Source organism: Crassostrea angulata, chromosome 5, assembly GCF_025612915.1.
Source record: "Crassostrea angulata isolate pt1a10 chromosome 5, ASM2561291v2, whole genome shotgun sequence".
Classification (NCBI taxonomy): Eukaryota; Metazoa; Mollusca; class Bivalvia; order Ostreida; family Ostreidae; genus Magallana; species Magallana angulata.
In genome coordinates, this window is record NC_069115.1 from 51,498,944 (window position 1) to 51,620,839 (window position 121,896).

At 34.9% G+C, this 121,896-nt stretch overlaps 7 protein-coding genes and 1 long non-coding RNA gene across 13 annotated transcripts in view; 7 read left to right on the forward strand and 1 right to left on the reverse strand.

Annotated features, from left to right (window-relative positions):
• LOC128184092 (G1/S-specific cyclin-D2-like) overlaps positions 1 to 3,576 on the forward strand; it is a 7,962-nt gene extending 4,386 nt beyond the window's left edge. The window contains exons 4-5 of the mRNA XM_052853418.1: positions 209 to 339; positions 787 to 3,576. Coding sequence (XP_052709378.1) covers positions 209 to 339; positions 787 to 960 — 305 coding nt within the window. The 3' untranslated portion in view covers positions 961 to 3,576. The remainder of the gene's footprint in view (positions 1 to 208; positions 340 to 786) is intronic.
• Positions 3,577 to 28,478: 24,902 nt separating this feature from the next.
• Positions 28,479 to 29,792, forward strand: LOC128186320 (uncharacterized). The gene is made up of 3 exons (XR_008243932.1): positions 28,479 to 28,706; positions 28,792 to 28,916; positions 29,116 to 29,792. It is a non-coding gene; the product is annotated as an uncharacterized LOC128186320 (long non-coding RNA).
• A 5,482-nt stretch (positions 29,793 to 35,274) lies between these two features.
• LOC128183468 (uncharacterized) lies at positions 35,275 to 93,278 on the reverse strand. 3 transcript variants are annotated; one of them, XM_052852449.1, is made up of 19 exons: positions 93,227 to 93,278; positions 91,295 to 91,509; positions 90,671 to 90,915; positions 90,083 to 90,197; positions 89,638 to 89,901; positions 89,386 to 89,541; positions 88,884 to 88,940; positions 87,849 to 88,025; positions 87,551 to 87,678; positions 86,995 to 87,424; positions 86,550 to 86,621; positions 84,151 to 84,273; positions 76,602 to 76,783; positions 75,605 to 75,733; positions 73,204 to 73,370; positions 70,838 to 70,957; positions 70,320 to 70,476; positions 69,726 to 69,915; positions 35,275 to 36,791 (listed from the first exon to the last, which is right to left on the reverse strand). In XM_052852449.1, exons 2-19 carry the CDS (start codon positions 91,506 to 91,508, stop codon positions 36,481 to 36,483), a joined length of 3,237 nt encoding a protein of 1,078 aa, XP_052708409.1. In that variant the 5' UTR covers position 91,509; positions 93,227 to 93,278; the 3' UTR covers positions 35,275 to 36,480. The 3 variants fall into 3 exon arrangements, with proteins under 3 accessions (XP_052708409.1, XP_052708410.1, XP_052708408.1); XM_052852450.1 differs by having other exon boundaries at positions 84,151 to 84,270; positions 90,668 to 90,915; XM_052852448.1 differs by having other exon boundaries at positions 90,668 to 90,915.
• A 7,121-nt stretch (positions 93,279 to 100,399) lies between these two features.
• On the forward strand, positions 100,400 to 103,734 carry LOC128183470 (acetylcholine receptor subunit beta-like). 2 transcript variants are annotated; one of them, XM_052852454.1, is made up of 2 exons: positions 100,400 to 100,487; positions 101,100 to 103,734. In XM_052852454.1, the coding sequence occupies exon 2, from the start codon at positions 101,225 to 101,227 to the stop codon at positions 102,413 to 102,415; it is 1,191 nt and encodes a 396-aa protein (XP_052708414.1). In that variant the 5' UTR covers positions 100,400 to 100,487; positions 101,100 to 101,224; the 3' UTR covers positions 102,416 to 103,734. The 2 variants fall into 2 exon arrangements, with proteins under 2 accessions (XP_052708414.1, XP_052708415.1); XM_052852455.1 differs by having other exon boundaries at positions 100,403 to 100,487; positions 101,152 to 103,734.
• Positions 103,735 to 103,877: 143 nt separating this feature from the next.
• On the forward strand, positions 103,878 to 108,806 carry LOC128183469 (acetylcholine receptor subunit alpha-like). Of its 3 annotated transcripts, none has more exons than XM_052852451.1 (3): positions 103,878 to 105,034; positions 105,149 to 105,242; positions 107,162 to 108,806. In XM_052852451.1, exon 3 carries the CDS (start codon positions 107,263 to 107,265, stop codon positions 108,463 to 108,465), a length of 1,203 nt encoding a protein of 400 aa, XP_052708411.1. In that variant the 5' UTR covers positions 103,878 to 105,034; positions 105,149 to 105,242; positions 107,162 to 107,262; the 3' UTR covers positions 108,466 to 108,806. The 3 variants fall into 3 exon arrangements, with proteins under 3 accessions (XP_052708411.1, XP_052708412.1, XP_052708413.1); XM_052852452.1 differs by having other exon boundaries at positions 105,149 to 105,235; XM_052852453.1 differs by lacking the exon at positions 105,149 to 105,242.
• A 1,807-nt stretch (positions 108,807 to 110,613) lies between these two features.
• On the forward strand, positions 110,614 to 112,509 carry LOC128184624 (acetylcholine receptor subunit alpha-type acr-16-like). Its single transcript, XM_052854182.1, has one exon. It carries the CDS (start codon positions 110,889 to 110,891, stop codon positions 112,071 to 112,073), a length of 1,185 nt encoding a protein of 394 aa, XP_052710142.1. The 5' UTR covers positions 110,614 to 110,888; the 3' UTR covers positions 112,074 to 112,509.
• Positions 112,510 to 113,537: 1,028 nt separating this feature from the next.
• LOC128185801 (uncharacterized) lies at positions 113,538 to 117,898 on the forward strand. The gene is made up of 4 exons (XM_052855467.1): positions 113,538 to 113,643; positions 114,020 to 114,175; positions 117,280 to 117,384; positions 117,724 to 117,898. Exons 1-4 carry the CDS (start codon positions 113,599 to 113,601, stop codon positions 117,844 to 117,846), a joined length of 429 nt encoding a protein of 142 aa, XP_052711427.1. The 5' UTR covers positions 113,538 to 113,598; the 3' UTR covers positions 117,847 to 117,898.
• A 938-nt stretch (positions 117,899 to 118,836) lies between these two features.
• On the forward strand, positions 118,837 to 121,122 carry LOC128184518 (neuropeptide receptor npr-1-like). The gene has a single exon (XM_052854038.1). It carries the CDS (start codon positions 119,366 to 119,368, stop codon positions 120,782 to 120,784), a length of 1,419 nt encoding a protein of 472 aa, XP_052709998.1. The 5' UTR covers positions 118,837 to 119,365; the 3' UTR covers positions 120,785 to 121,122.
• Positions 121,123 to 121,896: the final 774 nt, after the last annotated feature.

The following is a 121,896-nucleotide window of genomic DNA, read 5'->3' on the forward strand; positions in this document are numbered from 1 at the left end:
TCAGTCGTTATTTACCTTGCCTGCCAATGCTGTTTGTTTATGGTGGGAATTGTACAACTCATATGAAATGGAATTTGAAATCTTTTAATTTTCTTTATGCCGTGGTTCTATTAATACATGCGCCCCACATAGCTAGCACTTTGTCATGTGTCTCGCAATGTAACGCATCAGGTGACTAAATGGAAATGGCGTTTTTTTTTCTTTTCAGACTGCAAGTTTATAAACTACCCTCCCTCCATGATAGCAGCAGGCAGTGTAGGAGCTGCGGCCCATGGACTCCTAAAGACAGACAACACAAAACTATTACAGAGCCTCCATCAGATCCTGAATATTGATGTGGTAGGTATCAGCTACAGCGTCTTTGTGTTAAATCCCCAAGAGTCAACCGAGAAAGTTGTTTCTCTGGGTCTCTTTGTTGTCCAATTAGCACCTCAGTGGCCGGTGTGAGTGATAAACACACTGGCCCCGTCATTAGGCAAACTTTACACAGCCAAAAGGTTAATGACAATTTGATAAGGTTCTAAAGCTTGGGAAGGCTGGTGTCACAATAAACTTATTAAGCTGTAGAAATGACCTGGCTGGGCAATGCTGGTAGAGTGTGGGAATCAGACGGGATCGTGTAAATCTTTTTCCACTTTCTCTGGCCCTGTTTATACTGTGAGAAATGAAGTGTTTTTCCTGTTTCTTGTTGCCTTCAAGATGTAGATAAAACACTAAGTAATAATGAAAAAGCCTTTTCTTGAAAACAAGAATGCCTGACTGATTTTTCTTTTCTTTCTTTTACAGGACTGTTTAAAGTCATGTCAGGATCAGATCGAACAGACTCTCTCCTCAAATTTGTCACATATGGCACAGTTGTCGGAATCAGCACCACCCAAGGTGGAGATCCACGCCAACCACCGTGTTCAACATGAGGGACAGCCCACCACCCCCACAGATGTTCAAGATATAGTCTTCTAAACAACCCCCACCCCCCTCCCACTCAGAGGTCTCTCCCCCTGTCCTGACGCTGGGTAGATGGGTACCGAGTATTTCTGTTGTATGGTATACTTTTCTACTTCCAGAGTCAGGATTGGTCGCTCATAGATTGTTGGTTGCTTAGGTCAGTTATTATTTTGAAAATTATCCACACAAAAAGAATTGTATTTAAAAAATTTACTAGAAGAGTTAAAAGCATAGATTTGAATGATTAATTTATGCATTTGTAATCTATTGACTTCTCTTATACCTCTAAAAATATGGAAAAAATATGTAAAAATATATTGAAAAACAAAAACCTAATAAAATAGTTTAGTCAGTGTTGTATACAAAAAATAAGTAACTGCATGCTTTATGTATATTCAATATATTGATAAGTTTCTTAATGTGACTGCCTTATGCAACCAAACCAAATCAAATCGAAAATTATTCCTACAGCTGCCAACAAAATTTAGTTTGCATTTACAGAGGGTTTTTTTTGTTATATTTCATTATTCTGCACCCTTTGTCATACCAGATCTTCATACTTCTGAGTATTATAACCCCTGACCCCTTGAACCTGAGGTCAGCATCACGTGGTTAGGTGGACCCTGAATAGAAATCACTGCCTTAAATATTTCTGATAAACTGTGCCAGATCTAGACACCAGAGCCCATGTGTTCATAATTTAAGAAAACAAATATGTGATATAGACTCTATACGATTTTTTTTTAATTTTTGTCTGGTGTTGATGAATTGTGTGCTCTGTTATGTTTCAAAAGGGCCTTGCTTTGTTACTGTGTATAATTTGTTGTCTGTTTGAAATGTTTGAAACCTTTTCTTACATGTGGTACTGCCTGTTTTTACCTTGTATATATTTTTTCAACTTTCATAGTTTCATTGCTGGTTTACTTTCATTTTCAACTTTCATTTTCCAAGTTCGTTTTTTTAAACAAAACAAAAAAATTCATGATATATTTTTAACTCTCTAAGAAGTTATCCATATGCATCATTATAAAATGTATTCATAAAAATGGTGCTTATGATATATATACATATAAAAGAACAAATCATTTTCTCAATATGGCATTCTATAAGAAAATCTCTGTAGCTTGGCGTCATGAATTCATTTCATCCCATTATGTCACAAAACTTTGTCCAGTCTTGTGTATGTTATGAACTATTTGTTAGAACAAAAAGAATAGTGCTATATTTTATACAGCGGTATCTCTCTGCATGCGTAAATTTTATATAAAATATATATTTATATATATTTGATACAAAAATCATGAATTATTTTTGACAAGCATGTTTTTTTTTAAAATCATTCAATTGTGTTCATTGGGATCAAATTTTTCTCATCCAAATTTCTTGGTTGTCTTAAAGGGACCAAAAAAAGAAAAGATCTGAAACATTTCCATCTTTTTTTCCAACCAAGCAAATTCTCATTACCATGGAAACCATGAATAATGTGTTCAAAATTATTTATAATTTTCAACTAAGTTGAAAACAAGTTGCATTTTTGATATTTTCAATTAATTTATTTATTGTAAAAAGTTTGTCTCATTTTATTTTGCCTTCCTAGTTGGGAAGCGGCGAGATGCCGTTTCTACAGTTGACAGTATAGATGATACGTTTTCGATCAATGAAGCGATGAATTTCATTTGCTTTTTATTTTGCAAGACCATAACCTCACTTTGAAGTCATGTGACCTCAACTTCACTGTGAGAAGTCACATGACGCAGAAGTAAATATCATAAGTGTGAGCCCACTTGTAAACTTGATTATGGTTACATGTTTATGAAATGGTAAGCATACACAAAACTTTTTTTCGAGCTTACCGAGATCTGTGTTGACGTAGAAAAAAAAATCCATTAATTTTTTTTTTTCGAATAAGACTAGCATGTATTGTGTATCCTAATATATCCTGTATCCAAGCCCCTCGCCCTGCCGCTCTGTGATTTTCCAGTCCACAATATTGTACAAACCTTGCAACCGTGGTTATTGTGTCTCAAACAAGTACAGGGCTCCAGAGGCACTATTTTGTCTTTTTTTTTTTACCTTAGCAAAATAATGAAAGTAATTATTTTTTATCTGTGTCTTTCAAGTTTAAAGAATTTCAATTTATCTGTGATATTTTTTTCTCAATACCAATGATAGATGTATGAAAGATTGAAAATATGAGGATTATGAATGAAGAATGCAGACGTCACTAGAATTGCGGGTATAACTAGTTTCAATGCAATTTTTGCATATGATGAATTAAAATGGCGACCAGTCGACTAGCTCGTACAGTTTGTTTTATCCTCGCAAACAAAGAATGTGATAGAGTTCAATTTTTAACCCCGTAGCGCTGCAATTTTTAGAGGATAGGACTATTGTACGAAAGGTTATGGTCTCTTGATTTGTAGAGGTCGTGATACAACAGGGTTTTGAAGTACAAGAATGTAGAAACACAAAAAGTATTGGTTGCATTGTATTTTGACTCTGATGACTGTACATGTACGTGTTTTTGTCAAAAATTGTACTTCGTTCTCTGGACGACTTAACGTTTTACATCAGAACATTGTTCTGTGTAAATAAATTGAAGGCAATAATAAAATATTTGAAAAATGAAAACATGTTTTAATAGTTTTCTTTTTGTTTTGCTTATGAATGAATTATATGCAACACCAAGACGTGGGGTTTTATTGCATCGGTGGCAAATCCGTATTGACCACACGAACGTTGGATTTGCTTGATCATTGGAATATTTAAAGTAATAGAAAGTGTAATAATAATTAGCAAACTTCAAAGGTTTCCTTATCCGGATAAACTAGACCAGAGATTATCCCACTAATCCAACATATGTTTGACATATATATTGAGAGTGAATATGCAATATAAGAGCTGATGTCATCAAGAACAAACGGATAGCTGGAGTAAAGCAAATTCGGATTATAAATATTAAAAGGGAAAATCCGTAATTTTAAAAACTTTCCCCTGACGTAAAGAACAATACATATACATGTATACACCGTGTACAATTGGAATAAGGAAATAAATCAGGTTTAAAGGAATCCTGTTCAAGCCTCAATGTGACCAAGCATCGGATGTCGGAAAACACTCGCTTGTTTGAAGATTAAAGTTTGTGGTTTTCCTTTCGAATATGATTGGGGATGAATGATAAGACAAAGACAATACAAATCGTGAGAATGATTGTTACGAAATCAGACTTTACATGTATAGTGTGTAGCTCAGATATATATTGCTTAGAAAGCACTATTGCGTAATGACAGATTTGGAGATACTAAATATGTACACGTTTCCCATGTTAGTTGCCTTTCCGGGTGAAGCTAATCGGCGGATGTGAGAAAATTATCTCCAGATTTTCCCAAGGACATGCGTCAAGGAAATAAAAACCACAAACAAAGCAAAAACATAAAATAATACAAATGATTATTTTCTATAAATTCAAATTTTGGCTTATAAAAAATGGAAAATTGGAAGTAAATATATTCTTTAGCTTTGATGGGTCTCGATTTTTTATAGGAAAGCTTCATTTTCGATTGTCTGTAGGAAAGCTTCATTTCCAATATTAAAGATGATACGCAGTGTAATTAATTCTTCAAACTATCACCGCTCTATATAGACTAATGTTTAGGATATATAATAATTAATCTCGCTACATATAATCCTGTGTAATATAATTTTAAAACAAATACAAATTATTTGGAAAAATATGTAAAGCTTTACTAAAATATTCCATGAATTTTTCAAATATTATTTCTAAATGTCTGTCATTTTCCCCAGTTTTGATTGATCCTGTCCGACAAGCCAATTCTCGGACCCCAATCCTTTTAAGAAAAAAAATATACACCCATTTTAGAGTGGATTTGTTGGTTTTAATTTTTTCAATTTTTTACACTTATTTTACGAAGTTGGAGTAAGTTGTAGAGAAGAAGCATCGTGCGTGTGACCGGTCATCGACAGATTAAGTTCAAGGTCACAGGACAGCTTCTGTGCGGGAGGGGTGCCAATAGCGAGCTCGTGCCAAAACCGCCCTATTTCGTCAAAGGCTTATCAAATGGTCATTAATATCCTAATTAATACGACAATTGACGTATTAAATGTCTTGAATATACTAGATAGGTAAAGGAGATATGGTCTCGGTGACGAGAGACCTGCGAGAGCCGGTCAAATAATGGGAAACAAAAAAGTGCAGATTTGCAAGGTGCGCGGGGTATCTCAACCCAGGGTGTCGATACAAGGAGGGCATTTAATGTGCAGCGGTAATCTGCAGATCTGAACCACTGCATTATACGTCATGATAGATTTCGATGAATAGTTAACACATTCGACCCCCTTACCGACATCTACTAAAATAGTAACAATTTTTGACAACCTTTTTTAAACATTCAATCTCTCTCTCTCTCTCTCTCTCTCTCTCTCTCTCTCTCTCTCTCCTTCCTCTCCTTCCTCTCTCTCTCTCTCTCTCTCTCTCTCTCTCTCTCTCTCTCTCTCTCTCTCTCTCTCTCTCTCTCCTACACTTTTCTGGAGATATAAAATCATATTCCTCGTAATTACAAAAATTGGCACCATTCGTTAAATAAAATCTGCCAAATCCTGGAGACTTTTCTCCCCAGTATCTGAGTTAGTAAACGATTTCAGATGGCCACAGATTGGTCATTATCCATGGTCATTCATTTAGGAATCGTGTTGGCATTTTCAACAGCTAAGCGTGTGACCAATTCCAGGACGGGTCTTGGCATTTTCATAACGTGCGATGTGAAACGTTACATATAGACATGATTGTTCTAGGCGTTGGGTCTGTCATTTCGTCCCCCATAAAATCAATATCCCCCTCCCCAAGGTGCTAAGTATTACGATGACCAGTTCTTATCACAAGTTGTTTCACAGTCCCTCCCTGCTGTGTTAAATTAGTACAAATTAGTCGGAATTAATACTGGACGCGATGCCTGAGCTCTGCTCCTCAGGGGGTGGGGGTTAGGCGACGGAGGGTAGTGGCGAGAGACATGGAAATGGTTCCTGATTTTATCGAGATAACGAGTGCTATTTCGACTATTTCATCATTTGATTTTCTCTGATTGTTTCATGAAAATTTTTGTGAGCCAAAAGAAAAACGATCTTGCTATGTTGATACGCAACGCCACTACATTCCAATACTGCAAATCTAGACTTGCGTCAATCCTAGAATTTCTCTGCATCTTTGGGAACAAAGCGCAGTGTCTTTGCTCCATCACCTGTTTGTCTGATTAACGGGACTTTCTTTTCCTATTGTCCGAGTCCACAGATGTCCTTAAACAGACCGCGGCCTCTGGGAGCAACGATCGCGCGTCTGTTTGGGGAAACTGCGGCGATAATGGAACAGACTCTTCAGAATCTAATTGTTTCGTTTGAATAACTTTAATAATTCCATTACAATTGAAAATTTCGATATCGCACGTCCGTGATTAGTTTTATTTCGCACGAGCGTGTCTCGTTTGGGGGCAGGTGCGCGTGTGGGGGACAAAGAGCGAGGAGCGTCATGTTCAGACATTTTGTTTGATCGCTCGTTTCATCAATACCGATACATCGCATTCGACATTGCGATACTTATTAGCAAAAATAAACGCTCCATGGCGTTCGGCAAGGATAAAAAAATCTTATAAAATCACAACTGGCACGCGACAGCATCAAAGAGTATCGAGATTTCTAAACACCCGAGGCGTGGCTAACGGGACCGGTGCGTTGGATTTCTGAGGTAACCACTTTCATTGAATGGACCGTCAGGTGAAACTTGCGCGTGCTGGCGGGGGCATTGTTCCTTGGAGGGGCATTGCCAAAGACGGTAAACCTATAGGTTTTGAATCATCATGTTTAATTTGAACATAATGGAACCAAACCCGCAGGTGCGATCTGGCACGCGCTCTTGTAATGTTGGTTCATATTTATTCATACCGATACATCAGGCGGAATACGCCTTCCCCTCAATTTTAATACAGCTGCAGTTGATATAGATCAACTTTATCCATCTATTATATGGGCAGGTGGAGATTTCTACTTTCATTATAACACTCTCAGTAATAGGTAAATGTCGTCACAGACCAACGCGTTCTTTGTCCCGATACGGATTTGAATCTGTTATGAAATCACTCCACAGAAGTAGACTTTCAAACACATGCCGTCAGTGAACACGTACTTTGATTGGACAATGCCTCCCGTTCAATAGATTCCGGCACACTTTTAAGGTTTTAACGCTTAATTTATTGTCTTTTTATTTACAGAAAATGAAACGCGATCTTTTGATCCAAAAACACACAATAGGTTTTTACCGGAAAGTATCCGCTAACACGGTAGAAGTAAAAATTATGATTGATGAATTTAAAAGTGCATTAATTTCAATTGCTTAGTTCAATATCTTGTAATGAATAAAGTGATTTCTTGTTTAACAATCAGCGTTTTGAATTTATTATTAAATGTAAAATTGTTCAGGCGATTGCTATTTCAAACAAAAGAATAAATAACGTTTTATTTTTATTTTTTACACCATATGCGCGATATGCCGTCAATTATTGGTTCCGGCAAGTTTTGCCAAGCTTTTACATTCCCTCGCACTGTAATGGAATGGTCGTCACAGACGCATATGCCAGCATCCCCAGATTCACCTGCCGCCATTTAATAGGGCCAAATCCCAGCTGCCGGTTCCGAAAATCGATAGACTGCCTAAATAAAGAACCGTTATTTTGGGGAAATTTGAAGAAGGACCGGTCAAATGGAAAATACAGCGAGGTCCAAGAGATGACATCCGTCCGATCCCTTTGTTTCTTTACAGACCTAGGTTCCACCTAAATTAGGGACATCTTGAAATAGCATGGATTTGTATTTGTCAAATTTTATGACATTTATTAATTTTGTCTCCATGAAGAGAATTTCTTAAATCAGCCTTGGATTTTTTTATATACAAGTTTATATATAGTGCACAATGCCAAAAATGTGCCATGCACCTTTTTAGACAAAGAACCGGCCATTTGTCTTGAGACCTGTTTAACTACATTCCAGCAGACTAACGATATTGACAGATTTATCAATAAAACTAATCAATTCTTCAAGAATCTATCGAGATTAAGAACATTGAACGTCCACATACGGGGATCGTGAGGAAGGTGTGATCCGGTGGGATTATTTTGCTTGATGGGAATTTTTGTTCTTTCGGATAATCTCGCGCAAGAATCTGGACCTTTCTCTCGTGCAGATAGGTCTATAATATATTAAGGCCCAATGAACGACGTTCGTCTTTGCTTACAATTCTTTGAACATCGACCTTAATACAACCTTTAATCGGAATTAAAATTTTCTCAATGTTAGTAGTTCAAAAATTAAACTTCTACAAACGAGGCATTTGCATATGTAAGTGTTTTGAATGGCGGAATAAGTAATATATTTTCATTGATACCCTTCAACTCTGCATATAATCAGCATAAAATTTGCATGTTGTCTCGTTTAATTCTCGTCGACTGTTATCTGTCTTGAAATTTCGCCAGGAATTTTAGAAGCCACAGTAGCGACATTTAGGGGACCGTATTTGTAATTCAAGAATAGAACTTCGATTAAGTATATTATCGAATAAATCCCTAGATTTCTTGAGAGTCATTATTCTTAAATTCTGTTAAATTGAAATTACAAACAGGTGAAGGAACAAGGCGAAATGAAGCCATGTTCTGCATTTAGCTTCAAGACAATTGGCAGATGTCAACGAGGTGACTAATAATTCATAATGCCTCATTACAGGACCAGCATCTAAACAGAATTTTGTGGAATAATATTGAATAAAAATGACCCCTCCCGCCCCTCCCCTTCTCGACACAGTTCCGGTCCCAAGGCATACTAACGGGGCATTAGTGTGTACCTTTAAGGTATATGTTTGCAAAGAAACGGAAAATCTTTGATCATCCTACGGTTCAGAGCCCGAGGCGCACAAGTCCCGCTGTGTCTATTTGAGTTCAATTTTTCTGAATGTTTTAGACTTTTTGTCAATAAAACAAGCCGAGTATCGGTAGCACTGGAAACAATATGTTAAGCAATTGGGGAAATCCCTTTGGATACGCTAAGATGGTTATACACAGTAAGGTGATTATGTCTTAGCAAATCAAGAGAAAACCCCCAGTTTTCGGCTTTTTGAGAACCAGTTGAACGTCAAGAAGGCATAAAAGATATATTCTTCTATTCATTTATCTCCAGAAATGTTTGATCTTCATAACCAAAGCCGGTTTCTTTTTCCTTTTTTGCCACAAAGAAATCGCTGATTTTGCTAATATTACGTATATGATCACATTTTGTTCTTCCAGTAAGCAGTCTTTTATTGTATAATGTCGAAAAATGAAATGAGAACTACCGGATGCCCGGGGGTAAACTGAATTTATTTTCCGTCGGATTTACAGCTTTGTTGAATATTTCCATTTACCATATGACCCCATGTTACTCATACAGCGAGTATGAAAATTGAACAAAATTAAATAGTCTAGTATACCAATGTAAACTTTTAATTTAGAGAGCAAGAATAGATTGGACAATTGAAGTTTTTTTCTTTTAAAATAAGCTATACAGAGTTCTGAATTTGTTGAATTTACAAAATTTATTAACGAAGAGAAGTTGAGGGAATATATTGCACCGTTTTTACCATGTCGTTCAATCAGTTATATAATTTAATTTTCAATGTTTAATGTTTTAAACTCTTGCAGTGATGTACTTAATTTTGTAAAATCTTGGTAACGATGAGCAAATTTCTCTGTAAGACAAATATCAAACGAATTATTAGAAGGCAGTAAATAATTGTTTGATCTTTTATTAAATCAGATTGAATGATTTTTACTGTCATAAAAAGTCCTAATGATATGTACATGTATACACGATGTTGCTCAATTAGCAAGTTTATGATATCTCATCACGTGAAGCAATAAAAACCCATGTTTTGATCATGAAACCAATTAATAAATGATATATTAAGTCTTTTCACCTGGATACCTTTATTAATTTTATACTTACATCAAACGTTACCCGAGCACACCCGGGGGTGCGTTCGATTTGTTCTCTCTGATAATACTACCGCCGAGAGATATAGTGCATGGGTATAAACTAATTGTTATCTCTCTTATCTGTGATACAATCAGCGATTTCTTTATTGATACAAATCAACATGTTTTAATTTAGCGTCCAACCGTGTACTTTATTAACTTCCAGCAACACTTTTACAGGTACTTGCGAGCAACCCCCCTCTGATTCATCGGGAAACTCCGGATGAATTTTCGCGATTTTTCACAAGTTTAATCGATATGACGTAACCATTGCGTCATTTGATCAAGATGATAGCTAGGCCTGACAGCAGAAACAACTGCCTTACTATGTATACACCAAGGCTATCATTGTTTTGGCATTAATCAAAGTTTTAATGGGATTATAATTGACAGTTGATGATGGAGTGACTGCTTCGTGGACGATTTTCAAAATATCCAAAACTCGCCCGAATCATTAGAAAACTTTTCTCACAAAAGCCTTTTGTTGTGGGTGAATCTTGGTGTATCATTTTCCCCATTTTTCTTCAAATAATACACATTGATCAAAATTTATATATAAAATTTAATACATGTTACTACACTTATAATAACCACAATTTTTTTTAGAATACTAGTACGAATTTTTTAGTAGTCAGCAAAGTAATTGCAGTTCATGAGACTATGTAAACAAAAAAGTATTTATCATTGACGTATAAGAACTTGTGTACATGTACATCTAAATTCAAAGATGAAATAAACTTTTCACAAGGCTTTGTTAATTTGGACACAAGGTAATAATAATCAAGATACGCTGTGATTCAAAAGAAGAAAACCTGTCGTAAGTTCGCATAGGTCATTGTTATATCATACACGTCCCTCATAATGTGCTCCCTACCAACATTTCTCCGTGTGATGCGGCTATTACCCCGCAAGTACCCGTCTGCAACGGAGTCGGGAGAGACTTTGATGTAGGGACGAATTCGGCTGCCACCTGCTGGTTAGAGGGGGACTGTTGGGTGCGTTGGAATCCCGCAGCCTTGTTTTAGTGTATTTTATGGCATCAGAAGGTGGCCGGCTATCATTAGGAAGAGCGATATCTCATCGATAATCTTTTGCAGAGATCAATGAATTGAAATCAAATGGTATTCTGTTTTTTCTCCGACAACATGCTCAAGCGGTCTTTCGACTATCGCTATTCATAAATTATTGATCTTTGAATCAAATTATTTTATAATTAAATTCTCTACTGGACTTGAAAATTTGAAGAAAAACTAATTAAAGTTGGAGATTCGTACTCTCAATAAAATATATTCCAGATGTTCCCTCCCGGCTTTACCGAACCGTAAACAAAATCAAAATGACGAAACGAAGCGGGCCCCTTTATCTTTAAGCCTCCTTTTCTGAGATTTGGCGGACTTTTTGAGAGACAAACTTCGATCGGAATTAAATACATTAGCAAACATGCATTCCTTTGCCTTCTTTAGGCTGAGAGAATCTGGGCTTGTCTTGGACTAATCCCACCATATCATCCTGTATATGGATCGGCATTTATCAGATAAAATTTTCTAATTGGCACGCAAGTGCGTCTAATTCTAATCAATAGCCCTGATTAATCCTGTTCCCACTAATTCACTGCTACTTACATATTGACTTATTTTGGCCTAAGACAATCTTGTCTTACAAACTTATCACCCATAATCATGTATCATTTGGATACAAGGACACTACTGGACACATACTGTGATTCCACCCAAATCCTGGTACCAGAAAAATGCGCGGGAAGGGTTTTGTCTTTTAGATATCGATCCGACATTAAAACAATGACAGGTGCAAGTCTTCTAGAATCCATGTCTTTGTGTATCCTACGTGAATGTATACTGCCCATTTCTTTAAGAAAATGTCAGAAATTAATTATTGAAATTGAATTTTATATTTCCGCATTTGCTACAGGTTGCATCCGAAAAGAAGCGTTTTATGGGAAGTGGACATAAATTTTGACTGGCATGCACAATGTTCAACAGCATGAAAAATGCATGTACATACGGGTACCTTGATGTTGGTTGTTTATGGCCTTTATCACATCTGTTGTGTCTATCGTATAGTCTGGGGATGGGACCAAATCCTTCTGTTAATTCAACTTACAGCTTAACATTGCGTCATCGATTATCAGGGCGCACGGACGGAATTACACCGTCTCCACGAAATCTTACAAGAGTACGAAAATTAATAGAACTTTTATTCATCGAGCGTTTTTAAATCATTTTTTATCTTCTCGTTATAAAAGATTGTACTTTAATAAAAACATGCTTTCCAAATGACTATGCAGAATTTTTACAAGTTGGTCTTTATATTGCACAATGAATAAACTCGCGCTGATTTTTACTTCACAATGGGCAATTTATACCCTTTTTGTAGTTATCTATAAGCAGTCATAAGCTTTCAATTCAAGTTTTGCATTTTCTTTTCATGTTGAATTAGCTCTGGAAACTCTCGTTCTTCTGTAATTAGAGGTCTCGCAGCCGGAAATTAATGAAATGGCTTATCTCCTTATACGTCAGCCGATGACCAGACCCGACTGATGTTATACCAACCTCGTAATAATTACTACCAGAAATACTTATATAAATCATCTTACACGGCAATATGTGGCGATTCCTTGATTTACGAAGCTGGTCCGGGGAATTACAAGATTAATTAATAAATCTGGGCTACTAGGCGAGGCCTTGCTCATGTGTATACCACTGAATTCCATTCTGATTTGGCCGTTCCCAGCATCATTAGCATCATGCATCTGTGACAAATAATATTATCTCTTGGATCTAGTTTTGATCAGGAAGATAGTCACACTGAGTTTCACACAATGCATTAACAAACTGGTCGACATTATTCGGTCAAAGTGAAATGAATAAAACTAATATACATGTATATAGAACTACGACATTTCTTGTATTTGCCAATACATTATTTCATCAGATTTTCCGGACCTTTTAGCTGAAAAGTCAAATATGGAATATGAATGTACATGTTTACATTATGTAAAAAATTATTTATTCTAACATTAATTTAGAGCTGTAATTAAAAAAAAGATTACACAGGTCTTTGATAACTTTAAAGCAATATGAGCTGTATTTTTTAGAACTTTATTTTGCTGCAAAAACGTGCTAGTATGATAAGTCTGCATATAACTTTAACTTTTATGATGAATAAGGTTTGAAAAAAATCATTAATTTTTGTCAGAGGAAAGATTTCTCTACTAAGGAACATATAGCAAATCAATTTTTGTACAGGACGACAATAATTCAATTTTGCTCCTAATAAGGCTTCTTAACGGCCTTTTCCACAAAAATATGGCTAACAGAAATTTAAAAACCATGATATTTTGTCATTTATTAGAAAAAAATTTTAGTAAAAAAAAAAATTCAACATGAAAAATGCAGCTCATATTGCTTTAACGATAGAGGCTTGGCAAGAGCTCTAAGGTGATATGGGACACCTCCATATTGGGACGCACCTCTAGCGAAATAAAAAAAATCAAGCATAGAATTTATTATATTTTTACTTTTCCAAGATTATTACTTAACATCGTAGCGGTTTGACTGCGAAAAAAAAAGATGATTGATTACATAGTCATAAGTTCGAATCCGATGGGGCTTTTACAATTTTTACCTTTCAAAAAATTTTACAAACACATTTTTAGGTCAGTTGTTGTAAAATTTGAAAATTCTAAAATGGTAAAAGTATATTGATAATAATGTACTTTTATTCACATTCATATCGACATGTGTCGCATACCACCTTAATTAAAAACTCTCAGTCTTTGATTATAGTGTCCCTCACAAAGAAGAAAAAAAATTCAATGAAATGGAAAAACCTATAATAATTGTTATATCTGCAAAGAGAATATATTGATTAAAGTACTTTAGTACTCTTTGGCTTTGTAAAAGTGGATCTATATGCATATTTACTATTTTTTCTCTTATAAATTCGACCGTTTTTCCAAAATAATATTTTTAATTCAAACATTCGTAAATTCATGAACATAATTTTCATAACTTGCACAACTAGTATTCTCTGTATGTTCTCAAGTACAAGATACACCCCCCTCCCCTTCCTCGACTGACCCCCCCCCCCCCCCCCCCCCCCGACTGATGTCACTTCGCCCTGACACTTACACGGGCTGCCATCACAGTAATTAACGAAAACATCCCAATCAGACCGCTAATCGAAGTAACCAATACTGATTATTCTCCATGACAACGCTAATATTATCTCTCCGATTATCCACTCCGCTATCTTGGATTAATTATGCCCGTTATCCCTAAATTTTCTTTTAAAAATGGTTCACGACCCCGCCGACATTTGGGTAACTGTGTTTCGGTGCAGTCCGTTATATATTTTTGTAAGGGACCGATTTCTTATCGATACCGGTCCATGGGAGTGCGTGATTAATAGAACGGGTGGTGTTTGAATAGTCTACATTTACGACCCGCTAATATAAGTAAGGGCAGATAACCAGAGAAAACCTGATTTTGAACGACCTGCATATTTCAGATAACCCTCAGTGTGATAGAAAACTATTCCTATCGTTCAGCCATGAAAGAGATAAAAACTTGAATAGTCCTTGATGACTTTTTTTTTACTCTTTTCAAATTACGGTATAAATAACCAGGTTTTTATCCCGTTTGCACTGGTTGAGAACTGATACAGCTATTTGATATAGGTATATTTGAATGATTTCTTTAAATTAGCTGACCATGCAGTCATCGTGTGTGTCTTGACCGCGGTCCCCTGTGTGTGACACTGTCCGCCGTCATCAAGCCTTGGTCTGCATTCCACAGTGACAGACAGATCCACCAAAGCGTCACACTCAAACGTAAACAAATACTGTGAGTCAGGACCAAGACATCTCCCGACCCACGGGATTTCACCACTCGACCCTACCCACCACCAGCTATAAGTGCTGCACGAACCACGTCGAATTGGCGGCAAGGATCTGAGCAGCTTAGCAAATGCATGCCATTTTCTAAAACTTCAAGGTCCCTTTCCAGTCCGGCTGCATGCAAGGTGTACGGTCTTAAAGATCAATGCATATATATTATAATTTAGAAAAAAGTTTATATTTCGATATGTTTAACTGCGTCTATGTTTAATAAATTCTTGGTATTTTGGCCTATACTTAAGCGCTAACATTAACCGTTTCGCCTTGTCTGTCATTTAGATTTTTGAACATACATGCATATGTACATGTATGTATAATATGTATATATAAAACTATGTAAGTAGTCAAAGTGTACAGAGAGTATAGCAGTTAAACCCGTATCATGACCACGTGACCTTGGTGACTGATTGACCACCAGATACCTTTTTAAAAAAAACCGTGTCCCTTCATACCTGGTGGTCGATAAATACCAACAATATTTCATTCTATTAAAATGGATATAAAATCTATAAAACAGATAGAGAGAGGTGCATCCATACATCTTGTTTCTTCCAGGTTAAAATCCACATTAAGGGTACGGAGGCCTGGAGCTATGCGGTTTACTGCTGGAATCGATCTATGTTATGATATATTCCTTTTTATTCCCATAACTTGGCATTCCTGGGAAGTCGTTGATGCTATGACCTCTTTCACGGGCTGGCCCGGGGTCCAGATAATGTTAATATCATGCTTTATAAACCTCGTGCTCTCAAAAAGGGGGATTTAGTAACAAAAACTCTATCAGTCGTGTACATCGGGATAAAGTGCCAGATGACCGCTTAAGTTTTCCATTCTGAATTTTTTTTTTAAATCGGCCCATATATATTGTATGAATATTAATGCGGATCGGCCTTGAGTCAAAATTCGTGCGCTTTGGATACATGTCCTTCTTAATAATAAATGTATAATTTTGGTGTTTTTAATTTTTATTGAAATTGGCTTTTTTAGGAACAACAGAACGTCTGTTGCTTAATTTGTATTATTTTTTATATTTGAAAAATATTATACATTAAAGGATTGCATTGCCGCACTGCCTGCAGTTGCATTTGTTCTCCGTGATCATGCAGCACACCCTTTGATTTGAAATCGATGTTAAGCTGGCGTTTTTTGTTATTGTTTAATTTAGTCGGGTTTCATTCCCTAAAAAATCAAATGTTTGCTAATCTAAAAACGAGTATTATAATCGTTTACCAAACAGGGTTGATTTGCGCGTACGACCAATTTCATAATATTAGAATGAATTATTAAGTTGGCAGGTGAGATGTAGTGCCATCTGGAAGCCAGAAGCAGAATTGTGCCTCGATTTGGCGCGCACCTGTCTCCACACCAAATAAATAGAAATATGAACAGACGATATGGATAAATACAGGGACATGTATTATAGCTTTTGATTGCTTCAAACAATTAAAAAATAATACTTTTTTATTTGCATGTAATCCAAATTCATACCGGCTGATATTTTTACGTTCACGAAAAACCAGACTTATATAGCGCACATGTGAAGAGAACTCTCGGTGCAAACAAGTACACATATTAATGTTAAAATATAGCTCTACAAATGACAAAATTAAGGGCACATTCTGCCATAAAAAGACTGTACACTTAGATCAAGTAAATTAAGGAGTCTCAATACCTTTGCGTTTTTAACCAGACAATAACGAATACCGGCCGATTTTTTGTCGACTTTCGTGATCAAGAATGATCATGCATTGTCCCGGGTCATTCTGGACAGCGCATGTTTTGTCCATTAAACGGTAGATATTTCTATCTTTGATTGGAAGCTCTGAATTATAGAGACCTATTCTCAGCAAGCGCCTTATACATTGTATACAAAGCGTAAATATATTATATTTTATATCAACACACAGGCAACATTAATATTCCTTCAAGCAATAGGTAAAATAAAATAAAATCAATAAGCAATAAAAACACTTTCAAGAAAAATATGTCATATTTTACATGTCAAAAAAGAAAGAGTGTGTGTGTGTGTGTGTTGGGGGGGGGGGGGGGGGGGGGGTATTGGTCATATATGCTGACTGATAAGATTTAAATACCAAATATAGTAGTCAAAGGGAAATAACTCATTTTGTGGAGCGCGTATTTAATCGGTCCATTGTATTCGCTCATTACGTATTGCGCAACAAATATACACTTACACTTATGTTGAGTTACATCCGCTGATTAAGAGGATGAACATAACCAGTCTTTAAGCGCTCAGTTCAATTACATGTAAACAATACAAACAAATACACATGAATTCTTGCTTCGCGTTATATAATTTTTGATAGAAAAAAAAAACATAATAAATTTAAATTCTCGTATTATATAATTATAACATTTCAAGGAATGTTTCACAATAACAAATATAAAGCGTGTTTTTAAATTAACCAACATTTAATATTCATCAATGGTAAATACTGATTAAGAAAAAAAATGGTTATACATATAAATGATTTTTTTAAATCGGGAAAATAAAATGTTGAAAAAAGAGATTTAAAAAAGTATCTAGCATTATATTTGATTTAAAAAACGAAGAAAATATCTAGAGTAACGAGTAATCAAATTAATAAATACGCCAGAAATTTAATACCTTCCAAAAATGTATCATTTAAAAATCGGCAAAGATTTAAATTCAAAGTTGCATAAAAGATCAATTTTTGTATAAAAATACTTTAAAACAAAACTATAATCTTTTATGATTGAAATCATCTATAAACTTTGAGCTCATAATGAGTGTCACGTTTTAAAGCATAGATCACACGTGCATCAGATCACGTGATGATACCTATGTGTGTTTGATGAAGTTGCTTATATTTTTACAAATATTATGCCTCCTAGTTATTCTATTCCATGGAAATATGTTAATTAACTTAATGAATATCGAACAGGCCACTTAGACGTCATTTTTTTCTGTAAAAATTCATCTGATACTTCGGCAAAAAATGGATTCCGTGGTATCAGTACTCTCAGAAAAATGTTACTGCCCTCCTCTTCTCTCTCTCTCTCTCTCTCCCTCTCTCTCTCTCTCTCTCTCCCTCTCTCTCTCTCTCTCTCTCTCTGTACGACCCTGGTCGGAGAATTTGTACCTGGCCGAGATTAGAGCGCCCAGACCTGACACGGGGCAATGTCGACAAAAACAAACATGGAGGCTCTACAAAACACTTGTATGGACACAAACCTTTGTTGCTGTAATATCAACTGAAAACATCCAGGGGCCAATCAAAGCACAAAGCAGGCAGAACAGATAAGTAGCAATCTTTAACGAGACAGAAGTGGCCAACAAACAGATTATTGCTGATTCTGCAAAGACACGCCAAAGCCAGTAAAAATAAATTTAAATAAAGAAAAGAAATTAAAAGTGGCCAAACTTATCAAACTTATGATGAAATTTGCTAAAAATAACTCAGTTTTTTTATCCTTTTTTTTTTTTTGCTGAAGCACTTCTATTTCTTTTTCTTTATCAATTGAATAACCAATTCCGCAAATTTAAGGTATTGAAAGGGGAAAATGACATTTTTAGTGGGAATTATTATACCTTTGTTATCAGATTGGGGTTGAGTTAAAAACCCATTACTTAGTGAAACCAAGATGCGACCATTCAATAAGAAGATAAGGGTTTGTTTTTTCGTGAACAATCGGTATGTTATTCTCCTGTCAATGAAACGGACACGAATTCTCTAGAATCACTGACTTTTGCTATATTATTACTGTCTACGAACTATTTCAAATTTCTATGGTAGTTGTGCTGAGTCAACAGATAACTAAACTCTGTTGCTCCTGGGGCCTCCACGGGTAACTTTAAAATTCGCCCCCGCAACATTTGGACCCGCATCTTCTGCATCAGATACATTATGATAAAATATTTCACTGGAAACGGGATTATATTTTGTATATTATTTAGCTGGGTTTTTCCCTGGGTATGGGTTCCACCCCCCTCTGCTGGTACCCCATGGGTGCCACCCACGTGTAAATAAAAGACATGGAAGATTTCTTCGCGACCTTTAATGACACGAGGTCGATACTTTATTCAGAGAAATCCAGCAAGCAAACTAACAGAGAATAGGATCTAGTGTTTTCTATGGAATACCCCTTCCCTGACCGAATAGCTTCTCTCCAAGAAAAGAAAAAAAGATTGAATCGCAAATAAAGTGACAAAATCAGATAACCGTGATTGTTTAAACGATCCAAATTGACTAAAATATCTGTATTTTTCATGATGGTTTTTTCCTCTTGGATTAAGAGATAATTCCTTAGGTTTACATAATAACAACCATTGAAAATGCCAAACGAGGACAGAGTTGTAATTGCCGAAAATAGAATCAAGATTTTTGGGTGGTTATGTCATAAATTTAAATGCAACAAATTTGGAATTGGGGCACAATAATTTTCGCAATCAAACAATTTCTAAATGTTTATTTAAGTGTCAAAAAAGGACTGAGTTTAACTGTAATAGCCGAAAATAGAATTCAGATTTTTGGGTGTTTATGCCATGAATTTCAATGCAACAAAATTTGGATATTTTGAAAAGTTTTTACGCAATCAAACATATTTAAAGATGTCTTGTTGAAATCGTTTACCACTTTGAGAACACGTGACACGGCTAATAGACTGATCTTTAACCACACTTAATTGTGTTCTCTCCAACAATTTTTCTATTTCTTCAAATATTACGGACAACAAATAATTAGATTCCCTGGACAAATATTTGAGGTGGGGCCAAAAAGTAAACACCAAACGTTTCTACGAGACATTTTTTTTTCTTCGAACAATAGTTGGGCAAGCAACATATGTTAAGTTTCCCCTCTCGAAAAAAGAGGTTAAACCAGTGATAACACACGAGTCGAAGCAGCCGACAGGAATACAACCAGGTAGCCAGACACCGGAAGTCGTTCTCATTAGGATTTTTAAAATCCATAAATTCTCCTCTGTTTCTGATAAGAAGAAAAACACATTGTCGCCTTCTTAGATCGCGGGCAATACACATAAAAAGTGTAATACCGAGAAACGGGGAATGAAACTAGTAAAGGTATCTAGTTTGTCTTGCTGGCTCGGTAGTTTGTCCCTGTATTAACTACAGGATCACACGTGAATTAATTATAGATGGTGGTGATGGTGAGCGTCCCATCGAGAATATTCACCAAAATGAATTCATCGACAGAACATGATCGCATTATTTTCGTTATTAAAATAATAATATTCCCAAACATTTATTAAATACCTTGCCACTTTTGTTGCGACTGCGCTATGTACAGAATACAGTAAATTATTAAAAACTCGAGATCTCTTACATTTGTATGACGTCATTACAAAAATATTGACCCCTTGATCCCGACGAACTATCGAACAAGCAAGTGCCATAAGACGATGTCTTTGTAGATGTAACTGCTCATGATTATAATATTCCGGATTATTTGTGCTAAATGCATAAATTTGACATTTCTATATCGTTGACCTCTTTTTGTGTATTACTTCCGTCCTGAGATGATCACGTGGTGTGTATTGACGTCTGCACTCTTCAATGTACTTCAGACACTTAAGGCATAAAGACGGCGATCTTCATCCATGGTCGCTGAATGTTACATTTTCTAATCCCACACAATTCCCCTTTGTCAGCATCTCCACGACCCTGCTCTTATAAATGTCACTGATTTAAGGAGATTAGACATACTCCAAAGCTGTTATCGCACCCCAGATCAAGGAGTTTTCTATATATACAGATTAAACTATTTTAACCAATCGTATCGCGCGAAGCGCAGCAGCTGCTGACCAGAAATGTGAAATTCTTTTCCGTTGTAAAAAGCAACGGTATGCATTATCTATTCCTTCGGTGACAGCACATCTGCTCTATGATCAATGGTCTCGGTTTTATATAAGTAAATAAATATACAGGTAAGTAATTTCACCTGTCGAAGGAATGTATTTAAGACGTTGCGATGCTCTGGAGTCGTCTCCAGATTGGACAGTGTAACAGCTGTTTAGTGCGTCGCGCGACAGCTGACGTTTTAGGTATACATACTTACTAAGTAAGTAATAATAAAATGTAGACATGTGGAAGATATACTATGTCTGGAAAAAATTAAAATCCGAATTATCATTATATACATCAAAAGGACCTTGTGACCGCGCTTGAGTGAAAAGGTAAAAAGTGTGTCAAAGGTTGTTTTTTTTTTTGTTACAACATAAGGAAATGAAGAAACATCAAACTAGTTTTACGCAGCATCAACAAGATTGGACGGAGCATGTAAATGCAAAATCATCAAAGCTGATAGTGCCCAATCCTATTCAAATTAAAAAAAAAAACACTTTGCACTGTCAAGAACACATTAAGATCTAGCTCAATATGAATCAAATACTATACAAAAACTCAAGGCATGTATGAACCCCTTGCAATTTCGGGGGGGGGGGGGATAAAAGAGCTAAAGTTTAATTTAAAAATTGAGCATTCACTATAACTATATATATATATATATAACTTACAAGAATAAAACATATAACAGCGTAAATTTTCAATTCATATAATTTTGATCTTCAAAAGATCGTCACAAACTGCATTATACGATAGACGTTGATTCCATGGTGACGGGTCTGCCGGAAGTATCGTCCTGGTTGATATCGTCGACTTACAGATATTGGTTAAACTCACGTTCACGTTGCAATTTTGAGAGTAAAATGTTGAAAACATTGTAGTATCGCGATAAAATTATCGATACCATTGCTATGTCGCGATATATAGCATCAATGAAATAGTGATAGCACAGTAAACAATTATATCGAATAACATTGCGGTTAACATCATTAATTATTACTCTTGTATTGCATTTTAAAGGAGACAATAAGATTTCCTCCCAAAGGATAATCCGTATTTCAGGAGGAGCTCGCCTGACATCCAAAATGAGTGCTGAAATTTAGTCAATTTAATTCAATTAAACAGAAACATAATGCAGATATGCCATTTTTCTGTTACTTTTTTGCATTTTTCATCTATATGCAATAAACTGATGCATGTGTAGAAAAGATTCAACATCTAAATGCTTAAGATTCATTCATCATTTGGTCAAAAGATTAGTCTGCAAATCATCGGACTAGAAAAGTACAAAAACTTCCGAAAGAGATATTGTATGGTATAATGATGTTTTATTCCTTCATTTCTTATATAAGGTACATGTTTAATAATTTGATAAAATTATATTATATTGTACATGTATTTATCAAAATATTATTAAGATATTGCAGTACCGCAGTTATGAACGAATGTCACTGCCATTTGTCTTTGTGATATTATACACTTACGATGCCGTCAATTTTGTTATGTACATTAAATAATGTCATTGACATTGTGATATTGCAGTGTACAATAATATAATACTATAGTATCATAATAAACAATATTATTGAAATACCTTGGTAAGCAGTTAGAACCGTATTAACAAGGCCTTGGACTCTCAGTTGGACGTAACAATCTATTTCTTGCATCAAAACAAGTTAAATACACCGATTGCGTAGTCTTAGCTCAAAAGCCAGACAAATCTTGTTGAGCCATAGCTGAGAGGCTAGCAATGAAATGACATGCCTACGTCACATTGCTGTTTGAGACAACTACCCAAAGTCCAAGCTCTTGTTAAAATGGTTCTATAATATCAACGTTATAGTAACACAGTAAACGACTTCATTAACTTTGTAATATTGCTGTAACCAATAATACTAACATTATAAAATCACAGTAAAACAATACCACTGACAATATGATATGATATTGTTGTTGACAATACCAACGATAACATATCACAGTAAAAAATATCTTGACATTGTAATATTACTGTAAACTATTATATCAAGATTATTATATCATAGTAAACGGTATCATTGGCATTGAAATTTTGCTGTAAATAATAACAACGTTATATAATATCACAATAGACTATATCATTGACATTGTAATATTGTTGTTAACACGGTGTCTATATCGCAGCACAATGACTAAAATGGTTTACCTAACATCGAAATATCGTGTTAGAAAACGGCCTGATATATAGATATAAGCAATAACGTTGCTAGTGCAACACTAGCATGAACAATATCAACAGCATCTTAGCTATATAGGCAATAGAAAATATTTTCAATATATATTCAATTCATTTATTGACAATTACCATGTCGGCATACAGTCATGAATATGAGTTACATAAAACAAAACATTAAACATAGCAAGCAAAAGTTAAACATTAACTAATAAATCTACACTACACATCTACAATGGACAAAACATTGGGTGAGCAAAACTACCGGTATGTTTGTGCGAAGACTATTATTGGTATTCATAAAATTGAATAAGTGTTCATTGTTGACTTTCCTTTCTGGCGTTGAAACAGTTTTTGGTTTTTTTTTTAGAAAACGACATATCCTTCTAGCAGCTGTAATGTTTTTAGGATTGACAAGTTCCTTAATGGGATTGACATTTTTATATGTGTTCACATTAAATATATCATTATAATTCAATCTACATTGGTCATATTTTGAACAATAAAATACAAAATGTTTCTCATCTTCAATAAACAATTTGCAAAAATTACACAGACTTTTTTCTCTTGGAATAGGAGGTTTAGAATATCTACCAGTTTCAATAAATAATGGATGAGCACTGATTCTTAGTTTTGTTAGGACAGATATGTCACATTTTTTTAAAGGTAGTTTTAAGTATTGTTGTAGTTCATATTTATTTTGGTTTACAATTTTGTTATAAAAAGACAATTTTCCAGAGTCAGCTTTACATATATTGTTTAGTTCATGTATTTTGTTTTGATAATGTTCTTTTAACTTGTTTTTAAAAATTTTGTGACAGATATTCAAAGAATTGATATTTAATTTTTGTAGCAATGAAGACAGTTTTCCTTGCCAAGATACTCTAGAAGACAATTTTTTGTCTTCTTTGAATGCATATGTTACTAAGTAAATATTATAGTCATTTTTGTATTCCATATCTTCCAGTCTCTTATAAAATTTGAACATATTCTCAATACATAGATAATACACAGGAAATTGTCCTAATTCACATAAAACAGCAAGATTTTCAATAAATTCTACCGTCCTTTTGGCACTTGTTCGGCTTTGCAGTATCAGATAGGTTTCGTTAAATTTGTTAGTCGGTTATATTATCAAAACAACACTACACACAAGGGCAAAAATACCGAAACATTCCAGAATCGAAATTCTTAGAAAACTCTATTTTATATCTAATCCTTTAATGTTTCAGAATGTTGTCTGAAATTTAATATCAATCCGGTAAAAGGTGGATTATATTTTTTCTTGTCTTAAATCTATGTCAATTTTCTATAAATATATCGTTTATTGTGCGTGAAGTATTTGATTCCGGGTAAGGCTGTAGGGTACTCTGTGAGATATAAGTGTTTTAAGTATCACAACAATCGCTCCGGCAATTACTCAAACTTTTAATCCCCACCCATAATTATAAGGAATTTATCAGAATTTTCTGTAATGGCAAAAAGTAAGACCAATTGTAAAAAAAAAATCAATTGACGAAAACGAAACTGCTATATATATATATATATAGGAATTTAAATAAGACCCTGCTTTTCTATCTTTAAACCTATAGAAAAATAAGTAGCTTGCGACGCATAAAGCTTGAAATACTGGAGGGCTAATGCCCGAGTGTTGCAGACGACAGTTCCTACACAGATTGATTGTTACGTCATTGTTACAACAGGTTAATCAATTTTACTTTTGACACACCCTTGAGAATGTCCAACGGCTCAAAGCATCATAGACCCTTTCAAAATGCAACCGAGCTGGCGTAAGACCGGGGACTGAACAAGTAAATCTTTTCTGGCCGTGGCACCTCCTTCTGATGAAATGTTTAGATTTCATATTCCACCTATATCAACATATTACAACCTTTTATTTTCCGTGATCCCCTCCTTCCCATACCGACACCAAAATAACTTCACAAATAACTCATCAAGACATTCAATGGTTTGTGTTATTGTTTTGGAGTTGGACAGATCTTTGATGGTTTTAATTCTTAATTTCATTAAATTTTCTACTAGAAACGCGCGTATCTCCCATAGAACCCGGCTCCTTAAATCACTGCTTTAATTAGGTTAGAAATGATTGCCTGTCGGGTTTTCCCATACATTTCTCGGGAATGGAGATATATGTTTATTTGTATACTTATATGTATATTTATCCGCGGCTAACGATCAACATAGAGCATCAAAGCAATCGCATTCTTGTGGTTAGCGTACATCCGGTGTACAGAAAGAAGTCCTGTATCAGTATGGGCCGCTGTTCGACAATGAGGAGATTATGCTTCCTGTGTATTTTTATCAAGCACAAAACACATTAAAAAGGTTTCAAATACCAAGAAACGTAAGATCATTTCTAAATATAAGAAGCCCCTCCCTATCGTTAATATACAGCCGTCAGTCACTAGAAAGCAACGCTGCAAAGCAGCAAGCTACATGTAAAGGTTGCAATGTGGCGCGGAGTGATCGACCGAACAACACAGAGTCTGGGATCGGATTTGAACCACAAACCATGCAAGTGGTCATGTTAACCGTGAACATTAATTGGATTGAATTGTACCCGATGTCTTTTACTGACCACTGTCAACTTCTTTTTCAGTAAAATGTATAGAATGAGATTGCTATGGCAACAGTTTTGCTCCAAAGAAATTGTACTTAAAATTTATACCCGATATATATATTTTTAAGTTTTGGTGGATTTTGGCGTCTGGCTAAGCCTGTATATCCCAAACCACTATCGACTCCTATTATTATCGTAAATCTATGGCAATAGATTTAGTCCAAAAAAGAATAAATATCTTTAACCTATAGTATATACCCAGTATATTTTTATTTTATTTCTGTTTTGTTTTGGCTTTTGGGTCAAGCTATATATCAGTGCCACTTAACTATGCATTTTCTGTTATTCTTTTGTTATTGCATCCATATTTACAAGTACTGCGAGTTTCCCACGGTATTTATTTAGCAGTTAATCAGTTTAAGTACTAATTAGGTGACAGAGGTCTTCTGTTGACAAGGAAACAAAGATAGTTGTGGTCAAGTGTGTCATCGGAAGCAAGTACTGGAATTTATACTAAGTGGGGGAGGGTGGAAAGGACCTTGTTAATAGGTCACGTGGTATACGTACATGTATTATGGGTAATATATTACGGAACCAAAACAACAGCCCCATAGAAAACATCATGTAACGTGTAAAATTGGGCGTTTAGAGGCTTTTGTTCTGAGATCGAAGAAATTAGGAAAGATGTTTTAAAATAAAAAGATAAGGGAGTTTTGCTTCAAAGTTAAAAGTTTTCATTCGCGGATGCATCATTTTGTAAGGCAATGCCTGACATGACTATTTTGGTACATATTCTCTATCTGATTGTAATTTTTATGCGTGCGGGAGACTCATCAAATTACATATAATAATGAATCGATTTTATCTCTTAAGATGTTTAATTTATATGAATGGATTGGGGAAATAAATAATAAATAATTAATCTAAAACTACGCATTAAATTTGTGCATCATTCACTTTTTGCAATGATGTCGATTGTTTTTTAATACGCAATTGCCAATCGCCGTCTTTTAGGGGAAAATTTAAAAAAAAAAAAAGTGAAATAAAATAAATAAATGAATAAAACGTTAAAAATATCAATCGAGAAACAAATAAGGTACTATTTTTTTTCTATGGTGCTGGAAAACCCTTGAGTATAATTTTCCTTATGCGTCAGTAACATAACGTTTTTATTTCTCTTTCTTTGGAGCTGGAAAAAACTTAAAAGAGTACATCATAAGTTCCCCATGCGTCAGCAAAGTCACAAGATCTACACCCACGCGCCAAGAGTATGTCAATCCCCCCCCCCCCCCAAATATTTCATTAAGAACAAAACTTATTTTTAAAAAGTTTTTCTGGTGTTATTCAAGTAATGTCAGATTTTGATGAAATTTATATTGATTAAAGCTGATTCAATTCAGTTTTTGACATACATTGAAATAGTGTTTTCACAACTCAATTTTGTAAAATTCGGTATTTTAAACACAATTCTCAAATAGTTTAAGAGCTAGCTCTACATTATATGATGCCAAAAAATTCTGAATTAATCAATCCAAGTCTTGAAAATTGGTCAAGCGGTTACTGTTTAACAGTTCTTTGAAAAATGTTGGTTTTTAATGATATATATAGTGAAAAGAACAAAATTGACATATTTTGTCACCCGAGTGTATTTTTAGATATTACAGCATTCTGTCAAATGTAATAAGCTCATATAGTTAACTATATTGGCTGACTTTTTATTATATATTCATTTAAATAAATTCACAAGCATTTGCATAAATTTACAAATTTAGGAAAATTTAGGAAAATACATGAAGTGAGCTTACGCTTCAGCAAAAAGAAAAAAAGAAAAAAAAAAGGCGCGCAGTCCCAACAACATTTTACTTTGTATTCCATGTCAGATTAGATGACCCTTTTTGCTTCCCTAAGCATCGTACGTCAAATTCTTGTGGCATTGAGAATTTCTACAGGAAAAAATAGATGTGTTAATTGTGAGATTGAGAATACATGTACAAACTAACTTTTCTGTAGCTTGAAGAATTATTAATTATTTGTTTGTGTGTCTTCTTAAGGTTATTTCAATGTATATTGAGCATTTGTATTTCAACAGAACTAACGCGCGTCATTCAATTGGTGTGCGTGACCTGCTGTATTATAGGGCCGACGATATCCAAATAATAAGCATTCAATGCTTAAATACACTGAACAAGCTCTTTTTAAAAAGCGGTTTTTCCAACTTAGTTTGTGTAAAAATTCGGTCAGTATATAGAACTAGCTCTGTGTAATTTAATTTAATTTTCTATCAATATATACAGTTATCAAAACGAATTGTGTTCCTAGAAAATAATTTTTAAAATGTACCAAATTCACAAGCGGATCCAGGGAAAAGAAGGGATGTTCTATACCTTTATTCGGAGAATCAAAGAAGTTTTGATTTACGGGGGGGGGGGGGGGCATAAACTTTACTTATATATTTGTTTTAAGCGCAAGTCATTTTGACAAAGTCCAAACATTTTTTACAAGTTACACGTATAATGTAATTCTATTAGCCATTTAAATAGCGCGCCAAAAAACCCCAGAAACTTTAATATTTTACTACTCCGTATACCAATATTTAGATTTATCAATTTTTAGCGGAGGCAAAACTTAATCGTTGTAGATAATTTTCTTTTTTAAATACGAATAATTATTATTGATATCTATTATTATAAATTATTATCAATATGTATCTTTCGAATAAACTTGGATATAGTGCAGTACTGGAAACACAGCGTCTGGCGTACATGCGATTTTGTAAATCATACAAGTCCACGCGTTAACGTCATGTTGACGGCAGAATGTACGTGTGCAGTTGGTTATGTTTTGTAAATAACGCATGTTTAGCAATTTTCAGTTAGATAACGTTTTAGCGAGACGTCAGACGAGTTTAACCCATGGATCGCTGCAATACACATCCCCCGTCGGTGCTTCGCTCTCATCTGACAAGCGTGACCGATTCATCCCGTTACTGGGTGATAGGAATTCCGGCGGGGAAGTCATGCGTGAAATTTATTATGATTGAAAATTCATAAAGCCGGTAAGGTATAGATGAGTGCAGCCAGGTATCACAACAAACTATAAGGTGCAAATTTGAGAAGTTTCTCGCCAAATAATGCATCCAGGTAATTAGTTCAAGATGTACACAGAATGTTCTTGTATGTTTCTTATTGACGAAAATTTTTGACAGATAAGCATTTTTTTTTCAAGCAGGTAGATGGATACGTGATGCAAAAGGGGTGTGATGCATTCTACTTCGATACGTGAGATTGCATAGGTCGAAATCACGATATTGTACCTGACAAACTGACATTGTAATTTACACGATATCAAAGGTAACGTGTCTTCTTCAATGATTAAATTCCATTAATTCAATTCTTATAAAAACGATTTCAACACCATCGTTCATCTTAATATTTCATATATGTCAATCAAAATGAGTGAAAAAAAAATCGAGAACAAACAAAGAAGTGATCATTTTCTGGAAGATAAAATGAAGTGATCGATGATTTTACCCCGATTTTTTTGGACTAGGTGTAATTGGCATGGAAATTCAAAAGAAGCAAACAAAAGAAAAGGAGGGGAACCTGACAAAGAAATAAACGACACAACCCTTTTAGTCTCAGGACACGTTTGTATTACGACTTAAATCGCTGAACAAATACAGAAATGACAAGAGAAAGTGAAAACAGCAATGTTGGCGGAAAAAGCGGGTCACGGGTGTTTGCTCTACTTCGTTTTGTGGAGATTTGTCATCACTGCAACGCCAGAGGGGCAAGGAATCTTGGAACAACTATTGAAGTTCTGAAATGAATTTTCGTATATATATTTTTTCATATAAGACATTCCAATAGCGATCATTCAAAACCGCGAAGACGAATTTCTTTAGTTCATTGGTCAGTATACATGCATATACAGTAAGAATTTGGTCAATACAACATTATAAAATAAATAAAATCATATAGAGAATTATGATGGTAATTAAGTTAAAAAAAACACCTTTTGAAATTCTTTCAAATAATTTGCGGTTTCTTATCTATACCTAAAAGCATTCTTCTCGTTATCTCCTTATAAGAGCAAAGCAAAAAGAATTTTATTTTAAAAAAGTCGAGAGGTTTCTAGTCGTTACTCTTAAGCTGTCACAAATGTCCTGAATTAATGCGTTTCTTGCTCTTAGTTTTGAAAAAAAGAAGAAAGATTTCATAAATGTATATACCTACATGGATAAATAAACACCGATGAATCATTGCTTGGCGTTTGACGACTTGTATAGGTATACATTGTAAACAATATAGAGTACCGTCGTCTGATTCCATCTTTGATGTGGGGATAGCGATTTTTATCACACCGACAATAAACTCAGATACATAAAATTTATCCAAATTACCCCTGACAATACTTGGTGCTCGATTCAATGCTTTACATACCACACTAAGGTAAAATGGGATCAAAAGTCCAATATCCTAACAAAAAGAAGATTAAGAATTCTTCAATTTCTACCATATTTTTTTTTTATATTACCGTCTAGACTTCTAAAGAATATATTAAATAAATAGGTCATCGAGAAGACAGCTAAAAACTGACCATGGCTCATTTTTGGGGGTGGGGGTGGGAGAGAAAACGTCTATTTATTTTTTCCTTCTGTGGCCCTCTCCCGTGGGTTTCGGGTGAAAGTGACCTAAATTTTTTACCGTCTACCTTAATCTGTTAAGACCCGAAAAATCGATCGAATTGAGGAAATAGATAAAAAGAAAATAGATTTAAGATTTTTATCGCATCCGGCCATCTTATTCATATAGATAATGAAAACACTTAACAAAATTCTACGAAGTACAGACCACAAATAGAGACTCCTGCTTCTTGCATAGCATTGAAGGGAACGTGTACTGGAACGAGACAGGTCTTGTGTAACGGACAGACAGCCTTACTGTATTAACCTATTTCATTGGAGTGTGTACTTTTCTGATAGTATATATTATGTAAATGCGACATTTGTCTGCGACAGAAATAAAGACAACAAGAGACGACCTACGATCATCTCAGATTGGTCGACGGCCAACGGTTCCAACCGCCAAGATGCTGCTGCTACATGTTCCTTTTGGTTATTGGGGGTTTTGGTTTTTCTTTTTAAAGTGTCAACATTGTTCGTGTATAAACAAACAAACAAACAAATAATAAAGTGGCAACTGTAATAAAGTGTAACAAGTAATTATAGTCACAGGTTGCGATCATTACGTTATCAGTTTTTCACATGTACAAGAAAATTGAGCAACAATCTGTAAAGACGGTGTAAAATCAGGGAAATAAAAACCCCGTCCGTGCCGGCGGTCGGGGCGGGTCCAACGCCAGCTGTCGCTTATCGCCCCGATCGCTGATTGAATGATAATTACTCTATCATTAAGGGTCGATAGTGACGTAACGTGACGTGACGCTGGTGTCAGAAGCCGCCTAATTGATTTGTAATGACGTGCCTCATTGGCTAATTTAATGTTTATATCGCGTTACGTGATGAACCAACGCTGTTTTCTATATACTGTGATAATGTCTAGTTTGACGACGGGAGACGCTAATTCTAGGCGAAAATTGTATTAATGATAATTTCGACATAATTGCGTTAATTAAATCAACTATACTAGTAAAACTTGCGCTGTGCAAGAAATTCATTTGATTAATTCTACAAAACTATACGTACTTATTTGTGTTAGGCTTCAAAAATGGAATTTGTCGATGCAAATACATACAACTGTGCAATAACTAGATTATTTTTAAAAAAATCTCTTTTTTTCCCCATTTTGATTACAAGTTGACAATTAGGTACAAAAATTGGATAAAATTTCGTTTAATATTTTGGAAAAAAGAAAGAAATATGAACCAAATTAATTGGTATTTTTATTTTGAAATATAGAATTTATAAATAAGATCTTGTCTGATAAGTTAGAGACAGAATTTTTATAATTCATTGTTTTACTAGACGCCCTCCCAACCGTACAATCAGTTGACAAACTGCAATCACTTATCTGACCAACAAAGTCAGGGGGCAGCGGAAGTAATACTTTGTAGAGTACAAGTGGCCAGCCCGAGGACACGGCGAGGAGAAGTTTATGACGACACATCGCGATAAATCCCCATTATCGTCTCAGATTAAATAAATCTCGACAATCCTTCTTTAAGATGTACAAGTAACAAAGAATCGGGGTATGGAGAATGGGTTACATAATTCACCTAAATACATGGGAAAATAAATAGATAAAGAAATAATACAGAAAAACTAATGCAAGAATAGTGAAAGAGACTCCTCTTAAGATGAAAATATATAATTAAGTAGAATGATATTAAAATAAGATATTGTAACCTATTCAACCAGCCGACCAAAAAAATTCCAGCCATAAAAAAACAAAAAAATAAACCTTACATATATATATATATATATATATATATATATATATATATATATATATATATATATATATATAACCACAAAAACTTTCTTTTTTGATAAGAACAGCAACAAAGAATTCAATTATGGTTTTATTACATATTTTTTGCAATCTAGTAATCCTTTTACAGATAATAGCACGCCACCAACAGATTAAGAACTACGGGATCCACGCCCGTTACGTTGCTATCGAACGGTTTACTCGTTTGCACAAAATATGTGCATATTCCTTCTTCGAGTTCGAATTGTCTCTGATCCGTGACCTGATCAGAAGATAACATTAAACGCTTCTCTACAGAATATGCATGTAATACATCAAACAAGTTTGATTTTGTCCTAAAAACTTGCACTAACAAATAAAATCTTAACAGCATGCAAACACAGTCTGCTTTTGTTCATAACACAGGGCCAATGCGCACAAAGAATGAAAGAGGCTGACTGGAAAGTATTCTTAGGAAGTAAAAATGTCTGCCAAGAAAGTGTCGGCTGCAGCAAAGAACTCCTCCCTCCTCCCCAAAATTATCAAAGGCGCCATTAATTGTATCACAAGATCTGCAGGAAATACCTCAACCAGGAAGATCTACATGTACTTGTAATTTCATTGTGTGAGCTTGTGATAAAAACTTAAAGAGTGTAAACTTTAGGACATATATAGCATATACGACCTTCACACGTGGGTTGGATCGTTGCGTAACGGTTACCAAACGTGTTCGCAGTATCAGTACCAAAGCTAAAATAATCTCTACTACCAGAGAAAATTTGATGGACTCCTTTTTTTAATTGCTCATCACTTGCTTAACTGGTTTGGTTAATGAAATGAGCCGACAGAAATTCTCACATTTGAATTGACCTTGACCTTATTTCATCTCCATGGTCATCGAGTGCAGAAGCCTGATTACATTGACTGTAGCTATCGTTGTATCTGTTGAGAAAAAACAGGTATCTTCCCGATAAATCCACCAAAAAACACACCAATATCAAAGAAAAGGGTTCTTATTGAACACCTGAAGGAGAAACTCGAGCCGAGGCAGTAACCCAAGACACGGTGGCCGCCGATCGGGACCGAGTTCTGATTGTTGTTGTCTGTGTAGATCAGTAACCGTGGAAACAAAGACCAGACCACACAGAGACATGGCAAATTTTTCTGCTTGTTTACAGAATTGTTTTCTAAACAAACATTTTGTTATTATATTTTCTACGAATAAAATGTGCGCGTTTGCTTATTTTGCAATTTATACATTAAACGGAAATACAATAGAAGTACGATTTATGATATGCGGCCACAATATAAATTTACACCCGTTTTGTTGTTATATTTTTCTGAATGAATTATGATATTGTAACTGCATTAAGACCATCTCCAATTGGTCATTGCCACAAATGGTCGACATAAAATGACTAATTTAATTCTCCCCTTCCTCTCTCCGAGGAGTGGCCTTCGAAAGTAGGTTTATTAAGACAATAAAGTAATGAACATGAAAGAAATGAAGCGTACATAATTGCATTTTATGAATATTTGTGGCTTCGAAACGTAATGAACTTTTCTCACAATGAAGACCCCCCCCCCCCCCACTTTCCGTGTACTTTTTTCTTGTCCAAGGCTATTTGACCTTGTTTCAGTTTTCTGCTTCCTGACAAAAAAGGTCGTTTTGTTTTGTTTTAATCATGTGTTAATCCCATGATATACACGTACATATAAAAGATGTCATTAATAGCTTTCAAATATCGGGTCCACAAATTTAATCATCAATAATTTCAGATTGCCAGTATCTTCTTCCCGAGATCAGAGGATGGTAGATAGAATGCCCACAAGTTGTACTATGCGCGAAACCGTGTTGGCCTTTGCCGTCTTTTTTATGTATTTTTCATCGAAATTCATCGACTCTTAATTCAAAATACCAATGCTTAGAATCAACATCAAGCGCAGTCCCATAATTAATAGCATTATTTTGATAAAGTTTTGATAAAGCTTTACATAATGAAGTAGGAGTTAATGAGGCACACTTTACTGCAAAATAGTGAAATACTGTATGTAGAAATTCATTTCAAAATTTCCAAATTCAAGCATTTTCAAATGATCTACAATCACAACACGGCAATCCGTTGGTGTTCTTTTGGAAGCAACAGTTATTGTGCCGAATTCAGTTCCCATGGAAACTGATTCACATTCCGTTAGTAAATTAAAATTGAAAACTGAGATTTTTGTTAATCATTGGTTGTTTTAATTATAGATACATTTTGTTTCTTTTGTCTCAGTATCGTAATGAGTGCGCGCTACGGCCGTAAACAGGACAGTATAGAAAACAGAATTTCATTGCATCTATAATTATTAAACGTTGCCCTATACTACAAAATATACGTGAAAGATTTAAGGAAAAAAATACACGTAAACTGAGAGGTAAATATGATTTACTTCATTTTATATTGCGTGGAACGCCACGTTTTAAAGCGATATTGCGCACCCATGACGTATGCATTTGAAGAGTGCGTTTGAGAACGTTTTCTTAAAATTAATCACCGTTGAACATAAAATATCTGTTAATAGTCAACCTGTTATAATAATCCCGTAGGGTTCAAAAAGACTTCCTAACTTTACAAATAGGCACATCTATCTATTGATCATACAGCGGCCCAAAATCTCCCCTAATCCTCCAAAATATCGCCAACTTAAACCATAAAACCAAGACAAAAATATAAAACTTAACAGTACACCCATTAATCATTAACCACGTCACACCACACAATCCTAGATTAATTTTTTCGTTTGGGCCTATAAAAAATTGAAAGGATAATAAATAATATTTAATAATACCATGTTAAATATGGGAATTGCTCATGCATAAATAATGGAGAAAATGAAATTCACACATCAAACGCGTTTGAAAAGCGGCGAGCCCCAACTGGTACATCATGTAAAATTGAGAGCAATATACAGTGTCACGTGACGGGGGGACAGCACTTGGTCATTGTCCTGAAATGGTCTCACTCCTGACCGGATGATAGAATTTCATACAACTTTAAGCTTTGAAGACATTAGATTTATATTAATCTGGGCCATCAATTACTCTGGACAGAGTTGATACCCCACACCAAACACATCAAAGTCTGGAGATTCCCCATTCATTATCATATTATCATTTTATCTACAGATTCCTCCGTGATCCATGGTTATCTCCCATTGTATTTACTGTCACCTCAAGTTACTTCCCTTTCATTGATATAAATAAAATACCTTGTCCACATTTTGTATTTTATTAATCAATATGGATGTAAAAAATACCAAAAATACACATACAACAGTCTTATAAATGTCTATAAATTCATGCCTTACAAGATTATGAGCAATTTTAGATAATTTGTCTTTGACAAAATAAAGGTCTAAATTACATATCACAGACATACAAAAGCAATACCATAGGAACAGGTTCCTACAAACCAGGACAGGTGATATAGCCACAACGCAGTAATAAAAGCTAATTAAAGCATTCTCTCCACATCAAATCATGCCTTAATTGTAAGTTTTAATTTGTTAACCAATAAATAATGTCCATGAGCCTGTCTTATCATTTCAATTTCCTTTGAAGCACACTTACAGATATTCTTTATATCAACAGTGTCATCCAGAATTTTAAAATATTTTCTTAAAAGGGTGTACTCTTTGACAATATTTGTGTTATGTATATACTGATTTCAAAACATGAATGAAACACATTTTATGGAACTTGTCTTCATGTACTAGTTTGATACAGAGCAAGAAAACATCCAAAGGGCAACATTTTTAAAGACTTTGGATCTTACTTTAAAAGACTTGTTAACCAGGAAATATATGGTTAAACTGCACTTTATTTAACAATAATTAAAAGGACACAAAGTATATGGGAGCACCTATCACATTATCTCCTTACAACCATACTTCTGACTTAAGAACAGACATATAAAATGCCAGTCTTGCTCTTCTATACAGTCCTACCTTCTTAGTCAAAACTATTTCTCATTATCATTCTTCACCAAGACCCCAATGACTGGCCGTCCATTCCTCAGTTTATCTAAGGCAACTTCCTCTACAGCCATGGTGCCAAAAATCTTATCATTTGCATCATAAACCTTTTCCATCTTTTTTTTAATATCATAAGCTGGACTGGTTTTCAAGACAATCATCAAGTCTTTGCTAACAAAGACCTGCTCTTACAGGAAGTGAAGTTTGATTTTTCAATGCCCTGAGATGATCCATCAAGCAACTGCATGCAGTGTCTCCCCCTTTTGAGAGTTTGTCTTCTACAAGCCATCCATGACATGTACTCTCACATCTAACTGTTCTTTTCCCAGTTCTATCACATTCAAAGACTTCTTCCACCAAAGGATCTGACAAGCCTTCCATGGCCTTGATTGCACAGTCACTATCACATTACAGCCTTCCCCTGAAAGATTCCACATTTTCTTCCACCTCAACACTAACTGGATGATCAAGTGATCTGCATGTTAAGGTCTTCCCCCACTGACAGGTTCTCTTCCACCACTGAGTCAGACAGGTGCTCCATGGCAATCATCTCCTCCTGTTCTACATCCTCTTCATTCTCCTCCTCCTCTTCCTCCTCTGACATCACTCCATCACCTGACTCAATCACCTGACCCTCCTCGATGATGTGACCATGGGAGATGACCTCGACCTGACCTTCATCTAGTGACCCGCTTTCTATGACCTGTGAGTCGGGGATGCTGAGGGTGCCATCCCTGAGTCCAGCCTGGATGTGTTCCTCTGACAGCGTGATTGTCTCTATTAAAGAAAAAGAAAAAGATGAGGACATTACAGTACAGTGAGGCTTAAACATATCTTCATGTACATTAAATTCTTAACCTACTGTATAACTGAGTTTTTCTGTGAGGTGTTAATTTTTGCCAAATTTTGTGATTAATCATCTCAAAAAATATTATTCTTATAGTCACTGATAAAGAAACTGCAAAATAATCACATTTCAAAAAAATGAAATTTTAATACTTATTTGGAATCAATATGCAAACTGTTGTACCGCACAGAAGTTATACAACAATGAATGCAAAAGTTCCCATCCCAACCACAGAAATTATCTCTTCATTCATGAATAAATATATAAAGAATGCAATAGAGAAGACATTATGAGATTCATCTAGACTATGTTCTGTTTGATGTATCTTCAAACATCAATATACCTGTTAAAATTTAAACATACAAAACTTGTATCATATAGCCAAACAGGATCCATTTAATATCTCCATAACAACTTAATTGATTAGTGCTACAATTTAATGTGCTTAAAATGTTTTATGACAAATTTCCCTAAAAACCCTCAGCTTCAAAACATTTAGAAAGCAAAAAAAGAACTATCAAGATGATTGACAGGTAAATTTTGTGAAAAAATGTCTGTAAATTGAGAGAATATTTAGTGTATTGTTGCCACGGTAATTATGAGGAGTTAATGCACCATGATACTTTTGGTTTAATTGCCATGGAGATGATTTCACCTCTGATTTGACTGAATTCCCATTCATTTTTGTCATTGCTCTCATGGGAAATCTTAGATCAGTGTGAAGGGAGGCTCCATGACACATTGCCCTCAGATCATCTCCGCTAAAATCGGTCACAATCGGCGTTAAGAGAGACTTTGTGTACAATTCACTTCAAACATTCCTTGAAGCCAACTACCCAACAGAAAAATTAGTTAGTCATGTCTCTATAGTTATTGTACAAAATGACTTTTTTGACAATAAATGGTGAAAAAAATGAAGATAACAACCTTTTAATGCTTAGTTAGCAGAAATAAGTGAAAACAAAAGCTGAAAATGTAGAAAATGTCAACAACAATAGAGTTAATAGCAGAAAATTCCATGTTTTCACCCATCATCACTTTCTTTCTTGTTTCTCATTTCATGTATCAATGAACTAGCAAAGACAATTGTTGAAAACACCCCAAAACAAAGGAAAAAGAGAAATGAAGATCTCTCTTCAATCAGTTTGGACTTTCATCCTTGGCTATAGATCGGTGCTTGTTGAAGCATTGGGATGAAAGCCCTGAAAGACTGTAGATGGGATCACTGACATTCGATCCTGCAGAGGGTAAGAGGGGGCCTTGACTGTCACCCATAGACTGGCTCGGGTTACCCGGGTATACAGGCTGCTCAGAGGGGTGAGAGAAATGGTTCCTGGCATGCACTGCCCAGTCAATTACCCAATTGGAGGGGTCCTCTGTGTTACTCATTGCCAGCATTCCTCATGGTATATTGAACCCACCTAATTTGGTCACCCAAGTGCATATGTCTTATTGTGTAGGTAAAAAAAAAGTAAAAAAAAAGAAAAAAAGGGGTGAAAAAGGTTGCCAATGTTTGCTATGAGTCCTTATGAACTCAAAAGGCTTCCAAATCAATACAAATAAAACAATGAAAACCAATGACGGCCATTACAAATAGCAAGGAAATATTTGCACTTTCTTTTAAGGCAGACTTTGTAAAAAGGGACGCAACTTCACTCAAGATTTTTTGTTCCCATCAGACTAGAAAAAAATTTCTGATTTGTTTGTTCAAACAGGGGGCCTGATGGAAGCTTTGATTTAGCTGTAACAGAGTTCCCACCCTCTTCCCAGCATTGTGTTGGATGATTGGGGGAATTTGTCACCGGCCTGTTTACATACCCAGCTTATTATCTGACAGTCTCTGCCCCTTCATAGCTGTCTTCCTACACAAACTTCTCACTCAAAATATCAGGAGTTTTTCTGAATGCCCATGAAGGCTGGGCCATTCACTTCTTTACCCGATGCATCAGACTGCATGCTATTACATTTTCACAAGTACATTCAGGTACTTGTGGGGGTTACTCAGAAATGCTAAGTAAAAGTATCATTAAATATTGCAATAGGGGAATATCATAATTGTGACCATTTTATCATTCAACAGCAACAATGACTATGGAAGGTGTTAAACATTAATCTTAACCCAAAATTTGATGAAATTTTCCCCATTGTGAAAATTTGCTGGTCAGGAAATCATATTTGTGAAGAGATAGTATCATTAATATTCTATGGTAAAAGGCACATAAACTTAATAATGACACTAGAAACATTAGCAAAAGGTCAATGTCTAAGGTATTAGGCATGTTTTTAAATTAGTGGTTAATTTTATTTTAGTATTCAAAGCAATATAATGCACCTATTTTTGCTTCAAACATGTGCAAGCTAGGTAATGACTTCTTAGTAATTGAAATCGTCATACACTTAGAAATGCTTGTCAAGGATTTGATATAGATATTGCAGGTGTTATCAACTAAAACAGATGAATGAATGAATTTAAAAAAATGATCTCACTGCAAAATATGTTACGGATTCAGATGCTAATTGTCTTGATCTGTGTCTATTGCGACTTGGTACGACACGGGAAGAGGAGAGTTCAAAAGATAACAACATTCCTACATCTACAAAACATTTCAAAGTACTTCTGTATTTACCTTACTTGGGGGCAGTGGAACAATGCTGAATCAAAATATATATCCAATTCATACACCAATTAAAAGTTCAATCCTATCTTACACCTGTCTATTTTTTCTGTAAGTGGGAATGATATTTTAGATTAATTTTGATGAATGACCTCACACTGTTACACCTAGCAAGAACACTACCTGCATGGAATATACAGGAATGCAGCACACCTTTATGTCTATACAATTATGCAATGCTAACAAAGACAATCAACTTGAAGTGCACAAAAATGCAGCACGTTGCATTAATTAAAAGAGCAACCTTGTCTGATGCCTCCAAAATGCCTTAATTTCAGCTTGGAATGTAAGGTATCTAAAGGGCTCTAAGATAATGAATTCTAAACATTAAAATTAAATTACAATTCAAGTTTGTCTAGATTAGCATTAGTTAACATGTAACCAAGCTGAGGAAGCGTGAACTCCTTTGATGTAAGAAAAGGTCAGCAAAAGCTGATGAATTAAAAGGCTCCGACCTTGCTCTCTGGATACAGGGGTGATGTATACCAGAGATAGGTATAAAACCTGAGTAAATCATCACCTGCACACCTGAGGTGAGGACTTACATGTAGATGTAACACATACCTAGGTGGTGAATCACAGGTAATATCATAATACATACATATAGAAATAACCCTAGGAAACCCTCTGAACTATAACATTTGCAATTTTCTTAGGAACAAGGAAAAAAGCAGAAATTCCAGATTTGTTCTATTGAATTTGCATGAGCTTTGTGTTTTGCAATCGCTTTTCCACCCACATGGGCCAGTTAATACAGTATTAAAATACATGCATATAACCCTGGGAAACCCTCTACAGTGTCCTCAGGAACAAGGAGAAAAGAAGAAATTCCAAGTTTGTTCTATTGAATTTGCATGGGCTATGCAATCGATTTTCCACCCACATAGGCCAGTTGCATATCTTCTGCACCCTGTACATTTGCATTATGTTGCTCAGTGGTAGTTCTAAAAGGTAGTTCTAAATATTCAACAACTCTTTCCATAGACCATCTGTCTGAAAATGATTTCTCAGACTGTTATTAGACTTGCATGGGTCTGCCAATATAAGGTCTTATCATGTCTGCAGGGTTTGGTGATTTTAATGTGCTTTTTCCTTCATGTTCTCATGGAAATCTTTATCATATAAAACCCTCTCACTCAGAAATAGGTAAACAACTTTATGTTCCTCAGTGCCTAAATCTAGACTGAACACACCTCAATCATTACCTGAAATTATGATTTTTAACAGATAAGGTTGGTAAAAATAAATGTACATAAAAATCTTAAAATTCATACAGGGTCAAATAATTGTTTTGATTTTAAAAAAATTAAGATGGCACTGGTTTGATGTTGCTTGTTGAATTTATAGTCTTGTAAATCAAGAAAAAGAGTCACATGACTGAGGTATGGGAACTTCACAAAATTTGTCACTTTATCTATTGATTAATAGCTTTCGCACTCAAAAATATAGCTACCGCAAAAGCATAAACTGTATTTTTGTATCCCATTCATTCTGAATATCCTTACATGAATGAATCTTAGGAAAATTCAAAATATTTGTTGCTTTAAAGTGCAGCAAAAAACATAACATGGACTCTAAAGCCTATCAGATCTTACACAGAAAACAAATCCTATGTGTTATCTTTACATTTCTTTTCCTCATTAATGAAATTTAAACTTGTCAAATAAATTCAATTTATGCTGATTCTTTGCAATGCTACTTAAGGAGTCTGGATGATCCACAAATTAACCATCAGGTCTACCTTACACTTTAGAAAGTGATTTATTTTGCTATAAACTATCATTAAGTACAAAAAAATGGCCACAACCACTGAGCCCCATAAAGCATTTTGTTGTTTTTGACTATTCCTTGCTGTCACTAATTATCAAACAATAATTTAATTCTGGTTGTAAAACTCTTTCTGATTGGCTAAACCAATTATTTTATATCGTATAAAGAAGGTTGCCTATGTCATTGTAAGACTGAAATGTCAAAATATGTACCGGTATTAATCCACATGACGTTACTTTTGAATTTTGTACAATTTGATGTCACTTTAAAAGTCAAATAACTGTTTTTATTAAAAATTAAAGCAAAAAATTAAATTATAAGCAATGAAATCAATATTTATTAGTTTTATGTAATATTAAATGGTTCGGAACAGTTTACACTTTTTTATAAACCGTTCCAAACTGTTTTATATCGCATTAAACTAATAGATATTGAATTGACATTCCTTAAATTATAACCAGGACTTGATGAATCCTAAAAGGTAAAATAAATAATGAAGTAAATAGAATTTAAGACAACTGGTTTTTTTTAAAGACTTAAATGAACATTATTAGTTAATGCCTTGATTTGGCTTTATTAGTGTGAAGTTCTTCTAATAAGAAAGATAACTCTTACAATCATTTCTTTACAAAATTAACAAGTTGTATAGCATTTTAAAGAAATGTTCTCAGAGGTACACTAATATTCCATGCAATTTCTTTTAACAGTATGATTTCTTTTAGAAAATTAAAGCCCTAAAATGAAATGCAACCATTAGCAAAGTACATAAAAATACTGCATACACCAGGTGAACTTACAGGTGAGCTAAAATAGTGCACAGTGCATTTCAACAGGTACTTAATAGAGGGGAAAATATAATTCAGCAGGGCTCAGAGTTCATATCTACTCCCAACAGTGATGGATGTTTTTGACTCATTTTCATAACACCCACCCACCTCATACTGGTTATTGTGTTCTTAATTTCTTACCAGCTCTGACCCCTGCCCTTCCAAATAAACTTCATTCCCACATGGTAATAAAATAGAAATAAGTTCATGCAAGCAAATAAAAAAAGTTGTGAAAAATTGCAAAGATGTTTCTTCTTATCTTCTACACTATTCTGAGAAAGATAAAAATGAACAAACAGCCCATGGACAGCTTTGCTCACCAATATAAGAGTTTTTCAGCTTATTTTTGTCTCTTTAAAATTTTATGCTTATGCATGGTAACATCCTTTTTTTGAGTAGCTATGTTGTTTTGATTCTTTGAATAAATTATAAAACAACTGTATTTAAATATTAACATTTGCCCTGCATTAATTCTTTTAAAGAAGATTCTTATACACTCCTCATTTTCAGTTTTTAAAAAATTACTTTCAATACTTTAAAATCCTTTCATCAAAGTGCTCTTTGTTCAAAATTTGGTAAAATTTGGTAAATAAGTTAAAAGAGTACAAAAATATGAAATGTAAACGATATGTATTACAATGAGACTTGTGTCTTGCATATTTTTCATCAGAAAGGTACTTTCACCTTTACCTCAGGTGAACAGAATTAGGGGGGAAAGAGTAGAAAAGAGAACCTACAAAACTATAGAAAACAACGGGTGATCAGAAAAGCTCACTAGAACCTTCAAATCAGGTGAGCTAAAAACACACACAAAAATCATTTACAAGTACATATACTATAAAGGTCAAACAATTCCAGGCAGACAACTTGTTTTTATATCTATATTCATGGAGAAAATTTACATATGACACAACTCTTTAATAAATGCTAGACTGTTAGACATACTTAATATTTGGAGTTAAACAATGCAATATATTTCTTTCACACAAATTCCAAGTTCCTTGAAATAAACTTAAATACATTAAGTGCAACGTATATTGTTGTCTTAAAATTTTGTTGTGATGAAATATGAAGATTACTTGAATGTGCTCACGATTTATATATATAATTATATAAATAATTTTCTCATTTAATCACAGGTACAAAGTTTTGATGTACAAAAATTTCTTAGAAATTTACTTATATAATAGGTAATTTCAAGGAAAGAAGTCAAGCCTATTCAAAGTTAATTTTTAATTAATTCGTCAAATAATTAAATTTATGTATGTAATGCTTGGCAATTTTTGTCTGCTTGGTGCTATTAAAAAAAATATTTATTTATACGCATTTGATTTATTTGGGAAGGAAATGTCTAAATGGCCAATGTCATAAAAGTGGAAAAAACATAATGTCACATACTATAAGTCTAAACCTAATACAATTACATACATTTAAAAAAAAAATTACTTAAATGAAATTCAAATGAATAGGTCAGATATTGCAACATGAACGATTGTACGTTTGCATATTATGCAGACTTTTACTTAAAAAAAAAAAAAAAAAAAAAAAAAAATGAAAAGTATGTCATGCCTTAACTGAACCCTGAGAAGGGATTTCTTGTTTATTAGTCCCCTACCGGTTTCACCGGAGGGGACTATAGCTTTCCTCTGCGTCCGTCAGTCCGTCTGTCCGTCCGTCCGTCCGTCTGTCTGTCCGTCCGTCAGTCCGTCTGTCTGTCCCACTTTAGTTTTCCACACTTTTTTTCTTTATGCATTTGAGGAATAATATGAAACTTGCTGAACAGCTTCAAAATGTCAAACTACAGATCAAGTTTACACTTTTGTAGCGTCTGATTGACATATTTTCGAGAAAATTAATTTTTTATATTCAAATTTTTTAATGTTCGGGTTCGTTATCGGGTTCGGTGTGTAACTGAATAAACGAGGTCAGTATGTAGTCAGTAATAATATCGTGCGTTACTTGTACCATTCCTTTTCCCGTACCATTCCTTTTATCATTTCTAACAAACAAATAAGTTCTATAAAATAGTGTCAAGCATTGTGTTGTAAATTTAATCGGCAGGGTTTTTTTGTATTATTATTACAATCGGGTTCGTTGTCGGTTTGGGCTGTTTAACTGTTTGGTTTGATTCGGGGTACAGAAGACGGTAAGAAATGATATTGTGCATAACAGTGCATTGTTTTCACAAATTTTTACCAGCGAATACAGAATAGACTTGGTGAAATTACAGGAGATGAAATAAAGAGTATTATTTTACCTATTTCATATTTAATTTCTATATGAACTACATAGTTTTAATTTCCTCTGTTCTTTTATCTCTGATTAAAGCATGACATCTCGTTTGCAATAGCTCTGAAATAGTTGTGTGCTTGGAAGCTTTCATAGAATAATACAAACCGGTAGGGGACGTGTATTGCTTATGCAATACTCTCAGAATGCTTGTTATACTAGAAAACTCTCAGAACAATAAATTTACTGGTGCATTTTATTCCTGCATGTTTATTATCTCCCCTTGAAGAGTTTAAAAATAAATAATAATTGATCTTGTCCAATAGAATACTTTAGCAAAGAAAAATGATATGCAACACCTTTACTATTCTGTTGCTTTTCTACATGAAACCTGCATAAAATTAATGTAATAAAAATAATAAAGCGAGTTAAACATGGTAGTATTAGATATTCATGACATTCAGTCATTAAATATCAGTAATACACACGTTTTTTCATTAAGTATTGCACAAGACGAAGGAATTGTGTGGAATCAGCACGTCTGTCCAGACGTAACCACAAAATGAGGCAAAGAGACGTATTCATTTACACAGATCTGAGAGATCTCCCTCAGGGAAATCACTACGCACTAACCTTATATATACACCAAGTGGAAAAATTTTACTTCATAAATTAAAAATATAATTTATAACAAAGGTGTGACTTTAAAAAAAATAATGCTGCCACATTCATTTATTATCTACCAGTTTATGATTACTCCTTAGATATCTTAAATTATTAAAAGTTTGTCATAATTGCCTACAAAAGAGGGGGTGGATAGAAAAAGATAAAGATATTAAAGCGTTGAAAACTGATATTTGACCGGTGAGGGGGCCCCAAGTCTCTGGATTTACTTTTTTTTCCTGTTGATCAGCAAAAGAACAAAGAACATTCCGATGTCAGATTCAATCAAATCAGTCCCCTTATCATGGCCTCCCAAGATTTACCTGTACGATTTGATTCGCTAGCTAAGAAAGGTATTTCATTCATAAGTTACCCTGTCAAGTGAATGGGAAAAGCCGACCAACCAATGCAGGCCAACAAAAAAAGCCTGAGACTGCTTTTCATTCATTCATCTTTTAAAAGCTATAAAACTTGGAGAGTATAACAGGTCATTATTAAACAATATAGAGAATAGCAGAAAAAATTTACAAATAACAAAATGAAGAAAAAAAATGAGAAAATTAAAAACCAAATACTTGCCCACAAAAATAAGGTGCATAAAATATTTTCTGAGCATTATACCTTTGATGACTTTTATTTCCCTAAATGTCATGTATATCTATATGAACTAAAACAATATGCAAGTTTTATGCCTTTACAAAAGTGATCAAAGGTGGGTAAGGGATATGTTTAACTTGAGAAAAAAACCCAAGCATGCACGCATTGCAAACTTTTGCATAGTTCCCCAATCATAAGAGGGATATATTTATCCTACCCTTATATCACACAGGATGTGGTTACAGATAAAATATTTAATTTGGCTGAGTTTTCTGTAAACTGAATTTGAGCACTACCACAGTTACACAAGGTGACGAGGCTTTGACCGTATTTTTTTTGCCCTTTATTTACACCATGCACATAGTTAAAACGTTTTTGGAAAATCTGAAACTTGACGAGGGAGATAAAGGAGATTTCTGAGAATTTGTCAAAATATAGGTTTGTGTATGCGTATGTTTCTGCACATATTGAAACATAAAGAGCATTATTAAAATTGCTTCATATCAAACATTCCTCCAGAGAGTACTATATTTTTAGATATGATTTCAAGGGGTATTCATCTTACTGTAATGCAATCCCCATACATTTCAAGGTCACTTCTTTAATTAATACCTTTTTTTTGGCCTGCAGATCTGGATTTTCCACCTCCCACTTTCCATAGCTATATAGTGGCTTGTCATATGACAGGTTTTTAAAGTAAATATTTTGTAGGCCCTCTCACACCTTTCTCTTACTATTGTCTTTGATCTTCTCATTAGCAATGCACCACACGTCTCTTTCTGATGGGGCCCTTCCCAAATATGTCTGCATTATTCAATCAGGTAGCCCCTTCTTTAACTTCATTGAATACTTAACCATATAAACACTGTCATACCATGATAAAAGACCTCTAGTTACAAACCACATTTCTATAAGCTTCATGGTTTACTTTCTTTTTAATTTGCAACATCAGCAGAAATGTCAGAAAAATCAAGAAAAATAGATATGGAATTGCAACTATTTCCCCTGATTATCTGTTGCACATGTCTGCAGAGCCATAACCTCTAGGTCTATTGTAACCATGTAACAACTGCACCAAGCGTCCTCATGAATCAGACATAGATTTAATCAACATCAGTGGAGCGTTTTGATCACAAGCAATGTGAAATGATCAGTTACTGGGGATCAATTGGTGATTGTCATCTGACTACCTATTTCTTTAAGGAAAGACCTGTTGACAGCAACACCTTATCTTAAGCGGGCACAGTGAACCAAAAAACAGGTGTGCAAGGTACCAGTCAAACATTAGATCCCAACTCATACATTTTGCCTCTATTAATCATATCAAATGCATCACACATACTTGTACTGTTTTTTTGAAGTTCCTTTCTATTAAGGCAGTGTATTTGATTCTTTTGTTTCTATTCCTTTTTTTTTGCCATTCCTAAAGTCATTTAATGAAATCCTTTGTACATTGTCCTGATGAATATCTTAATGCAGTTGAAAAACAATATGAAATTTCAAGCATTTTTGAGAGAACTAATCATTTATTGCAGACACAAAACAATTCCAACATTCTGCAATCTTGTCTATAATCAATGCAAAAACCACTCCCTGGCAACCTTTTTAAATCTCTTTAATGCCTAAATTATTTCAACTTAACTACCAGTAAGTTAATTCAAGGTTATGGGACAAAAGTAGCAATAACCCTACAGTGTTGGACAACATTTCCTTCTTTTCACAATCCCCCTCTACTTTTCATACATAACACATTTCCAAATGGGTAAAGGTGGGAGCTAGTCTCTACCAGACTGGAAAATGGTGGTACATATAGCAACTACGTCTTTTACTTACCATATTATTTAATATCATCTAGCATGCTTGATATACCTTGAATATGACTGATTGATAAATGTTGTTTCAAGTCCTATTGAGAATATTTAGTTGTTGAAGGTTTTTTGTAATTTCTAGATCACCTGGAAAGCTATAAAGTTTTTACCAGTAAAATATACCATAATGAGTAGATTTCTGCTGCAGAAGCAACCTTCTATAAGAGGCTTTAGGAACATTCCAGGGACTGTTAATTGTTATTTTATTGCTACCTTGCATGTCCTTGCAGCAGGTTGAGCGGTAATAATGTTTATAGGCATCACTTTTCTGAAGTTAATCCTATAATAGAGAGGTGCTGAGTTGCTATCAGAAAGCTTCACAATTAGGGCCCCCCTCATGCTTGTCATTTTGTCCCCTCCCCTAACTCACCCTCCACATCAACCCCAGTAGAATTTATCGTCCAGACTACCTCTGATCAGGGACTTAACTTCCTGCCTTTTGAAAGAAATGAAACAGATTAAAATTCCTGTCTCCTGGATTTCTTCAATCATACAAAAAAGCCTCCTGAAGTCAGAGAGGGACAACAAAAGAGGACTGCAACCATACAAAAAGAGTTTTCAAAATGAGGGCACCATGACATAATTAACATGTCCCACCCACTAAGTGCACTGACTTTTGAACTGGTTTTCTCTGCTTTGCAACATTTAATTAGGTCTGAAAAAATGCAGAATCGACAATATCAAAATCATTAGCAAGGCTGTTGGTATTTGACCTGCAGTTCACTTTAAATGTTAAGTATGATTTGGAAATTCAAACTAAAATTCCAAGTTGAAATCAAAATATTAAAATAATCATTAGCAAAATGAGATAGCTACATTTTTTTAGGTACATGCACCTTTTTTTATTTTCATCAATTCATTATAGAGTTAAGTCATTATTAGCCCAAAATAATACCCCCCCCCCCCCCAAAAAAAGGCTGTACATCTAGTAACAATCTAGTCTTAGTCTAGTCTAAGGCAATCCAAAATCTGAGTCCTGCACTGCATCTTTGGAGAAGACTTCGTGATGACTAATTGAAGCCTCCAGTAATGTACATGTAGGTGCTGCTGGAGTGTTGAATTCTGGGATATCCCCTCGATTCTCTTTGTGGGGTGATGTGTATTCATTAGGGGTACACGACCTATGCCTCACAAGCAAGCAGGTTTCATCATTATGATGTGGAAATATTTAGTGTGTGCTACCTTGTAACTTAAGCCTCTTGGTAACCTGAATCACCTTGTGAGTTCATTCAACAGAATAGCTCTCAATACTTCAAAGGGATTGGATCACCTCTCCTAACAATGCCTGGTGTCATTGTTGGTTTATCCCGGTAACTACTCCGGTCATTATGATTAGGTTCAGACAATTGATAGGAAAATGCCTTAAACTGAAGTCCTTAAATGAATTAAAGAAAGGAATGTTTTCGAAACTTATAGATAACTGTTACCTTCAGTTAACTTGCTGACTTAAAAAAAAATCAACAGAATTCATTTACACGACATGTATTATGTTGATGTTTCAGAGACTTCTAATTTCTTTTTGGCCCCAAAACAAAATTTTTAATGATGGACTTCTCAGTTATTTTTCTTTATATTACTCAATTCATTATTACATATTCAATTAATCAGATTTTTTTTTTAATAATGTGTGAGATTATTTAATAATATTGCTAACTAAACGTCTATCAAAGTAATTAAAATATTTTATAAATGCCACGTTTCCAAAAAAGCATTTCATAAATCTAAAATAAGAAAAATCATATAGGCCTATTGATGTGATTCCAAGCCTAAATGCAGTGAGGCTCAGTGGATCTTGACTTTTCACCTTCTGGACAATTTTCAATGTAAAGCCATTAGTTGCAATAATGTGAAATATTCCAATGACTAGAAATTATTTTGATGAGGAGGTCCCATGATTAGGAGAGCCTTAGTCTTGTGAGTTTTGAGTGAATGTATCTCATTAACATTCACTTTTTGAGGTCAAGGTCAGTTCAATGAGGAATTGAATTTTTCAAACACATCTGTATATGCATAGGAAGCAATAACTTTAAAGCATGCTAGGTATATTTAAATACATGTGAATTAAAATGGGGCATGCTTAGGTCTCTTTTTTTGTAGGAAAAATTTAAAACATTTTGCTTCAAGGTCACATAAAACAGTAGATGACCATGACTTGGCCAGAAAAGGCACTGCATTTTTTGATAAGTTTTTTTTTCTTTTTTTTTTTTTTACTGATATCTGCTACAACATATAAAGCAATAAATCATATACGAAGATAATAAAAAATCATTGCTAGATGATAATTAGCTTATTTACCAGTAAAGATTGCTAGAAATGTTGATTAAATTACTAAATAAAGACTTATTATATTTGCTGATTTCAACTTCTCTTCAACCACAGATGGTTACAGAAGAGACAATTAAATGTTAAATATTTAACTGGTCAACCTTTATAAACAGGATTCCAGCTCAGAATGGTACATGCAAATAGTTCTGTTTTAATTATTCAGAACCTAATAAAATAAGAGGACAACAAAAACATGGAAATTGTCTTCTAAATATTCCCAATGTGAACTTGTGTGGAAAGGACAAATTGTGGTCAAGCATAGATAACTTGCTGATATGTTGCAATAAAACACAAGTTCAGGCTTCAGGTATTGACTGTCCAGGGAAGTTAGCCCAAGTAGAAAAAATATTTCTACCAAAAAAATTCACTTGATAGACATTCAAATGAAGTTTAAGACCATCAAATTGAATACAAGTGCTGGGGCCTGGGTGTTAAGTTAGCAGCCATAAAACTTCCATGTAACATGATAGGCTTGAACTGTGGCTGGTTGGTCAAGCGTTCCTTGGTATTTATGGACAAAAATATACTTATCAGAGCAAATCTCCAGCAATAATGAACAGCTTTGTCACCCCAGAAAAATCAAGACCTTTTTTGTCACATTTTATATAAGTCCTGAAAGCCATAAATACCTGAGAAAATTAATTTCTTTTCTCCCGTTACACTGGCTAAACCTCGATGGTCATCAGCGTAACGGGTTTAAAGTGATAACACATAGAGGGATTGGCTTTTTCTGGTAATTCACATAACCTTGGGCAGCTTGTTTTCTAAAAGCTTTCTAACAAAAATCTAAATGCACTGTAAAATGCAATTTTAATTTTTAAAAAGCATGCAATGCAATTTTAGTTTTTAAATAGCATGCAAATTTATACTTATTTAATATGATTAATTTTTCAATTTTGCATCACTCTCCTGACATTTTGGAGAAAATTCTAATTGACCTATTTAAAATGTTTTAAAACTGACTTTTGCATTTTATCAAAAAATCACCTAATTGATAAGTAGACTTGAAACATTTTCAAACTAACCAATTTGTTTCTTCACAAAAATGTGAGTTTTTTAAAGTGTCTTAGAAACTTTTATAATTCTAATGATTGGGAAGATTTTTTCAAGTATGTGCTAGCTTTTAAAAAGATTTTATTTCAAATTTTTGCAAAGGCATTTGAAGACTTAATAGTAATAGTTTTTTTAATGCAATACGCAAAAAAGAAAACATTTCCAGTTCTTTTTGCAAAGAGAAAAATGCACTTGGTGTCATCGGAGCCTAGTGGAATTCCTGCTGATTTCAAATTGGAGCATTGACAAATTCTGTATCAAGTTATTTAATTTACACATCTTAAACGGATGTTAACAGTTAATTCAGTGCTCTTCTCAACTTCTTTCATTCTTTGGAGAGACATTTCTTTGTTCAAATCTTAATAACATGTCTAAAAAATTCATGACTTTTGTCAAAAAAAGTTCAAAGCTCTGCCTCATACATCAGGGAGAAAATGTAAGCACTGTCAGAAAGAAATTTGTCCTGTCTCTTCAAGTGGTCTCCCTATTGGGAAAGGTAAACACGGCCTAATCACTATTGCCTGTTCTAAGCCATAGCCAAATATAAACAGCATAAAAATTTCATATAATTACAATATTTTTGGTCCTTGTATAGCCCCTGGGCTCTTGGCCACACACAAGAATCATTCCCCTCCCTCCTGCAGTGAATGACCAGGGTCACACAGTGGAATCAGACTCAGAACAATCAAAACTCTCACCCAAGTTTGAAAAGCTACATCGTTCATCTTTCAGCAAGAGTAACCATTTTGGGTTTGACTAGGCTGAGCATTGGTACCTAGTGAATCTTTGGTACAGTGGCCCTAATGGTGCCTCTTGTTTTAGTGTGTTTTCATTGAGCTGAAGCCAACCATCTTCTGGGCTGTCAGCTTGTCACTTCTGCTTTCTTTATGAATGAAACTGTTTGGACCGCAAACACAATAGGACCACTGGTGTTCACACTTGTTATAGGATGGGGTCAGAGGTCAGCTCGAAGCTTCAGCGCAAAAGCAATAATCAGCATACCTGCACATTAATAGATATTCATAGAATGTTTTAAAAACTCTGCTTTTACTCATACCCGCAGCAACTCAACAGCATTAAGTACTCAATTTTTAAAGGTGAATTATTCAACCTTCAAATTTTTTTCCAAGAAATGAAATGCAAGCATGGAGCATGTGCAGCATTGGTGTGCATATTACAAGTATGTAAATGCACCATCTGCATCATTATTCAATAATGCATTCTGTGAAAGACAATGTTGATAGGGCAACATCTTGCTAGCATGATTTTTTTTTCTTCCCACAAAGTAACATAATCATACAGAAGATTTACAGCTTGGTGACTCACTGCTGGTTTATTTTTTCCCTCCAAAATGAAAGTATCAAAAAAGGTCATAAATAAAAAGCAAGACTAAGAAGAACCTTGAAATGTTATCATAATATTTACACAAAGGTGACCAAACGGCTTTGCAGATGAGGTCAAAAGTGGGTGAAGAAAACCCATTACAGGAATTCTCATAACGACCCACTATAGAAGCTCTACCTACACATAGCTTACTCAACATTCCTCCATTGGAAGCTTTTTGCAGATCAGGTAGAATACCACTTTTCAGCCTAGAGATGGTGTAGGTGTATTATATCTTTAAAAGGCAAGAAAAGAGGAACAATTTGGTTGGTCATTCAAGGAAGAAATGTTAACCTCTATCTGTAGGTGGCCTGCTTTGGAAAGGGTGATGGAGATGTGCTCCCCCAGCTAAGACCAGGTCAAAAAGTGCAGAAAAAATAGAAATTCAAATGTATCTCCAACAAAGGGAAAGCAGATCACCCTGGAACCAGACTCCATGAGAGCTGACCGAATTTGATTTTCACATTAATGCATTCGACTGAATTCTAGCAATGTATGTGTTTGGTCATTATCAGGTAACAGAACGAGATTAAAAAAAGCATGAGAGCAGGCTATGAAACTTGATCTTGACATTGTAGGGTATAGACTTGACCTTGATTTTACACCTAGTTGGGATATAATTATCAAACAAGACACTGTCAAAACGGAATCCTCATCAAAAAGTCGCATACCATGACCTATAGGTTAGCCAAGTGTTAAAAAAAAACAAGAAAAAGAACATATTAATATGCACATTGTATTTAAACTAATGACAGCAACCATCATTGAAGACATGCATGAAAATTATAGGTTGACCCTTAAATTTTACTGCTTACACTGCATTTTATTCGACAATGGATAATGTTTTTGCAGGTATGTGACATTCAATGCTCATATTCTTGCCTCTGCTATCAAATGAAGAAATGGAGTGTTGTTGCATTTTTTTAAAATGAAAAACCTCAAACCACCAAAAAATGCACACAATAGACAAAAACTCCTTGAGGTTGACTGGAGACTCAGTCAGGCTATTAGTGAATGGATCTGTAGGAGCAGTGGGAGAGAACCCAGCAGTGTCCCACAGGTTCTGTGTGAATTTCTCCCTCTTGAAGGACACATAAAAGTCCATAAGCTAACACTGAACTAATTCACCCATTGTCCCCCAAACAAAACCACCTATTGACATTGCAACCTTTCTACTCCATTTGGTAATAAAAAAAGTTAAGAGGACTAGAAATGTTTGAGAGCCTGGCATTGGCAGATTTCTACAGAAAACCATTATCGTTATTCTTCACTTGATGGTTTCTGCAATTGTTTTACAACAGGAAGTAAGCATTCCCCTCCCCCATTTGTTCTCCATTCACAAATTCAGATGAAAGAGAAATCTGGCTGTTTTCTCAAGACAGAAAACAGAGATAATTTGACAACTTAAAGACAGGAGGAAAATCAGAGGCAATAAATCGTTAACTCCAGTAGTCAGCAATGTTGCTTCATGTAGGTCAGCCCGATGTTGAGTGGGGGTGACAAGATCTGATTGGGGGTCAGCAGTGGGCATCAAAAGATAATGTTTGGGGGGAAGAATGGGTCAGGATGACAACAGATAACTTAACACAGAATCTGGCAGACAAACAATACAGTCATTTGTCAAGACCTCCTGGCAACATATTTTAATAAGGAAAATTCAGCATCTGAAAAGATTCTAATGATAAAGTAGATAAGTAGCTATCTTATTTAGATTGAGATACTGTGAAAGACAAGGTGAAATAACACCATATGGGGTCTATAATCAAGCAAATGTGAACTGGTACAGTGTGTAAGGTCCAATACACAGAATCAAAAGCCTGCCTGCAGGGCCAAGCTGGACAGTCATTCCCCACCCCGTAGAGATTAAGACTTTTCTCTGTTAGTTTTGGTCAAACTTGACAGTTTTGTTAACAAATATTTGTCACTATTTGCTGATTTTTCTTAACTTCTCAACCCTAGCCAATCAGGTCTCAGTTCCCCAGGACACGGTTTTTTTGTAGATCGTAAGGTCTCATCTGATAATGCTCATTAACAGTATTGCTTTAAAGGGGATAGGTGATTTGGACAAAAAAAGTCCTAATTGAAAATCTAACCAACAGTCCTCATTACAGTACTTAAAGGTAACTGAATGATACAGTTAGATCTATATCTTAATCCCTGTAAACCTATATCATTAAACTTTTCACATTTTTGTTACATTGCCATCTTGAATTTACTGGTAATCCATTTTGAAGGTCAAAATGACATGCTGTAATTTCTACTTTAAAAAAAAATTTGCTCCGTCAATTTAACAAATTTTGAAGCAAAAATCATTTTCAAAAATCAATTCTGAACACTTAATAAAAAAATAAAATGACGCTTTTCTTTACAAAATTGAGATAAGCATATTTGATATGCTCCATCAGCAATTTTAATGCTTCAGGAATTCATTGCTTAAGGTGTTCCTATTGTACTCTCAAATATGATATGAAAAAACGTTCATGTAGGTAAACTATGTGGCTCCTTGGTCCAGAACTGATCTGCTGGTATGTGAGAAGAAGAAGAAGTAAATGCCTTTCCTTTAATTAGGGACAAAAGCTATATATCAGGGATTGTATCTGGCCCTCTCCCCACCACCAAGCTGTTACCTCTTGAGGATGACTAGGTCTGTGCTATAGTCTTTCTCTGTAGGACACCTCTTACACTGATTACTTAAACCAACCTACCCAAAAGGAGTCCTCATTAAAACCCAGCAGAAGTTGGGGGTATAAATCAGGCATAGCTCTTTCAGTATGGAGTAACCTAACTCTGTATCATCATTATATTGACTGTAGCACCACCCTATGAACTGTGTTTGGATGCAATCTGTTAGTGTTACATCATCGTTTGTAATGGTCAACCTGTTACATTATTGTCCAGCTAAATACTGTATAAACAGAGTTATAATACCTAATGATTACTGGGCAAAGTGTCTTCATTCATACCTTGAGAACATGTTGTAAAAAGTGGGTTGCAAACTCATTGTACAATTGGCTTGCATTGTAAAATTTCATTGCATCTCCAATAACAGTATTTGCCCAAGAGCTATCAAAGTTTTGTCAAATAATTTAAGGTACCACTCATTTACTCAACAAATATATCAGATTACTTGCCAATCATAAAGATTATTTTACATTTTTATTCATTTCATTTATAATTTCATTTCAAACTTCACATCAAGATTCATGACACAGTATAAATCCATTTACTACCCACTCAGTTTTTTTCGTATCTTGAATTTGATTTAGTGGGGTGGCGATCATTACTTAAGTAAACTCAATGTACCCATAACTATGCATTTGAAATTCAAGGCTAAGTTTCAGTTTCTATAAGCAATGCTGTAAATCAATTCATTCAGGCCTCTAAAGTGTGGGATAATTGGTAACCACAAATGCTTAAAAAATTAAAATTTATGAGTTCCTTATTTTTTCTGTAATAAAATAAAAGGTTGCCACACCAGTAATTCTTAATTCATTCAGGTGTTCAGTTTTTACATTATCTTGGAGCTTGCTAGGTATAGGTCTTCCTACAATATTGCACCAATCAGCAAGTCTCTCTCCTTGATAATATGACACCTAAGGAGGTTTCTCTATCATTCACACAAATATTAGTCCAAGATAACCTCTCTTTCACTGGACACACATACTGAGCTGTGTTTTTATTTGCAAAAGTATTATTTGTGAGGTATGGCATTCCATTATCCTATAATCATGTTCATCAGGCTAAAAATACTGTAGGTGATTCATCGCAATGAAGAATGACCCTAGGTATGTATGTCACCATCGAATGTCCCTCGTCAACAAACAGACATCTTCACCACTCAAAATATTTAAACAAGAGAGTGTCCAATTCCTTTCAAATGCTGATGATAATTGTCAAGTTTGGCTGGTTTCTGATGGCACTGGTTTCCAGGATCTGGCCTGTCCAAGGGGTATTAGTGCCATCTACTTTACGACCTTTCATTATAACATAAATGTCCTTGAGGACAGGTTTTATGTCTTACATTCCTGTCCCCAGGGAAAAAAACCTCCTAATAAGAAGTCAACCACCTTCGTTGCATCTACTGACCCCAGCCATCGCTTATATAGCAATTTTCACTTTCTTTTTAAAAATCTGCGAGTCAAAACATTAGCATTCCAAACATAGTTTCATTCATTTTTACATGCCTATTGCTTTCAAAAGATGAGGAATTTTAGTCAAACCTTAGAAAATTTCATACATTTTAAATCTAGATTCCTAAAAATGCAGGTCTTTATTTAATAATGACCTTGAGAAATGTGACAGACACTGTCATTTCACCTGATGATAAGAGGTTTCAACCTTGACCTTTAATTAAAAGAACACATGTAACAACATAATTTATCAGGTATAAAAACGATATGACAAGAGCAGAATTCATGTTACTAAATATTCAATAAAAAAAAATTATGTGATGAGCAAAATCTCAACTTCAGTATATATTGCATAAAAAATACAAATTAAGTCTTAAATTCATTGAATTTAAAGCATATTTATGATATTTTAACAATTTACTGTTTAAATAAGTTTAGAAAATGTCAGATTTCACCAAATGTAACAAAATAATTAATGTCCCAAGAAATGGCTTCATATTTCATAGAAACATACCGGTAGTACATATTGGTTATCAAATCTGATGACACAATGATGGATTCCCCTGACAATGGGGAATTACTGGTCCAGGATTAAAGTCGGCAGTAAATGAAGGGCATCACTCAGACGGGGCTTGATGGACAGGAATTCACTCCTGGGCAGTCATCAAAGGATGGGTCCCCCCAAGATGAGGGGACATGTCTACAGGGAGCTGGTAATCTGGGGATAAATGCTCTGTAACTGATAAAAGGACAACACAGGTCTTCACAGGAGAAGATGGAGGTGTCCCCAAAGGGAGAGCATTCACACAAGAACAAATACCTATTTCTTTTGTAAGAAAGACTTTTAATTCATTGGGTAAAGTCATTAGGGATCCTTTCTTGATATCATCTCAACACTTCATTAATCTTTCTTTGGATAAATTGGTGAAACATAAATAAATCAAAATTTAGATTTGTTACAATGCACTGACTTTAACTACTTTCTTATTAATGTTTGCATAGATTTTGCTATTCTGTTTTAAAGTGACCAAATAAAATTGTGCTGGTTTTAATGTTATATAGCTTCTTTTTGTTTTGTTTTTTTTTAAAATAAAAACCTTTATAAACTCTACAAACTTAATACTAAGATACATATAAAAAAATTTAAATTGTATATCATATATGAACCAACCTGCCCAGCATATTATAATAAAATAATTGTCTTAGTTTTATTTAAAATTCTAAAAAAGCCTTTATTAAACAATTTATTTAAATTTTATGAAATAATATTTTGTTATGCCGGTAATATCCTTGCCTCATCATTGATTGAAAATGTTGCCATATTACGTAATGGTAATAGTTCTCACCTAACAATTCAGGTATGACTTTAAACACAAAGATATTTAGCTTCTCACATTTTATCCAGCCAAGGATTTTATAAAAATAAAAGTAATTTTCTTTAAAAAAAAATTCTTTCATATGACCAAAAAAAATAATGTTTTGAAATTCAGAATAAATGTTATTAAATGATAAAAAAAAATCAATTTTTAAAATTCAGGTCTTATATCTATTGACTTGCACACATAACAAAGTGTGTGACATCATCAAAACTGCAGCGAAAGGAGGGGGAGGGGGTAATTGTTGAATTGTTTGCACATAATTTATTTGAAATGTAAATTAAGCAAGCTTAGTTCAAGTCTTATCAATCACAATAATAATATCCCACATGGGTTTAATAATTCTTTTTCTAGATCTGAAGGTAAAGTCATATTGCAGATATCAATTAAATGTCCTCTGCATGCTCCGGCCAAGAGAACAAGAGAGGGAACAGATTTCTGCAAATAGCCCCCAGGAGTAACATCATAAGGTCATGCCATCCTGATCTAGACAAGATTAGGCAGACCATCATGGACAGCCACAAAATGTGACCCTAATCAGCAGGAAAAAACCCTCCCCAAATCAGCTGGGACGTCCCTCATCAGCTGACTTTGTGGTCCCATCAAATTAAAAACAATGTACTTTGGTTGTTACACATGGAATCAATTCCTGCCATGGCTGCTATTGTGGGAGATAAGACTGCGAGGACCATTCCCTAAATCATCACTTCATTAAAGGCACCTGCTTTGCAATCAATTTACAAATTTTACAGTGTCAATCCTACTTAATTTTACACACTAATTGCTGAAAATGAATATTTTGGAATTACTTTGATAAGATAAAATTAGGCAGATATCAAATCCATCAGCAATCATGCTTCCCCTTCTTCATCATACTGCCAGCTTAAGTGTCCACAATGCAGACCCCTTGTACCAATCAAGCCAATAATTCCCTTAAACTAATTACTAAAATGTGACTAACCCAACCATTACTCTATACACCAATTTCTGTTCAAGTACTAAAGAACACAAGGGACAATATACCATTTTATGTCTACATTCTCTCTGTGTCAGTGAAATGAATCTGAGGTCTAAAGAACATGACAGAGCAATGTTGCATTATTAAGAGAGTCATGGCCAAGGATTGAAAAAACCCCAGACAGATGCTATTCTTCTACATTCCAGAGTCCTCAGACAATACACAAACATCTCTCTGCAGCACCATTCCTCTGACCAAGCTTCGTCAGGACCAGAGAGATTATTGTCCTGGTTGTGTTACAAGTTGTTTTTGGAGATGGCACCCCATCAGTTATCAGGACCATTAAATACTTCCCCCTTGTTGTAAATCAAGCTCTAATTAATTGAGCTGTAGCAGAACAAGCAGACTTTCATAATCGGTTATCTCGGCTCTCTGACACTGATAACCTCAGACTATGTCCCGTTAACCCAGGTCACCCCCAAGAAGCAGAGACAAAGCAGGCTCAGCCTCAAAGACCTGGTCAATTTGTTGTCTATATCACAGGCCTAGTAAGTAATAAGAGGAACTAAGGTCCTCCATTAGATAGGGCTGTTTCTGCTTTCATTGTAATTACGCTCAGTTTCCAGTTTCATTGCTGCTCTATCTCTTCTGTCAACTACCAGGGCAGTGAGAGGCAAGTTACATCAGTAGGAAAACAAACACTGGTCTCCCTCATACACACAGAGATGACTGAGTCAATAGTTTGATCATTTGTGTCAAATTAAGCAGGAATAATTAAAGGAGTTGCACTGTCCCCCTGTTTGTTTTGACTGTCAACAGCTTCATCAATTCCTGGCTAATTCTCTGATATACTGTCTTAATTGGAAATGCCAGGAGATTCTCCTCTTGCTTTCCAACAAAGACTTACAGATCCTTTAATTTAGAAATTCCACATACTTTTATCACAAAATGTTATCAAAAAATAATTTTTCAATTAAAAGTCTCATTAACAGAGTATGATGGTCTTTAAAGACCTAATTGCATGGACTACTTGACACTCCCTCAACGTCCTCTAGTTCTTGATCTTCCTTTGTAAATACTGCAATCTGTCACATAGCTAGGTTGATATACTTCTATTTCATTCATACACCAAAGACAAAGCTACCCCACTCCTCAAAGGTCAATGGTTTACCTGTCTCACTTGATAAAGATAAGTTATCTATATCCTCGATTCTTGCTTCCTGTTTAAACTGCGGTATGAGCCACCCATTAAGTTCTAGGTGTAATGTCACACACCTGATGCTGCAAATAATCTCACTCACACGGACCCCACAACACTGCACACAACAGCTTCTCTATCTTGTACAGGGTATATTTCTTCATTGAAACCAAGTCAGTCAACATGAATGTGTATCTGTTTTTGACATGCAATGTTGATAAAATATATCTCTGTTCTAAACAAAGGTTTGGTACGCAGACACTACCACAAGAGAAAAAGCAAAACACAACAGAAAGAAAGATAAAAAAAAAATACATTAGAGAATGTAGATGTCATTTCATTCATCTATTCAGTATCACTTCATACCTTAAAACAAATACAAAGCTGATAATTGACCCTTTTGATGCAAATTACTGCCCTTTATTCAGACTTTTAACAAACTTCAATCTCTGACACTTGCATAGATTACTATCTCCTAAACAGTCGTAAACAACAGTTCTCAAAACATATAATATCATTTCCTTAAAAAACTTTGATTATCTTTTACCGCTAGAAAGGATTTCACAAAAGAATGCCTCGGATAATCAGTTCAAGAAAATTAGTGCACATGTTTTCCAAAAGAGTTTTGTGACCCTGAAAATGCTAACTGTTAATGACAGGATGTAGAGGGCTCCAGTCAGTGCCAGACCAATTGTAACCAGTGTTTTTCATCCCATTCATTGTCGTACCCTGAAATCTCCACACAAAGCCCCAACCCTCCCCAATACAAACATAATGCTGCACTGAAATACACCAATCATTTATAACATTCCTGAAGTCAGTGAAGAAGAACAAATCATAGCATATCAACTTTATGACAGCTCTTATTGCTAGACAATCTTCCCTTGTGGGGGATTTGGTATTATGTGTATTGCAGAGAGGATCATAGCAATACCAATACACAAGGATAATAATGGGAGATGCTTATCACCCACTGTTTGGTATCAGGCAAGCAGGCCCTCTTTCTCTGCTTTTGTCTATAATGCTGTTAATATGGCCTAGATTGCGTGAAGATGTACAAAGCCTGGTCTGTTTCTCCTCCTATCTTTATTATTACTTTGCATGTTGTATAATGCACTAGAACAACTTGTTACTCTCATGTACCCCCTCATCTGGACACTCTTGATGTCTGCTTCATAAAAGCAAGCCTGGATTCTCTTTAATACACATTACAGAATATCGGCAGCAGTCTCGGCTCCCTCTTGTGGTGACCAGGGATCCTCATCAGACCATTTCAAACACGGGTTTATGTGAAATTCTATAAAATCAATTTGTTTATCTGTTTGAACTATGAGTGATCTCATTTAAGTCTGTCGGTGTCCTGTCTTGAGAAGTTTACAGTTACCTAAATAAAGATTAGAGCTACAAACCATATGATGTTGGAATTAAACTCTGATGCAGGGACATGACCAGTAATCAACTCTCTTTGTTTACACTGGTTGTAGAGATGAAGCGCAAATTTTGTGGGGAAATTTAAGATTTATATTACCAGAAATCTTAAATTTAAATTTTTATCTCACCGAATGATTTTCTTAGAAAAAATAAGTAAATTTACATATAATCTGGTGATTCCCAGCCTCATAGCTTTTGCTGATCTCTGGATTTTGCTGCATTAAGCAAGTGTGCACTCTACTGATCTAATTCATAATCCCCCTACATCCTTTTTTGTCCAACACCAACCAGGCATCACGGTAACATATTAATTGAACCCACTGATAGCGAAAAAATCAGTGTGGTATAATAATTTAGAGATTACTCATCCCCTATGACTGTATGTAATGTGTATTACACTCTATTTACTGGATGTCACCCAGTATCAGATCAAAGACATTACGTAGGTAATATATGTCCTCATTTGCACATCCATTGACACCTTTCAAGGTAATCTGATCGTCTCCCTTTATAAGCCCCTGCAGAGGAAGGTGTTTTCTGTGACGGGCTGATCAGCTGTTCTGTGTTGAACCACCCTGACACAGGGCTGGCCATTACTGGGCCTCCCGGGATCAGTGAGTTCTGGAGGAAAGCTATTGATACAGTTCCACATCACAGAGAATCGGTGAGAAAGCTCAATTTGTCATGTGCATGGATTATAAAGTAATCAAGGGAGCTGTGATTGAGATTCACATCAGCCTAGTCTACTCGCAATTCATGTCTTATCTTGGCCCGATCTATAAGTCTCATGAGCATGCACTCGGTTCTCATAGAATATATTTTTCATGGCTTTAACATCATACAATGGTTGCAAATCTCTATTTCCTTGGTCTATGAACTAAATAGATATCAAATCATCAATTTTAGAGATCACCTGTCTATATCACCTTTAGGCTCTATCATCAATGGTGTAATCAATCCCATGATATGTCTGGTCAGTATAGATGAATCAGTGCTTCACTCACATACCAAAGTTCCTTTATTAGTCTGTACCTACATAACAAAGTACCTTTTTCAGTCTGTACTCACATACAAAAGTACCTTTATTAGTCTGTAGTTACATACCAAAGTACCTGTATTGGTCTGTACTTACATACCAAAGTTCCTTTATTAGTCTGTATCCACATACCAAAGTACCTTTATTAGTCTGTACTTACATACCAAAGTACCTGTATTGGTATACATGTACTGACTTACCAAAGTACCTTTATTAGTCAGTACTCACATAACAAAGTACCTGTATTAGTCAGTACTCACATACCAAAGTACCTTTATTTAGTCTGTGCTCACATACCAAAAGTACCTTAATTGCTCTGTTCTTTGCTTTGATTCTTACAATTATTTTTCTTTATTAATTCTTTCATCATCACCATACATTACAGTATACATAATGCCCCCATCCCCTGAGTTCAACAGAAGTGCAAGAGCTGTTACATCCATCCCACTGTCCCTGATGGCTCATGCTGACCAAGACATGAAAACATCTCCCAAAATTCAATACACAGTCAATCATACCCCCCAAAATTGACAACCAGTTAATCAATTTCATTCCTCCTTGTTACAGCAATGCCTTTGATATCAAACCCCCTTCGTTTATTTGGGTTGAGTGCAGCAACTGGCTTTAGTGGTCAGGCAATCAAAAGTGATAGCCCAGTCTATTTCTTTGTTTCAACATTCCTCACATAAATATTTACCATCAAGACTTTATTGCTCATTTTATGCCAGCTTCACCCCAGCAATTTTACAGGGAATCAAAGTCCTCGCCAATCTGAGACCAAACACTGCTGATGACTTCCACCCTGTTCTGTCTGAACCTCATGTGATATAGTTTCATCTCCTCTGGCTTCATGTGGGATATTTACAGTTATATTACTGAATCTTATCATTTTCCCTGTATGAGTGACTTTTAATGTGTTTATTTTACATCAAATATGATACAGAGAGACTGTCTCCATTAATACATCCATGCTGCTTTCTCCCGGGGCTTGTTGCTCCTCCCTTTTCCCTTAGTCTTTGTTCGTATCTTTGATCTTAACTCAATCCATATTACCTATTACATACACAATGACTATGTAAACTGCTCAGAGTGTTCATACAGTCTGTACACAATCAAGGGAATCCATTACTCAGTCCTTTGAACAGCAAAATCATCTCTCAACAATCAACATCTAATGTACTCTTGCTTTGTGATTTGTTAGAGAAATGTTGAAGGTTGCTGGTATTATATCACAACAGTCACCCTATTATGAGTCTTCATGGCCTCTGAGCACCAGAGACAGACTATGATTTTATATCACTGTTCTAGTTCACCAATTTAATACGAACTGCCTGCCTCAGTGACAGTGCAACTCTGTTTATTATAACAATAAAGTCATTTTACTCTGAATCTCTTTTTGTGTATCTTTTTTAGCAAGAAGCTACTATAGTGTAGTGCATTAAGAGTAAGATGTGTATCATAACCTTTTTCTTACCTCTTTAATAAAAACAACTCCTCTTTTTGGACAATAAAACAAACCTAACTAAGCAAAGAATTTTTGATTATGTGAGCCTCCATTTTGTCTCCTTATATGTACATCTCATTAGACCATTCAAAATACCTAGCTAAGCTAGAAGTCCTAATTGGTCTTCACAATGCTTTCTTATATGTACAATACTTACTATCACAAAACACATCTAGCTAGGTTCTTATCAGTCTCCCTAATGTCTCTCTCTATAAATATGGACCAAACAACACATCTTTAGCTGAGTAAGACATCCTCATCGGTCTCCTTCATTCCTCCAAATATATACGATACATTGGTCTGTATTGGAATGTGAGTAGCTAAGTTGTAATCAGCCTTTTTTTATACTTGGAATATAGAAAACACCTAGCTAAGTAAGTAGTTGTCATCAGCCTCTATTATATCTGGCTGTATGTACAACACAATGGACCACGGAACACACCTATAGCTAAGCAAGGAGTACTAATCAGTCTCCTATATGCCTCCCTATATATACGATATACTGGAAACAGCCTCTTTTATACTTGGCCTATCTGTACAAAACAATGGACCACAAAAAACACCTATATCTAAGTAAGAAGTGGTAATCAGCCTCCCCACCTGTACTCTGTGAGGGAGACAACATCCTCCTACCTATCACCTGAGATCAGTGACGACAACCTGCAATCACAAACACATGTTTATCTGCACCAGGGACCACCTGTACAGGAGACAAGTGCAGTTTATCAGCTGCCTCTCCATCCACTTGAACTAATTGTGTATTGAACTCCCTCTTTGATGTGGTGTACTCCTTGAACAAATCACTTATTAAAATCATGATATTTTGCAATAAACTGCAAGGTTTACAGTTTTTATCTCTGGATGTATGCATTGAGTTGTGACCACCTACTAGCTACAGTTTACTTATACACTCATTATTGTAAGAGACCCACCGATCCACATCCCAGTCCGATCTTCTGTCTATCTGTCTACATCATAGACCTAATGGGTGCAATAGTACACCTGATTAAGAGATCAGATCTTCGTTCTTCCCCCAGTCATATTTAAGAGAGATCTTTGATACATCTCTGCCTTCTGCAGGTTTATCATTCTACTTATGAGCAATCCCTGTCACTGATTTTTGTCTACCGTACATATGTTAGTCTTCATTAATTCTTTGTTCTATCTGTGACTTCCCCTATGGTACTTCTGTATAATACTCTATTATTTATAGTACACTATGCTAACCTTTATATATCTAAATTGATAAATTCAGGTAAAAAAAATAAGAAATCTTTTTCTTGTTTAAAATCAATGTCTGCAATATATTTAAATTTTACTAGACGTTAACTTAAGGACAGACAAGATGTTTCTCAGTTTCATATAATTTTTCTTGATATTTTGTTCCCTATTTATTAACATTTAAACCTGTTAATTTCAAAAAATTCAGAGTACATTACCAGGCTCGTTTTGGAGCTATAATATTTTGAATTTTCCTTAAAACAGCACACAAAATGCATTTAAATGCTTAAGTAAAGTCATACTATACATTTTCAATTAAACACTTTATATCAAAATAAAAAAAATCATATTTCAAAAAAATATAATAATGAAATTACGAAGTGGAAATCTTCACATTGTGGAGATAGGAAAAAAATAGAAAAAATGGATGATAGGTCTCGTCTGACCTTAAGCAGACATTAATAGACTTTCAATGGAGTTGCATGAATAAATTTGCAAAATGTCCACTATAATCTTAAAGCATCCTCTGATATAGAATAACTACACGTATATAAACAGGACTCTACAATTGACAAGCTGAATAAACTGTTTTTAGGTGAATTCTTTTTAATAAATCTGTTTTTAATTACTTATTTTTGACATAACCAGTTATTTCTTAATTCTTTTCCATCTTTATACAATTCCTTTAAACTACATTCATAATTGTGATTACAGTAAAACTGGTTTTGCAAGAAAACAGATATGGTGAAATCTTGGATATTGCAAAGTTTTTTTGAGTCCCAAGGAAAATTCTCAACAAAGCTTTGCAAAATGGTTATAATGATTTTGAATAGAACAAATTTATGGATATAGAAATTGATTTTGAGTCCCATATAGGTGAATAATGACAAAACTTAACACTTAATTTTATATAAAATTTCTTTAAAGTTTTAAACGTTTGCACTACCATTTAACATAATAGTTTGAATGAATTCATTTTCACATAAATTCTTCAAATTACAATCCGATTATTTAAGTCAAAAGAATGTATTTTCATTTTTGAAGCCTCAAATAGCAAAACTTGTAGTCTCATGGTGAGAGAAAATAGTAAGTTCGCTATAGCTATTAATACAAATTAGTTATATGGATATTACAAAGTAAATCCAATGGTCTTTATGACTTTGCTATAACTGAGTTGAACTGTATATAAAAGAAGTTGAAAATTTAGAAAAGTTCACCAATAATTTTTTCCCTCTAAAAATTCAAGACTTTGGGCGGGGAGTTTAAAATGTAACATATGTTCACAGAGGACCAAGGAATTTGTGACCTTCCAAAAACCCATGTTTTACAAGGCCATAACAATACAGCAATGATGTGCCTGGGTGATAGCTCTGCTATCCTCTATAGAAAGCCCCCACAATACACAGGAAGTCTGTCCCAGGGCTACTGTGGAAAGTGACATCAATCGGGGTCTCCTTCCTGCAGGCCCAGTGCCCCCTGACCAGCTTCAATGAAAACTCAAGCTGCTGAGAGAAATTCTCCACATTCCTCTTCTTTCAATTTCTCCCTTCTTGAATGACTTGTCTTGACCAACCATTAAGACCCCAGGTTTTTCTCTTTTTGACCCCCTCCACCTAATACCTCTCTTGAACTGTACAGAAAATACCCGTAGAAGTAAATGATGCGAGCTGCAGCATTTAAAATTTTCTCAACCCAGCAGATTAAATGATCTGTCAATTTATCCAAATTAGATATAAAAATATTTCTATTAGACATGATGACACACTTCATGCTTTATGGGTTTCGATTCCTCCCTTCTGATTGAAGCTTACAATATCTGATTACTTTTGACTGGGATATCATAAAAAGTTGTTCACTTTAAACCTCTTCAGCATCAGATACTATGGAATTTCCAACCTCTCACAATTACATATATATTTTTTTCATACAATTTTATGCAAATGCTTCAAATTTCACTATATACCTCAAAGATTAAAGAATACACACCAATAACCCAATTCATTCAAAATATTTTCTCACACTTAAACCTGTCATGCTTTATAGTCAATTTGTCCTCATTTCAAGTTAATTCTTTGGCAAACACAATTTTTGTCCAGTTGTGGCAAAAAAGTAGCCAAATCACTAAGTCAGCTTTCATTTTTGCCACAGTGATTAATAAAAAGGTCAGAAAGGTGGAAACTGCAAGGAAAGTGAATTACAAAGAGTGGTGGGACAATGGAGACCCCCCAGCAGTTAGACTGGTCAGAAAAAAGGGAGACTGACATATCCTTCCTGAGTAGGGCTAACTGAAACAACAAGATCTGACACAACAATAAACTTGCATATTTGTGTACTGGACTGTTAACACACGGCACTCCTCTGGATGTTGGCTTAGTACAAGGTGGTCTTTCTTGGTCTGACCACTACATACTTTTGACACCTTGACCTATATTTTTTTTAGAGCCCCCCCCCCCCCTTAAACATATGGCCCCTTAAATGCTGGTCCAGGACTCAGTGACAGTAAACTCAAAGCCTTTGTCAATAGCCCCTTTAATTTTGCTGACTCTGAACTTTACAGTGCTTCAGTTTTAATCTTTAAATATTTACATTGCAATTTCCATACCTGTCCCGAAACCTGTTTGTTTTTTAAATTTCTCAAGCTTGTTTTGTGAATAAAAAAGGAGAAAATGTGAAGTATGAGAAATGTAGGCAGATAAGATGTTTGTGGCTCAATGGTCAGGTAGTTTGAGAGGGATATCCAAATCTTTATTGTCCATCTGAGTATTGCAGTTTTAGTCCCCCTCAGTACCTTGCAAGACCGATCAGTGATCAAGTTCTCACACATACAAATCACCTTTAAAAGGAATCAAAACGGGAGGAAATTGATATTTTAAATGGGACATCATAAAAGCAATTTGTGCTGTGAGGTATGCCATTCATAAGCCTTGCTGCCCGGTGTATGGGTCTCTCACACATTCTTCCCAAATCATGCAGCATTCCCCTCATTCATGACCCTGGGTCCTGTTGATATGGTAAAGGAGTTTCCCTCTCCCTCATAAAACATTCGGTTGATATCAAGGTAACATGTAAAGCAATGAGAAGTGAACTTTACTTTAACAACACCTATTTTGGAAAATTCAACCCCCCCCCCCCCAAAAAAAAAAAGAAAAAAAGATTAAACCAAACACCAAACTTTCAGATTATGCAACAGATAGCTTTGGATTTTTATAAGTGATAATACAGCTTTCATATTAATTCAAAGAATGCTTGGAATCATATTACAAGTAAAACTTATTTAATGTTTGCAACCTGCTTTGTACTTGGCCAATGAACAAGAGGCCTGCGAATTCTTTGTTGCAGCATAAAATCTTTACTTCCTTAATAGGTTTTGCCGACAGGAAACAGCATTTAAGATGCAACGAGGAAGAAAGAGGAGTGAAAGGATCATCTGCAATACACATGTTGGTCCAAACACTCTATGCTAAATTCTATCTATCTATCTATCTATCTATCTATCTATCTATCTATCTATCTATCTATCTATCTATCTATCTATCTATCTATCTATCTATCTATCTATCTATCTATTCATTTTATATCTATCTATCTATCTAAAGAAAGAGAGAAAAGGAAAGAAAGATTTCCAGTTGAATTTGAGTACACAAAAGATAACCAATTTCCAACAGATACACAACAGGATTTCCTTTGAAGTGCAGCGGTTCTTTTATCTCCTTACATAATACAGTCCACTCGGCAGTTTTTAAGCTTACTACGTTATAACCATCACTTAACTGAAGCCATGACATCACACTGTCTAAGCTGATTTCAAAATGAAAGGAAAAACAGAATGCCTAATTTTACTTTCATCTCTAGTAAAATGATGCATTAACTGCATACATTTGAATTAACATAAAATCAACTAAAAAAGATATGAACTGTGTGTCATTAATGTTTGCACTACGGGCATAAATTTACATAAATTACAGAGAAACAGTCTCTGCAGGCATATATGTATTTCATACTTTCTATATGAAGAAAGATAACTCAATTCAGGTGGAAAAGTTTTCTGAAGTATTATTTTAATAACATGTAGCAACTCTATAATTTAGAACAGAGAGAACATTGGAATATAATTTTTGACAGGGATGGAAGCAAAAGACAGTATGTTGTCCGCTACTGATTGACAATAAAATACAAGATGATTTGTACATGTAAGCTTAAATTCTTTACACTTCCATAACCAATTTCTTAAAAATCTTAACTTAATTGTAAATTTATTTAACATTTCTTAGATTGAATTTAGGTGTAAATCAATTTAACATTTGAATCCCAGTAGGAATATTCATATGCTCTTAATTTTTATCACCCCCCCCTAAAAAAATCCAGCAAATAAAATCAGTTTATAAATCTGTTAGTTATCCCTTTTAAGTAAACACACTGGTGTTTACAGGTAGCTTAAACTCCTGATCTTTTCATATATTTATAGAAAAAAAATATTAAAACACAAGATTTATTCACTATTTTCAAAATATTTTCAATTTTAATAAACTTGTATTTTTAACTACCACCCCCTCCCAAAGTTCAATTATCGTTACAATCCTCTATGGCCTAAGTGAGATAACTCTTGCTCTATCCACTCACCTCCGAGGGACACCTGTTCTACACTGATGTTGACTGCCCCAGAGCTGGCCTGCTTGGAGATGAACTCATTGTCTACAGACAGCGAGTTGGATGGAATCTGTATGGTCGCCTGACTGGTTCCCCCTGTCGATGTGGCAATCGCTAAAGCCTGCTCAATCATGAATATCTCGCAACCACTTTTAGTATGTTCCTAAAAAATACAACACCAATATTTCAGATTTTGTTCACAGCACATACAGTATTCAATATTATAATAGACAAAAACCATTCGACAGTGGTAGTTCCCTAGGAGTCTAATTTCAATCAAATTTTTAAAATGTTCAGTATATCACAGAGGTTTCCTCTTGTAAAGCATATACATTGTCAGGGCACATGCTGGGCAAGTTTGGTTCCAAAGAAGGCTACAATCACCCTCAAGAACAATCTGTTGGTAGATCTGACCATTGAGCCACAAAATTAACAAGCTCACTCTTGATCTCAACCTCACTTCTCTCACCTCACCATAAATTTCTTTTATAAAGCTGAGGCTGAGATCGGCAGCAAGCTCCTATAAGTTTCCAGGCCATGGAGCCTGATTATTCTGGTCTATCTCACCTTGAGTGCAGTCTCGGACTTGAAGATGGTTCCGCACTTCTCGCAGACATGGGTCTTGACGTCGGAATGCTTCCTCTCGATGTGCTTCCTGATGTCGGTGAAGGTATAGCCGTAGAACTCACAGACCCCACACTTGTAGTCCTTCTGCCCATTGTGTCTGCAACAACGAGAGGGGGAGACCCCCAGAGAGAGCTCAGACTCGAGTGTTGTCTACTGTTCATACAGCTCAACACTTAACAGAAGGGGCAAATTAGTGGTGAGGATGTTCCAAAGGGTTAGCAAGAGATGTTCTCACACCTAGTTCAGACTTTACCAAGGAGGGCCTTAACTTTTTTAACTATAGCTAAAGTTTACTTCTTTTCTAAGGATTGGTCAATTCTATGTCATGATAACATGCACCAAAGAAAGAGACAATGTTTCCTTACAACCTCAGCAACCATTGGGCAAGTTAGGCTATAAAGGTTTTATTTTCCGGAGTTTTCCCGGAATTTCCGTGCGGTGGGGTGAGGACAGCCTACCTTTTGAGGTGGAGCTCCTTGTTCTTGATGTGACGGAAGGCCTTACCACACACATCACAGACATGCTTCGGCTCTTCATGGATCAGAATGTGCTTTGATATATCAGATTTTTCACAACCCCTGTAAAACAAACACATAAAATTGACCCAGTTGTTTTTCTTTTTTTTGGATCGCACAAACCTAAATTAAAAACACTTATTCAGCTTTAATCACAGCTTGCAGTTTTTAATTAATTGAGCCGAGTTCTGGACACATGTAGCATGTCATTGAAAGTGACAGTTGCAACATAATTGACGTAACTGGATCACTTCATGATATAGACTGTGCCATCCACACTCAGGACAATATAACCTCATCAAAGTTCTCAGACACATGTTTCACTTCAAAGACCTTGACTAACAAATTATTGCAAAAAACCTCTCCAGGATTTGACCTGAGCATGCAGGTATGAATGATGTGTACTTTAGTTTTGTCTAGGTTTTTAAGACAATTTACCTGTTGTACATGACAAGCCCTAATACACCACAGACGGAATTCTTGTTCTGTATGTACCGACTTAACAGGGGTCTCCGTCTGCGGAATTCAGGCCATTGACACCGAAAACTCAAACATCTCCCCATCTTGTATTGGTCCTTTATTACCCCAGTTGCTTATTTTTCTAATATCGCCTGTCTAATCAAACAATTAGCACCTTCCAACAAGCTTCACACGGGATCAAGATGTAAGAAAAACATTACCAAAATATTTCTCTCATGGAAAAGAATATTCCCAGTATGTCAATGGACATAATTTGACAATTAGAACAAAACAGTGGGATTTGTGGGGGGAACTGGTCCATTGATCTTCTTACCAGTGAAGCTCCCCATTAATCCTGTAATTGATAATAAATCTACTGTTTTACCTGGCAATACAGGTAAACGCTGACACAAAGGTCATACCTGTGTAGGTGCATGGACTTAACCTTGTCTGTGACTAGACTCACTTTTACCTACACCCTATCATTAAGTTATTTGGGGGGCGGAGGCATCATCATGAAACCCTCTGTTCTAGATTGTAACTACAGGTAGATAGAAAACCTTGGACAGGTACTAAATATGACGGCTCCCTGTGATCAACCTGCCCAGAGCCTGACTACGTTCAGAGGGCTGAGGATGCTTCAATACACAAATGTCATTGGTCAAACGGCTAAGTTCAGCAAGGTTGCTTTTGAATGATCAAGAGGGGATATTTTAAAGATTTTGTTTCTTTTTTTTGTTTAAAACTTTTTAAAGTTTGGGGTTCAAATGACAAAGAAAGTTTTCATTCTATCTGCTTAGAAGCCTACGTTGAGGTCAGATAGATTCCTGAAGTTGAAAATTCTGGATCTGCAGTTCGTCATATAAGCCATCATATTGTACATACAGCTTTCTGTACATTACAGCTTCGCAATATCACATAAATTTTGTTAGAAATTATCTTTCAAAGAAAACCATTGTTGAATGAAATGAATATCTGTAATAATATAGTAATTGTTATCAACAGCAAACTTTCCAGGTGTAGGATAGTAAGGCTTTACGAATCCGGGTGAATTAAATTTACATTGTAAAACTCCTTGTTTCAAACTCTTGAATGATGCCAGCTACTAACTATGGTGAACCATACATGCTTGAAGTTGGTGCAGGCAATAGGTTTGGAAAATATCACCCTCGTCATACAATATCACCCATTGCTACATTCTACCACCATAAAAGGTAAGGTTTCATCATATGGAAAGAACATTATTTATTGCAAATGTTTCTCAATCATTCATATCTATCTTATTCACATGAAAGTGTAATATAGGGCAATACTGAGAACAGGTTTCAAATTTAACTGCACCTTTACCAGTTTCCTGGTATTAACTACGCTAATTTCAAATGACACTTCTTTTCTACAGATAAAAAAAACTTTATGTAATCCCAAAAGAATTTTTGTGTGGAAAGTCCACATGACAAGTAGGAAGGAAGTGCATCTTCCAGCCCAGAGCAAGGAGTTACTCGCTGCCGCAGGAGACCTTGTTTGTATACCTCCGGCTGTGACATAGATAGCCCATCTACACAAAGCAAGGATTGATAAAGCTTTACTCTAACCAATAATATTTTTTCTAATTTAATAAGCGCTTGTTGTTGTTAATATTATCTTCTCAAAGTATTTTCATCATCTTTGAAGTTTCATCTAAAAGTTGATAAAAATATAAACTCAATAATACCTGTTTAACTTTTGACTTTTAATACAAGATTACAACTTAAATTAGAAAGACAAATGAACCATCATTTAAACCAAAAAATAACTGTTAAACTTGGGCCTTTATTCTTATTATTAATGAAAAAGATTGAATCATAACATACCGATAGTCGCAATGTGGACATTTGTATGGTTTTTCTGGCTCATGGATCCGTAGATGGCGCTTCAGATGAGCTTTCCGTGTGAACTTCTTGGAACAGACAGTACATTCAAACAATACCTCTGCAGGCATATGGACCATTTTGACATGCATCTTCAAGATATACTGGTCCTGCAAGTAGTATGCAAATTCAAATATACAGATATACATGGAAATTGCTAAACTTTAGTATTTTCAAGATCCATCAGTCTTACAAAGTTTATGCACATAATTATAAAAAGATAGACATTGTAAGACTTTAGTTTCTTGAAGATTGACTGGTATGTTGTAATTCAAATTTAAGACAGTGCATAAAACAACAATGGTAATTAATTTTCATTGATATATATGCCATCGATGACAAATTTGGTGCTATATGTTATTCTATGGACTTATCTAATCAACTTCAAATTATTCAAGGACATAACTAGAGCAGAGACTGTATGCATTTAAATAACTGAATCGCTGAAAGAGCTCTATATCTCTCTCTCCCTCAAACATGAGTCTTCCATGTAAACTATGTGAACGCGGAGCCTGGATACTGTACATGTAGTAGTGTACATGTAAATTTGCCTGATTCATCTCCAGTGTGTGATTACATGGTGAGTCAGGCCTACAGATGGCTTCCTAAAGGACAACGAGCAGATTACCAGGCCTGTTGTCTGATCTCCATCCCAGATTATCATCATTTGTACTATTTGCTGACTCAGCAGTAAATTGGACAACTACAGGGTCTTAGTCAAGACCAGCATTTAACTGAAATACTCTATCTGCAATAATTTTTTTTTTCACTCCAAAATTGCGATATTGTTTGCTCTACGTTAATACCGAAAATAGTTTTTGAGCCTGTATGCCACGTGTCATTAACCTCTCATTATTTAATGATGATATAATAATTAGAACCATTGCAATGAATAAAAATAAACACAATTAATTAAGTGAGTAAAGTCCTGTTTGTGACTGGGTTTTGCTGAATGAGAGTTTGTAGAGTTCCCACAGGCTGGTGGTGCTCTCTCAACTCTCTGTACTGTGTCAGACACCATTCTGTATCATATTTAGCAGTCACAGGAAAACAATAGTACTTGACAATATTTCATGGCTAACAAATGGGTCGTTCTTTTTTATTTAGAGGAAGTGAAATGGGAAGGGGGTGGGGTTAGGACCGTGATAAATAAAGAAAAACCAGGGAGGGGGATATATTACTCATTATTTTTAAACTGGCATCTCTCTCTCTCTCTTTCTCTCTCTGATTTCTGGAAATAATTTCATTAATATAAAACATTTTAAACCACCACCCAATCATTCTCCATTCCCTAATGATTTATTCACTTAAATGAGTGTTTAGGTACATGTTTTTATGAAACAGTCCATTTGGGTGAGGTTTCCCCTGGGAGGGAACTGGATCAGCCAGCGTCGTTGAAGCACTCACCTGCCCCCTACACAGGAAGTGCTCAGTGTGCTGGGATTGAAGGGAGATGACCTGTGTCCATTTCAGGTCGCGACCCTGTTCCTATCACAATGTTTTTACAAACTTCAATGCATACTTCCTGTTATTAAAAATAAAGCTATTAACGCATTATATGGTTTAGAGTTTTAGATACATGCGATAGCTTTGAACTTGATGGGATTCCCTTGATCTACTGGTATTTTGTTAGCACATTGGTGGTAACAGCCAAAATATCTCTCCCCCATCTCTCAGTTAATGAGCAAAATATCATAAACCCCCAATGCAGTTTCTTTCTGTGTCAGTAGGATGTCTAAAGTTTTATTCAAGAATTCAATTAGCCCCGCTTTCTTTCATACATATTTTCTGCAATTGTAATCAAGTTTAGGGGGCCCTCAGAAACATGCCAGTGATAAAACTAGAGGAACAGGAGTCAATACACATTTAACCTCGTGTACAAGACCTACTGAACATAGAGGTTAAACTATCGCATTATCGCTCGATTTTCCATAAATACGAAAATCTTAGATTACCGTATATCCGGTAATTTTCGCGATGATCTAATTTTTGTGGTGTATTTAAATTGCAAATTATTGAATATGCAGAAATTATATTCTGTATTATTTTCTATAAGATACTTTTTAAATCGCAAAAAATGACTGGCGCAAAATAAATATGCTAGACATTTTCCCCATTTTCGCAAATTTTGTGACACGTGAAAAAAACCGTGGATATACGGTATATAGTATATGGAAACTTATAGGTAGCTATGGGTTTTGTAAAATAAGTATGTACAAGTAAATTTGCTGGGAAAAACAATAGGCCTGTGGATTTGCTTTACAAACTAAAATGTATATTTTGTATATATTGGTACTTTCCCTTCACACCTGTGAACATAATGCAATAAGTACTTTAGCATTACCTTGTATACTTTCCCACACATGTGACAAGTGCAGCCCTCCATATTGTGCCTCATCATGTGTCTTTTGATAATGTAAGCATGCTCTGCCATAAAATCACAAATGTTGCAAATACATCTGGGGTGGTTCTCCTAAAATTGCAAACATAAAACTTGGTTAATAATTTAGCCCCCCTGTAAAATTGACCATGCAATAATAAAAAATGATTAGCCTAAATTGGTATGTATATAACTTTGTTTTTTTGTTTTTTGTTTTTTTTTGGTATTATTGTCAAGATTACTGGACAAAAGACATTTTAATGATTTGTAAGAAATGAAGAAAGTTATAAAAAATGTTAAAGACTGGAACAAGCCATTGTCTTGGGAAGCTAGAGTGAGGAAATGCCACACAGTTTAAGTAGCAGGCAGTTATTCATGGCATTCTTCTCAATGAAGCCACTTTTTCTCTGATATATGTCATTCCAAGTTATTTCTCACAGTTAAAAAATACCACCAACTACACAAAAAAGTGGGAAGGGATCCATAGAATGAAATCTAAACTGACAGGGTTCCAGCCACCGTTTTTGCCTTAGGATTCTGTGAGTGACATTTCAGCATCTGTTGCAGCATGTATGAAAGTCATAGCTAGTTTTATCAGGGGGTAAGAGTGCCGACAGCTGGGGTGGTCAGGGTCCGGACACACCACTCCTAGACCTGGGTCACTTGATAACTATCTATGGTGTATAATGGTACCAAGTGTCATTGTCTATATATCAGAGCCATTTGTACTACATCCTGTCCTTTCTTCTACAATTTCTCTTTCTCTAAGCTAGCTTTATCCTTATTCCCTGTCTCTCTGCAAGCTAGCTACATGCTTCTTCTCTCTCCCCCTCTCCCTCTGTGCAAGCTAGCTACCGGTATTCTCTCTCTCTCTCTCTCTCTCTCTCTCTCTCTCTCTCTCTCTCTCTCTCTCTCTCTCTCTGGAAGCTAGCTATATGTTCATTCCCTCACTGCCATTCACCTTGAAGTGAGCCAAAAGGCTCTCTGCTTCAAAAGAGACAAAGTTGCAGCACTTGCACTTTTGTATTTCCTCTGGGTGGGTGGCGATGTGACTCTGGTACTGTTGGGGGTAGAAGGCTTGAAAGTCACATTTGGGACACTTCATATTCTGTAGTTCCTGGTCATTAAATTTGAGCTTCAAACCTGGAAATTTAGGATGAAAAAAATTAATTATATATTGACAGTTGGCCTCATTTGGATTTTTATACAGTGCATGTATTGAATTCAATGATAAACTGTGTTTTGCACACACAAGTAGACCTGAAGTCCTCATCTAGAATTGTGACAGTCACCATTTCAATTTCACCAATTAAAGCATTAATTATTTTATATCTGCATGGATTAAAGCGGAAATAATCCCAAAATTATTGTATAATGGATATAATTCTAATTGCCAAAAAAAAAGAGACAACCAAAGCTGAAACTACTTTAGAGAGATGGTCTCACAGGGCCCTTATAAAATTTTGAACAATATAATTAACAAGTTGTGCTTTCCTTACACTCCAAAACTCATAAAACTCGTCAAGTGCTGCAGTGCCCAAACTCTGCAGATTTCCTGTGAACTTTTATTAAAACATCAAAAAGGGAAACTGCTATTTCATATCCCCGATGGAAGGTGAAATTGCAATACAAAAAACACCGCTTCCTTGTCATTTTCATTCTCATATTTGATATTTCTTTTTTAAATACAGAAACCTTTGATGATGTGGACTCCATGTAATCTAAAAACCACAGAAACATTTGTGAGGAATTTTTGGACAATTAAGATTAATTTTGACGGGCCCCAAATCTAACGTGTTTTTTCTGTTACTTCAATGCAAGGTGCTGCGTTACTGCAAAACGAAATTAAAATAATCCTTTCAGGCGAAGTCATATGTCTTTAACAAGTGCGCACACGCAGTGGGGCCCTAATTACCAAAACCACATGGCAGCTAGTGATCTTAAAAAAATATCAATATCTCTTTTTTATATAGGCCACATACAGTAGCAGATTTCGTTAAACCATTGCTGTCCTCCATAATCTGCTGATTCAGCACATTCTTTTTTGTTTCTAACCAACCATAGCCACATGAAACTTGAAATTTTTCATATGAAAATGAAAACTTTGGTAACATTTAACAAATTACGGTGATACAAAAATAATGTCTTTATTGTCCCCCTCATAAAGAAACAAACAATAAAAAAAATACATATAAAATGAAATAAATGAACAAATTATTAAGGTTTATAATGTCTTTAAAACTATGAGGAACTTTAGATGCTAGCAGTGTTGGCAGTATGGTAAACTGTAGAGGTTTATTTATTAAAACGGACTATAGCTGCCGGTACGAGACCTCCCCCACTCTGCATCCTTGTCTGTTTCTATAAATGTCTGCACTTGATGCTGTTTTGATGCAGCGCTGGTTGGTAGGGCCCATCCTGTGTAAAGTGATAGGTACTGTTGTCACCGACAACTGGCTCACAGCCTGTGTGACACGGGATACCGAGTACTAGCGACCCTACTACAACCAGTCCCAGCCAAGGTCAGCCATGGTGGGAGAGAGAGGCTCGATTCATTCATAACAAAATCTGCTGACATCGGTAGTTAACCCTCCAGCCACTAGAGGGGGCTACGATCAGGAAGTTGGGAGACAATGGTATCATTGGCACGGATAACAACTTAAAGGAGATATCAACCAGCAAATTCATCAGTTGAAATTAAAAAACCACATCATTTAAAATGTTACATAAAAGTGTTTATGCCGACTAATCAGAATTCATTAAAATGGAAAATCCTGCTCATGGAGTCAATTTCAAGTGAAAAACTATGTACACGATGAGTGTCATGTGCTTTACTTCAAACTTCTTTTTCATCTAAGCATGGAACACTGCAATTGGCCAGAGCTCAACAAGTTGTATATATATTGCACAAATACTGGTTAACAGGGAACAGTCCATTTTTTGCAGCATCAGTAGAAATTTCCAGAGCTTGATAATATCTGCCATAAAAAAGCCCTGTAGCAGATTAGTCATCTTCCTGCATTTAAACAGAGTTAATCTAATCACACACAGATTTTCATTTTTCAAATACCAAACAGAACATGGTGGCACATATCAGCTGATTGGAAAACCTGTGATGTAAGTGGGTCAGTGGAAAAAATATATATACTGCTGGAAAAAGCTTTCACAAAAGAAAAAAAAGAAAGAAAGAAAGAAAAAGAAAAGGAGGAAGTTCACTCTCTATTTCCTCCTTTCAGATTTACTTTAGCCAAAACCAAATACAGAGCTACATTTCCTTTCTGCATTTCTAATGAATGAATTTAAGCTTTTTTTTTTAGACCTTGAAAACTCAACAAAAGAGGATGTACAATTTACATAGTTCCAATTATAGCAGTATTTCATTCATCTCTTGAAATAAATGAGATCCTTTTATTTGTAACTGGTTGGTTCATTTAAGAACATCCTTGCATTCAATTGCTTGGTGTCAAATGCTTTCTTTGGTTCCCATAGTCACTCAAAGAAATGAAATTATCAATAACATGAAAATCTACACTCATGAAAAAAAATAAAAATTGCTTTATAAAAAACATTCTTTTATTCTCTTCGTAAAGAAAAAGCCAGGTTATATAAATCTTATACGACCACACTAAGAAAAGGTATGACCATGTAATACCAATTACCAAAAATATGCAGGATCAAATTCCAGTTTCAGAAAAAAAAAATGAATGAATGAGTGAATGAATGAAAGAGTTTTGTGAATACACAGAGATTTGTATGCTCCTGACTAGGCTTTAGAACAGGAAATGCGCCCTGCCCACATCTGTGCTGTCAGAGCCACTGAGGGTACCCTGATATAAGGCAGAATGAAACACATTCCAACAGAGCTGCGAGGACAGTGCAGTGTCTCTGTATTTGCAGACTTTTCTGTATCAATAAACTAGATTTTGATTTTTTTTGGCCATGAAAACTTATATGACAATTTTTTTTGGAGGCTACAGTTTTAAATTTCTTCTTCTGAAAAAAATTTTCCTTGCAGCGCCTCTTGCGGTTTCTGACAAATAAAAAATTTTCCCAAGCCATTCATAAAGATTTTTAGACTTTACTTTCATTCTCAAAAAAGAGTCTTGTTGAAAATTAGATAAACAGTTAAGCAGCATGTGCTGTATGTTGTGTTTCCACAATCTAAATGCAACTTTATCAGAGCTTGGGCATTACATAATCCTACCAACAGTGCAGCTAGGTATCTTAGAAGAAATTACGATATATTAACATACTCAGAAACAAAACACCCTTGTTCAGGTCTCCACTCACTCCAACATGAATGACAAAGAGGGAGGCTATTTTTGTCAAGGATTTTTGGAAGAAGGAAGTTCTGTATAATAACTTCTTTAGACAATTCAGGAAAAAAGGATATAACAATACTTCTTGTGGAAGACGTCCTCAACAAATGCAAACACCAGCATAAAATTATAGGTCATTCCTGACCTACTTTTTTGAAAACCTTGTTGTATGAATTAATCATTAATTCATCATCATTGTAGGAGTGAAGCATTATACATATCTATAAGAGACATGGATAGCACTTCTAAAACAAATTGTTTCATTAGATAACTGAAATTTGCATGAAACATTCATCAATCAGGTTTATTTCTATGTACGCAGTAAAAGATCCCAAACTTGTTTAGGTAAAAATTATAAAGAGTATCTGCTAATGTAGTTGCTAATCTAATATTGCCTCTGATGTTTGTAAAAAGATGACTAATGACCTTGACCTTATACATGTATGACCTTGGGCTGCTAATACCTAATTTGACATGTAAGAATTAAACATCAATATATAAAATAATAGATTAACTTGAAAAAAAGCACTATAATTAATTGAACATTTTAATTCTTTTTGTCAGTACTATGCCAACTTTCTTTTAATGCAAATACATGTATATCCAAAATTCAGCTCAATTTGACTGGTACTCTGTCATGGCATTCCAAGAACTATAACTAGTATAGCTACTTCTGACCACAGCGACATACATTTGATATATGTTACAGCCACACCTTCATTCCATAGATCTAGAAATACCTGGTGACAGCTGAGACTGCCATTGTTGGGGGAGACAGACGCATATTGCATAAAACATGATAATCCTTTTTAACTTGACTTCCCTTACACATAAACAATTATAGCAATTTTTCCAGAGAAGATATATCTTAAAAGTTACATAATAATTTCAACTAACCTAAGAAATATAGGAATTCGGCTGTGATTCAGACCAATTTATTTAATTACTGCACCTACATGGAATTTTTGCAATTCTTTGGCATTTTTAGCTCAAAAGCAATACATTGTTTTGACAGATTGCTAAATTTCACAGAAGTGTCATCAGCGAAATAAAGTGTCACATATATAAATCAACACGAGGCTTTAATCTTTATTAGTCAGCTGAAAGTCGACTTCCCACCTCTTGTGTGTGAATGTCAAAACACGATGATAAATGCTATCACAGATCAAATAAAGACATGCTTTTATTAATGACTCCAAAAATTTTCATTTCTATAATCAACAAATTCTAGATCTATCATCAATATTTATATATTTTTATTCTTTAACCTTGAGTGACCCAACCACCAGTTAACTCACAATAAGGTTTATTTTGACAATTAAGCTGGTGCTATACGAGCCTGGGAGAATGCCTGCTTTTACTGACCGAGGAGTCCATGTGAGCAGTTTTCAGTGAGATTTTCGAACCCTGCACACACAGTACACCGAGTTCAGTGATCCACTCTGGGGGGATTACCTCCTCAAAGGATGCTTAACCTAAATAGTCTTAAATTTCATTCACAGACTTTTCTCATCATAATGAACAACAGGCTATTTTCACTTCATGCCTCTGCATGTGGACTTTTTCCTGAACTCTTGTTTATTTATGTTCATAATTCCTTTGAGGTTAAAGAACAAGTAGGTACAATGGATTGAGTGCATAATTTATGATCATCAAAGGCCTCATTAACGAAATATATGGGGACAAGCATTGAGATAATTACCTAAAGAATGGGAAAAAACCCACTATAGATCACTACCACAGCTCAATTGACACAATTCTAGATTTTGACAAGTAGTGACTGATTCTCTCTCTCTCTCTCTCTCTCTCTCTCTCTCTCTCTCTCTCTCTCTCTCTCTCTCTCTCTCTCTCTTACTCTCTCTCTCTCTGGCGGTAGAGTTTTTACTTAAAGTGAAATTAAATATGTACCGACTGTAACCCTAATTCCAATCAGTAACCTTCTAACCAGATTTTTTCTCTGTTTCTTTGTTTGGTGTAGCTTTATAAGCTTACCAAAAGATGGGCCAAGAAAGACAACTCCATAAACTGATTAAAAAGTATGACTTGGGCAAACTTCATACCAAGTTTTTGAATGTGATACACATATGTGCACAAAATGTCATGTGACATGATTTTAATCCTCAGAACTGGATAAAAGAGGAACAAAAAAATTCATGGAAAATGACATTTTGTCCATTATTTTAAATATATGCAGCCATTATCAACTTTTTTCTAAAATGCTCACACTAGAGATTATAATTTTAAACTTAATATATTAATGAACTGTTCTTCTTTAAATTCAGATGCTTTAATCTCCCAGTACAACTTGGTGAAAAAGTATGTAACTTTGTAATTTAGAATGTAATGCTCGTTTTCATTCTATTCAAGAAAAAAAAATACCTAAATGACAAATCAATACTCAAAGATCTCATAGTCTTCTGGAAAAATAGCCTAGCTGCAGAGCTGTTGCTTTATGGGAAATTTGTGTTGACAGACCGTGATGCTACCACAGTTCTATCCATACAGAAAAATGCATATCTATTGTGCACAAACGCAGGCTTTAGGACTTATTAACCTTATTTAGAAAATGAATTGATTTTCAAATTATTTTTAAAGAAGTAAAGTTTTATGGTTGGGGGATTTGTAATCCAACTAAAAAAAGAATATGTTCATCATATTTAAGGGAAAATAACCACATGCAACATGAAACAAGATGGTTTAAAAAAATAAAAATTGCATATATCGTTACAAACTGTAATATTTAAGCATTAATTCATAGAAGATTTATCTTATTCAATTAAGATGACATAATCACATTTTATTTTTCCTCCTTTAACTCTTAAAAGGGGGATTAAACCGGCTGTCATAAGATGTATGCCATAACAATCTTCTTATTCCTTCCAATTATTCCATTTTCCCTACACTCCAACTTCATGACCATATGCATGTCAGAATGCATAAGTAGCCCATCAACTTGAAACTTATATAATAATCTGTAAACATTTAAGGGCCCTTTTACAGATAAGATGTAATACATATTTCTGCCATGTAAAGGACATGAGTGACAACCAACCAATGGTACAATGTAGCCCCCCAGCTCCAACCTTCCGCTTTGTAACCCTCTACCACATGCAGTGGGTGGGCGTTATAAATGTGATGTGTGGACATAATTATTAAAAAGTTAAGGGTATTACAGTGATTAATAAGCTAAGGGTATTACTGTGCACATTTTACTCTTCACATCAGTCAATGTACAAAGCACAGAGTCCAAAGAATAGTGGAGGGGTGGAGATATCTGCATGTCCATTTTCACTCTACATTTTCCATCAATATTAAGTCCAAATACAAGAGCTCATGTGCATGCATGACCAAAGTTTAGAAGAAGCAATGACATCATTTGTGTAAGCATGCAGTTAAACAAAATCCCACTATTTTATTGAAAACATAATAAAAGTATGAGATGTAAAATGCTGAAAACCATGACATCTACTTGCCAATTAAGCCTGCTGGGTACCTGAGTAATTAATATATATACGCCTGGAATCATGAGAAGCATATCTCGCAAATTTTAAAACCTTACTTTTATTATTTGGACATAAGTAAAAAAGATTAAACTATAATAAAAATTCAGCATTCGCAATTTTTAGTTCCCACAATTTGACGGAAAACAGTTAAATTGCAGAATTAAGTACTCGCATAAAATGAGGAATCTACAGTACATCACCATACATGTGCTCTAAAAATTCAGGACTAACTGCATTTAGGCAGGGCCACTTAGATTGGAAAAGAAGCAACATGTCCAGGAATATTTGGAAAACCATTAACAACACTCATTATGTTTGGATACATGTTATTTTGTTAAAAACAATTATATTACTTTGATATTACAGGAACATGCAAAGCCAGCTTAACTTTCATGTACTTAAATCATTTTTTTCTATTTTAAGGGGTATAAAATGATCATAAAGAATACGAGCACTTCAGTTGGAGGAACACAGACCCTTAATACTGAGTTAGGATTGTCCTTTTAGCTGCCCCTATTATAATCAATTTTGAGCTATGTAATTGGTTTCTTTCGGTGGACTTTTTAAGAATAATTTTTTATGTCCACTGAATAACAATTTTTTTTCAACAATAGATGCTAGTCTAGCTTACTTGTTGAACTCACAGTTAATGAAACACTATTTTCAAAATCAATTAAGGTACACTTACCCAACTTGACTGGATCCTTCTTTGGCATAAACAACGGAAGAAGATTCTCTGGAATTCTGATGATTGTCTGCTGATCTGGGTCATCTGCAGGCTTAATCAAATTCCCTTTTGCTATCCCATCTTCTAAAACAAATGAAAAACTAAAATTACTCATTAAATTCAGATACTCTTACAGCAAATTACTTTTAATACATAATAATTTTATTTGGGCAAAATTTTGGTTAAAAGAAAACAAGAAAAAGTCTATCTTCTAATAAAAATTCATGAAAACTTTACATCTCAAATTGGTATGTAATTGTATTCCAGGAAAAATAAAATCTCCAAATTGACAATAAAAAGGACAGCAGTACCAAAATCATATACACCCAGGGTAATAGTAATACTCAGTATTATAATGATTAATCAAGGAGGTCAATACCCTTCTATGAAAACATACTGTACTCAGGTGAATTTCTGATACTGTCAATCAAAAGAACTCAGGTGAGACGATCATTCTACTAAATCATTACACCACAATAAGAGTTCTTCATTTTCAGGTGAAACAGTAAGTCTTAAGATTTTTGGCAAAATCCAGAGAGGATATTCCACCAACTCTGTAACATGTGTGTACAATACATGTGTGAGATAATCCTATTCCTCAACGGTGACAAGCCAATGTGAAAAGATGTTCAAATATCCTTAGTTATACCCAGGTACTCATGTGACACAATGATTAAACTTGAAATAGTTAACACATTCATATGACAGGGTACTCTAACCAAAGTATGAATCCAGACTTTTGTGTTGACGTGTTGTGTATCTAGAATGTTGAGTTGACATGTTGTGTATCTAGAATGTTGTGTTGACATGTTGTGTATCTAGACTGTTGTATTGCCATGTTGTGTATCTAGAATGTTGTGTTAACATGCTGTGTATCTAGACTGTTGTATTGCCATGTTGTGTATCTAGGCTGTTGTATTGACATGTTGTGTATCTAGACTGTTGTGTTGCCATGTTGTGTATCCAGGCTGTTGTATTGACATGTTGTGTATCTAGACTGTTGTGTTGACATGTTTTGTATCTAGATTGTTGTGTTGACATGTTGTGTATCTAGACTGTTGTGTTGACATGTTTTGTATCTCGACTGTTGTGTTGACATGTTTTGTATCTAGACTGTTGTGTTGACATGTTGGTATCTAGATTGTTGTGTTGACATGTTGTGTATCTAGATTGTTGTGTTGACATGTTGTGTATCTAGGCTGTTGTGTTGACATGTTTTGTATCTCGACTGTTGTGTTGACATGTTTTGTATCAAGGCTGTTGTGTTGACATGTTTTGTATCTAGGCTGTTGTGTTGACATGTTGTGTATCTAGATTGTTGTGTTGACATGTTGTGTATCTAGGCTATTGTGTTGACATGTTGTGTATCTAGGCTGTTGTGTTGACATGTTTTGTATCTAGGCTGTTGTGTTGACATGTTTTGTATCTAGGCTGTTGTGTTGACATGTTGGTATCTAGGATGTTGTGTTGACATGTTGTGTATCTAGGCTATTGTGTTGACATGTTGTGTATCTAGGCTATTGTGATGACATGTTTTGTATCTAGGCTGTTGTGTTGACATGTTGTGTATCTAGACTGTTGTGTTGACATGTTGTGTATCTAGGCTGTTGTGTTGACATGTTGTGTATCTAGGCTGTTGTGTTGACATGTTGGTATCTAGGCTGTTGTGTTGACATGTTGGTATCTAGGCTGTTGTGTTGACATGTTGTGTATCTAGGCTATTGTGTTGACATGTTGTGTATCTAGGCTGTTGTGTTGACATGATGTGTATCTAGACTATTGTGATGACATGTTTTCTATATAAGCTGTTGTGTTGACATGTTGTGTATCTAGACTGTTGTGTTGACATGTTGTGTATCTAGGCTATTGTGTTGACATGTTGTGTATCTAGGCTGTTTTGTTGACATGTTGGTATCTAGGCTGTTGTGTTGACATGTTGGTATCTAGGCTGTTGTGTTGACATGTTGTGTATCTAGACTGTTGTGTTGACATGTTGTGTATCTAGGCTATTGTGTTGACATGTTGTGTATCTAGGCTGTTGTGTTGACATGTTGGTATCTAGGCTGTTGTGTTGACATGTTGGTATCTAGGCTATTGTGTTGACATGTTGTGTATCTAGGCTGTTGTGTTGACATGTTGTGTATCTAGACTATTGTGATGACATGTTTTGTATCTAGGCTGTTGTGTTGACATGTTGTGTATCTAGACTGTTTTGTTGACATGTTGTGTATCTAGACTGTTGTGTTGACATGTTGTGTATCTAGACTGTTGTGTTGACATGTTGTGTATCTAGACTGTTGTGTTGACATGTTGTGTATCCAGACTGTTGTGTAGACGTGTTGTGTATCTAGGCTCCTTACCCTCCGATGGCTGCTCAGGCTTTTCCTCTTCAGTGGAGCCTGATGCCTCACCGATATTCAAATTCTCCTCTCCTATATATACAAAACAATAGAAATCTCATCTCATCTTCAATTTATTCGCATACAATTGAAAATTCAAAGTTCCCTTGCATTATGTTACAATATCAAAATATTATTGCATTTTTTCTTCATTTATGCAGAAACTCAATAACTGAAAACTGGTAAATCTTTTTTAGCAATTCAAGAGCAACAAAGAATCCTTATGTGAATATTCTTGACTTAGATTAAACAATCAAACTAATTTAAACAAGAAATGTTTGTGAAACACTTATGCCCCAACCCTCACTGGAGACCTCTGTGAAGAAAATGAATGGAAACTGCAAATAATTGGAATTTACTTATCTACTTTACACCTTAGCATACGTACAAAACTTCTTAAGATTACCTTCAGAGGGCAACAGAGGGATCTGTTCTTTTGTGTCAATCTCGTCTGACTCCATAGTTATGGCGGGCAGTGTCTCTGAGGGCACACTGTCTGACACAGACTGACTGATGGACAGGGTGTCTGCATTGGACGAGGCCTGAGAGGTGACCATGCCTGAAAGCCCCACCCTCACTGTACTGGTAGACATACTAGACCCCACACTTGTGTCCACTGATAAGCTGGAGGGCACCTGCCCCACCCCTGAGGTTTGTATTATGTTGGTAGTAGTGGTGGTAGAGACACTAGAACTCTGAGTCCCACCACCCACCACCCTGACAGCTATAGGCACATTGGTGGCAGGTTTGGGAGCCAGAGGAGACACCACTTTGGTGGTGACAATGGAAGGCAGGTTCTTTATTTGCTCTGCCAAGGCATTCATGTTTGAAATTCCCTTAAAAACAGATGTAAAACTACAGAGATTAATCAGACATGAGATTTCTCTATCATTAGCCAAATCTGAAAATTTAACACACAAAAATATCCTGATATCAATTTCACATCTTTTTGCTGTGTATACCTGTACAGGGGCCATCATTATGGTTGGTCCATTGGATCCCGGGATGATGACTGCTGGGATCTGGGTGGGGAGATTAGATTGCCCGGGGGGAGGGTATCTCCTGGGTCTACCCCTTGCTCTCTTGACAGCTGTAAGAGAAGTTCTAGACATGTTACTCTCATACAGAATGATTTTAATGAGGCTGTTTATCATGTTTATCTTGTTTTTGTATTTTTCAAAGCAATACTTGATAATCAAACATTAACAAAAGCACGTTATGAACCAAATTTACTGCATCATCACTACTTCTACCACTTACGCCCTGTAGGTGTGAATAAGTTCCTTGGGGTCATAGTTGTCAAGGTCACTGGGCTGACCTCAGCAGGCTCGGCCTTGACCTTTCTGACCCCTGGTAGGGAGAACTCGGCATCATCAGCTGGCTCATCCTGGCCCGGTTCTGCCTCATCATCACTGGTTATTTCTGTCACTTCATAGTCTGTTATCACAAGACAAAAATCATTTGAATATATAGACAATTTTATTATACCCCTTACCTTATCTCACTATATAAACAAGTTATTCAATATATTTTATTGATTCCCTGAAAATTGCCATAAACAGACTGACTTTCACTACATATAAGTAATTTAATATATTCTAATAATTCCTTAAAAATTGCCATAAACAGACGATTCCCTACAAAACAGATTGATTCCTTGCAACATGGTGCCTCAGTTTGATGAAGTGATATACACCTTAGCAATTTCTTTTAATATAAAGAAAAGATCCAAATAAAATCATGAATATTCATTATCAAATAATTTAATTCTGTTTGCCCTATTTGATTGGCTTCACAAATTCATCTATATCGCCTATGTCACATTGCATGTGCAATTTAATTATATGACTTATACTTTGTTGCAATTGGTTACATAACAAAATAAATTTATACAGGTATCATTTTGAATTTTTTTTCTGATTTATTGTTTGTATTGGTTAAAAAACAATTAAAATATACCACTGAGGGGGTCAGCAAGTTTCCAGAGCCCCAAGAACAAACCTATTTCCAGAGGTGAGGGAAATAGGCTTGCTTGAGAGGAATTGGAATCTTGTCGACTCCCTCAATGGTATACTTTAATTGTATACTGTCACTTCATAGTCTTTAACAACAGGATAAAACTCATCTCAATACATTGACAATTTTGATCAAACATGCCACCAACGGTTATATCTGTCACGTATGAATATAGAGTACAACCTTCATTTACAACTTGTAGCATTTAACATCATCAGTCAAAATGATAATTAACATAGTAATTTAAACTCTGACTAGTCTCACACAGTAAATACCAACCATCCAAAAGTTTGGCTTTCTTTCTGTTTCGGCCACTTCTCCTAACTCCATCTGGACCTGTTCCCATAGGACAAAAAAAAATAAGATAAATGTTTACAAAAAGTATTGAGTAAACATTACAACAATCAAGCATATGAAAAAAGTTCAGTGTTTTATGTCTTATATCTATATCTGCTCATTTCTATATTTTTTCAGTCAGTAAATAGTAATTTTCCAAGAAAGCTACGGGTAGGCTCATTCAAAATAAACTGACTGACTGATATACAAATAAGGTGATTTAGCTAAAAGACAGATAATAATGTACAGGAATACCGGTATACAAATACATATGCTGCAAGTCCAAACACCAGTAATACAGGAATTACAAATTCTATAAGTAAAAGGAGCCAATAAACAGATGTACAGATGAATTGGTAAGCCCTATTTCAACACTACCTGTACTGAATGGCTTTAGTATTGTCTGTCTATTATTTAGAGCATCTACTAATTCATTCTACAGTACCTGTATTGGACAGCTCCAGTAGACCCTCCGCTGCATTCGTTTGCTCTATGTATGTCTCTATTAGTACTGGGTCTTTCTTTTTGGGTCTCTTTGGTGAGGGTTCTATAATCTGGTTTTTACGAGCTGAATTTGGAGGTCTTCCACGTTTTCTTTTTACTGTACATGAATAAGATACATTATAAATACATGAATACAAATCTTTCCCCAGACATAAGCAAATTGCTATGATAAAATCAGCAGCCTAGACCATACCTTCTGGGGTCACAACAGGGTAGGCACACAGCTGTCCTGTGTCCGGGTTAGCTGATAGAACACATTTCTTGCCGTCAATGATAACAATAGTCTCATTGGTCACTTCTATCGGTTTGGAGAGATCAAGCGAGGCCCCAGTGTTTGCGGTGTTTGTCATGGGCGGGGCTTCCTGCTCTATGATCACATGAACATCTTTAATTGGTTGAGTGGAAGACATGTTTTGTTCCAAAGGAACAGTGGAATTTCCGGAGTTGTCATTAGTGTCTGTAAAGTAAGACAAGGCAACATATTATAAATCCATTTTTTAATAGTTTAATAATAGCAATTACTTTTTAACATGAAAATCTTTACTAACACACATAATGTGGAAAAAATGCAAGAATGTAAATCTATTCTTCTACAATTACCATTTGATAAACTGAAACTTTTGTACATCTATACAAACCTGTTGCTTTCTTCGCATTATCAGATAAGAATGTGGTAGATTTTTCCATCATTTTATCCTCTTCTTCTTCTTCTTCAGTTTCTTCAGCATTTTCCCAAGTAACTATGGGTTGATCCTGTATATACAGGTAAATTAAATATGAATCTCTACAGGTAAATCAAATATACTGATACAATTTATTAAATAAATATTTGACACAATCAGTGGCAGAATATTTTTTTACTTTATTCAATTCATAATGTTTATCTCTTACCAGACTGGTTGTCCTTAAAAAAGTCCAGGATTTACACAATTACCAAACAACTATAAATAATAAGGGCCTAAGATGGCCCTCTTAAATGAACATCATTTTTTTTTTATCTTTAATAATTATCTTATACCAACTTTTTTTTAAGGTAACAAAACAATTTGATATCCCTGAAAAACTTTTAAAAATTGGGCCAAAAAATTTGACTCTAATTATATATAGTCCTTTGACAAACAATTCACCACATTTGGATAACAGTTTAAGAACTTTTCAATTTGTTTTCATTAATTCCCTAAAGTTAACTAATACACAGAGTGATCGACTGCTACAATACACACCACCTGTTGGTCAGTTGGTTCTTCCTTGGGTGGTTCTGTTGCCTCAATCCCTCCCTCTCCATTAGGTGCTGCCCCTCCCGAATCCACTACTGCACTGGTTATCCCCAGTTTTCCTCCGGGACCCTGAGTTATTTCCCCTGATCCTGCCTGTGCATCATTTGATGGAGTGTTCAATACCTCATCTCCAGTAATCTCCCCTACATTATCTGCAGGAGCATGATCCCCAAAATCCTCTGATTTCTGGACACCTATGAAAAGCAATCACAGAACACTATTCAATAAATAAGATTTGATTAGTTAATATTTCTAAGAGGTTTTGATTAATGATGGTCGTAGCCAGTTTTATATATATTCATCTCCTTATGACGAAGAGCTTATCATAAAGATATTAGAATATATTCATTTTTTTAAAGTTCGAATATATGAAATTTTTTTATACTAAATGATATCATATCTAAAAATTAAGGTAAATCTAATGGCCGACTTGTTGACCACATGGTCTCCTTTATCTTAAACATATATCAAAATATTGGAGGAAAGTTTGTTCAAAGTCCATCTTCATAAATGTTACAATACAAAGATTAACAGCATTTCACATCAGATCCTATAAACAATAAAAAGTTCTACCCAATATCTGCGCCAAATTTTCATCAGTGATGGTCAGCGAGTTATCAGTAATCTGTATTCCGTCTTGGGTCAGGATTTGGTAGGTCCCCGGGGGAAGGGCCCCTCCCTGCAGTCCCTGCTGCTGGAGGATAAGTTGTGTGGCATCATCCAGGCTCAGGGTCACCGTTCCTCCATCATAACTCCCAAGCTTCTCCTCATTTAAGTCATCTTCCATTCTGAAATACAAATAACTTTTCGTTATACAAAGTTGTTATATAAATGTTAGTGGTTATACATAGTAAAGTAATGAAATATCTATTTAAACCAAGGCATTTGAGTTTATTAAGATAGTAAGAAAACTAGTGTTAATTAATACAATTCAGGCTATATATAGGCCTGTCCCATTCATTTGTACCTTCATTAGTAACTTAAGATGTCATTTACTCAGAACTGCATGTGATTAAAACAAGCAACTTTTAACAAAATGAAAAGTTTGTCACCGTTGGCATTCCCTATATATTAGCTTTGTATATACTTCAAACTCAGCCCATCAGGCACTTGTGTTTCATTTTTATGGATGGTGACTGATTTTTTTTATTCGAAAAAATAAATTTGATCTACTGGTGAAAACAAATACCTATAACTTAATTATTTGTAACAGAAGGTGAAAAAATATCAGACCAGACCAGGATTTGAACCAGGGCCTCCTGAATGTCTGGTCAAATGAGTTACCTAACATCATTGGTTTAAACTGGTCCGTCATTATATCTCCCATCTTTTTACAGAAGTTGCCATGCAAACCCCTGGAACTGACAGGTTTTCTTTTGACAAGGGAGATGATTATGGGATATTATAATTTTCAGCTTTATGGGGAGTGAATCTTCTCTATTCAAAAAAAAAAAGAGGCACCTGCCTGTGGCTTTTGAATCGGGAAATCATAATTAACGTTTTTTGTTAGTTGGGACAAACTATTTTTTGTTTGTCTGGTACTGTTGATAAACTATATACATTGAATTTAGTTGATATTTTAAAAATTCGATCTGTCTCTTAATTAGTACATTTTATTATTATTATTGATTTACAGTGTTTTTCACTTAAAAATCAAAGTAATTATCTGGGGGGTTATTTTTGGAGGGGGGACCAAAAAAATTACAAAGGGAAAAGTACATGTTCTATTCATGAAAATGGGAAATAACTTAAACATTCTCAAGAAGCTAGAAATTATCCAAGTTATAACAAGATTTAGCTGTAAGAAATAACACAATAGTGATCATTTAAGGGTGAGGAATTGCAAGTCAGACCATTCGATTGCTGACACCTGATAGCTCAGTTTTTATAGCACCTGACAGATGATTCTAGGGGCCCAGGTTCAAATCGCTGATCATCATTATTATAAATATATATATTATATATATCCCATTAGCTTTACATGTACATGCATCATTAATTGTGCATATGCAGTTCAACGCCTTCGAGAATATAAAATATCTTTTTCTCAATCTCAATAAGGTTGTGTGTTTAAGCATGAAAAACTTATTTTTATTTTTCAATTCTAAAAATTGCTAAAGTACATGCATGTTTGTATGGTCAGTGACAACATTCCCAGCAGTGCAAGTAGCATGCAGGAACAATATATACATATGCATATCTCAGTATCTGCTCTTGACTAAGGCAAATTTGCATCTACGGCGCCAAGGCATTCTTAAAAGTTACTTTATAGGTAAATTATTGCCGAAACATACAGCACGAGGTGCGTGCCTGTTGTATGCAAATATTTTATTTTGCCCGGAATGGTCTTCGGGCTGAATGCAAACATCCACTATATTTCCCTGTTTAAATGAGGTGCGGGACTACATGATTTCCGGCAAATACTTAAATTTTATTTCACTGAGACAAGATTTTTTACTTATTTAAAATTAACAATAGCTTTGGCATCGTTCTCATGTAACCTACTTGCGTTCGGAGGCACCAAATATTTCCAAAATGGCGTCTGAAGTGAATGTGACGTCACGAACAAGGAAAGATAACCGTGAAAAACCGCGGTAAAATTTGAGGACAAATGTTACCGTACGAGTTCAGTACCTCATTTATTCAGTTTTTTAACCATTGCCACAAATTTCGAAAAGAATCTCGCTTGCTGAAAACGGGTTTCTTATACAGTATACTTAAAAATATTTAATGCTCAAGCTATTGATTTTTTATGTATTTTGTATTGTTTTTAGTCAGAAGGGATTATTGCAGAGACATACATATTACATTATGGCATTATTTATGTCTCTGATTGTTGTAAACGAATCAGGTTCATCCTTAACCCTGAGTGACTATGACTGAGAAATCTCCTACCTTCTTAATTGCAACAAAATTATTCCCGATTTTGGTTAATGAACAATATATTTATATTTTAGAAGAATCCACATAACCCATACCATATGATGAACATATGTACACCGTAGAGGCCAACACATAATTTGTAGTCTCAATTCGTCTGATTTTCTCCGCTACCATAAACTGAAAACAGATAGATTAACGTAAATGAATTAATAATACTTTTGATTTTATTTAAAGAATAGCATGAAATTTTCGTAGAGAGGTTAGTCTAGAATAAATAGATACATGTAAATGAATGAAAACATTTTGTATTTTCAGAATTTTTTTTTCTGAAAGTAAAAATATACTGTAAATCGTTAGATATTAAATGAAATATATAACTGTTAATACATGAATGTTTTAAATCTTGGAACAAAAGACGCCTCATGCACTCTGCAGTGTATATTTGGGCGTCATTAGCTGACCCAGTGACGTATACTAGTAACAAGGGACATGTAACTAATTATACGTCACAAGCCATTTAAGCCCATATAGATTGATAATCAACTTGTAATAAGATTTCTAAACTGGAGAAAACCAATTAAGGTTACCAAACAAAAACAAAGTAGGTAGTTTTCGGGTATATGAGATAAATGTAAGTAAAGTTAAGAATCGGTTAAATTTTATATTAATTTTTTTAAACAATAATATGTTTTACGGTGCTACCGTTCTGGCGAGCGCAGCAAGAATTTCGTTCCGAAATGTACTAGATACTCACCAAACTTATCGAAAGCAACGGAAGTTTAATTTTGAGTGACGTAAATTCTCTATATAATCACTGAGATGTTCCGAAAATGTATGTTAAATCTAGAGAGAGCAAAAATTCCGCGAAAAGATATTCCTCTTGGTTTATCAAATGCTTTCGGATCTCCTCAGTGATTACATGGAGAGTTTGCATCAACTTCCGTTGCTTTCGATAAGTTTGGCGAGTATCTAGTACATTTCAGAACGATGTGTTTATTATGCAGCGTACAGATGTAGTCAGACGATAGGAATAAGTCATTTGAATATTTTCCAACCTAGATCTCGCCAGAAATCGTTGGAGAAATGGAAGAACTTGTTTAAAACATAGCTTGAAACGAGGACCCCCTATAAATCCAAGTTGGCGAGTGTCGTCCCTTTACTTTTTTTTAAAGTACATTGAATACACTTTTTAACATGACTGAAACGGGGGGTTTCAGTGAATTTATTTATTGCAATACACAGAAATACACATAAGATTACCAATTTTAATCAATTTTTTCTTCGGGAACAAATAATTAGGAAATTCACTATCCAACAACCAAGCCCCTGTGAGCATTGTGGGACGTAGACAAAAAAATTTGTTTGATGAACTGTAGGTTTAGCTCGTTCTTTTTCCCGCGCACACTTGTTCTAAGAGCTCGCTTTGCTTGCCGGCGCTGCGCGCCGGCGAGCTGCGCTCGCTATTAAGGAATTTTAATGTTTTTATAACAGCGGCAGGAGTTAATCCTGCAGGGGTAAACTGTTAAATAAAATTATTTCTTTCATTGAATTTTTTAGTAATTTGTTTAACTCTAAAAAAAACCCAATATTGTTAAAATACTGACGACCTTTTAAAATTACTTATATCATAAATATGTAAATTTTCGTTCAAATTTGATAACTTTATAATGTATAAATGTCTGATTTCTATGAATTGAGACAAAAATTAAACACTTGAGAATAATCCACGCACTGCAGAACTTGACGAGAAAATTTCATTCAATATCATTCATTATGTACAAAAGGTTACTTACTTACTTGACGTAACTTACGTACTTACTCACTTGTACAAATTCTCGAGATTGTAAACAAAGTCTTAAAGTCATAGCACATTGTAATTTTATTCTATACAAACAAAAATAAAGCAACACAATACCGTTTAAATCTTAATAAAACCAAGATCTTTACTGGCAGTATAAAGATTGAAAACTGGATGCCTGAATCAAATTGCAATAATTAACAAAGTACGACAAATTTTTAGAGCATCTTCTAGATAAAAAATGTTTTAAAAAACAACAACCCACAAATATATAAATAATAGTGATCAATAAATGTAACCGACATACATATATAAGCATGCTTTTAAAATAAAGCAGAAGGGCAGTTGGATTTGTGAAGAGAATTCATTTTCAATTTAAAAAAAAAATCAGTTGAATAAAATCAATGTACAATGTTAAGTTTTTCCTTTACACAATAACCTCAAAATACAGGTGGTTATGGAGCACGCACTTATTCCAAAAAAGTAAAACATGACAATTTTGTCATCTCTTTTCATTTTCAACTTAACCATGTTTCGAAAGAATAAAGGAATCGCTTGATCAAGATTATGTTTGGATTAAGAAATCGTGATTTAAGATTTACAATAAATCTGTTTTGAAATGTTATGTGTAATGTTGTACAGTATTATTCTTTATATTGAGACAGAGTTGTTTTTCTGTTCTACTTTTTCACGAAAGGATAATGAAGAAGGTGAAACAAATTTTGACAACCTCAGTGAATAGCACCGTATACATATTTATTTAATATTTAGTGACCATATACTGAACCTTAGCAAAATAAAGGTCAATTTTAATAGCCCACTACGTTAAAAAGGAGTCTAAGGTTTATTTTTTCCACGTCAAGTACCATCGTACTTTTGACTTTGTTATTCATTTGAATGATCGTCATGTTATAAAGATATTAGATTTTAATACGTTCTAATCACATAAAGGGCAGGATTTGGTGCGTACACTTATCAAAATGACTTACATATATTATGGTCAGTATACCCTATTTTTAAACTCATTGTAATCTTATTCTATGGCGCCAGATTAAATTAATTAACTATACGAGTGCTCCCACTTGACACTTAATCTTTGGGTTATTTCAAGGAAGTCTTCTGATAGAGATCCAAAATTCTCTCTTCGGTGGACAACATTTGCATTTCTTTTCGTATATTTATTCTTCGATGATTACTATTATATATTACTATATATACTATTCACATTATAACATATGCTTTAAAAATATTTTAATTTTGCTTTTGCGCCTTTAAAAAATACATATCAAAATTTAATTGTTAAACAATCAAAACTATATCATTAAAAAAATTCGTGTGTTTCAATTCTCAATCAAAACTTTTCGGGTCTTTCCGACAGAGCTATATTCCTGTATTCCGAAAGGCCAAAGATCAAACTCATTTTTATGTCCTTGACCTGAAATATTTTTGCATTTTATCTCGGTCCATTGATCATAACTTTACACGTGGGGACTGGTCTTTATTCATTTGTTCTAACCAAAAAGCAGGTAGACTTAAAAACAAAATTAGATTGGAATCATATAACAAAGTAAATAATACCAAAATCTTGAATAATATTGAACATGTAAGCTGTAAGCGCCGGCTTTAAAGTTATTTAATGTGATAGAGCTGCCCTATTCACAGGTTATATCATAAGACCACCCTTTGATGTAATATATATCACAACGGACAACACTGTTTACGATATTAATATTGTTATACTTACATGTACATGAAAATGATTAATTTGAAGCTAATAATGCCAGTGTCAAAAGTATAATTTTTCTAACACTCTGTTAAAAGAGATTTACTGGTTTTAAAACACTGACGATCTTAACAACCAAAAAAAAAAACACAAACAAACAAACAAATAAAACAAACAAAACAACTTCAGATAAACAAAAAATTGGGCAGTTATTTCACTGTGACAGCGAATCACATCACAAAAAATTCATACATACTGGTGGTTGTGATCAAATTCACAAATTTATTTTTAAAAAATATTACAAATCATGCTTACAATAAAGTATTACGAATCGTTTTTATATTCTTAGAGAAATAAAAAACCACCATCTGAATATTTGCTTCATCTAGTGGGATAAATATACCGGTATACAAAAATGATATTTGTGCGTTTAACAAAGTGTTTAACTAAAACACGCACATGTATCTACATACATTGGGTCATTTGGTCCGGACCCACCCACCCCCGAAAATTCACTCATTCAATTCCTGGTAAAGGAACTGAAAATAGGCCGTGGACCCATTCCCTTGGAAATAAAATTAAATTATTTGTCGGATACCTAAACCACCACCCCTTCTGGGGGAAAATCTGGATCCGCGTATGCTACATAAATAAACGAACTTTACAGACGATCTGGTGTCTATCATTTCGATATACTGTGTGCTGCCTTCAATAGTAACAAGAAATAAAATGATTACCCCCGTTGAAAAAGTGAGAAGTTCTAAAGAGATAAAGCCACGAAGCATCAAAAAAGGAAGTGAAAAAATGCATATGTCTGCATATAGAAGCAGAATATTGTGCCCTATATCAGAAGTTATCACAATTCGTATTGTTTCAAACTTGAGTTTTGTGAAAATTTTAAGGCGCATTTTGATGCTTCGGGGCTCTAGCTCTTTTGCTCTACTTTTTTTTTTGCTATTATAGTTAATTGGTTTCTAAGATATACAGATGTTTGCAAACAGATATGGTCTTTAAATTGGCATTAACGTGGATAAAAGTAAATTATAATTAAAAAAACAACTTTAATCGATTTAGATTTAGAATATTTGACCAAAAATGCGTCTTCATTTTTTTGGGAAGGTAAAAATTATAAAAGTCCCAGTAGGATTCGAACTCATGACTTACAGATTCATTGTGAACGCTCTAACCCATTGCACTACGCTGTTATAAGGAATAAGTCTGGGAAAGAAAATATTTACAAAACTAGAGCAAAGCTCGTTGCAAAGCAACGAGTGGGTCTTCCGTTAATGTCGGAAGTAAAGCCGGAAGTTTCTGTAAGAAGCAGAGCACTTAAACCAACAACAAGAGTAACTAAAATAAAAAGATGAAAAAATCGAATTATTCCTGGTACGACTTAACAAAATCCGAATGTGTTCAAGCACGACTTAACAATTATTTTTGGTACGAATTAATTTTACTTTGAACATTACGCTATTTTTTTAACCAAGGACGCGGAATCAAAATTTCCGGAAAAATCAATTTTTAAACCCCGATATCTCTGTAATGCATCGTCCGATTTTCAAACGGATTTCAGATTTGAATTCACCATGGCAAGTTCTATAAGACTGTAGTATTGTCTTTTTTTGTTAAAAAAAATGAAAATTTCCAAAAATTGGAACTGCTTCCGATTTTGAGCAAAATTAATGAACAAAATTTTAAACCCCCCAGTACATTATAGAATCGATACATCTATCATCAGTAAAAATTTCAAAGCAATATCTTTAAAGTTTACAGAGATTCCTCCCGGACAAAATCACTTTTTTTAAATTTAAAAATGGCCGCCAAATTTGAACGGAAGTGACGTAAATGCTGAAACTTTAACATCTTTGAGGCACGGAAACTTTACATAAGCTCTGAAAATTTCATTGAAATCGGATGAAAACTTTTTGAGATATAAAGCTGAGAAGGAGTCAGAAAAAAAATAAAAAATAAAATAATAATAAAAAGAAACCGAAGAAAAACAAGAGGGTCTTCCGTTGGAAACGGAAGACCCTAATTATACTTATTTTATTGTTTATTTCGATCGGAAGTACGTTACATAATGGCGGTGTCCCATACCACCTTAATTTGAATGAATTGATTGCACAAAGTCCACGACATGATAGCAAAATAGACATAATTAAGCAATCATTTCATTTTAAATCAAGGAATTCGAAAGAGATGTTTAGTATTCGATGACACTAGTTCAATAAGATCTCGACGACATGCATTTGTTCCTGGAATGGACATCGGCTTTCGGGTACATGTATACGGCGTTCCAAGTTTATGACCTTGATTGGATATGACTGACCCGCAACGAAATTATCTACGAACAATCTACGCCATTATTCCATTATCCCAGCCAGCAACAAATACCCACACTAGTAAACAAAAGCATGGTCACTGGAGCTTGGAGCCGCAAGGTCGAAGGTGTGTTCTTTTTATCATGTAATACATAGCTTCTTAATCTTTTTAATCTATTGATTATGGTCAAGCAACAGGACTTGTTATTTGTAATTAAACGTCAAGGATTATTGTTACACAATAGAAACTATTGTCTTTCTCCTAATTTTATTTAAAAAAGAAAAAAGATTAGATTACCTTACTTAAAGTAGTCGTCACAACGAAGTTCGCTGAGAGATCAGCAGTTAGTTTTATGAAGAACAAACATAAAACAAAGTACGAATAAAAAGAAAAAAGCAATAAAACCTTGCAAGAATGGTGATTTGAAATATTTTCTTTTTAAAACTAGATAAATATACCTATGGGTTGTTTTTATTTTTTAACGATGAATGATATAACATCATGATAAAGTTTTTCACCTTTCCAATTTTATTAATTTCGAGGATATTTTTACTATTATGTTTGAAAAATAACTTCAAGGATAAGAAAAGAAAGAATTGTTTGCAAACTTTATATTTTCAAACTTTGAAATCACTTTTTCAAATTTCTCAAAATTGTTTAAAATTTTACAAATATAGAACAATTAAGTGCAGAAACTTAAAAAAAAAAAATGTACATAAATATTTCAATTTAATTATGAAATTAGAAACTTTGTCGACTCGGAGTTAAGCGCAATACGATGCTAACTGTCAGATAACTATAATCTAGCCTGGTCATGTTAAAACATCACGTGACTGCGTGCCTACATTCTAAATCTTTGTAAAAAGAATTTCAGCAACTCGGATTATCTGTAAATCTTATTCTACATTTTGATTGGTCAATTCCCCGTTATACCAGATAGCGGGGTTATTTACAGAAATTTTGTCTGCCGCGGTCACTTTCACGCTACGTCTGTCTGAATGAAACAACATTCTCTTTGAAAATTTCTCTTCGACATGAAGGTATGTACAACGATACATGTATTTTAAGAAAACAATTGATGATAACTATATACAGAGTTCAAAAATAAAAAAAAAATTTCGTACAAAAGTATTCGCATATAAAATTTTTTGAAACATGTCTTTTGATTTATGGCGATCGATCACATTGATTTGATAAGATTGCGATTTGTAATAATTTTAATTAATGTCACTCTTGTACAATTTTTAAAGTGAAGTGTTTGTAGATTAATAAATACTATCAGAATTATTTTAAATTCAGCAAAAGTTTGCTGTATGCAACAGTCTTTTATACCGAATTTAGCGCCACCATTTCATGGTTTCTTAGACAAAACCACATAATCGTCTTCATTTGTTTAGCTGAGCTGTAGTTTATAAATTCAATTTTCCCTTTTTTAGTTTCCTTATATATTCTTAAAAATGCAATTCAAGTCTTGTTCCGTATTTACTCCACCCTTTACGAAATTTTTATCTTTACTCGACACAACTTGTACAAAGAAACAGCGTGTTCTTTTCCATTTTATCAGATAAATTAACAATTTCATTTGACATTTCACAGAATAAACATTAGTTCATTTTAAGACTTGCTTTGATTTTCTTCTATATTTTTTCTAGGATTTGCAACTGCACTAGCCTTTTCTAACAACCATAATTCAATTGCTTACAGGAGCAAAGGAGGTGTTCTTAGACTATAATAAAGAATTACACCCTCATTAAAATACGAAAAAAGTGAGTTTAGCATGAAGTCGCTAGTTTTACTTCTGATGACATTAAATTATCTGGGAGTAGAGAGTTACACCGATACCCATCAAACCCAGCTGCATACTGATTTGTTAACCGGATATGACAGAAGAGTCAGACCAGGTGATGGGAACACACCCACGCAAATAGGACTCACGTTCCAAGCAATTTCTCTGAAGGAATTCTCTGAAAGCGAGGGAAAAATCGCATTGGTGGGAGCATTGATGCTAGTTTGGATGGATACGAGGTTGTCGTGGAATCCGGCATCTTATGGAGGTGACCTTGAACGAACTGTCTTGTATATCAAGGACATATGGGTACCAAAGTTGGTGAATATGAATCCATACGGGCCCGTTAAAATGTTAGGTGTGAGTGAGATGTTGTGTGAGATTTCCAACACCGGTGTCGTGTCAGTAATCCTACCAGACCTGTACGAATCCACTTGCGACGCGGATGTCTCGAATTATCCATTCGATTCACAAACGTGCACGCTTCAGTACTATATCCCTGGGTATTACGTTGACGATATCAACTTAGCGGCATCTGAACCTACCTTTGGCATGATACTGTATGAAGAGAACGGACTCTGGAAAATCACAAACACATCAGTTACAGTCGCTACACAAGTGACCAATTTCCAGATTCTGAAACTTTCCTTAAGCATGGAGAGACGTACGACTTACTACATAGCCGGTCTTCTTCTTCCGATTCTATTAATGAATGTCATACAACTACTCGTGTTTATAATTCCGGTCGAATCCGGGGAACGTATAGGCTATTCTATTACCGTGTTATTGGCAATTGCGGTTTTTCTTACTATAATACAAGATAAACTTCCGGAATCGTCTGAGCCGAACGTATCCCTTCTTACTTACAAACTCTTAGTAGACATGGTCATCGGCTGCGGCATGATCTTTGCTGTCGTGATTGGTTTGAGATTCTACTTCCGGACCGAGAACTTGCCAGTACCCGGATGTCTGCGTGGCTTTGCTCGGTGCTTCTATTTATGTTGTAAACGGAAACGTCCGACACAGACTGTAGTTCCCGAGAAGGAAGACCCCGACACTGAATCTTACAGCGTAACTTGGCATGATGTTGGAGAGGCATTTGATCGCATGTGTTTACTGTTGTTTATTTTGTCACTGATATTGAATAATGCTATTTACTTTGCAGCAATATCGTTAAAATAAAACCTTACATTCGAATTGTTATATATATAAATCCAAAACAACCTCACAATGCATGTACAACTCATTACCATCTAACATATTTTCCACATAGTAATATTCATGTGCGTTTTGTGCAATAACCGATTTTATTACACATTATATACCCAAGATTATTTTTTTGCCCATCATCAAAATTTTAGGGTGGCAATCTCCATATCGTGACGAACTTCCTATCAAATTAAGCAATCTGTAAGTAATGAATTCAAATCCTGCTGCTACTTTTGTAATGTTTAACTTTCCAAATATCTTTAAAATAATTATTTTGTCAAATATGAATGGCAACACTCATGGAAAATTCTAAATGGTGAAAGTTTTTTTCATTATTATGTTCTTTCATTTACAATAAAATCGACAGGTATCCCATACCACCTTAAAAACGCTGTTTATAACAAAATCATACGAATTGGAATGGCTAGCCTATCTTTGCTAATATGTAATTTTCATTTTTATAAGAAAATATAACATGCATATATCTCCCCCCTTTTGGTACATGAAATTTATAGATGAAAAATTGTCGAGCTTTTATGTTTCGTTAAAATGAATACAGGCTTTTTACATCAATGATTCAGAAATATTAATAATATTACAGGATTCAATCCTATAAATGTAATCAAAGTACTCATAGTACTGAAAAGCGACAACCCGGCTTCTGAATGTATATAAAGGATAAACAGTGTATGTTTTTAACATTTCAGCTTCTGTATTGCCACTATACTGTATTTCCTCATCACTGCGTGACACCCCCTGCAATAACGACAATAAAGCGCTAGGCTATGCTTAGCGCTTTAAAAAGGAATAGAGAGATTTGGTGAATTATTATTTTGTGTGAATTCCTATATGTATGTACAAATTATCTCTATGCGATGGAAGGAAATTGAAAGTTAAATCAAATAAATGAATCGTTGTGTTTGAAATGGATGTAACAGAACAATTCTAGCATACACTGAAATTAAATGGTTGATGATATGGGTACAATTCTTTTTTTTTTAAACACGCCAATTAAATGTAGAACATTTAATATCATTATGACATCTTTAACATGATGGAGTTCACCAAGAAGTGTTTTATACTAACATTTGAATATAACCAATTTTTCTTTACAACCACAATTCAAGGGACCAAGTGATTACAATGGATAATGTATAACATAATTAAGAACTTCTTCGGTCTTCAGACCCATACGTATAGAAACGTCATGAAATATAAGAGGTTTTTATCATAAATGTGATCAAAATGAAGAAGACAGCGAGTTTCATTTTATTTTAAAAATGTCCATTTTATCACGGATTAAACAAAAAGATAAAAAAAAGAGCATAAATTATGAGCTACAAGATGGAAGGTATATTCTTGATATCACGTAACATATTGCTTCTTAATCTGTCAATATTAATGTGGATAAAAGTACATTGTAATAAAAATACACTCAACGATTTTGAATTTTTACAAAATTTGATAAAAAAAATGTGGTTTAAAATGTTTGTTACTCATGGCTTACAAGTACGTATAGTGGACATTTTGACCAAAGGCGCCACGCTGTTAGATAACAATTGTAGGACAGAAAAAAAATTGCAAAATTATATTTAATTTTACTCTTTATTTCAATAAGAAGTACGTCACAATATAGAGGTGTCCCTTTCTACCTTAATTTGTTGATTATGATCAAGCAACATACATTTTTTGTCATAAAAAGTAAAGGATTAATCACACAAGCACACATTGCTAGCTATTGAGATAATGATTTATTCAAAGGATAAATACAGATTTGAAATTGTACATTTTAAGGTGGAATGGGACGCTTCCATGTTGTGACGTATTGTTTATCGAAATAAACAATAAAACCAAGTGTTATTTATATATTAAGTAGTTTCTTTCCCAAAATTGTCACCTATACTCTGTCCCAAAGTATCCTAGATTCACATTTTGCTTAATTACTCTATATTTATAAACACCTTAGGGTTCAAACGATGTTCATTCAAAAGTTTGAAAAATTTCCAAGATTTCCCATTTGAAACGTCGCCGTTAGCTTATCGGGATTCAATACACGGCTAAAAATTGTGATGTCTAAGGGAATTTTGTATTGTAGCGGGTGGTAACGTTGAAAATTGCACGAGGTATTCCGAGTGACTTCCGAATGGAGAAAAGATGCAAACATTTTTTCGTTCCTAGGAATTTTTTCGAGTGTAAAATGATAACGAGTCAATGAAGATATCTTGGAAATTTTCCCTTTCATCGATTTATAGATTTATTGTTTATTGTCATATATTAAACATGCAAATATCACAAAACTCAAAATAAACGAAGTTTCGTATTAATCTAATTTCCTTATGAGATCAAAATAATTGGGTACTATGATTACCGTCAGATAACTATGTATTAACATCCAGTGACTGCGTGCTTTTACCCTAATTCTTTGAAAAAACATCCACAATTCGGTTTATTGTTATACTCGTTCTACATTTTGATTGGTCAATTCCCCATTATACCGGGTAGCGGGGTTACCTGTAGAAATTTTGTCTGTCACGGTCATTTCACGCATGTCCATCTGGATAAACAACTTTCTCGATTTTCTTTTACCTGCAGGTATGATTTAAAATATGTATTTTAAGAGAATAATTGAATCTTATTGTGTACTGGGTTTATTCATAATAATGATGCTACGTATTTTGAAACGTGTCGTTTGATTTATTGCATAAGGTCATCTTTCCAAGTCAAGGTTTCATAATCAGCTCATCTAGACACACGGAGAGTGATGGATCAGAAACATTTGAACATGTGAAGATGGTGACTGGTATACTTTTGAATATTTCTCTTTCATTGCCAATATTCTTACAACCCCTATATATGCCACCCACCTCTCAACAGTGTTTCGCTGTAGAGGTTTCATCGTGTGGAAGTACATGTATGTTTTTCAATTCCGTTTTACTTGGTCACAATGAAATTTTACGCACCTTTTCCCTGCCAGGAGGAAAGTAGCATCAAATATACAGGTCAATGCATCATTTACAAACAGGCAATGCCGATAAAACAAGAGATAAAACGCACAGAATCTAACTTAAAGACAACGAAAAGAGACTATAGATGTCGGCCACGACTTTAGGGTGTGTAATTGGGTGTAACGCAATCGAAGGGTTTATATATCCGAGTAATGAATGGCCCCTATATATAAGTAGTGCTCAGCTTAAGTAGATGGTAAAACATGGTCAAAATCTACAAGAAGTAATTACATTTTTTTGGATGATGTATTAAAATCATTCCCAATCGAAGAAAGTGTTGCAGAAATGCAGAATTTTCCCTCAACGGGAGAAGGACATTTAACCGTAACGAATGAAAAGTCGTGCTACGCATAGATTCAAATTGCTAGTAGGCCTAAAATATAGTTCTTTGGAGCTAAATGAATGAATCTGATTCTGGCTCTTCATATACGCCCGAGTTACTTTGATTGTTACTTGATCATTGCCTTTCAATTTTCAATATCATCAAGATAAAACCAGAGACTTAAGTCTCTTATAAAACGTAGTCTAGATAAACGCTTAGAACAAACTTATCCGTGTGTGTATATATATATATATATATATATATATATATATATATATATATATATATATATATATATATATATATATATATATATATATATATATATATATATATGCATATTGCGTCATCGCTGATTCATACTTTTTGTATGACTTTTTTAAGTACCCGTACAAGTATCTTAAAAACGGCTTAGTTTCCTTAATTGATGCCGTCGTTGTTTTAAAATCTCTCGTTCAGTAGAAAATGTTTACATTTTATGTTTATAACGTTGACTTCACACAGTAAGTAAACTTTGACAAAAAAATACACATGGATTTACATATCAAGTTGACCAGCGTTTAATAATATTTATTCTTTACAAGTCTTTTAATATACCCAAACCTCACAGATCTATACGTGCTCAATTCCGTGGTGGTGTTCTTCATATCAAAATAGAAACAGGGCGATTTTTTTTTGGGGGGGGGGACGATCGGCTGTGGTGGAAGCAATATAATAGAGGACGATTTTCATATTTTATTACATTGCAGATCTTACTCAAAACTTAGAACCGAATAAATAATAGTTCACTTGAAATTCATAAAACAGTCTTTCGCTGAATTTAGCGCCACAATTTGTATCATCGGTAATTAAGACAACTCTGTATATGCTTAGCAATTTCCTATTTCCTTTCTCTTTATATAGTCTTGAAACGCTATTCAGACAGTTAGCGCTGTGAATAATCGCAGTGGTTTAAGGAGGGTGGATTGTCCAAAAATCGGCCGTCGGATCTACCTAAAATTTCCAGAAATGAGTTTTTAAAGAAATTATATAAAAGTTTCATGCATTTTAACTTTAAAAGTTGAACACTTTTCTGATTGTTTGTTTTATGTTTGTTTCTATTTTCTTCTACTTTGAATCACAGATACTTAAAATGGATTTTATGATATGAAGAAAATTAAAATAACCAGATATTTTTCATTAAATCTTATTTGTTTATAACGAACGCTCATATCGAGTTTTTCATTTCTTTGGAATGAACAATCTCCAGATTTCCGAATATGATTATTATTTTCCTGGGAGACAAGTTTTGTTCGCCCTGTCCAGTTATATTTCTGGACCAATCAGATGGCGCTTTATATAGGATAATCACATTGAGGTCTAATAATAGTTAATCTTTTCTTTTTTCTCTAGGATTTTCAACTTCATCAAGACCCTACCACCTATGATGAAATAGCTTATATAAAAAAACAACAGAAACCTCTATAAGATATTGAGGAAACGACGAGAGAAAAATGGTATTGATCATAACGCCGCTAGTTTTACTTGTAGTGTCATTAGATTATCTGGGAGTAGCGAGTTATAACGTCACTCATCAAACTCAGCTGCACACTGACGTGTTAACCGGATATGACAGAAGGGTTAGACCAAGCGACGGAGGCACGCCCACACTTATTGGGATTACTTTCAATGCAGTTTCTCTTAAGGAATTTTCTGAAAGCGGAGGCAAAATCGCGTTGGTGGGGGCCTTTAGATTCGTTTGGAGGGATACAAGGTTGGCGTGGAATCCGGCATCTTATGGCGGTGACCTTGAACGAACTGTCTTGTATGTCAAGGACATATGGGTTCCAAAGTTGGTGAATATGAATCCTTATGGGTCCGTTAAGATGCTAGGTGTGAGCGAAATGTTGTGCGAGATTTCCTACGATGGTTATGTATCATTCGTCTTGCCAGACATGTTCGAATCCACTTGTGACGCGGATGTGACGAATTATCCATTTGATTCCCAAACTTGCTCCCTAATATACTATATTCCTGGGTATTACACGGACGACATAAACTTAGACGCATCTGATCCAACCATTGACATGGTACTTTATGAAGAAAACGGACTTTGGAAAATCACAAACACATCAGTTACAGTCGCTACACAAGTAACAGATTTCCAGATTCTGAAACTTACAGTAAGCATGGAGAGACGGACGACTTACTACATAGCCGGCCTTCTTCTTCCGATTCTATTAATGAATAGCATACAACTGCTAGTGTTTATAATTCCGGTCGAATCCGGGGAACGCATAGGCTACTCTATTACCGTGTTATTGGCGATTGCGGTTTTTCTTACTATTATACAAGACAAACTTCCGGAATCGTCTGAGCCGAACGTATCCCTTCTTACTTACAAACTCTTGGTAGACATGATCATCGGTTGTGGCATGATCTTTGCTGTCGTTATTGGCTTAAGATTCTACTTCCGGACCGAGGTCACACCGGTACCCGGATGTCTGCGTGGCTTTGCTCGGTGCTTCTATCTAAGTTGTTCACGGAAACACCAGAAGCAGACGATCGTTCCCGCGAAGAAAGAACCCGTCACTTCATCTTACAGAGTAACTTGGCAGGATGTTGGGGAGGCATTTGACCGCATGTGTTTACTATTGTTTATTTTGTCACTTATATTGAATAATGCTATATACTTTGCAGCTATATCGTTAAAATAAAACTATACATCGGTATATGCCCTGTTACATGCATTTCAAACGACTCAAACAAACGCGCATTAACTCATTTTCATCTAATTCATTATCCATGTTCTAGACCTGAGATATACATGTGTATTGTCATTCTTTTGAGGCTCTTAGCTCGGTATGTTGACACAGCTTAACCCTGTTGATACAGCTTAACTTGTGACCGAGTTTTAACAATGCCGATCTGTACCTATTTTAAGACGGGTAAAATGGCAAACGAACTTGGATCACGTACATCTGAATATAGATTACAGAAGTCAATGATATCAGAATCTTTAAACATATTAAACAGGTGAATGCCATTGTTAACGTTATTAACTGTGTTAGAGCTGTCTTTACCGCCTATGATATAGATATTGTTATTCTTACATAATTTTATTACTTTATAACTTGATTACAAATAAAAAAAACTATCAGTATGATTTTCTATCCCCCTGTCTGAAGGAATTTGCTGTTTCTAAAACAGGAATGTACACCTTTAATTAAATATTTCCGATAAAAATTGTGGCAGTGGATTATATGTTTTATAAAGATAATCATGTTGCAGCAGAATTATTGCCCTTCTTTGTAAATGTGTAGGTTTAAAAATGTTTATTTAAAAATACCTTTTATTATTATTTTTCCTATTTATTTTAATACCCTGAGTATGGTTTCACAAAACTATCGTTAGATCTGTCATATGACATATCTTGAGATTGTTACACGATCCGACTTATGACAATCATAAGATCTATAAATTCTGCTCTATACCAACAATTAATACAAAGTTTCGATACACACTCTTATAGTCTTATCAAAAGACACCACATTATTTATAATGTGAATTATATAAAACAAATTTCAGAACAGTGAAAATTAAAGAAGGGGACACGATAATATAGTGAGATAAGGAATAAGGAATCATTCTTTGAGTATTATGAGGTGATAATTTCGGTCGGGGCGTGATCAAATCCAATAAAGCCCAAAGGGCTGAGGTGATAATTTCGGTCAGGGCGTGATCATATCCAATAAAGCCCAAAGGGCTTTATGATATAATTTCGGTCGGGGCGTGATCAAATCCAATAAAGCCCAAAGGGCTTTATGATAGATTTGATCACGCCCCGACCGAAATTATCACCTCATAATATTCAAAAAATGATTCCTTGTTACTTATATTTATATAATTTTAAGCCATTGTAAGATTTAATATTTAAATATAAATAAGCAAACCCTGCTGGCGCCCCAATTTGAAGTTATGGGTTATATAGTACAAAATCGATACGTAGTGTTATCACAGAGAAAGACACTGGAAAATGTAAATAGAAGTAAATGAAAAGCCACAAAAAAAGAAAAAAAAAGATGCTAAGATTTTTTTTTTATAATTTCTACATATGTCCAGGTTGTTCATATTGCACATTTATCCTTTTGTTTCTTGAATTTTGTAGTTTATAATTCAATTCCTTTTTAATAAATAAATTGCACGGCGACATTATACGCACCAACAATGTAAAACGCGATTTCAATTTATTTGTATACTACACTCATGAGAACTCAGTGCTTTTCATGGACGCAGGGTGGAGAGAGATGGATACACCTCCCCACCCACCATGTAGTGTAACTTCCCGATGTGGGGCGGAGAGGGAGGTCACATGGTTGTGCCTCCAACCCCACTTTATATTTCAAATAGCTATACCAGCTTAATTAAAATTAGTCTAAGTGGACGTTATATTGTTTATCGTCAGACAGAGCTACAACAAGTACACACACACACACACACACACACACACACACACACACACACACACACACACACACACACACACACACACACACACACACACACACACACACACACACACACACACACACACACACACACACACAGATATATATATATATATATATATATATATATATATATATATATATATATATATATATATATATATATATATATATATAAATATATATATATATATATATATATATATATATATATATATATATATATATATATATATATATTTTTTTTTTCCGTAGTATAGAGGACCTTTTTTTCACTCTTGGAATAATTTTAGTGTGTTCCCCTTTACTCGTGGCCCCTTCTCTATAAAGTTCGTGCACACACAATTGTGTTTCATTGAAGATATTTAATATTGTTTATAAATGCAGTTGTTATAAAACATACACATTCTAAAGTGTTAAAATTAAATCAGAAGTATGTATATACATGCTTGCAACCTTTTAACTATTTAATCCATAAAGGATAAGCTATTCAGGCGTGTTGTTCTAATTTACACCTAACAAATGCTACTTTATCGGATTAAAATGTCTATGTTCATGTAAATACAGCCATAATATCAGAGTAAATGTGCCGAGATTCGCGTAAAAACAGCCATTGCCTTGTTATATAACAGATGATGATGATGATGATGATGCGGAGCATTGTCCTCTTTATGATATTCCTGGGGGTAGAGAGTTACAATGTTACCCACCAAAATCAGCTCAACACAGACTTGTTAACTGGATACGACAGAAGAGTAAGACCGGACGCCGGTAGCACACCTACAAATATATCGGTTTCTTTCATTGCCACCTCTCTCAAAGAATTTTCAGAAAGCGAGGGAAAAATAGCTTTAGTGGGATCCTTCGTATTCCATTGGATTGACCAGAGGTTTGTGTGGAATGCAGCATCCTATGGTAACGACCTTCACAAAACTGTCTTTTATGTCAAGGACATATGGGTACCAAGGTTGGTGAATATGAATCCATTCGATTCCGTCCGGATGTTTGGAGTGAGTGAGATGTTGTGCCATATCTCTGAATTTGGAGAAGTGTACTTTTTCGTTCCGGACATGTTCCAATCCACTTGTGACGCGGATGTGACGAAATATCCATTTGATTCCCAAACTTGCTCTCTACGTTATTACGTTCCTGGCTATTATATTTACGATATCAACATTATTCCTGTATTATCTTCTTTTGATATGCGACTGTATGAAGAAAACGGACTCTGGAAAATCACGAAAACATCCGTTACAGTGAAAACAGATGCTTCGCTATTTCAAATTTTGAAACTTACAGTAAACATGGAGAGACGGACGACTTACTACATAGCCGGTCTTCTTCTTCCAATTCTATTAATGAATACCATTCAACTGCTCGTGTTTATAATTCCGGTCGAATCCGGGGAACGCATAGGCTACTCTATTACCGTGTTATTGGCGATTGCGGTTTTTCTTACTATAATTCAAGACAAACTTCCGGAATCGTCTGAGCCGAACGTATCCCTTCTCACTTACAAACTCCTGGTGGACATGGTCATTGGCTGTGGCATGATCTTCGCTGTCGTTATTGGCTTGAGATTCTACCTCCGGACCGAGGAAACTCCGATCTCCGGATGTGCGCAATGCTTCGCTCGTTGCTTTTACTCCAAACACACGAATCAAGTAGTCGTTCTTGAGAAGGAGGAGAATCTTTCTTCATCGGGAAATGTTAAATGGCATGACGTGGGGAAAGCATTTGATCGATTTTGCTTACTTCTGTTTATTTCATCACTTATTTTGAATAATGGTATTTATTTTCTGGCCGTATGTCTTTGAGAACTTTTATATCATATTCTAATGGATTTTATCACAATAGCTAAATTAGAATGTATAGCCTACCATTTTTTAAATCATATCTTAGATATTAAAGAAAAAAATTCTTTCAAGCGAAACTGTGTACGTCATTTTTAGGATAAATATATCATTATTACAAGCAACCATGCAGGATGCAGTTATATGATACGAAAGTTAAAGTAGCTGCGCACTTCTTTTGAACCACTATGCATCAGAAGTGCTCTGAAGCATTAAGTGAGCGTCAGATTTACATAATGTAATGTTTCAAGGCATTTCCCCCTAACTATGGTGGAAGATTAAGTGAAAAAACTGCTAATTAGGTGCATCATTCTGTAAACAATGAATTTTGAAGTTACGGAACAGTGGCGTTTCGTCACCGCGCGAAATTTTACAACGAGCTTTAGACCTACAGTGTTCTTTTTTTTTTGGGGGGGGGGGGGGGAGGGGGGGGGTTTAAAATTACATGGAAATATCATGATTTGATATTGGTGTCGACGAGAATATTGACATTATTTTGTCCGAAATATTACATCAATACATATACAACATATGAAGAAATGTTAACATCAGATTTGTATATGTACTGAGAAAATAAAACACATCGTGTGAGATTAAGGAATTGTTGTTGTTTGAAGGAACACGCAGCGACTTTATTAAGAAGAATGATTATTTTGATGTCATTAAAAATTAAGTCCATGGACATGGTAAAAGGTATGCGTTTTTGGCTTAGAAGAATGAAGAATAAAGTTAATTTCATTAACTGAAATATTTGAAATTTATTTGAAAGCGATTTGCACGTTCATAATTTTTAAAATTTATAATTTTTTTCTTCAAAATTATCATTGTGGCACTATGCTTGCCTTAAATATTCCGACACCAAAAATGTAACAAAGATGTAAATTACTGCGCATGCTCATTTTGATTTTTGTACAAGTTTCATTTCGGGTACCTTCTCTAAAGCTTCCTCTTTGTTAACAATTCGATTTTACTTTCCAATCCTGTTTCGTTTGAATTTTTAAAACTGATTTGCACAACTGTTAAAACAACTGCAAAAAACAAATATATCTTATAATAGACTTGCCCAAGTTTCAATATTGTTTTGAATGTTTCAATGTTTCTTGCAAATTTGACTGTGTTTCGGAAATTTTAATTTCCTACATGTAGTAAAATGTTATCAAATATATTTTTGAAATTATTTGAAGGTATTGAAGAAAGCAATGACTATCATACATAGAGAGACTTAAGCAAGTCTAATCCTGAAACAAAGACAATTTCAGAATAAGAAAACCATCTCATGATCTCCATTAAAAGTGCTCACACACTGAAATACGAACCTCTCTTCTCAAAACTGATAAAATCAGACCCTTTTATATTAGAAAATTCACATAAGAGTTGGAGGGTCCGGTCTCTATGACTTCCGTTGGATCCGCCACTGAACTAGATTTCTGTCATTCTCCGTAATTTCTTATCTTGTCAATCGAAGTTTGGCTGTGAGAAGAATAAAGAAATGTTCCGAATTGTTTTACTTGTCACCATATCAGGGCTCATTCGTGTAAGTTATTTTAAGGATCTACTTAATGAATAATTGAATACGAGTAAATAGCCTTCTTCATACAGATATCCGTTTGTGTGAAACTTTCTTACAGTTAATGGGGCAATGATAACGATTACACTGTAACTTAAATTTGGTGAATATTACATGGTCTTAAATATAAATGTATACTCTTACAAGAGATCCTCCCTTATGTCGAATTTGATATAAACATTGATGATATTGAAAATGTACCGCAAGAATATACATGTACATACATCCTAACAAAACACTGAATAAACTCGAAAACAAAGCGCTACAATTTGATGATAAGGAGTACATGTACTAATCGGTTTATATCATACATATTTTATCAATATACCCTTTTTTTTATCAGTTTCTGTGTGAAGCCGCAAGTCTTTCCCCTGATACCACCACCGGGGGAACAGTAGCCACCACACAACACCATCACCACCACCACACCCACCGCCCTCATGTGACCAGAGAACCCTCCGAAAATGGAATTGCTACCTTCCAGTATGACCATTACTGTGTACGTTTCAATTATAACTCTTACAAAGGTCGGGTGGCAACAAATTATCCATCAGATCTGCCTTTACCTGGAGTCTTCGGCATAAGATATTAATGGTCTTAAACTATAAGTCTGTGAAGAAAAATCTAGATATGCTAGGTTTAAAATATGATGATTTTCCTATTATTTTCTTTATTCAGAGCTCTTGTTCATAAGGAGGTAAATATAGCTTAGAGTGACCACGCGACTATTCAGCCATCTTAATATTTGAATGCGACTTATACTCTCATACTTATTGCATTTGAGAATAATCGTGTTTATTGAATGCTCTTAATTTCAGCAAACTAAGAGTGGACAAAAAATTACACCATTAAGAGTTATCTTTCATGTCTGACAAATCCATTTTTTTTTATCAAATACAATGTTATAATCATCTTTTTAAAAATTAACAAAGTTGTACTGCATAAAAGTAAGGAATGTATGAATAACTCGTTACACAAACTAATGTTTTATAAGTATGAACTAATGAAATGAACAAAGTTAGGAAAATTAACATTAATAAACCGAATAAACAATAAACCCACGGCACATTGTCACATACAATGAAATGTCGATCTATCTGTTTTAAACATACATGTATATTTATAATTTTTCAACAAAGTGTAATAAATGTATCACTTACAAATGTATGTTAACTGCAGTAAAAAAAGAAACTCTGCAGCGTGCATGCACGTGTGTCCGAAATCGCCAACAGCACTAACATCAATAATCCATCCCACTAAAAGACCGCGGCTATTTGTGACAAGGGAGAGATGTAGGAGGGTGAAACAAGTGCGGCCATTATTTTGTGACAGAGGGTAAGATCAGATGCACTTGACAGTATATGTGTAGTGGTATGGGACCCTGTCGATATTAATGTGGAAAAGGGAACATTATAATCAAGATACCTTCACCAGGTTAGGATTTTCAAAATTTACAATATTCTACCAAAATAAAAATGTTTTAAATGTTTTGAAAAGGTATTATAATTATAAAAGTGCCAGAAAGATTCGAAGTCATGACTTACAGATTCTTAGTTATTTTCTTACCCATTGCGCTACACTGTCAGGTTACATAGGCACGAGGGCCGCATAAATTCTCAGAAATAAAGGAATAAAAAGTGAATTATCATGGAGCCATCCCCCCCACCCCCACCCACCTCCACCTCCAACTTTTTGGCACAATGTAAAAATTGAATTAAATAAAGGAAATTAACAGTGAAATTAAAGATAACGGACTAGGGATTTCATGATGTTGTGATCATTTTGATTTGCTTGTCAAGATTTTTTGGATGAGTCTGCCCCCACCTCCTCCACAATCATAAACGACGCTGTGTGCCTGCTACAATTTAAGGAAAGGAATAAATAAAATAATATTTGATTTTATTGTTTATTTTGAGAGGAAGAACGTCGAAATATACTCATTTACTCTGTAGACTGTTCACCCGCGGAGTACTTACACCTTGTTCGTATATCGAACGCGCCAAATTTCGTTAACTTGCTGATAGTATAAAGTGTACCTTTTGTTATGTCAAACCCGAGGGTCAGTGTACTCAGTGGTACTGATACAAAACGAACATAATATATTATCCTAGTGACATCTTTTCACTGACGATGCAAATCTGAACATTAATGAAATAAGGATTTTGAGGGCCAAGGACAAAAATCTTAACATCATCCAATTATCATAAAAACCATTAAAAAAAGGAGATGTATGTACTCCGCTAAAAAGAGTAAGATCTCCACTGTATAACCGTTTCAAAGATAGATGTAAATATGTTTCAAAGCACTTTTTAAAAAATACGCACTTTGAAATTTTCAAAAGTGTATTAAAAGGGACCAAGTCAAAGCACTTCGATTTTTTTCAACGTATGTTGATATGGTCAATGTTAACTGCAATTTGTAAAAACAAATATTGTGCAGGGTCCTTTGGGAATCGTTAATACCCTCAAATATGATAGCCTAGTTTAGCTCGATGAGACATTGTAAAGAAAATCCATAAGATTTTTAGCTATCCTTAATAGCAATTTCATTGGTTGATAATATCATTTAGTTTAATAATTTACACAACAGTTCAAGAGTTTACTGAGAGTTTTACGAGTGTATATCAAAATACCGGTATCATATGAACTGCACCAATTTGCCTTCAGCCGTCCCTCTAAATTTTCCTATCTTTTTACTTTGTGAATATTTACTGTTTAAAGAAGGATTGGAAAATGAACAATTTTATGGAATACAATAGCTTAGCTATGGGTGGCGTTTATAAGCTTATGAACAAATATGATGACAAAGTATATCAAATATAATACTAGTTATATATTTGTTTTCAAAATTAATACAAAAAAGTGCATGCTTAAATGCCTACATTTCACGACTGTACATACAATAATCTTACTTTATAGAACCAATTTAACAAGACCTTGGACTTTCGGCTGGACGTAGCTATCTATTTCTTGCGTCAAAACAAGTTAGAAATGACGCGGGTTCAAGCGAAATAATCACCAATTGCGTAGTCTTAGCTCAAAAACCAGACAAATCTTGTTGATTTCAAAGAGCAATGGCTGAGTGGCCAGTAGTGAAATAGACAGCCCTACGTCACATTGGTGTTTGACACAACTACCCAAATCCAAGCTCTTGTTAAAATGGTTCTATATCGAACTGTGGTAGAGGTAGGTATATGACATTCCTACTAGCTTTGTCTAGTGTGTTAACCATTTAGCTAGATCGGTAGGGTGCTGGACTTGACTGGCATTCCAGACGACTTGGGTTCAAACCCCAGGCAGCAGAGCCAAAATGTGTTACAGAACTACATGCAATTTATTTTGTTTGAATTTGGTTTATCTGTCATATAAATGTCTGTCTGTTCTGAGACTGTTGACATCGTGTTTGTTTATTATACACAGTAATTCAGATTCGTTTACCTTGATTTTGATAGAAGGTGTATAAAACAATTTTTTTTCATTAAGAGACCAGGTGGTATAAGACAGAGGACGCGATTTACAACCATGTATTCATTAATTAACGCCTGCATTTTTTAATAATCTAAGATACCCCCGATCGATGTTTAATTTATCTGGTTTCTTGCAGCACCTGATGGCCTATATGGCCGGACATAAAACCTGTTACATATACGCCATCCATCCTGACGACCGCCATCTTGTTCACACCGAGAGCGGCATGCTTTTGCTAGAGGTACGACTGTTCCAACGTCACAATCCAGTTTGCTGCAAAAATTAACGTGAAAATACACTTTGTAAACATATATATAAAAAAAGAAACCGAAACTGCAAGTTGAAAATGGGGTAAAAAAAAACGAAGAAACAGTTACAAAAGAAATATTTTTTATTATAGTACAAATATCATGTTCGCAGTTTTAATTCAAAGTTCAAAATAAAAAGAAACATAGGTACATGGCCACAGTATTCAATACGAAACTTTTTTTGTAAGTGTAGATATAAAATTTTCTACAAACGCTTAAATTCGTATTCAATATATCTGTTTTTTGATTACCTGTCGTTTTTTACTTGGCAGGTAAGGATAATGACACTGTCAATTAACGCCACCGAGCCCTACTCTCGGGACGATCTGGTTGTGAGGAGCGGAATGCTGGCCCGGCTCTGCCCCGATACCTACACTCTCATTGACCTCAATTAAATGGTTAACACGTCATGTGGTACACAAAAATAAATTACGTCATCAAACTTCATTTCCGTTACGAGGCTCTCTTTCTATCAAAGACTTTCATATGTTTGAAGAAGGAACATAGGATATATATCTAAAATATCAGTATAATATTGTTGGTACTTTGTCTCAGTCTGTGTTATTTCTAAATTCATGCATGCAGCGGCTTGTGCGTTTTTATTCACGTGGAAAGAAAACAGTACATTTTTTTAAAGATGAAGGAGCCAGGATCCCTGTTGCTCTGTGCCTGAACTTTGCCCCATAATTTATATGAAGCTTTATGATAGACTAGATACTATGCATGGAGTTTGATGAATATGTTTACGAACAAGGTTCGATAGAAATAACCTTTCCTGTTGTTTTATGATATGATCTTGACTTCTGGTTTGAAGCCGGTCACCTTACACGAGTATCTTATAATAGATCAAGGTTACAACAATATATCATGTTTCAAAATACCAACAAAAATAACCAGAAACAGGCATCATACTAAGGTTTTCTTTTTATACTAGATGTATTTTTTTAATTGTATTCAAATTTTATCTTTACTGTTTTCATATGTTTTTTCATACCCAAAATTGGCAGATTATTTGATAATTCTGTAGCAAAATGCATTTATCATTATATTTTGAAACTTTTTCATCGTCCGTCCCAATAAGCTTTCGTTAATGTAGTGTGTTGGAATTTGAAATCATAATAAATTATTGGCTGAATTACCACATAACGTGCATGACTGTGTAAATAAATGTGGGTTTTTATCGTTTAAAAAAATTCACATAGAACGATTAAACTATAAAAAAAAACTTGGTCAGAAGGGAGGATTTCTACAGACCTTGATAAAACAATCGATCACAAAATGACCAAAGTATGAATGGTATTCATTACCAAAAATATCAGATATTCAATAACTACGATCGGCTCCTTACAAACACAGCATTAGACTCCTTACATTATAGAGGGTTACTTTACAAATTATATATATTTAACGTAACCCATGGGAGTATGAGTCCAGTGTGTTGATAATGGGTCAGAGTGAGGTAAGTCTAGGTAAGCAGTGTATTAGCATGATGAGATTCGATAATGCACCTTTCTGGTCGCTGTCCATACTGAATCGACACGGATATACTACAATAACATCGAATCACCGCGTGCTGTAACCCGCATGTCCGTCTGTTTACTCTCACCCAGACAGAGAAAAACAATAAACAACAGCAGAGTCCACGGCCAGACTTACTCCTTAGTGCGTTTTTGTTTCATCAAAGAACAACGACGTACATGAAAACTCCAACTATAGGAAGTCTAATACTGGGTGTGGATTCTATTTCTTTTTTAAATGTGAGCACGGTTTCTCTTGACAATAATCTTAGTGACAAAACATTGTTATCGTTGACTTGGTATGTGAAATGCCTTCAAAGAAATATCAACGGATAATCATGATCCTGGATTTTGATACAGATCGTTTTCAACAATTTTTCATCGGATTTAGCAATGCATGAAGAGATGTAGATTTGGTGTTTCGTTGGATGCTTTGACAAATCATACCGCTGATAGTTTTGGCGACTATTTCATCATGGACCCAGACGAAACCACCACCCAAGATTACGTCACACAGGTGACCGTGAACTATACTGGTTCCTACGAGAACGTTACCTCCATCCCGGATAACCATTCGAACTCGAGTTACAGTGAGCAACTTTTATTGGATTTCAACGCCGAAATTTTTCACCGGCGTCTTCCAAACACCATTCTCATCTCGGTTATGATGATTCTCGGTGTCATCGGAAATTTCGTTGTCCTTTACGTTTATTTCACCAGATTAAACCGTAAAAACGTCGAACGATATTTTGTTCCGTTTCTAGCTGTAGTGGACTTTGCCGCCTGTGTCATAGGGCCTACCTTTTCTCTTCTGGAAAATGTGTACGCAGTTATCTTTCCTTCTAATCTCCTCTGTAAAACCATGTGGTATACAACGAGTCTGAGCAGTGGACTTTCAATTTCTGTTTTATCTATCATCGCTATAAATCGCTATCTTAAATTGTGTAGACCCCATGGGAGACAGTTAACCGTGTATCACAAGAGAATGTTTATGGCAGCCATGTTCACCATAGTGACTCTCATTCTAATACCTATGGTTTTCTTTGTAGAACTACAATACATCGATTTAGTTTATAAAAATGATCACGTTTTAGGAATAACTTGTGCTCCCCACAATCCTCGGCAAACACTCGGAGAAACAATCTACTTCGGATGCATGTTTGGGGTTATTTCTATCATCATTATAATCACAGCGGGGCTTTATACAGCTGTTGGGAAGGTGGTGTTCGAAAGGCTCAGAAAGACGAGAAAAGGATCCGTTCCGAGTTCAATACAACCTAGCCCGCGGTTTGCGCGGAACAACAAAGTGGGTAACGATCGCAAAGACTCGGTGGCGTCGGTCCTGTCCGCCACTAACAATGTTCTCCAAGAAACCAGGAGCCAGTTAGATATACGGAAAAAATCTTCAGTAAATGGCGTTCTGAACGAAAACAGTAGTATACTAGATACACGGAAAGAATCTGCCATGAATGGTCAAGCGCTACATTTACCCCGATCTACCAATGGAGCCTACAGGCAGTACAGAATGAACTTCTACATCATGTTTTTGACTATCTTTGTCTGTAACACAATATCGTTCGTTCCGTCCATGATTTACCTGTTTCTGCACGAACACGATTTGTATTTCTTTTTTAGACACGACGATGCTGTTTTAAACATTCATCTGACCATGCAAAGATTGTACGTAACTAATCACGTGCTCAACCCTTTCATATACGGGTACTTTGACATCACGTTCCGGAAGCACGTGATTGATACGTTCCGAAGGGTTCCACCTTCCCCAACCGCTGTTAGACAGGTCAGCAGCGGGACATAAAAACTCAACTGGATACCCACTGGGTAACATCATACTCAGAAGTCTGTGATTATCGACGGAGTTCCCAAAAGCAATGAAAAAAAGGAAAACAACTGTTGCACAAATCTTTTTTTCATGACGTATATAATTTTCAATTTTTATTTTTCATATTTATTTCAATCTAAAAAAAATCTTCTTGTTTGACTCGTATTTTGTTCGTCTGAAATAAAATTTGTACCCACAAATGTGTTGTAATTCCAATATGAAAGCGCCCAGTGTCATATTTACCATATGTACATAATGTTTTTTAAGCCTTTTGTTTTCTCTCTCGAGAATCAGGCTTTTTTAGAGTAATAAAAGAATACACTTTGCCTCAGATCGCGATGTTCCCTGGTTTGTGTGACGCGACAGAATTGTCTGTTAATGAACATGTTTTGGGCTTGTAAAGATAGGTTTATCCCGATGAGAACCCCCGGTAATTAAGACGTGTAGTAAAACATCTGTTTGTTAGTGTAAGCCATTTCTATATAAACAGGTTCAGGGATGTAACGGGATCATTTCAGATCATTTTAATTTCTATAGTTTTAATCTTGTATCAAATGATAAACGTACCAGTAAAGTGTTTTCATAAAATGTTTGACATGTCAGTACTTTGATCTGGTATATTGCAATATAAATTGAATAAGGGTTTTCTTAAAACAGGCCTTGACTGTAGAACAAAGAAGCGACGATTTTACCCTGAAACCAGAACTTATTGGGTCTTATTTCCTACTTAATTGATAGATATAAGGATATCCGTCATATTCTGGTTGTCAATATTTTAACATTTATTTACACAGTCAACGATAAAATTTAGATTGCGTAATATTCATAAAGATTCATTATGGTATATAATTGCTATTTTTTAGTTTCAATGTTAATCCGCATGCAATTACAAAAAAAAAATTTGGTAATCCTTTACACTAAAGAAACTAAATACCGGACCATTTCATATGAGTCATCTCTTGCCTCGTGTATGGAACGCCTCAACTGCCTTATGTGGATGTCTTCCTTAAAATGATATTTCAACATTACATGCTGATACTTTGTAATTATATGCTATTACTTTGACATCATATGCTGTTACTTTAAAA

Coding starts and splice junctions, on each gene's coding strand:
- LOC128183468 (XM_052852448.1), bottom strand. CDS start 91,508: ATGGAAGATGACTTAAATGAGGAGAAGCTTGGGAGTTATGATGGAGGA. Junction 88,941..89,385: donor ACTGGAGCTGTCCAATACAG/GTACTGTAGAAT, acceptor CTATGGGAACAG/GTCCAGATGGAGTTAGGAGA. Junction 87,425..87,550: donor TAATGATGGCCCCTGTACAG/GTATACACAGCA, acceptor TCTGTTTTTAAG/GGAATTTCAAACATGAATGC.
- LOC128183470 (XM_052852454.1), top strand. CDS start 101,225: ATGAAGTCGCTAGTTTTACTTCTGATGACATTAAATTATCTGGGAGTA.
- LOC128183469 (XM_052852451.1), top strand. CDS start 107,263: ATGGTATTGATCATAACGCCGCTAGTTTTACTTGTAGTGTCATTAGAT.
- LOC128184624 (XM_052854182.1), top strand. CDS start 110,889: ATGATGATGATGATGATGATGCGGAGCATTGTCCTCTTTATGATATTC.
- LOC128185801 (XM_052855467.1), top strand. CDS start 113,599: ATGTTCCGAATTGTTTTACTTGTCACCATATCAGGGCTCATTCGT. Junction 114,176..117,279: donor TCCAGTATGACCATTACTGT/GTACGTTTCAAT, acceptor GGTTTCTTGCAG/CACCTGATGGCCTATATGGC. Junction 117,385..117,723: donor GCGGCATGCTTTTGCTAGAG/GTACGACTGTTC, acceptor TTTACTTGGCAG/GTAAGGATAATGACACTGTC.
- LOC128184518 (XM_052854038.1), top strand. CDS start 119,366: ATGAAGAGATGTAGATTTGGTGTTTCGTTGGATGCTTTGACAAATCAT.